At 39.6% G+C, this 135517-nt stretch overlaps 6 gene segments (V, D, J or C); all 6 read left to right on the forward strand.

Annotated features, from left to right (window-relative positions):
- Nucleotides 1-24858: 24858 nt before the first annotated feature.
- Nucleotides 24859-25385, forward strand: LOC114652472 (immunoglobulin kappa variable 3-15-like). The segment is given in 2 exon segments: nucleotides 24859-24907; nucleotides 25075-25385. Coding segments are annotated over 2 exon segments (360 nt in total).
- A 12857-nt stretch (nucleotides 25386-38242) lies between these two features.
- On the forward strand, nucleotides 38243-82126 carry LOC114652473 (immunoglobulin kappa variable 3-11-like). The segment is given in 4 exon segments: nucleotides 38243-38319; nucleotides 38483-38533; nucleotides 72427-72562; nucleotides 82003-82126. Coding segments are annotated over 4 exon segments (360 nt in total).
- An 8507-nt stretch (nucleotides 82127-90633) lies between these two features.
- On the forward strand, nucleotides 90634-91163 carry LOC127527985 (immunoglobulin kappa variable 3-11-like). The segment is given in 2 exon segments: nucleotides 90634-90726; nucleotides 90844-91163. Coding segments are annotated over 2 exon segments (372 nt in total).
- A 23241-nt stretch (nucleotides 91164-114404) lies between these two features.
- Nucleotides 114405-114978, forward strand: LOC114652474 (immunoglobulin kappa variable 1-39-like). The segment is given in 2 exon segments: nucleotides 114405-114564; nucleotides 114662-114978. Coding segments are annotated over 2 exon segments (399 nt in total).
- Nucleotides 114979-122602: 7624 nt separating this feature from the next.
- On the forward strand, nucleotides 122603-123151 carry LOC114652475 (immunoglobulin kappa variable 1-39-like). The segment is given in 2 exon segments: nucleotides 122603-122718; nucleotides 122832-123151. Coding segments are annotated over 2 exon segments (372 nt in total).
- A 4288-nt stretch (nucleotides 123152-127439) lies between these two features.
- LOC114652476 (Ig kappa chain V region 3381-like) lies at nucleotides 127440-128740 on the forward strand. The segment is given in 2 exon segments: nucleotides 127440-127707; nucleotides 127823-128740. Coding segments are annotated over 2 exon segments (372 nt in total).
- The last annotated feature ends 6777 nt before the right edge of the window (nucleotides 128741-135517 follow it).

The raw sequence follows: 135517 nt of genomic DNA on the forward strand, positions 1-135517 counted from the left end.
TTTGGCTTTTAAGTATGCGAAGCACCGCCGGTACAAAGCTGTTGAAGGCGGCAGCTCACACCCCCTCTGTCAGGAGCAGGAAGAGAGAGAGAGAGAGCCACAGAAAAACAAAGTCAAAAAATCAATACGTGCCCTTTGAGCTTTTAAGTATGCGAAGCACTGTGCAGCATGTCCTTCAGGAAGCAGCTGCACACAGTCCCCCTGCTCACACCCCCCTACGTCAGCGCAAGAGAGAGAGAGAGAGAGAGAGAGAGAAAGTAAGTTGGGTAGCTTCTCAGCCATCTGCCAATAGCGTCCCTTGTATGAAATCAACTGGGCAAACCAACTGAGGAAGCATGTACCAGAAATTAAAAGACCCATTGTCCGCAGAAACCCGCGAAGCAGCGAAAAATCCGCGATATATATTTAAATATGCTTACATATAAAATCCGAGATGGAGTGAAGCCGCGAAAGGTGAAGCGCGATATAGCGAGGCATCACTGTATAAACAAGTTCCGGCTGTAACGTGCACCTTAATACCAGGGTGCAGGCACATCACACATTCAATGCAATTATTTGAAACATTAAATAGACCTTATATTTAGTATTAAATTCTTACATATACATAACATTTCCTCCCACCCAGCTTGAAATTGTAACAGTATATATATATTTTTTTATCATATCTACAAAACACTTGGCATGGATACAAAACATGAATATAAAGACAGCTAAAGCATACTATATAAAAGAGCACCATTTATTACGGTGTACTGAAACATTTATATATGGTGAAATGCAGCTTACCAGAGCTAACAGACTCTTAAGTACTTTGGACATTAATATCGACTACAAGTTCAACCTTTCAGGAGGTTTACGAATCCTCTCAGGATAGCGTCTTTCTTGTTTAGGTGGAGCAGACATTTGAGATGAGGTTGAGTCAGCAGATTCTTGAGGCTGAGATTCACCAGCAGCAAGGGATGAATCAGGTGTCAAGAAGGTAAACTCATTTGAGTTCTGAGGAATGATCAGCTCCTCAGCCTTGTCTTGTGATGTGTCTTCCTGAACTTGTGCATCTAGAAGCTGGTTGATATGTCTGCGCCAGACTGTATCATGCCCCACCTGCACTGTGTATGTCAGTGGACCAGTCTTTGACACAATCTTACCAGGTTGCCATTTCTGATTTGAGTGTCGGTAGTCTCTAGCAAGCACTTTTTGTCCAACCTCAAATATTCTAAGCTTGCGTTGTTTTTGGTCTTGGAAGCACTGCTTCTTCTGCACATGTATACGCAAATCAGGTTTCAGCAGATCTAAGCGTGATCTCAAGCTTCTTCCCAGGAAAAGCATTGCTGGAGTCTGACCTGTGGTTGAGTGAGCTGTGTTTCGATAGGCTAGAAGGAAGCTTGGAATTTTCGTATGTAGCGACTCTTTTTCCTTTTCCATGGCTTTCATAGATAGTTTGAAGGACTGAATAAAATGTTCAGCTGGACCATTTGTTGCAGGATGGTAAGGAACAGAGGTGATGTGCTTAATGCCATTATTTTTTACAAATGCCTGGAACTCAGCAGTTGTAAACTGAGTTCCATTGTCACTGACTAGTTGTTCTGGAAGTCCTGTACGTGCAAATAAGGTGTGGAGTATATCTACCATTTAGATGATGTTGCCTTTTTTTACTGCAAAAATTTCAGGCCATTTTGAATGTGCATCAACCACAATGAGAAACATTTGATCATGGAAAGGTCCTGCATAGTCAATGTGAAGTCGTTGCCAGACAGAGCTTGGCCATTCCCAGGTATGAAGGGGAGCGCTTTGGGGCTGTCGCCGAGTCTGTTGGCATCCTGTGCATGACTTGGCCAGATTCTCTATTTGAAGGTCAATTCCAGGCCACCATATGTAGCTTCGGGCTAAGCTTTTCATCTTTACAACACCTAAATGGCCTTCATGAAGTGACTCAAGTATTTTTGTACGAAGTTTGGGTGGTACAATCACTCTTGTGCCCCACATAATGCATCCTTGACAAACTGATAACTGCTCACATCAATTTGAGTACTCAGGGAGATCAGCATCACTTCTATAAGGCCAACCTTTTATTATCAAGTCAAATAATTTGGCCATAGTGGGATTTCGACTTGTCTCTTTCTGAATTTGAGCACTTGTAATGGGTAAGGTCTCCAGTTGTGTTAGATGGAAAATTTCAGCTGGATCGGAAAAGTTTTGAGTTCCCTTAAACTCACAAGGTAGACGGGAAAGTCCATCTGCATTTGCATGTTGTTTTGTGCCTCTGAATTCAATTTGGTAGTCATGGCCGCCTAAAACAAAGACCATCGTTGTAAGCGTGCTGCAGCCATGGTTGGAACACACTTATGAGGATTGAAAATAGCAACTAAGGGCTGATGATCAGTAACTAATGTGAAATGTTTACCATATAGGTGTTGATTAAATTTCTTTACTGCCCACACTAGGCTTAGACCTTCCCTGTCTATCTGTGCATAATTCTTTTCAGCAGGACTTAGAGACCTTGATGCAAAAGCAATTGGTCATTCTGTGCAATCAAGCATCTTGTGAGAAAGAACAGCACCAATGTCATACGGTGATGCATCGCAAGCCAGGCGCAATGGCAACTTGGGATTAAAATGTGTCAGCACTTCATCAGATGTAATCAGTTGTTTGGCAGTATTAAACGCTTGTTCACAATCTTGTGACCATTCCCATTTACTTCCTTTTTGTAGCAAACAGTTTAGTGGATGCAACACTGTTGAAAGATTTGACAAAAATCGATGGTAGTAATTTACAAGGCCCAGGAAAGAACGTAACTGGGTCACATTTTCAGGCTGAGGTGCCTTCAGGACAGCATCAATCTTGTCTGGGGATTTATGGAGGCCATTCTTATCAATAATATGTCCACAGTATTCTAAGGAGTCTCTAAAGAACTGGCATTTACTTTTATTTGCTCTCAGTCCAAATTCTGACAGCCTAGTAAGGACTGCTTCAAGGTTCGTCAGATGTGCACTATTATCTGTACCACTTACAATTATGTCATGTAAGTAACACGGAGTACCATGGATGCCCTATAGCACCTGATCCATTGCTCTCTGCCACATAGCAGGAGCAGACGAAACTCCAAAAACCAGTCTGTTATAACGGAAGAGTCCCTTGTGAGTATTAATAGTGAGGTACTTTTTAGATGACTCCTCTAATTCCATCTGTAAATATGCTTGGGACAAATCTATCTTTGAAAAGTACTCGCCACCAGCAAGTGAGGCAAAGATATCCTCTATGCGTGGTAGAGGATATTGGTCGACATGTAGTAAAGGATTTATTGTGACTTTAAAGTCACCACAGATGCATACAGCACCATTTTTCTTGATCACGGGCACGATGGGCGTTGCCCACTCAGACCAATTGACTTTGGAGAGGACACCCTGTCCTTCTAAACGCTTAAGCTCTGCCTCAACCTTAGGGTGAATAGCATATGGTACAGGGCGAGCCTTATGGAACTTTGGCTGTGCATCCTCTTCCACTGCAATGTGTGCCTTGATATGTTTGAGAGTCCCAATTCCCTCTTGGAGCACCTGTGCATAGTGAACTAATAGTGAATTCAGCTTTTCTTGCTTAGGAAATATGCTCAGGCCTGAGGTGACCTGCATTTCTTTTATGGACTGCCAGTTAAGCTGGATAGTTTTTAGCCATTCACTTCCAAATAAGGGAACACCTCCTCTTGGTAGCACATATAAATCCAGCAGATGTCTCTGGCTTTCATACACAACTGTCACCTTAAGCTTACCAATGGGAGCAATCTTTTCACCTGTGTATGTTTTTAGTATTAATGAAGTGCCTTTCAGTTTCACCTTTGGAAATTTTTCTTTATAATCTTTTTCTGAAATAATTGACAGGGCTGATCCGGTGTCTAACTCCATTTTTAATGTCACTCCTTCCACTTTGGGTGCCACCCATATTATTCTGCGATCAGTGTGTTTAATAGAATGGAGCTCTAGACAAGACAGATGTTCAGTTTCAGAGTCACTGGAGTTGGTTTTATCAATTTCATGCACCTTTTTGCTTTTATTACCCATTTTATGTGACTTCCCTTTATTTTCGTTCATTTTGCACATTTTCTGGATGTGCCCTTTTTTATTACACTGTCTGCACTCTTTATCTTTAAACCAACATTCAGTCGTAACGTGCGATTTTTTTCCACATCTAAAACAGGATGGAATTTTCTCAGCATGCTTTGCTACAACCTTATTGAGACTGCACTGTGAAGTCACTTTTCCCTTCAATTCTAAGGCGTCTTTTTCCGCCGTTTCCATTGAAATCGCTATTTCCTGTGCGCGCTGTAATGTTAAATCTCTTTCTGTGAGGAGCCGTTTCTGTATGCTCTCGTTGTGAAGCCCGCACACGAGTCGATCTCTTAGTGCGTCGGACAAGCCCTCGCCAAAATGACAGTGCTCTGCAAGCCGCCTTAGCGCAGCAATATAGTCCGCAATTGACTCGTGTTTCTGCTGGTCCCGTTTATGAAAGCGGAACCGCTCGGCAATAATCATCGGCTTTGGGCGCAAATGTGCCTGCAATACATCCACAATATCTTCAAATGATTTTTCTGCGGGTTTCAACGGTGCCACTAGACTGCGCAACAGATTATAAGTTTTCGGACCCATTACACTTAAAAGCACTGCCACCTTTCTCTCATTCCCGATATCGTTTGCGAGGCAGTAATAATAATAATTCATTATATTTATATAGCGCTTTTCTCAGTACTCAAAGCGCTATCCACACAGGGAGGAACGTGGAAGCGAACCCACGATCTACTGCTCAAGTCTTTCAATGTAAGTAGCCCATTCCTCCTCGGTGCTGTCAAAAGCAGCCTACACATCCATACATCTTGTTTCAAATTCTTAAGATTTTCTTTACTCACTTATGTGTTTTATCCGTGTCTCTTCTGGCAGGCCCAGGGTGCGCTCTTCAGTATGCCACGCAGCTCATAGAAAACATGGAAATTCAGTCAATGCAAAGCGGAGAAGCTCAGTTTGTTTTGAACAGTCAGCATGCGGCAGGTTTTTTTTTTTTTTTCTCGTCGCCAATTCTGTTGTGTTTTTACACTTAAACCAACAGTATAATAGTAAGTTAATAAAGACAGACACAAATACAGCAATTACCAAACTTCCACCATTTTATGTATAAAACAAGTTCCGTCTGTAACGTGCACCGTAATACCAGGGTGCAGGTGTAGCGGCTTTAGAATGGCTGCTGGTGATTTGGAAGAAGACAGACACAGCAATACCCGAATTCTGCCGTTTATTCTACAAAAGCGTCATCCACTTTTTTCTACAAGACAAGCAGTAAAGGGCACAGTCAGCACATGTAACGTCAGGCGCTCTCTGTCTCCTGTAGCAAGCCAAACAATATACCAATGAGGTTGGATCTCCGCTAAACCAAACACTTTTAAAATCCATTTCTGCCGACCAAAAGTGACAACAGAACCTCAAAACACATCAACAACCACATGGCGTGATGTTTCCATTCAGTTTCAGACAGAAAACACTCATTTAAAACTTGTCAGCTTATACAAGAGACGGAGAGCATTGAGAAACGCCTTACCTGCAAAAGCGTCATCCAGCTTTTGCCAGGAGCCTGATGTACGTCACATGTGCGTCCTTTGGGTGTTACATTAATTAAATCCTTCCCAAGCTCCCCCCCCCCCCCCCCCCCCCCCGCTACAACAGACAAATAGGAACTATATACAACAGATACAATGATTACATTCACATTAAACAAAACCGTGCCGCCACATCAAGTAAATTTGTCATAAAATTCTTCCAAAGGACTATGGAACCTATGAGGTTTATTTTCTCTAGGAAAGTTCTCATCTGGGGACTTCTCTTTCATTTCCTACATTAACAGGAGACCGTTTATTTTGAAGGTTTCATTTATTTTTACTGATTTATTTATTTATTGTAAAGATTTGTATTTTCATGTATTAGTTGTATTATTTCATATTTTTCGCATATTTGTGAATCTGCACATTGATTTTGAGCAAATTTAATAAATTGATGCATCCGGTTTTGAAAGTAAATGGTGAAGTACAGAAAATGGCACATCAGTTCTAATTGTTTATTGTATCCAATTCTTTTCAAGCAGAATATAAAAGAAGAAATAACACCAATTGTTTTTGACTGTACAAAAATTATTTCAAAATTTATTTCAAAATTTGAATAAAATGTTAAGTCCTCTGTAAATAAAGAAGAGTTGTGAGTCACCATTAGCAATGAAATCTAAGGTGGACGTGTTATATTATGACAAGACTAAAGAAGTCAGCCAAGTGCACTTTAACAGTTTACTGTAGCTGACTGATTAAAATGACAAGGCAATGGCCTTAACTAAAGTAGGTTCATTTAAATAGCAACGTTCAAGAAGTGGTTTGATTATACCAATCAAAATAAAGTTAAATAGCAAATCTTTAAAACTCATCAATGTCTTAGAATTATCCAGGTGAGCTGGAGTCTGGAGGAGGGAATATCAGTGTTTGCTTGGCAGAAGAAAGAAAGAAAGAAAGAAAGAAAGAAAGAAAGAAAGAAAGAAAGAAAGAAAGAAAGAAAGAAACTGAACTTCATTCATCAGTAATCAACAAAAAAAAATTACATTTTCATAATAAAAAAAACAGAGAAATTCAGATAAGAAAAATCAAATCATCCTCAGGTTTACAGGTTGCCTCATGAACACACCATCTTTTCACAAAATAATTCACATTGAAGATAATTTTGTAGAATTTATATTCTAAATAAACACCAAAGCCAAGAAATATACTCATTTTGACATTTTCCCTTTTTGACTTGATTTTCACTTTTCTTGATGTATAAATGGCCATCTTGGCCTGTCCAATGAGGAAATTCCCAATCTGACATTCATCCTGATTATTCTTATTTCTGGTAACACCATAAATAAATGCACAAAAGGCAAGTTAAGAACACTAAAAAAATAGTTGAGAACATTTAAATGAAGTTTACGTCTAAGACAGAACATAAAACAGTGAAAGACAGTCTCTCTCTCTCCCTCTCTCTCTCCCTCTCCCTCTCTCTCTCTCTCTCTCTCTCTCTCTCTCTCCCCCTCCACAGAAAGGACATTCATCTGTGACCGAAGATTCAATCAATCAGACATAGAAATTAACAGCAAGTAGGCCGATCAGCCGTTCCGAATCCCAAGTTCTTTTGCTCAGTGGTGGTCTATAAAAGTTCTGCCAAGCTGGCCCCAGTGTCTCTGCCCACCCCAAGTCTACTCCTCCTGGGTGTATCTGGTGTTTTGCTCTTTGGTTCCTGGTGAAGCCCCAGCATCCAAACTCTGTTCAGCTGTTTTCCAGCAGCACTGTCTAAGAAAGTCATTCTTTGTTGTAGATGGCATGCATACATGACTTGTACATACATACATTACCTCAGTATCCTTGAGTTCCAAGACAGCTGTTACCCTGTTAACATCAGGAAAGCCTTCATTGGACTTAGGTTCATCTCTGCTAGCAAGGAAATTTCTAATTAGAGATTTTACTTCAGCTCAATCGTTGGCATGGATCTTTTGCAGCAGTTGACTAGCCTGCCTCAGTGAGTGCAGTCTCAACACCTCCCCCGTCTTCTCAGTTCTGTACCAGCTGAAATTTTCCGTATCTATTTGATGGTGGACCTGAATTATTCTAGACTTAGTAAGGATTGGACTGTTGCAGATTGCGTAAATTTGAGGTCCATGACTGTGTACTGATGTTAAAGGGCAAGAGGCCAGAAGTTGACAGCTGTCTATTGTCTGTTAAGAAAGAAAGAAAGAAAGAAAGAAAGAAAGAAAGAAAGAAAGAAAGAAAGAAAGAAAGAAAGAAAGAAAGAAAGAAAGAAAGAAAGAAAGAGAAAATATGTTGTCTGAAGAAGCCAGTGTAAAGGCAGTTGTTAAAATAAATACTCATTTGAACTTATTGTGGTAATTGACTTTGGGGTTGTAGCCGTGCTTTGACCACTAGTGCCCAGAATGGTCAGTCTCATGGTCAACTGTCACAACATGTACCTGTACATTTTAGATGACTGGCATAGCTCCAAAGGGAAAGTTATAAATGTTGTTTGTGAATTTCCTGAAAAGTGTTTTATTTTTCAGTCACCCCCTGACACTATAATTTAAATCACCCGCTCTATTCATCTAACAGATGCCATCTCTATGTGCACATTGTTCACATAATATTACCAGCAAAATACCCGCGCTTCGCAGTGGCGAAGTACTACTTTAAAATTTTAAATAATAAACTGAGGGAAAATGTACCAATAATTATTTGTTAAGGATCTCTTTGTATACCACGTTGTCAGTTCGCCCCTCCGGTTGTAATATGACCAAGCTGTGCGCTGAGCTTACTCTTGAGCATGCAACGTTTAGTTGGCCATGTGAAAAGCAATCTTGCCTCAAATCAATGCCAACCTTTTGTAGGGTCTGTCCCTGAGACGTATTAATTGTCATTGTGAAGCAGAGCCTTACTGGAAATTGGAGGCGTTTGAAATGAAATGGGAGATCAGAGGGTATAACGGGGATGCGAGGAATAAAAACTCTCTCCCCTGAGCCACCACCAGTAAAAATAGTTGCCTCAATTAGGTTTTTTTGCAGGCATGTGAACTGAAGTCTCGTGCCATTACAAAGTTTCGGTGGCTGTAAGTTTCTCAGTAACATTATTGGTGCCCCAACCTTCAAAATTAGATTATGCTCCGGAGTGCCTGGAGGATTCAGAGTGTGGACCGAGCTGCAGGCTATGGACGTATATATGTATGTAAGTAGGATTCAGTTAGCGTTGGGAACCCGCGTACCAAATTTCTTGAAGATGGGCCCATTAAGTAACAAAGACCGTTGGAAAGTTCAATATGGTGGCCGACAGTGGTGTCATACCACCGAAATAAGTACGTACATCGGTTTCGGTCAGCGCAGGGAAGCCACCTACCAAATTTCATGAAGATGGAGCCATAAATAAGAAAGTTTAACATGGCGGACGTTGTCGACCATTATGATCATTACATGTATAATTTCGAAATGAAACCTGCTTAACTTTTGTAAGTAAGCTGTAAGGAATGAGCCTGCCAAATTTCAGCCTTCTACCTACACGGTAAGTTGGAGAGTTAGTGATGAGTGAGTTAGTGAGTCAGTGAGGGCTTTGCCTTTTATTAGTATAGATGTATATGTGTATGTATATATATATATGTATGTATGTGTGTACATACATATATATATATATATATAATATATATATATATATATATATATATATATATATATATGTGTATGTATATATATATGTGTATATGTATGTATTTATGTATATATATATATATATATATATATATATATATATATATATATATACAGTGGTGTGAAAAACTATTTGCCCCCTTCCTGATTTCTTATTCTTTTGCATGTTTGTCACACAAAATGTTTCTGATCATCAAACACATTTAACCATTAGTCAAATATAACACAAGTAAACACAAAATGCAGTTTGTAAATGGTGGTTTTTATTATTTAGGGAGAAAAAAAAATCCAAACCTACATGGCCCTGTGTGAAAAAGTAATTGCCCCCTGAACCTAATAACTGGTTGGGCCACCCTCAGCAGCAATAACTGCAATCAAGCGTTTGCGATAACTTGCAATGAGTCTTTTACAGCGCTCTGGAGGAATTTTGGCCCACTCATCTTTGCAAAATTGTTGTAATTCAGCTTTATTTGAGGGTTTTCTAGCATGAACCGCCTTTTTAAGGTCATGCCATAGCATCTCAATTGGATTCAGGTCAGGACTTTGACTGGGCCACTCCAAAGTCTTCATTTTGTTTTTCTTCAGCCATTCAGAGGTGGATTTGCTGGTGTGTTTTGGGTCATTGTCCTGTTGCAGCACCCAAGATCGCTTCAGCTTGAGTTGACGAACAGATGGCAGGACATTCTCCTTCAGGATTTTTTGGTAGACAGTAGAATTCATGGTTCCATCTATCACAGCAAGCCTTCCAGGTCCTGAAGCAGCAAAACAACCCCAGACCATCACACTACCACCACCATATTTTACTGTTGGTATGATGTTCTTTTTCTGAAATGCTGTGTTCCTTTTACGCCAGATGTAACGGGACATTTGCCTTCCAAAAAGTTCAGCTTTTGACTCATCAGTCCACAAGGTATTTTCCCAAAAGTCTTGGCAATCATTGAGATGTTTCTTAGCAAAATTGAGACGAGCCCTAATGTTCTTTTTGCTTAACAGTGGTTTGCGTCTTGGAAATCTGCCATGCAGGCCGTTTTTGCCCAGTCTCTTTCTTATGGTGGAGTCATGAACACTGACCTTAATTGAGGCAAGTGAGGCCTGCAGTTCTTTAGACGTTGTCCTGGGGTCTTTTGTGACCTCTCGGATGAGTCGTCTCTGCGCTCTTGGAGTAATTTTGGTCGGCCGGCCACTCCTGGGAAGGTTCACCACTGTTCCATGTTTTTGCGATTTGTGGATAATGGCTCTCACTGTGGTTCGCTGGAGTCCCAAAGCTTTAGAAATGGCTTTATAACCTTTACCAGACTGATAGATCTCAATTACTTCTGTTCTCATTTGTTCCTGAATTTCTTTGGATCTTGGCATGATGTCTAGCTTTTGAGGTGCTTTTGGTCTACTTCTCTGTGTCAGGCAGCTCCTAGTTAAGTGATTTCTTGATTGAAACAGGTGTGGCAGTAATCAGGCCTGGGGGTGGCTACGGAAATTGAACTCAGGTGTGATACACCACAGTTAGGTTATTTTTTAACAAGGGGGCAATTACTTTTTCACACAGGGCCATGTAGGTTTGGATTTTTTTTCTTCCTAAATAATAAACACCATCATTTAAAAACTGAATTTTGTGTTTACTTGTGTTATATTTGACTAATGGTTAAATGTGTTTGATGATCAGAAACATTTTGTGTGACAAACATGCAAAAGAATAAGAAATCAGGAAGGGGGCAAATAGTTTTTCACACCACTGTATATATATATATATATATATATATATATATATATATATATATATATATATATATATATGTATATGTGTATATGTATATATGTATGTATATGTATATATATATATTTATGTATATGTGTATATATATATATAGCTGTACCCGGCCACGCGTTGCTGTGGCTCAGTCTGGCTAAATAGAAAAGAAAGAAAAGAGAAAGCGCACGTTTCTAATATGTTTAATTTCACAATGCTTGTGAATATACAATATTTTTTGTTGTTCCATTGTCTGTGCAGAATGTTAGACTGAATAATATTGTTAAGTTCGTACACGTCTTTGTTTTTGGCCGCAAGAATAGCTCGTTCACTCAGCCAATCGTGATTCTTATAATTGGTTTGAAAATTGGGAAATACTTTTTCAACCAATTCTTCTTTTGACGTCACTAAATTGCAGAAGTTATGAGGCAATGAAATTTGTCCTGAGGTCAGATCATCTGGCACCTTTAAGTTCCCAGTTTCCAGATTTCTCCAACCCCGTTATTGACAGTTTGCATTATTTGATCGTAAATGCCTTTTTGCTGAAACGTTAGCTTAGGAATATTTGATTGCACAAACGACAAAAGATCACCCGTGTTGTAATTTTGTTCACGACGCAATTCTACATCGAACGAAGCAGCAGCAGATCGATTCGGTGATGGCATTCCCAATTGATTGAGAACTTTGTTCGCGATTTCTAAGCACAAATCTTCAATCATTATCACCACTTAGTTGTAGATGTCTGCTGTGAAATCCATGTTTATATTTGAATTTTACTTGCGTATTTGACAGAAAATATCTTCAGCCATGTGCGATTTATATTTCTCCCATAAATGTGTTGGAGATGAAGGAGAGCAGGCGGTCAATATGATTGCAAACAATGTACGAATTTTATTTGGATGTGATGTGTTGCACACGTCATTAATGTATACATCCCAGTGTCGGTCGTTCTCCAATAAATTCAGAGCTTGACATGTACTTCGGAAAGTGGCATGTGTAACACTGTTGACAATTGCTGGAAAGACGTTGGACCGGGCACATTTGCCAACAGCATGTGAACAAAGAAGCATTCATCTTGATTGGGATGCACGGTGTACAGTCTGCCTATCGTAGTTTCTTTGAATATGCCAGGTTGTCCGTCACTCGCGCTCCTCGTTTGCGTTGTTCAAATGATTTTCTACTCGCATTCCATGTGTAACACTTAGGCACTTCTGAATACAGCAGTGTTTTCACAAACGCGTCATTTTGACATAACGTAAAGAAAGCAGTTAACGTTGTAGCCGGTGGATTCAGGGCTATTTGTTGCACATTTGCAGCTGTGAAATAAACGCGTTGTCCATTTTCTACATGTACTGCTAAGTGAACAACATCTGGACTTCGTTCATGTATGGGAAATGAAAGAATTCTCCATACAACTTCATTGCTGCTTATGTATCTTCCAGCCTAATACTCTGCGATTTCATCGATATGTATGACCGCATTCCTATCACTTCTTTCTGGTTGCACGCCAAAAACTGCCATGTCGCTGCCTTTATTCACGTACTTACAAATGTATTTGATCGAAACGTTGAAATAGAATCATAAAATATTTAATATGGCGTGTATTGCTTTTACGTCCAACAGATGGCGCTGTGTTTTCTAAAAAAACATGTTCTTACCTGTCACAGGTGTAACATCTATATAATATGTACATAAAAACACGCGCGTATTCGAATGCAACGTTGTGTCAAAATTTCAAAGCAATCGGTGAAGAACTTTTGGAGATTTAAGGTTTTGAACAAACGAACATTTACATTTTTATTTCTATAGATGTGCTGTATATATATAAATATATATATATATATATATATATATATATATATATATATATATATACTAGCAAAATACCCGCGCTTCGCAGCGGAGAAGTAGTGTGTTAAAGAGGTTATGAAAAAAAAAGGAAACATTTTAAAAATAACGTAACATGATTGTCAATGTAATTGTGTTGTCATTGTTATAACTGTTGCTGTCTTTTTTTTATATATATATATATATATATATATATATATATATATATATATATATATATATATATATATATATGTATATATATATATATTATATATATAATATACACACACACATAAACATTTATATACATATACATATATATACATATCTACATATACACATCTACATATATATACACACATACATAAACACACACATAAGAGTTACTGACTGAAATGGGCTTTCATTGACAATCATGTTACGTTATTTTTAAAATGTTTCCTTTTTTTTTTCATAACCTCTTTAACACAGTACTTCTCCGCTGCGAAGCGCGGGTATTTTGCTAGTATATATATATATATATATATATATATATATATATATATATATATATATATATATATATATATATATATATACATATACACACATACATGCAGTTTTAATAACACAGAAATCAATATAAACATTAACATCATTATCATATGAGAATATGAAGTAATATATAAGAAGCACATTTCATATAAATATAAATTATTAAACAGTAAAATCTTCTTCTGTAATTTGCTACCGTGGCAATTTGTGTGTCTGTCCAGGATTTTAAATGACCTGTACCTCGCAAACCATTTCACCTATACACTTCAAATGTGGTACACATATAGTACGTCACGTCTACTATCTTTTTATGTTTGTTTTATTTTATTGTAGAATCAACTCCTATCTGCGCACAGCAGGGCAGCCGTGGGCGGATGCGTATGGTGTATTCACTCCATGTTATCGTGCATTGCGCTGTCAGTGGTATTTTGATAAAAGAATTTGAACAACATATAAGAAGCGTATAAATTATTAAACAGTAAAACATTAACATTTAAGAAGTAAAGTTACATTAAGTACTACTGCAGTGCCTTCGGGTATACCTCATTTTTTGTTTGCCCATTACATGCTTAAATGTATACATTTTTTGGTGTACCTACCCGAGAACACGCGACATATAACCGAGCGTGGGAGAAGCATGGATTTTAAACACGCGTTGAGTTGATCTGCTGGTCTCCCTCGTGGAATAACTGGTAATGTTTGACTAAAATCTACAGCGAGTAAAACGACATTACCTCCTATTTTTTTTTTTTACGATCTCTGAGATCTTGCTTTTTTCGGTTCAAGGCTTCATAAGCTCTTTTATGTTGTATGGTGTACTTATCCCAAACCATCATCTTTGAATGTTGCAAGACTTTCGCCTTGTATGTAGATCGGGGTAATTACATTCATTGCATTCCTAGTCTGAATCACAATGTGATTGTATGGGTGGTTATCTGGCACTGTAGGGGTGCCACCCGTCCTTTAAAATACGGAATGGTGCCGCGTTTGAGAATGAAATTGCGCGTCCCGTTTTGAATCAATACTGGACGGGATTTATCCCGTATTTTTTGTATCATTTTTTTTTAAAGCAGCGTCTCATGCAAATCATCCCACACGCATTTTATGAAGATGCCTCCTTTCCTACTTTTGATTGGGTAATACTTGATGTCATCGTTAGTTTGATTGGTGTTTTTAATTGTCCAGTGAGGAGGGCGTGTCTTTTAAGTACAGTCTGCAAAGTGTTGGTACTGAGATGTGGCGTCAGCGCCATACTTGAAGCCCCTAACGTTGCGGTCAGCAAGTCGGCTAACATCCGCCATGTGCCGTCTTTCAGTTGCGAGAAGCAGATCATAGAATGGTTGAAACTGTTGCCCCTAACGTTGCGCCACGGCGTGTGGTTCGTTTATACCTCGTGTGTTCTCATTAAACTTTTATCTCGCGAATATGTTATTGCAATCCGTAGCGGGAGCGTTTCTATAAACTTAATTTAAACTTACGTTTTACACCGTGCTTTCTTTCCCTTATGAACATGCTTGTATGCTTAACTCGCTGTGTTCTCAATTGTTTAATTAATTTTTTGCTCTTAGCTGTTCGCGGCTCTTCCTCCATTTCCCCCTACTTCGTTCTTTTATCTCGCGAATATGTTATTGCAATCCTTAACGGGAGCGTTTCAATAAACTGATTGAAAATAGTTTTGCATTTACCTTTTTAGTAAAAGGCGAGCTTTTAAGCCTGAGAAATCACCCCGTAAATGCACACGTTTAATTGCACATGTGTTAATATGTATGGTTACACAGTATTAAAAGACAGTGAACAACGTCAGTTACCTTTGTTCCCGCGTTTGATAAAAGGTGAGCTTTTAAGCCTGAGAAATCACCCCGTAAATGCACACGTTTAATTGCACATGTGTTAATATGTATGCTTACACAGTATTAAAAGACAGTCAAAAATTAACGTCATTTACCTTCGTTCCCGCGTGTGACTCGTGCTGTAAATCTCTTCCTTGTTTTTAGTTCACGTGATTACGTAGGAGGCGTGATGACGCGATACGTGACTCCGCCTCCTCCATTACAGTGTATGGACAAAAAATATGTTCCAGTTATGACCATTACGCTTTGAATTTCGAAATGAAACCTGCCTAACTTTTGTAAGTAAGCTGTAAGGAATGAGCCTGCCAAATTTCAGCCTTCCACCTACATGGGAAGTTGGAGAATTAGTGATGAGTCAGTCAGTCAGTCAGTGAGTGAGTGAGTCAGTCAGTGAGGGCTTTGCCTTTTATTATTATATATATATATATATATATATATATATATATATATATATATATATATATATATATATATATATATATATAGTTTTGGCAGCCAATCGCTTTTTTTCCAACCTAGAAGACCTCTCTTAAGATCCGTTTAATTGCCTCGTTGACTGCATGTCTTCCAAGGTAGTTTCAATACCCATTTCCTGCACCGAGTCATCTCCCCTTTTATGAGTGACTGTGTCGGTGGCCGTACTTCGTACAGGTCTTTGAATACGCACTGAATACTTGTAACTGGTGTCGCCCGTCGGCTACTTTCCACAGGGAATGGAAGCATTTGCCGAGTAACAAAAATTATTTGTAAATGATTTCACATTGAAGAAATAGTAAAAACTTGATCACTTGGGTCAATACCTATAGAAATTCACACAGCAAATGCAATTGAGAATACACCAGAATCTGTATGATTTAATTGTTGCTGTGCGTCTTCATAAACTATGGGAGGTTTGTAAGGAAACAAAGCATGAAGGAAACGAAGCTGCTCTTCGGTGAGGTTGAATTTTTTTATCAGCGTTTAAACTGTCATAGACATGAATTACAGCACCATCATAATAGGTACACACCCAGTGAGTCACTCGTTCAGTAGCTGCAGAAGGTAATATTTGAATATGTTTTGCATTTTGTGGAATGGGCATTATAGGTATGTCAGGAGTCCACATTAGCAAAACCTTTTGAGGTTGGAACATTGTATGCGCAGCTAAAATTTCGTTGAATTTGCTCATGTGATCTGTTGATAAATAATCATTATTTACCAACTCATTCATTGCAAAATTTGACAGTGGTTAGATCACTCCTTCCATATCACTAAACACTAACACTAAGTAGACACTAACACTATAGCAGGTGAGGGGACGCTGGTGCACGCTTGTTGTTGCCGCTCCTCCCTGTTAACAACACTTTTCGCAAAATTCGCCTTAATTCTGCACTTTCTTACGCTTGTTTTATTTCGTTTATTGCACGTATAGTTCGTGGATACAGCTGACTCGAATTGCATGGATTTGGCTTAATATTTACAGATTTTATGGACTCCACTTTACTGGGAACAGCTGAGTCTGTGGATCACGGGACGAGACCTACGAACATTTCTTTGTACCTGGCGATCTAGCACCTCAGGATGATGTGTCTCCGTAATTATATTCGCTATGCTGATCTGCTCCCGTTTCATCTTACAGTACCCTACGACCGGGAACTGATCTGATGTTCATACTAACACGGCTTATGGCTCCGGGGTGATCACGCCTGAAATTACCAAGCGTTACTGTTTATGGCTGTGAATTGGAACATCCAAATCCTGCTTCCTCCTCCTGCTGTGCTTTCTGCTGCTTGCTATCGCCGCTCACCTACGCTACCACACCCACCTGTCCTACCGGCTCCATTGTGCTGTGCTGCTTCTACACTGCTATCAGCTAAGTATCACTCACTATTTTAGCACTTTGAGCACTGAGAAAAGCACTATATAAATGTAATGAATTATTATTATTTATTATTAAACACTAAGGGCAGCACAGTGGTGCAGTAGGTAGCGCTGCTGCCTCGCAGTTGGGAGACCTGGGGACCTGGGTTCGCTTCCCAGGTCCTCACTGTGTGGAGTTTGCATGTTCTCCCTGTGTCTGTTTAGGTTTCCTCCAGGCACTCCGGTTTCCTCCCACAGTCCAAAGACATGCAGGTTAGGTGGATTGGCGATTCTAAATTGGCCCTAGTGTGTGCTTGGTGTGTGGGTGTGTTTGTGTGTGTCCTGAGGTGGGTTGGCACCCTGCCCAGGATTGGTTCCTGCCTTGTGCCCTGTGTTGGCTGGGATTGGCTCCAGCAGACCCCTGTGACCCTGTGTTCGGATTCAGTGGGTTGGATAATGGATGGATGGATGGATTAAACACTAAAGTACAAAAATGAAGTAGAAAGTAACACTAAACCGCAACACCGCCGTGAGCACCAGCACACTGCGTCTACTAAACACTAAGAAACACTAAAGGAAAAAATACTATTCAGTAAGTACCGAGTCTACTAAACAGTAAATCAGTAAAGGAGAAAGGACTAACCGCGTCAGCTGCGGAGCTCAATTCGGAGCGAAATGAAGTGAATGAAATGAGGTGAATGGGAGGGGAGATGATCACGTGACTCCAACACCCGCCTTAACTCTCCATCCCTCCACAAACACACAAACACAGCCACACGGATCCCAACTCTCCTTTATAGATATAAATATTACAGTTCTTCTGGTCTGTGCTTTTGCTCTTCATCGTCTGACACCCTGCTTACTTACCATGTTTACGTTCATCAAAAACAGCCACAGTAAGCAAACATGGCACCATTTAATGAAGTCAGTTTAGTATCAAGTGTGAAGCATTTTGACGCTCAATGTTGTCAGCTGGAGATGTGTGTGCTAATTGAGCTCAAGTTGTGACACCTTGTGTTCATTAGAGAGTGGCTGTGTTTTCTGATCGCTTGTATGGTAAGACCTGCTCTTCAGCAATCGGATTTGTGTCTGAAGATCTGCTGAAATGGTGCAACCAATCAGCACTATGACAATGATAACAGGAAGAGAGTAATTCTGGGAAGAGTCCCACAGTTTTAAGGACTGAAATAAAGCAAATGGTTATCAAGCCGACTGTTCAAGATTTAGTATTTAGGCAATTGAGAAAAACTGCAAAAGTTCATTTTGAAAATCCATGGCTTGTCAAAGGGTGACAGTGTGTTCACTGCTGCTTCACCGCTCCAGTACCTGACTTTGAATCTCATCTTATGTGGAGAAGATTTTACCTTACTTAGGTCAGTGGTGTTATCTTCGGATAATCAAAAATCATTTAGGCCATTGCTAACCACACTTTACAAGATAATCAGCCTGATTTAAAGACACACACAGACCTTCCAACAGTTGCAGAAGGTGCTTCAGTTTCAGTCTGGTCTAAGATTAATCTCAACCTCAAAACTTACACTGAAGCCAGTTGGAGTCACCGCAATTTTGAATTAGGAATATCAATATGGTTTCAAATCATGTAGAGAGGGGGATTGTCCTTTATTATATCAAGTCTGATGGAGTCTGCCACATGCACTGCTCAGACTGAAGAATACAACAGTGCAACAGTCTTAAGGAAGTTTGGTTCTTTTACATAACACAGTCACGAGGCACTTCAGGTAACACCAATCAGCACAGAGATTATTGGAATATTCTTAACACACCTATCTCTGAGTATTGTCTAAAGTATTTGGCAAATAGCTGATTAATTGATTTTGACTTGTCATATGTAAAAGAACAAAATAGAAAGTTAAAATGCCATATAATCTCTTCTCTACATGGATGTACCGAGTAGAAGTGGTTCAGATAGTCTTAGTTAAACAATGTCACACATGTGCACCAAGGTTATTATAGTTTTGCCTTTTTATATTAGTTTTTATTTCTATATTTCTTCTGACCTTACTTGGAAATTCAGTTTAGTTTTAGTTTTCCTTCATTGTGTACTTTTAGTTTTAGTTTAGTTTTTATTTCAAAAGACATTTCTATTTTATTTTTATATATATTAGTTTTAGTTTTAGTTTTAGTAATTATGGCATGAAGCGCCTATGGAGTTAGTTTTGTGTCACAATCAGATAGAACTATACACTTAACAGATTTGGATACGAGTTTAATGTTAGTGGAAGCTTACTGCACTGCCTGGTTTACTATCTGGTTTTGTTTTTTGTCTGATAAAAACAAGCATAATCAAAACTAGATACTGAATATGAATAATTTTACACAATTATATAATTTTTAAAATATTTTCTCATGAAAATCACAGGGGCTTAGGAAGAACAGGGCTCTGCAGCTGCATAAATAAAAAAATTTAAAAAATCATATGTGTTCAGGTAAAGTACCACTTCCGGGTGATGGATTTGGCCCAAAAGTTAATACAGATCTACAATTGTGGTGTAACAACCACACGCCGAATTTCATCCATCTATTTAGTTGCGTTTTTGAGTTATCGTGTTTACACACACAGACACACACGCGTGCACACACACTCACTATTCCAAAAAACTGTATTTTTGGACTCTGGGAGGTCTATAACGTCAAGATTCATCAAAATGTCGAGGTCAAATTTTTTCATGATTACTATACTTTCTCTATACTTCGTATATGAGAAAGTAAAAACAATTTCTCCTGTGCGAAGTGGCAGGTGAATTGCTGTCAACAAAAAGCAGTCACCTGAGAAATAAACTGAAACGTCACTCACTCGTGATTTTTCTGTCCATACGGTAAAGTTTTTGTTGACCAGCACATTCTGATTTCAGCCGTTTGAATTACATTTTGATATAAAACAAGCACAAAGAAAGGCGGCACGCAAATCGCTTTCTACTTCACACGCTTTACACACCCGCACTCAGCTTGCTCTGTCTCCGCAAATGCTGTGTGAACAGCCGCCCTCCGTCACCAGCCACCATTCACTGGATGAAAATGTGCGGGGACGGCTCATGGTGGATGACTTTCTGTTTTAGAGTTAAAACTTACAAGGGTTAAAAACTAACGGTAAGAATATTCATTCAAAAACGAAAACTAAAAATATTTTAGTAAATTATTATTTTATTTCAGTTAGTCTTTCCAGCTACTTTAATAGTTTCGTTTAGTTTTAGTTTTTCATTTTGGTTTTGTTAATTATTTTATTTCAGCTTACGAAAATGTTTTTTTAATAATAGTTTCAGTTTTGATTTTAGTTTTCGTTAACTATAATAACCCTGATGTGCGCTTAGGAGGTAAGGAGACAGCCAACAAGCCCTAAGGTGAGTGAGGTTCCAAGAGACAAGGGGTCGATTGTATGTACTAATTCCTCTCTCTCTCCATCAACAGTACTAAAGGAGAGAAATAATAACTTACATTCAGCACTTCCGGTCACCCATGGCTAATGGATACCATTCCACAACCCCAGTTCCATATTCCAGAGATGACGTTACTTCTGACTCTCCCGAGACGGTGTCGCTATCGGCTCCCTCTTACGACGTCAATTCTATTTCCCGCCATGATGACATCCTTTCCGTGTCTGCCAGGATGACATCACTTTCCAGTCCCTCAATGATGATGTAATTTCCTGTAATCTCATTTCCTGCCACCATTTTGTTATAAAACACCTTGTTTTCAGTGCTCAGTATCAAATTATTTGGTTTTTTGATCCATTTTGTGCTATTTTTTCGCATATTGTCCATGGACATTATACAGGGTTATTCCCCAACTCTTTTTGAGACTTCCTGAGTCATTTATTCTATTACAACAGGCGGGCACAGTTTGAAGCACTTCACAAATTTATACAGAAAGTTTTTCCCCTTACAGAAATCTCAAGTCCGTGCAATTTGATGTTACGTGTTCAAGACTAATGGCCAATGAGAAACCAGTGGAAGGACCTAAATAAAACTCGCCTCAGCCTCATGCTGCAAGTTCTACAAGTTGTGGTAACCCCATCTTCCAAGCCATGGCATCATCAACATTTTTTATTGTTTTTTGTTTGATTTTTCCCTATAAAATAACACACAAACTGTCACTGCAAGTCAACCTTGATTGTCATCGTTTTGGAGTCATGAGAAATTCTGTGAGATCCCACATTTGGAGAGTTGGGACACCAAAACATGAATGTAAATCTGTTAACTTGCAATGTCTTTCGTAGACATTATCTTTTAGCGTGTGCTCTGATAACTGAAAACAGGCAAAGGGACTAAAAACTGGTGTAGTCTGTGTTTACGTGTGGGGTCTCTCTCTGTTTTACCATCAATGTGAATCTCCCTGTGCCAGAGATTCATTCATTTCATATGCAATTGAGCACCACTTGATTGAGAAAAAGGCGTATGAATATATTATCTACTAGACTGGCATCATGTCCACGGTGGGCTCTTGTCTTGAGCCCGTTACTGCTGAGATGAGCTTTGGCTACCCACAACAATTACTGGACTATGCGGTTTTAGAAAATCAATTGCAAAACTAAGATTAGGAAGAAAAGGCAACCATTGAAATAATCCCTGAAAGGCAGTAAGATAACATATACAGTACGTGAGGAATTGATTTTTTCTGATTTATACTTATCTTTAAATCAGCTTATTGAATATCTGCCAGCCTTATTTATATTCTGTTTTTTGTGTAAGGGAATCAACTTACTGTATGAATTTATAAAGTGGCTCAAACTGTGCCTGCTTTTTTAAGCTAAAACATTCTGTCACATTTGTACCGGGAACAAATAGTTATGGAAAAAATTAGATAATTGTAATTTAATACATTTCATTTTTAAGAATTTAAAATTTCTGATTAGGGATAACTGTGTGTGCACGCCAAATACTGTTTGGCTTTGATTGGACTTTAAGATAATTGTAAGACAAAAATGTGTTTTAAGGATGAACTTTTTAACTTTATTTTAATTGGAGTAACTATTGAACTGTGTTATGTAAATAAACCTACTTAATTTAAGGCCATTGTCTTGTCATTTTAGTCAGTTAGCTACTGTAAATGGATAAAGTGTATTCCTTCAGGCCTGTCATAATATAACAACATGTCCATCTTGGAGTCCATTACCAATGGTGACTCACAACTATTCTTTATTCACAGAGTATTTTGTCTAACATGTGGTTCAAGTTTTGAAGTACTGAAAATAATTTCACCTTCTTGAAAACTTTTTGTACAGTCAAAATCAACTAGTTATATTTCTTTTTTTACTGAATATGCTGAATGGCAGACATTTATTGCCCACATGCAAAGAATTAGATGGAATGAATGACTGAAGTGATGCACCATTTTCTTTATTTCACTATTAATAGTCAAAAGTAGATGTGGCCATTTATTCACCTCACTCAAAGTCAATGTGTAGATTCATTAATATGAGAAAATATGAAATTATACAATCAATACATGAATATACATATCTTTACAAAAGAAAGAAAGAAAGAAAAAAAGTTAGTTAGTTAGTTAGTTAGTTAGTTAGTTAGTTAGTTAGTTAGTTAGTTAGTTAGTTAGTTAGTTAGTTAAAGGGAAAATAAATGAAACCTTCAAAAGAAATGCCCCTTTTATTATTTAATTATACAATCAATACATGAATATACATATCTTTACAAAAGAAAGAAAAAAAGTTAGTTAGTTAGTTAGTTAGTTAGTTAGTTAGTTAGTTAGTTAGTTAGTTAGTTAGTTAGTTAGTTAGTTAGTTAGTTAGTTAGTTAGTTAGTTAGTTAGTTAAAGGGAAAATAAATGAAACCTTCAAAAGAAATGCCCCTCTGTTAGTGCAGAAAATAAAAGAGAAGTTCCCAGCTGAGTACATTCCTAGAGAAAATAAACCTTATATGTTCCACAGTCCTTTGGAATAATTTTTCTTTTTTTTTTTAAATTCAATGCAAATAATGGTTCTTCTATTTATTAATTTTTATTGTAATCATTCCATACAAATAGGTCAATTTATAACCAAACAAAACTGAAGACAAATCAAACCCCACCCCTGAGAAGGAGAGCTAAGTCAAAGGAGAATTGCTTAGGGCTTTTTAACAAGGCAACAATAAATAAAGGAAAAGTAGAAATAAATATACATGTAAATAAGAGATGGAGAAGGGAATTAAAGGCGGTAATAGTTATTTCTCTTATTCTAAAATAATATTGATTAGATCCTGCCAGGTTTTGAAACAATTTTGTACAGATCCTCTAACTGAGAATTTGATTTTTTCCAATTTCAAATAATATAAAACATTGGTTTCCCACTGACTTATCAGAGGAGAGTTAGGATTCTTCCAATTTAACAGAATAAGTCTGCATGCCAAAAGTGTAGTGAATGCAATCACCATTTGCTTGTCCTTCTCCACTTCAAGTCCGTCTGGAAGAACACTGAACACAGCTGTTAATGGGTTAGGAGGGATTGTGATACCAAGGCTGTCTGAGAGGCACTTAAAAATTTTTGTCCAAAATGATGTTAGTTTGGTGCAGGCCCAGAACATGTGACCCAGTGAGGCAGGAGCTTGGTTGCAGCGTTCGCAGGTTGGATCCTGCCCTGGAAACATTTTGGACAGTTTTAAGCAAGACAGATGAGCTCGATATATAATTTTTAGTTGAATAAATCTATGCTTTGCGCATATAGAACTCGAGTGAATTCTCTGCTTTGCTACCTTCCACTTCTTTTCTGATATATTGATTAAGAGATCTTCTTCCCAATGTCCTCTTGGATCTTTGAAAGGTAGGGACTCTAATAGGATTTTATATAATGCAGATATGGTGTTTAATTCCTCGAAATTGAGCAGTATTTTTTCCAGCATTGTGGGGGGTGCGAGGTCGGGGAAATCGGGCAATTTCTGTTTATCAAAATTTCTAATTTGAATATAGTGAAAGAAATGTGTAGCTGGGAGGTTGAATTTTGAATGTAATAGTTTTAGTTCAAGTTTTCTTAATGTTATTTTTATTGATGTTTTCCCTTACAGACTAAGAAATCTCGACTGTTACTTGGTCTCTTGGTGGCAGTCTGACCCCTTAATGCTGCCATGCTTCAGGCCTCCCATGCTCAAACTAGATTCACATACACTCTAAGGGTAAATTATTTGATGGATGGTAAGCTGTAACGGCATAAGAAGGTGTAAAAAAATGGCTTGTGTTCAAGCAGGAAACTTCGGGTGAAGAAGCATATTTGAGATAAGAAGTAAGGAGCACTGCAGCTTTTTGTATTGAACAATCTGAGCATTTATTACGACCTAGTTACATGGGGCTGGAGCCAACCCTGGCTGAACTGGTCAAAGGCAAGAATCATCCTGGCACAAAATTCTAAAACATTATGGGACACACACACACACGCACACTCACAAATCCCAAGTCAAAACAGTCACCAATAAACCTAAGATGTTTTCTTGTGAGAGGGTATGCTGACCTTGAAATCAATTAAAACACCACACGCACAATGACTGTGCTAGTCACAAAATAATTATTTCCAAATAAATTATTATACACCTATTAAACACAGCACAAGTACATGTATTTGTTACATTTCTGCTGAAAGACTCATTTAATAATATATACTTTTTAAAAATATTAAACATACATTTTTGTTATTCTGCATCACTGGTCTACAGGACAGGGCACTGAGCCCCCTCAGCTGAACTGTTCCTTTGCCCTGTAGGTTGACTGCTAATGAGGTATTCATCTGCACCGCCTTCCTGATTTACATACTAGAGCTAATTTGCATGTCCCTTCAGTTTCTCTTTAAATGGCACCGTTAAGATCTTTTAGGAACTCTGAAGCACAGAGAAAATGTCTGCACTTGCCCTTCTAATCTTGACAGCAATAGCTTTTGTCACAGGTAAGACCTTCAGAGCTTTAAGAGACAGAAAACACAAATTCAATACCACAAAACCTCACAGGTTTACACAGAGCTCTTACAGAAGAGACAAATGAAACAAAATAAGACAAAAAAAAAAAACAGCGAGTTCTTCAGTAAATATCTCTCTTTGTCTTTTTGTTCTTCAGATTGCAGTGGCCAGACTCTGACGCAGCCCACTTCAGCATCTGCCCAGCCAGGTCAGACCGTCTCCCTCTCATGTAAGGCCAGTAGCTCCATTGGCAGTAACCTGCACTGGTACCATCAGATAGCTGGTCAGGCTCCCAAACTACTGATATATTATGCCACTAACCGTCAGTCTGGGATTCCTGAGAGGTTCAGTGGCCAGTATTCTGGGACCGATTTCACCTTACAAATAAGTGGAGTTCAGGATGAAGACGCCGGCTACTACTATTGTCAGCAGAGTAACAGCTGGACTCTCACTGTGATAAAGAGCTGAACAAAAACCTCCTCACCAAAAATACAAGACTATAGCGGGGTCTGCTGCAGATGCTGAACGTCAAGTCACTGAGGCAAGAGCAACATAGTGAGACATAACATAACAATGGCTTTGCACCTTACAGTTTTTCTCAATTGCTTAAACTCATTTAACTGAATGTACCCTCCTTTCCTCAAATGCTTAAACACAACATCATAACATCTCACTCATCTGTTTAAATCCCAGACTTGAAGCCCAACTCAAAGCTGTTCATTCTGACACTTAAAGCAAACATTTCATGCAGATGACACACACAGTGACCACAAGACACCAGCAAATCAATTCAGGACACTTAAACTGCATACTTAACAAGTTGAGGTTATTAGCACTGAACATGCAATAATCAAAGTGTTCAATTACACCATATGCAACACCAAATTTCACCATTATATTTTCTCAATTGCATTGTGATGATGAAAATGACACTGCAAAAGTGTAAGTGTAAAGTGCAAGAAAACAAAAAGAAAAAGAATCACCGCTTTATACATACAAAATCATAGCAAAGTAAAACAAAACTTCAAAAATGACAAAACACAACTAAGGAAATCAATATTCTGTCACTTTACAGTACACGGCTATTCAGATTTCAAAAACTTCAAACAAACTGTATAAGACAGAAACACATCCCGCACATCAAGCCGGCCTAAAAGTACCAGTGAATGCCGCCGAGCTCTGTTTCTCGTTTATAGTTTAGTAGCATTTCCACCTGGAGGTCCAGCTTTACCAGAATGATATCATTCAAGGACGATGGATTGGAAGAGGTGAACAACATGATCTTGCTCATCGTCTATGGCCTTCTAGGTCTCCTGACCTTACCCCCTGTGATTTTTATCTATGGTGGTATATTAAAGGAAGAGTGTTTGTTCCACCTATGTCTGCTAATCTTCCCAGATTTGCGACATTGTATTGAGGAATTAGAGACCAGTTGACTCATGTGTGGCAAGAAATGGTCTACCGTTTTGATGTTTGTCACACTACACATGGTGCTCATGTTGAGTGCATGCAACCTCAAGGACCATAGGACCAAACTTTGAAGTCTCCTCTATCCAGTGAAGTGTGAAATGTGTTTCTGTCTTATACAGTTTGTTTGAAATAAATTTTTCAAATTTGCTCTTTCATTTTAAATAGCTCTGTATCTGACAGACATCACCCATCCGATTCATGTCTCTGGGCTGAGTTAGGTCACAAAGCCTCATTCAAGTCACACAGCATGCTTTTCTCTTCAAATGCCAAAGAGAATTCTTTTTTGGAGTTGAGAAATGCTGGCAGGAACAAATTGGAAAACCTAGGATGACCACCGAACCAGTTACGTATGGCTGCAGCTGGAGGAAAACTGACAATGACCCAAATCACAACGTATTATGGCTACTCACACTGCTCAACATGCACATGAAGGTGAACTAGGAAATTCCAAAGATTTGCAGTGTATTACATAGTTTATGTCTACATTTTGTCATTTATTACTAAAATATGAAAATGTTTCAGTTTTAATGATGTGTTTACTCAGATTATTGTTGAAACGGAACACACATGAGATGCATGTGTTCTAAATAACGATCTATTATTTCCATTCTAAAACTCCAGCACTTCTCTCCCAGAAAATGAAGGCTGGAATAGGGAGAACTTTGTGCCCATTCTGCAGTGGTGGGGGTTGGAATAGTAGGCTGCTTGCTGCTTGATTGGCACATTTAAAAGACAAAAGACGCTGATGGAGAGGTGCGAAGGGATTTAAGGTGGGCTGGATTTACGAGTGTTTTCGCAGGCTTTGGTAATTCTAGTGTTAAAAGACCAGAGTGGCAGCATGACACTTATGGCTGCACACATTGTCACATTGCCTTCCTGCTGCCCAGGGACTTTCACAATGGTATGCTATCGAATAACCTTAAGCCTCCTTCACCTTCTCTTAGTGAGGTTAAATCCAGCCTCATCAATAAAGATGTACTCATGTGGGGTGTAGCTGGCATCAAGCTCAAACAATCTCCTTAATGAAAGGCTAGAGATACAGTAAAAGTGTTTTATGGTGTGCACTGTAATAGTCTAAACACAAAATCACAAGAGTACTGTAAATTTCACTGTATCATGATCTGGTACAATAGTGGATGATGCTGCATTGCCTTTACCTGAATGTGTTGCAGGCGTTGGGGTCTTCACTCAAAAGTAATTTTGTTTACTTGTGTCATATTCAGTGTCTTACGACATAGGATGTGGTCGATGGTAGAAATGATGATTTGATTTACACCCCGGAAATGTTGCTGATCTTCTATGACTCTGCTCTGTGTTTCCCACAAAAGAATGTTATTGTTGGCCACATTCATGTTCACAGGTTGCCTGTCAGTTCTACAAAAGAAAAAACACAATGCATCTTTAACAGCTGCAATCCATGTAGAACAAACACAATGTAAGTTCTATGCACAGTGTTATTTTTGTGTAGTATCTGTCCAGTACTGGCAATATGAAGATTTTACTGTAATCAAGATATCTGCTGCTGGAAGTACAGAAGTGCTGTACCTGTTTTCAGTTCTGAAGGTATGGACAATGGAAAAAACTGTGTAGTGGCTGAGATTCGGATGCACTTGTTGCCCAGCTTTTCTCATTGCCAATCCATGGACAAGCACATGGTCAGCCACAATTGTATGAATATCATCTGATATTACAGTTCTTCTGGTCTGTGCTCATGCTCTTCCTCTTCTGACTCCCTGCTTACTTACCATGTTTAGGTTCATCAAAACCAGCCACAGTAAGCAAACATGGCACCATTAGGAACTCAGTTTATTGTCAAGTGTGAAGCATTTTGACATTCAATGTTTTCAGCTGGAGATGTGTGTGCTAATTGAGCTCAAGTTGTGACATCTTGTGTTCATTAGAGAGTGGTTGTGTTTTCTGATCGCTTGTATGGTAAGACCTGCGCTTCAGCAATCGGATTTGTGTTTGAAGATTTGCTGAAATGGTGCAACCAATCTGCAGTATGACAATAATAACAGGAAGAGAGTAATTCTGGGAAGAGTGCCACAGATTAAAGGACTGAAATAAAGCAAATGGTTATCAAGCTGACTGTTCAAGATTTAGTATTTAGGTAATTGAGAAAAACTGCAAAAGTCAGTCATTGCCCAACCAGCTATATCCTAACAGAGGGTCACGGGTGTGTGCTGGAGCCAATCCCAGCCAGCACAGGGCGCAAGGCAAGAAAAATCCCGGGTAGGGCGCCAGCCCACCACAGGGCACACTCATACAAAGACATATGGGACAATTTAGAATCGCCAGTCCACCTAACCTGCATGTCTTTGGACTTTGGGAGGAAACTGGAGCACCCGGAGGAAACCCATGCAGACACGGGGAGAACATGGAAACTCCATGCAGGGAGGACCTGGGATGACGAACCCACTGTGAGGCAGCAGCACCACCACTGTGCCACTGTACCGCTCAACTGCAAAAGTTCATTTTGAAAATCCATAGCTTGTAGTGCCTCCAGTACCTGATTTTGAATCTCATCTTATGTGGATATTTTACCTTACCTAGGTACACTCGTTTTTTAGAGAGGGGGATTGTCCTTTATTATATCAAGTCTGATGGAGTCTGCCACATGCACTGCTCAGACTGAAGAATACAACAGTGCAACAGTCTTAAGGAAGTTTGGTTCTTTTACATAACACAGTCACGAGGCACTTCAGGTAACACCAATCAGCCCTGAGATTATTGGAATATTCTTAACACACCTATCTCTGAGTATTATCAAAAGTATTTGGCAAATAGCTGATTAATTGATTTTGACTTCTCATATGTAAAAGAACAAAATAAAAAATGAAAAATGCCAAATGATCTCATCTCTACATGAATGTACAGAGTAGAAGTGGTTCAGATAGTGTTAGTTAAACAATGTCACACACGTGCGCTTTAGGAGGCAAGGAGGCAGCCAACAAGCCCTACGGTGAGTGAGGTTACAAGAGACAAGTGGTCAATGCCTTTCTTTCTCCATCAACAGTACTAAAGAAGAAAAATAATAACTCACATTCAGCACTTCCGGTCACCCATGGCTAATGGCTACCATTCCACAGCCCCGGTTCCATATTCCAGTGATGACGTTACTTCTGACTCTCCCGAGATGATGTCACATTTGGCTCCCCCATACGACATCACATCTGGCTCCGCCTTGATGATGTCACTTCCGTGTCCTGCCATGATGACGTTACTTCCGTGTCCCGCCAGGATGACATCACTTTCCGGTCCCTCAATGATGATATAATTTCCGTCAATGATGATGTAACTTCCTGTAATCTTATTTCCTGCCACCATATTGTTATAAAACACCTTGTTATCACTGTTCAGTATCAAATGATTTGGTTTTTTGATCCATTTTGTGCTATTTTTTTGCATATTGTCCACAGACATTATACGGGGTCATTCCCCAACTCTTTTTGAGACTTTCTGAGTCATTTATTCTATTACAACAGACGGGCACAGTTTGAAGCACTTCACAGATTTATACAGAAAGTTTTTCCCCTTACAGAAATCTCAAGGCCCTGCAATTTGATGTTACGTGTTCAAGACCGATGGCCAATGAGAAACATGTGGAAAGACCTAAAATAAAACTCGCCTCAGCCTCATGCTGCAAGTTCTACAAGTTGTGGTAACCCCATCTTCCAAGCCATGGCATCATCAACATTTTTTATTGTTTTTTGTTTGATTTTTCCCTATGAAATAACACACAAACTGTCACTGCAAGTCAAACTTGATTGTCATCGTTTTGGAGTCATGAGAAATTCTGTGAGATCCCACATTTGGAGAGTTGGGACACCGAAACATGAATGTAAATCTGTTAACTTGCTATGTCTTTCGTAGACATTATCTTTTAGCGTGTGCTCTGATAACTGAAAACAGACAAGTGGACTAAAAACTGGTTAAGTCTGTGTTTATGTGTGGGGTCTCTCTCCGTTTTACCATCAATGTGAATCTCCCTGTGCCAGAGATTCATTCATTTAATATGCAATTGAGCACCAAATAGTGAGTAAAAGGCGTATGAATATATTATCTACTAGACTGGCATCATGTCCACGGTGGGCTCTTGTCTTGAGCCCATTACTGCAGAGATGAGCTTTGGCTACCAACAACAATTACTGGATTATGCGGTTTTAGAAAATCGATTGCAAAACTAAGATTAGGAAGAAAAGGCAACCATTGAAATAAGCTCTGAAAAGCAGTAAGAATAACATTTATAGTATGTGAGGAACTGATTTTTTCTGATTTATAATTATCTTTAAATCAGCTTCTTGAATATCTGCCAGCCTTATTTATATTCTGTTGTTTGTGTAAGAGAATCAACTTACTGTAGGAATTTATAAAGTGGCTCAAACTGTGCCTGCCTTTTTAAACTGAAAGATTCTGTCACATTTGTACCTGGAACAAATAACCAAGGAAACAATGAAATAATTGTAATTAAATACATTTCTATTTCAGGAATTTAAAATTCTCATTAGAGATAAATGTGTGTGCATGCCAAAGACTATTCGCCTTTGTTTGGACTTTTAGATAATTCTAAGATATAGATGTGTTTTAAGGATTTACTATTTAACTTTATTTTGATTGGAGTAACTATTGAACTGTGTTATGTAAATAAACCTAATTAATTTAAGGTCATTGTCTTGTCATTTTAGTCAGTTAGCTACTGTAAATGGATAAAGTGTATTCCTTCAGGCCTGTCATAATATAACAACATGTCCATCTTGGAGTCCATTACTAATGGTGACTCACAACTATTCTTTATTCACAGAGTATTTTGTCTAACATGTGGTTCAAGTTTTGAAATACTGAAAATAATTTCACCTTCCTGAATACTTTTTGTACAGTCAAAATCAACTAGTTATATTTCTTTTTTTACTGAATATGCTGAATAGCAGACATTTACTGCCTACATGCAAAGAATTAGATGCAATGAACGACTGAAGTGATGCACCATTTTCTGTTTTTCACTATTCATCTTCAAAACTAGACGTGGCCATTTATTCAACTCACTCAAAGTCAATGTGTAGATTCATTAATATGAGAATATATGAAATTATACAATCAATATATGGATACACATATCTTTACATAAGAAAGAAAGAAATAAAGAAAGAAAGAAAGAAAGAAAGAAAGAAAGAAAGAAAGAAAGAAAGAGTTTTTTTAGTTTTAAATATACCTTTTATTAAACATTCAACAATCAATACAAAAATCCACAAACCAACAAAAAATAGAACATCCTATGTAACCTAGTAATGAGTAATTTGTTGTAGATTCATAATAAGTAATTCACAAAACAAAAACACACTCCTCATTATCAAGTTTACAAATTGCATTCACTGTACACCACTTTTCTATAAATGTTTGCAAATTGTGGGTCATCCTATAAAACTTGAAATCTAATAAAATTCGTATTTTTAATTGTGCTTTAAAGAACCCCACCAAGTCAGACTCCCCTTCACTCTTAATTTTTTCCTTCCTGGTGATATAAATGGCAAGCTTAGCCTGGCCCAATAAAAAATTCGCTAATCTACTAACATTCTTTTTAGCTCTCACATTAGCACAACCATATATAAAAACCTGATTGGTAAAATAAACACCCAAAACCTTAAAAACACTGCCAAGTACAGATAAAAGAGGTTGAATCCTAAAACAGTAAAGAAAACAGTGAAAAACAGTCTCTCTCTGTTGGCAAAAAGGACACATCTCTGAGATGTTGGAGTTAAGTAAAGACAAAAAAGAGTTAACTGCCACAATCCCATGAACAATTCTCCACTGCAGATCGCCAGTTCTCTTATTCAATGGTGGACTGTACAGACTTTCCCAAATGGGGCCGACACCCTCCACCCCTCCCAGTTTATCCCTCCAGGGTGTATCCGGGTATCTGCATAGTTGGGACTGGTATCGAGCCTGGACACACACATTATAAAGCTCCTTCCCTTCCGCAGAGTCAAAAGGAAGATATTTAGTTCTTCTCCTGTTGTTTTCCTCCATCGTGTTCTCATTGGCATTAATTAACAAATTTGGAAATGCAGACAAAGGCTCTGGATAATCTGTAGCTTTGAAAAAGTCTATCAAGAAATCCTTAGCTGTTGAAGGTATATTCAAAAAGATCTGCTGCAAAAATCTTTCTGCTGTGCGCACAGAGCTCAGTCCTAAAGCTGCAGCCACCGTCTCTGGGCTCAGCCAACTGAGTAGCTGTGGTTGAATCAAATTTTTAATTTGTAGAATACCAGCCCTGATCAGGCGTTGTTTCAGAGATGTTGACTCTACTGCCATGGTAGAGACAATTGGCAACTCTAAACTCCAATATAAATTCAACGATTTTTCCTCTAACCGACAGTTCAACTGTTGCCAGATTCTTAATAAACTCCGGTAAAAGTCTGACACATTACCAATGGGGAAGGAATCACTGTCCATTAAGAAAAGTGCTCGGTCCAATTTCAGGTTGCCAACTTGGCGCAGGAGAGCACATGCTAGTGGCTTCCAAGACACAGCCATATGACCATAGAGCAGTTTTTGCAGAGTTTGTAGTCTGAACGCATTTTTCCTGCTACAGATGTCCACCAGTCCTTGTCCTCCTGCACTCCTGGGCAAGTACAAAACACCTTGATACAGCCAATGCTTCCCATTCCAAAAAAACTAATCAACTCCCGTTGCACTTCAGTAATCAGTTCTGGTGGGGGTTCCAGGCATGCCAACCTGTGCCACAGAGCAGATGCAACAAGGTTGTTTATGATTAGCGTCCTTCCTCTATATGACAGTTGGGGAAGTAGCCATCTCCAGCGTTGTAAACGGTTTCTGACCTTTTCTGCAACGCCTTCCCAATTCTTAATGTCACTGTTTATGCCTCCCAGATGTAATCCCAGGTATTTAATTCCATCTCTTGTCCATTTCAGTCCAGATGGCAATGAAGGAAAAGGACCCATCCAGTTACCCAATAGTACTGCAGAGCTCTTGGTCCAATTTACTTTAGCTGATGACACCTTTTGGAACTCATCCAGCACGGATACCAGCCCATCCACATCTTGTTGTTTTGCAACTAATACTACGAGATCATCTGCATATGCTGAGACCTTCAAAGGCACTGAACACTCAGGGACAGTCAGTCCACCCACCACTTCCCTTAATTTGATCAGCAGGGGTTCTATAGCCAGGGCATACAACATGCCAGACAAGGAGCAACCCTGTCTAATCCCTCTATCTACTTTGAAATGAGCGCTCAGTCCACCATTGATTTTCAGTACACCCTGAATGTCACTATAGAGCACCTGAACCATGGAAACAAAGCAGGGAGGGAAACCAAATCCCATTAGTACTCGCCAAAGGTATTGATGCTCCACCCGATCAAAAGCCTTCTCCTGGTCCAAGGAAATTAGACCACCGCGTAATCCAAATAGTTTACAGATGTCAAATGTATCCCTGATAAAAAAGATGTTATCATATATGGACCTGTTTGGCACACAGTAAGTCTGATCAGGGTGAATGACATGCCCCAACACCTCCTTCATTCTTGTAGCCAACACTTTAGAAAATATTTTATAGTCAGTACAAAGCAAGGCTACTGGCCTCCAGTTCTTAATATTACAGAGATCACCTTTTTTTGGAATGAGGGCAACAACAGCTCTTCTACAGCTCAAGGGGAGGAGACCTTTATCTAAGCACTCTTGAAGAACCGCAAGTAGGTCTGGTCCGATGAACTCCCAAAACAACCTGTAGAATTCGACAGAAAGTCCATCAATACCTGGAGCTTTCCCAGTGTTTAAACTTGCCAATGCCCGTGAGAGTTCTTCAAGGGTAAGCCCTCTCTGTAAAGCTGGTAACTCCTCCTCTGGCACCTGCGGCAGCCCCTTAGTAAAACCCGAACAAGCAGTGTCCTGTTCCACCAGCTCAGATGAGAAAAGTTTAGAATAAAAATCAACAGCAAATGCCCTAATTTGAGAAGAGCTTATCATCTCACTTCCAGAGGGGTCACGCAAACAATGAATCATTCTGCTTTGGCCCTGTTTTCTTTCCAGTCCAAAAAAGTACTTGGTTGGAGCATCACACTCAGTTTCTGCTTGAAAACGGGCTCTAACCAAAGCACCTTGGACTTTATAATCAGTCAGTTGTGCGAGGGCAGCCTTTCTCACTTTCAACATGTCCAGGTGCTCACTGCCCTTAGAGGAGTCAAAGTCCTGCTGGAGTGCTGTTATCTCTTCCTCCAGTTCTTTCATAGAATCATTCAAACTCCTTGTGACATTCAGAGTATACTGCTGACAAAACTGGCGAATCTGCACTTTACCAACATCCCACCACTGACCCAGAGAAGAGAACTGACATATCCTTTCCCGCCACTGTGTCCAAAAGTACCTAAAACAATTTTTAAAATGGGAGTCCTGACATAAAAGCTCATTAAAATGCCAATGAGAGCTTTTTGACTTTAAAGATGACATAAGAACATTGCAGGTAACTAATGCATGATCTGAAAGACTTGTAGGCACAATGACACATGAATTAAAACGGTTAAGATGATGGTTAAAAGTATAAAACCGATCAAGCCTGGCAAGTGAAAGAGTGCCACCTCGCACCTGTGCCCATGTGTACTGCCTGTCTCCCTCATTCAGGGCCCTCCACACATCCTTCAATTCATATCGCTCAATGAGCGCTTTCAGCTCTCTGGCAGATCGCGGGTGGGGTTCTGCATGGTTTCTGTCCAATGCGTCAGTAAGGGTGCAGTTAAAATCCCCACCTAAAAACACACATTCATCCGGGTCACACTCTGCTAAAGTACTCTCAAGACATTTAAAAAATCGCACTCTTTCACTGCCAAGTGTTGGAGCATAAACGTTAATAAAAACCAACCGGCTGTTGTCCACTTCAACCTTTACTTTAAGCAGCCGCCCTTTTATTACTTCGTAGGCAGACACCGATGCCGGACACATTTGTTTAGATATACCAATGGCAACACCAGCGCTACGTGTAGACCCGTGACTAAAAAAACACATCTCCTCCCCAGCATTTCTGCCACTCAATTTCGAGAGCATTTTCGCTGTGCGTCTCCTGCAGGTAAGCCACTGTCAGATGCTTCCCTCTCAGGAAGTCGCACACTTTCGCTATCTTGAGAGGGCTCTTACAACCGGCAACATTAAGACTCCCAATTTTAAAATCGTACATTGGTAAAATAAATAATGGAACCAAAACAAATGTTATAAAACCATTAAGTAATATAAAAAATGTTGATTCTTTAGCCATTATTAACAAGTTGTTAAATTAGCAGAGGTACGTAATTTTCTTAAAATACTTCTAAGCCTCCACCCCTCCTTGTCTGAAAAAACCTCAGTGCCCGATCTTTGCTTCATTAACCGTTTAACGGAGGAAATAAATAATTTAACATCTGGAAAAAAGTTCTGTACATCCACTCTTTTCCCCTTTGTTTCAATCAGAAAGGCTCTAATTCTGTAGAATCCATATCCTTCTGTGGTGTCCTGACTACTTTCTGACACAACAGAGGAATCAGTTAAATAACCGTCCTCCCCACAATCTGAAACCGAGGACGCTTCCGTGTCAACCGCAGCTGCAGTCTCCTCAAAGCTTCTTTTTTTAGAAGCAACTTGCTCATCTGCCCCACAGTGTCTTTTAACAGCCTTTGGTGTTTTGAAAGTACTGTCGGAGCCGACACACTCCATGTCCATATCGCCCCATATGCTTGTGACCACCGATTCTGTAGCAGAGTCCGATACCTCCAAGACACCCGACTCATTAGCAGCGTTTCCAGACTCTAATACAGGGGTGTCCTGATTTCCATTATCCTCATTTAATTTGGGATCAGCATTAAGCGAATCGCTGATCAATTGGACCAACGCAGTCTGATCGCTAGCAGCGTCTTCATTCTGAACAGCAGCGATCCCGCCGCTACTTTCTGCCGCGTTATTAACTGCAGACGCCTTCTCTGTCGAATCTGTCTCATCCCCAAGGCGGTCGGGGTTCTCATCTATGGTCAGTTGTTTGCCTGATTTTGCAGCTTTAACAACATCTTTGCAATCTCTTGCTACATGACCAGCTTTGCCACATGTAAAGCATTTCATCGGTTCCGAGGTGACAAAAATAACATATTCGTAACCGTCCACTCGGAACCTCAACGCTACGTTTAACTCATCCGCTGTATTTTTTAAAATCATTAAAACTTGCCTCCGAAAAGACATCACATGCTTCAACTGGGGTGCTTTACATCCTAAAGGTATACGTTTAATCTGTGAGATTAACTGTCCATAGCGAGATAGCTCTCTTTCAAGGGTCTCATTAGATAGAAAAGGAGGTACATTAGATAGGGTAATCTTTTTTGCCGGAGTTGTAAGAGGCATTACGGGAGTTAAAGTGTCTTTTATAACAACTCCATTTTCTACCAGTCTATGGACAAAATCCGTTGTGGCAACAAACACAACCACCGCACTGCTCATTCTTGAGGCTGAACGAACATTGTCACAGCCTATTACATTCCCTACAGCCAATACACATTCTTCTAGAGAACAGTTCGCTTCTGGCATTAGCTTTACTCCATGTTGTCGGGTGAGTTTTTCGAAATCACCGTTCCGAAAACGGACCCCTCCTGAGGAGGCCATTCTGGCCTTCCTCAGAATAAACCACTCCAACCAAAAGATTAACAGTCAGAGACAGAATAACAATTAAGAACAAAAAAGCAGGAAAAAAAAAAACAGTAAAATCACAAACCTTCAAACACTCCCGCTCTCACTCTCACTTTCTCACAGAGCTCCGCCTACTCACCACTCTCGCGAAAGAAAGAAAGAAAGAAAGAAAGAAAGAAAGAAAGAAAGAAAGAAAGAAAGAAAGAAAGAAAGAAAGCTAGTTAGCTGAAGGGAAAAAAAATAAATGAAACCTTCAAAAGAAATGCCCCTCTGTTAATGCAAAAAATAAAAGAGAAGTCCCCAGCTGAGAACATTCCTAGAGAAAATAAACCTTATATGTTCCAACAGTCCTTTGGAATAATTTTAGTACAAATTTACTTAATGATATTATTATTGATGTTTTCCCTTACAGACTGATAAACCACGACTGTTACTTGGTGGCAGTCTGACCCCTTTGATATCTTGCTGCCATGATTCAGGCCTCCCATGCTCAAACCAGATCCACATACACTCTAAAGGTAAATTATTCAATGGGTTGTAAGCTGTAACTGCATAAGAAGGTGTGATAAAATGGCTTGTGTTCAAGCAGGAAACTTTGGGTGAAGAAGCATATTTGAGATAAGAAGTAAGGAGCACTACAGCTTTTTGTATTGAACAATCTGAGCATTTAATATGGGCTGGTTACATGGAGCTGGAGCCAACCCTGGCTGAATTGGTCAAAGGAAAGAATCATCTTGGCACAAAATTCTAATTCATTATGGGACACACACACACACAAATCCCAAGTCAGAACAATCACCAATAAACCTAAGATGTTTACTTGTCAGAGGGTACCTGAGTATGCTGACCCTGAAATCAAATAAAACAGCACACAGACAATCACTGTGCTTGCCACAAAATAATTATTTCCAAATAAATTATTATACACATATTAAACACAGCACACATACATTTATTTGTTACATTTCTGCTGAAAGGCTCAGGTAATAATATATACTTTTAAAAAATATTAAACATACATTTTTGTTATTCTGCATCACTGGTCTACAGGACAGGGCACTGAGCCCCCTCAGCTGAACTGTTCCTTTGCCCTGTAGGTTGACTGCTAATGAGGTATTCATCTGCACCGCCTTCCTGATTTACATACTAGAGCTAATTTGCATGTCCCTTCAGTTTCTCTTTAAATGGCATCCTTAAGATCTTTTAGGAACACTGAAGCACAGAGAAAATGTCTGCACTTGCCCTTCTAATCTTGACAGCAATAGCTTTTGTCACAGGTAAGACCTTCAGAACTTTAAGAGACAGAAAACACAAAAAATTCAATGCCACAAAACCTCACAGGCTTACACAGAGCTCTTACAGAAGAGAAAAATGAAATGAAGTAAGAAAGGAACAGTGTGTTCTTCATTAAATGTCTCTCTTTGTCTTTTTATCCTCCAGATTGCAGTGGCCAGACTCTGACGCAGCCCACTTCAGCATCTGCCCAGCCAGGTCAGACCGTCTCCCTCTCATGTAAGGCCAGTAGCTCCATTAGCAATAATCTGCACTGGTACCATCAGATAGCTGGTCAGGCTCCCAAACTGCTGATAAGATATGCCAATACCCGTCAGTCTGGGATTCCTGACAGGTTCAGTGGCCAGTACTCTGGGACAGATTTCACCTTACAAATAAGTGGAGTTCAGCCTGAAGACGCCGGCTATTACTATTGTCAGCGGAGTCACAGCTGGCCTCTCACTGTGATAAAGAGCTGAACAAAAACGTCCTCGACAAAAATACAAGACTGTAGCGGGGTCTGCTGCAGGTGCTGAACGTCAAGTCACTGAGGCAACAAAGTGAGACATAACATAACAATGGCTTTGCACCTTAGAGTTTTTCTCAATTGCTTAAACACATTTAACTGAATGTGCCCTAATTTCCTCAAAAGGTTAACCACAATATCATGACATGGGGACTAAGAGGTCCATAGTGTGTGTACAGCAAATACATAAAATATGATATCTGGATACTTAGAAAGTCTCATAGTGAAGGCTCATTGAAGTAAACACTGATGTTATAAAATGTTAAATTTCCAAGTTTTAGCTATTTTCTCATTATTTTACTTTTATGGTGTTTATTCATGTTTCCTAAAGGGTCTTTTTACAAATGAAGTAATCATAATTCTTACAAATAACACTCCTGCATTAATGAAGTAAGATTAGTTTTAAAGCCAATGTTAAAAACATTAATAAATAATGGAAACAATGGAAACTTTGTTTTGCAGATTCTGAGATACCACTAATGTAGTCAATGCCTCTGTTAGAATAAGAAGGTTGCAGAAAAGTAAAAATGCCATCTCCTTATTTACATTGTGAGCTTGTAGCCTATATGAGGTAGTTGAGTCGACCACAAACCCTGAGTGACCCCAAGGAGGTTAAAGCAGAATGGGTGTGGAATTAGTCATAAAAGTGAGTAACATGGAAAAAGTAATAAAAATATGTAATAATAACATAACAATAATATCAGACCTTACAGTACCTATGACAATAAGGGGTCCCTGACTAACCTGTAGGGTGACTGATTTACTTGCCCTCATCATCCTCCACATAAGTACACCCCTTCCTATGTTGCTTTCGTCTGTCATGACCCACACTGACTACTCTTTCTCTTGATACCTGAGATAGAACCACTCCAGAACATTAGAACTAGAACAAGCTATTCAGCCCAACAAACTCATCCATCTTATTCAACTTGATTGTCCAAAATAACATCAAAATGAGATTTTTTAAATTTTTCTGATGTCCTACTCTCCACCATATTACTTGATAATTTATTCCAAGTATCTCTGGTTCTTCGAGTAAAGACAACATTTGCAACATTCATTCAAAATCTGCCCTTAACAATTTTTCCTGTGTTCTTGATACAGAGTTTATTTTAAAGTAACAACTAGGATCTACTGTATTAATTCCTTTCATAATTATGTCACCGCCTCATCTGCATTTGCTTAAACTGTAAAGGTTCACTTCTTTTAGTTTCACCTCATTGTTCATATCTCTTAATCCTGGAATCAACCTCGTCACTATTCTCTGGACTTTCTCTGTCTTTCCTGTAATAAGGAGACTAAAACTGAACACAGTACTTCAGATGAAGACTCACTAGTACTTTATAAAGCTTAAACATAACCTCCTTTGGCTTGTGCTCTACACATCGTGATATATAATCTAACGTCTTATTAGCTTTCTTGATCACATCCATTCACTGTCTGAATGTAGATAGTGATGAGTTCGTTATGACTCCTAGGTCCTTTCAAGTTTCAGACCTCCCATTGTGTATTCATATTTAGAATTTTTACTTCTTACATGTAATATTTTACGGTCACTTACATTAAAGAACCAACCATACATGTAATTATGTGCATGTATTATGTGCATGTATTACAGTACTAGAGGTGAAAGAGAGAGACAAGACAACAATAAAGAGTCACCAGCATACATAAAGGATACGTATACATACTGTATAGCCTGGTGACCCTGTATAATTGAAGATTTGTTCAAAAACAAAAACATGCAATAAGTTGCAGAAACATCTTTTCAGACGTGAGTTCAACACAGAACTAACAAAGATGGCAGACCATCTGGGTTTGAGTCCTTCCGGTAGGAAGTGATGGCAGAGATGTTATAGTCATCAGTCATCCGCATTGAATAGAGAGGAAGAGAAAAGGCTTTAGAACATAGCGCCAACATCTGGAGTGGCAGTAGAATTACAGGACCTAGAGCTCTTTAGCTGTCCCCTATGCACATGCACTTGACACAGGGGATGATCCTCAGGTCTAAGCCTATGTTCACAAGGAAAAATGGCATTTTTAACCAAATTGGTCTCCATCTATGCTTGTGTTTTCACATCATTTACAAAAATATCTCTTTCCACGCTAAAACTTCTGAAAAGGCATGTCACATAGACTTTCATCTATATTGGGTATGCATGCATTGGTGAAGAAATCCTGGAAGAGTTGGTAACACCAACAGTTAATGGATTTATCGTAAAACTGTGCCAACCGACAAACTATTTACCTTTTGCACATTTATGCAGCATTTAAACTGTAGAAAACGCAATTTAGATGCATGCAGCAACACAATATGCATCATGTAAAGCACCTGTTCTATGTCCACTGTGTTTGAATATGGTTTTATTCCATAAACAGAGAGTAAATGAAATATTGTAATGAGCAGAATCCAATCAGGAAGGGGCTACATAGTAAACACGAACAAATCAGCTTGTGATTAGAGTCTGTCTTTTCACCAGTCCACATTACAAAGCTGAGGCTGTGTTTTCAGAAGTGTACAGCTTTAGAGAGTGTCATTAAAAGTCTTTTTTTTCAGAGGTTGTGTGGACAAAATTTGAAGATGGAGTCACACTGCAAAAAATGAAATCTTAACAAGCCAGAAAATCTTGAAAAGAAATAATAGATCTTGTTTTTTTTTATTTTAAGAATAACTGACTTGAGTAGATTTGTATGTGTAAGATATATAATCTCATTTTTAGAAAATTTAACAAGTTAACAAGTTAAACTTTCTCACTATATTGGCAGATAATTTTGCTTGATTCTAATACCTTTTTCTTGTTTTTCTTGTTAAAACTGTAGGAGTATATTAAATAGTATTCACTTCAGGGCTTATGAAAAGACCTTAAAATGTTCATATCAGCACCATCACTTGCAGAATGCTGCCTGGAAAATATTGAATTAGCCACTTAATAATGTATTAGTATAAATACTGTATTGCCACTTCACTGAACAAAGCACAATTATCAGGAATTATATCTGCCCAGGAAAATCTGTCACAAGTGCTATATTTAAAAAAACAAAAATAAGATGTGAATAGTCAAAACCCGACATGAATTATGCTAGTTTAGTTTATTGGATTCACCTTCCAGGTTGTCCAGTTAACCAAGGCAGGTGATTTGCATGATTGAGTCCCTTTAACCCCCTGCCAGTAATTATAACACCCTGGCTAAGGCACAAAGATGGGACCTGAAGCAAAAATGGCTCAGTTCCTCTGCACCCTTGTTTTCTTCATTCGGGATATAAAGAAATAAAAACTGTTTAAATGAAATTGATGACAAAATTATTAAAAGGCGATTTCATTTTGGCATATATTCAAGAAGTGGAAAGTGTCCAAACTGAAAACACACAAAATGTTTACTTTAATGAACTTGAATCAAATACTGATTTATTATGGCACATTTAGGGACATGCAGTCCTTGCAATTTCTCTTTTTCAGATATTTCAGGAGATATTATTTTGACACAAAAAACCCAGACAGAGTCATTTTTGCAAGAAGACACAATCAACATGCACTCTAAAGCCTGTGTCCACTGGCAAGTGGTGTCAACAAAAAATGGGGTTTTGTTAATTAAACTCTATCTTAAAACAGTCTACAAGTTATTAATAAAAAACAGTCAAAATCCATCTTGTCTTCCACACTCAGGCAGCAGTTACTCCCTTACATTAAGTTTTTGTCTCACCAAAGCCCTTTCTTCTCAATTATTAATGAAGTATCTATCTATCTATCTATCTATCTATCTATCTATCTATCTATCTATCTATCTATCTATCTATCTATCTATCTATCTATCTATCTATCTATCTATCTATCTATCTATCTATCTATCTATCTATCTATCTATCTATCTATCTATCTATCTATCTATCTATCTGTGTCTCTCCAGAAAATCCTTGGTACCGCTGGTTTGACTTTGTGTCGAATGAGCGGTTGCTCATGGAGTCCCGAATGAGGCACATTACCTGCATTGTGAGGAAGCGTCAGTTATGACACTACGACCATTTGGCGCTTTTCCCCGAGGGTGATTCGGCTCGTAAGATCCTCATTGTTGGGGACCTGAGTGGCTTGACCAGGCCAAGGTGTCACCCACGCAACACCTGGCTGTGGCAGATAGAGGGTCATTTCCGGAGGGTGGGACTGGACCACGTGTCTGCCTGGGGGGTTGCAAACCAGGATCCAGAGTTGTTTCGTCGTGTAGTGGGTGCTGCAATGCACTGTGCCAGTGCATGCTCCCCAACTTGACATGACTTGTTGAAGTCACCTAGGACATAGCAGAGTGCCTTCAGTTTTCTGTAAGCCATCATATCACATTACTCTCTAATGGCTCCAGTGTACATTACATTCCTGATACTTGACTGTGTTTTCATTTGAGCATTCATTCTACGAGGCCTCATGAACCTGATGAGTTCCTACATGTGAACAGGGCTAACAATGCCCTCTGGTAATTATACATATTTTAAACTAGTTACTCCTAACAGATTACCATCCTGTCATTACCTTCTTTCCTTCTCTTGGCACAGCTTTGGATGGGTAACCATTTTGCCTGTGTGGCATTAATCAATATCAAACCAACATAATCCAATAACCATCAAACTGGGGGATTGTTTTAAGGGAAGTGTTTCAGGGCAAGGTTACAAAATTGATCATCACAAGTCCAGAGCTTTAAGACAAACAGAATGATGCAAGACTAGTTCGTCTTTCCTTAGTGACAAGAACCTATCATGAAACCTAATATAAATTAGACATACTGTACAAGTATATTCACAGAACACCAGAGTCTTCAGTGAGGGAGTCAGCTGTTTGGGCAGCTCGTTCCAGCAGCTAGAAGCTACACATGAAAAGAGTCTGGATTGTGATTTGATTCAATGCAGCGGTGAAATCAACAGACTCCATTCATTAGCAGTGGTCAAGAAGGAAGATAGGACCTCACGAGCGCCTCCACATACATTGACGACCTCCTTAGTCCAACATCAAGGATTTCAATTTCATGTGTGCTGGTAAAGGTACAGGAAAAAGTAATCTATGATGAAGGGGCCTTAGCTGCCTCAAAAGCTTGCATTTGTAATCTATTTAGTTAGCCAATAAAAGTTGTCATTTCACCCTACTTTCTCCTGTATCAATCTATGGCTAACACGGTACAACACTCTACTGCTAGTATAGGTAGTCAGTGTTGCAGCCACTAAAGAGGAGTGTTATGTGCCTGTCTTAGCTGGTTGTATAAAAGAAGTGCCACAGCATTTTGAATCATCTGCAGTGGCTTGGTAGCACATGTAGGTACTCCTGCCAGTAGAGCGTTTCAGTAGTCAAGGTATGACAAGACCAATGCCTGGACCAGAAATTGGGCTGCATACTCTGTTGGATATGGTCTGATTTTGTGAATCTGCATGAACAAAAAATGGTGGCATTGAGGTCAATAAAATATAATGGGTTATCAATCACCAGCCCAAGGTTTCATGCTTCCCTTTCCTATCATGGAAGGACTGGGAAAGGGGCAATATCTTCCCTGGATGCAAGAGGGCAGCCCCCCTGATTTCCATCAAGGGCCATGGATACGGAGCTTGAAAACTCAACCCTGCGGGGGTCCGTGGACCAACCAAGGGGCTGCCTGGATGGTTCCTGAGCCCTGGAGGACAGCACTTCCACCACACCAGGTAGTGCTGCCAGAAGACCATCACTGAGCACCTGGAACACATTCGGGGCCTGATGAAACGGGTCACCTCACTCTCTTTGAGGAACCGGAGTCGGGAGGAGGAAGAAGGAGCTTGTGAGAGAGGAGTGGAGGCGGCCGAAGAGAGAAAGGACTGAGAAATAGTGTGTGGAACAAAACTGTAAATATTATAGTAAATAAAGCGTGTTTTTTGGACATTGCTGTCATGTCTGCCTGTGGCCAGGCTAGCTTTTACAGGAGAGATTACCAATTTTAAGAATACCATTTTCTATGATAGATAGATAGATAGATAGATAGATAGATAGATAGATAGATAGATAGATAGATAGATAGATAGATAGATAGATAGATAGATAGATAGATAGATAGATAGATAGATAGATAGATAGATAGATAGATAGATAGATAGATAGATAGATAGATAGATAGATAGATAGATAGATAGATAGTGTGGTGAAGCAAGTTAGTTAGGGGTCCATGGTGGTGCAATGTTTTTAAATAAAAACAGTGCTGCTGCATTCACTGGAGAGAACAAGGGGTCTGTGAGTAAAACTGACAGAGAAGGAGATTGAAAGAGAGAACAGAGGTAAAAATCAAGTGGAAGATAAAGAGAAAATGTCAGAACTGAAGCAGAGCTGATGTAGAAGAAAGGAGACAAGGCTGTCAGGGAAGAAGCCCCATGTGGAGCAACAGCACTCCAGTTGTCGGGTCACTCCTTCTGAGCAACAGATAGGAGCAGGAGCTGCCCTATGAATCACATTGGAGTTATTAACAATATAAACCTTATATAGCTGTTTATTTCCTTTTTAGTTTCTTTTTCAACTCTTTATTAGCCAAGAGTTTTTTTTAATTGCCTACTAATCCCAAATTTAAATATGTACCTGTTCTGCATTACATGTAAAACATTTTTAAACCTGTTCCACTGCTCCTCGACTGTCTCCACACTTAAAATCTTATCCCAGTCTATCCTCCTTAGACGTTGTCGCATCTGCTCAAAATTTGTCCTACCAAAGTTAAACTTAACAATTTTAGTCTTTGCACCCACACTCTTCCAAATCATTCAGAACTGCATTATATTCTGGTCACTTGACCCTAGTGGCTCAATCACATTTACACCCTCAATTCTATCCTGGTTATTACAACAAACTAAATCTAGACAGGCTTCACCCTGCTGTGGTGCTTTAACATACCATGTTAAAAAACAGTCACTGATTTGGGAGGTTTATTTACGTCAGCAGCGACATTAATGGATTGGGAGAACATCTCAACTACAATTTGCCAGAATGTACTTGGGAGACTCCGAAGTCAACTGGAAGAATGTTCTATGGTCCAATGAGACCAAATTTGAGCTTTGTGGACATCCAACTAGATGTTATGTTTGGTATAAGCCAAACACTACACATTATAAAAAACACACCATAGTGGTGACATGATGCTGAGAAGACGCTTCTCTGCAGCAGGTCCTGGAAGGCATTTGAGAGTAGAGGGGAAAATGAATGCACAAAAATGCAGAGAAATCATGCAAGGATCAGAATCAGAATCACTTTTATTCACCAGTACTTAATATACAGGAATTTCGCTTGGTAGATTTAGAGGTGCAAGACATCACATGCAAATAATATAAATAGCATAAGTTAAAAAGGAAAGCTTCAAACAAAGCTGCAGAATATTACAATTATAAAGGAGATATGCAAGTGAAAGTGTGAGTGTATGGTGTGTATGCAAGTGCAAACACATCCATATACATAACACACCTTCATGAGTATATGACAGAATGCATGAATATACAAAGAAGACAGGCTAACATTTTTGATTCAACATAGCATAATAATAAAATATGAATACTGAGAAAAGTGCTATATAAATGTAATGTATTATTAATTATTATTATTATCTATATCTATAAAGGAGAGTTGGGATCCGTGTGGCTGTGTTTGTGTGTTTGTGGAGGGACGGAGAGTTAAGGCTGGTATTGGAGTCACGTGACCATCTCCCCTCCCATTCACCTCATTTCATTCACTTCATTTCGCTCCGAGCTGAGTTAGTCCTTTCTCCTTTACTGAATAACTGTTTAGTAGATGCGGTACTTACTGAATAGTATTTTTTCCTTTAGTGTTTCTTAGTAGTGATGGGCGGAGTGAAGCCTCACGAAGCATCAACACGTTTGAAGCAATTGTGTCGGAAATCGTATCGAAGCTTCGAAGCATTTGACACTCGCCTCTCTCGTGACACCTCCTGGCCATTTTCATTAACGTTGCACAAACTTATGATCCACTTCAATGACGTCTGTCACAACTCTTATTACTTTTATTTTTTCGCAGCTACAGACTGACAACGAAGAGAAGGGTTCGTCAGCAGCTTCTAGTGTCTAATGTCTAAAAAATATAAATATAACTAACGCCGACAGGCAGAATGCACTATACGATAGCAAGAGTTAAACAAAATAAGACGCCTCACCTCATGGATTCCCGGCTCTTTCAATTAGTATTTACTTTTGCACTGTATCATTATAATCGCTCCTGTTATTAGTATTATAATTAACCCTGATCTTTTCTTGAGATCACATTTAATAGCCTTAAATGTTTTCTTTGGTCTGACTAAATTAAAACGGAGTAGACAGAAAATAAAGGTTTATCCCTGTACTTTGCCATGATATAGGTAAGCACATTTGAGAAAGAAAAGGTGAAATCCTTAAATCACAGATGTTATTATTCGATCAAGTATTAAAATATTTAATTTATTAATACTTTACAATATTTTTTGGAGCTCAAAAGTAACGAGTTCGCTACAAAGAAATGTCAGTGGCTCAATTAACTAAGGTGGTTGCTTTTAAAATTCTGAGCGTAGTGCTATCCCGAGTTCGATCCGAACTAAAGATTCATCATAATTAATAATAATTAAAAAAATAATCTCGAGTGAAATCTTTATAACCAATTTGAACTAAATAATTTTGAGAGATAGTCTACTGTGGAAGGATTGCATAAGAGATCTGTTCGGGAATCATCCCCACTTAGAATGGCCATCAAAATGCGATGACTAATTGCGTAAGGCAGCTCACGTATTTACATTTATTCATCTTCTATTCATTGCCATTTGACGTCCATGAACCCCTCTATTGTATAAGGTGATAACAAACCCACTGTGGTAGATCAGGTTGAATTTGCTCTGCTGCAACAAACATTCAAAGGTGTCAATCAGGAGCACATCAGAGAGGCTGAGAGACACGGCGCAGATCAGTCACCGGCACACCGACACACAGACACACACGAGATACACCAAGGTGAGCAGTGCATGCATCAAGTGAGCATTTCACTATCAAGGTCAGCATTAAAGATCCTCTTGAGTGCTGAGGCAAAAACAAAAAGCAGTGGGATAAACACATCTGGACCTGCTGCCGAAAAAGCATTTGCTTTTAACAACAGCATCCCTCCGTCGTGAACACATCTTCAAGGTCCGGACAGGCAATCAGTAAAAAGTTGTCTTAGTCACAGCACAGTGCAATAATAAAACATTTCCTAAAACATATAATTGTCCAGTCTGTATCATTCCTAAGCAATCTTCCAGTTATAGAGGCGCAATCCCAGTTACTAACACATGTACCGTGTAGCTCCCCCCCCCCCCCCCCCCCCCCAACACTCAAAGTAAGAACACATTCCACCTTATTAATTTAATATTTAAAATTTTAAACCGCTAAACCCGCCATCAACAACTACAATAACAGTTGAAATCGTCACTCATTTTTTTTTTGTTATAGACATAAAACAAGATGCCCATTTCCATTTGATATATTTTTACTAGTGTTCTCGCCTTGCTCACTCTCGGTCCACGGTGGAATTTCCTGTTAAATGGAAAAAAAAAAAGAAAAACAGAATCTTTTGGGTCATAATTCACAATGGGTGGACGTGGGACCCGAACCCACGAAAGCCTTATTATGGAACGGCAACGCTACTGCTGCACCACTACTGTTTTCAGCAGGGTGGATATATATAATGCATGTTTTTTATGTATGTATGTATGTATGTATGTAATGAAGACAAAAACAATTATATATGTATACTATATGACATACGTTCAGTGTTGCATGAAAACGTTGCATGAGGTGAAGAATGGATATTTATGAGAGTATTATAGTGAGAGATGTGTCGTCAACCTGTATTACTAAAGCTCTTCTTTGCAGCATTATGCATTCTACAAGTTGGCATTTGTATGATGTATAATTTATAATTTTATTTTTTGCCACAAAGTATTATCGGGAACAATCATTTAACATGTATGGATTATCCACAAACATTCATTTCAATGGGAATTCTGTCGAGTTTTTGAACACTGTTGATGCCATATGTACTTCAAACTGGAGCTCGATGAATAATGATTCGAAGCATTAAGCAGACATGCACACTGGAATCATCAAGCTTGGTTAGAAGCACTGAGCAGACATGCATACTGAGATTGCATCATGACAGAGCTCCGAAGCCTCAGACATGCGTAGTACTGAGATTGTGTCATGACGGGCTTCGAACGGGGCTCCGAAGCCTCAGACATGCGTAGTACTGAGATCACGACGGGGATCCGAAGCCTCAGACATGCGCACTGGGTTACCTGAGGCTTCGAAAGCAGATTCGAAGCCTCAGACATGCGCACTGGGTTACCTGAGGCTTCGAAAGCAGATTCGAAGCCTCAGACATGCGCACTGGGTTACCTGAGGCTTTGAAAGCAGATTCGAAGCCTCAGACATGCGCACTGGGTTACCTGAGGCTTCGAAAGCAGATTCGAAGCCTCAGACATGCGCACTGGGTTACCTGAGGCTTCGAAAGCAGATTCGAAGCCTCAGACATGCGCACTGGGTTAACTGAGGCTTCGAAGCCTCGAGCAAATTCGAATCCTCAGACATGCGTAGTACTGAGATTGTGTCATGACGGTCTTCGAATGTTGATTTGAAGCCTCAGACATGCGTAGTACTGAGATTGGATCATGATAGGGCTTCGAAGCCTCGAGCAGACATGGTCACTGGTTACTGAATCTTTGTGAAGCCTCAGCACACTCAAAGGCATTGACCTCTATATTTTGAGAGTCTATCTGACACTTAACTCTCTAGTTATATTTTGTAATTCGTATTGACATTACACACTTCAGTTAATATAGTTAAACTACAATTCAGGTAGTTGCTGAGAAGTAATTATTGTTCTTGTGGATTGCTGTGATTTCCTTTGTCTGATACATAGTGTCAAAGATATATTGTCATATATCAACTTTATATATATAAAAAGATTAGGTAAATCGTGCAACCTTTTTATGGAACGCATAATTTTGTTCAAAACCATACGTCATATCCTGTAGTATACATCTATAAATATAGTTTTTTTTGTCTTCATTAGGAGAATACTGTACAACAATGATACTCTCATGTCAATTAAACCAATTTAACGTGCATATGTCAAACAACATATTTCCACATCCGCCACAATAAGAACAGTAGTAGTAGTTCAGTTGTGCGAAGCTCTGTGATTATCCTGATGAGGTGGCTCAATGGTATCGCAACTGTCTCTCGGTAAAAACACCAGCGGTTCGCGTCGTTGATCCTCCACTTATGAAAGGGTTTTTTTTTTTCAATTCTTCCATTTAACAATATTTTCAGCTTGGACGGATAGCGAGCGAATCGAGCTGTCGAGGGAAGGTTGGGCCGCCGTAGTCGGGCAGGGGGCACACGTCCCTAATTATATTGTGTATGTAAAGAGTTTCACTGTAAAACGTAATAAGCTTCATATTTGTGTGTTTGGAGACCCTGGTGTCGTACTGAATTTGTATTGTAGAAAAACAAACTACTGTGCAGCATGCCTAAATGTGTCTTTTCGTTTCTGATCGCTATACGGCACTACCAATTTCAGACAATTCGGTATAAACAGTTTCAGCCAATCAGCGCCTTCTAAACATGCAGAATGACAGTGTGAACCTTTATTGTAGCGGCGCAGCATCTTCGTTTCAGTCAGTCATTGTCCTGTTAGACTATTTACTGTTAAGTGCTGCTTGAGGTAGCGTTTATAGTACAACAGGTAGCCTACGTAGTTCTTAAATTGGTATTGAAATGCACACACAAGTCTCCTAAATTATTTATTGAAATGCCTACATTTACAGTGTCCGTTTTAGGAAGTCGTAGTTTTTACTTGTTCCTGTTATTAGGAATTATAATTTCTCAGTGTCACATATTATTCGTTACTACTCGCGAGTCCCACATCATTGAGATTCTGATTTATATTCGGTATAAGCAAACTTTTTAAAAGGAGCGTTAATTGAACTGACTATAGCAGACTTGTCATCTTCTTAAAATGACTTTATTGATTTGATATTGACAATTAATCATAAGGTCAAAAACCAAGGAGGATATGAGTTTGCATGGACTGTGCTGTTTCTTTTTTTTTGTGACATCGCATCAGTAGAGAGTGTGTCAAATTAACAATGCATTCTGTCCTAAATGACAGCGCACACGCTTTTTGATATTTCCTAAAGGCCAATGTGGCTCAGTTTGCTCATTAATATATTTTGAAGGTGTATTTTAGTGAGAATGATTATAAACATATTACCCATGTTCATTTCCCATGTAGATATGTAACGTTTGGTGAGAATAAATAAAAAGTAACAACACAAATAATAGTTATGTTGCATTGTTTATGATTAACAAAATTCATAGTTTATCAAAAATGTTCTACTTATACAGTCGATTTATTCCACTTCTGAAGGTGTACATTGTCGGTATTCTCCATTGCATTTGCCCCAGAGTGTAAGGTGTGCCAGTGCAACTGAAGGGTGGCCGACGAGCTCACGTAATGGGTGACAAGGCACATTCTCACCCTGATGCCAAGGCTCTTGTCATGAATATTCCCATCTTGTGCTTTTTTTTGTTCCTGCCAGTTTACTATTATTATTGGACACGTATGTAGAGGAAATGTGTGTCTTCTTTTATGTCTATGAAAGGAAGGATGGTAAAGCCTTGAATGAAACTGAGTGTTGATGCTTTGGGTTACAAGACAGGCGAGGACCAGGGAACGTTAAACGTGACAGTGACTGCGGGGGATTGTGGAACTGGAAGATAGTTTAAGAATACAGAAACGACAAAAGCTTACTCTATCTGCAATTCTATTTACATCAATGATTTACTCTGTTGTTGCATTCAGAATAAGATGCATTCAGAAGGAAAGGATGTTGCTGACAAAGTCAGGTGCTTTTTTGAAAGTTTGGCTCCAGATGTGCTTATCCAGCTGCTCCTTCTTGTCAGTACTTGAGTGATCTTTATGTTCACCTCTGGATGAATTCGCAAAGTTTCTTTACAATTTTTTTGTCTCATTTAGGCAGAAATCCCGAAGCTTTCCTAAAATTGCAGAAGACACTGTTGATGGCGCTGATTCTGTTTTAAAGACAGTTGTGATTAGTTATGCAGCACACGCTTTTACTCACATTGCTTTTTGGAAATCAATAATACAAATCAGCTACAGATCTGGGAATCACTGAATAGTAAAAACGTTTAATGAGAGTGTCTTGCGCATATACTGGTGTAATGACCACGTCGGCTTTAGTATGATATGATCGACATGGGGTAGAGTAGATTCTGGATTGTTATAATACGTGCTACCTTACGCAAAAATATGCTCATTAATTTGTTACAAATTCTAGGTGGACACGATTCCACACCAAGGAAAAAGGAGCCTCATGTAAATCGTTCATAATGTCTCCAAAACATATTTGTTAACTTTCAGACAAGTACTACTTAACTGTTTTATACAAAATCCTTATTTCAACATATGCGAGCCCCAATTACGATTTGAACTCCGGTTAACGCACCTTATCGCTGTAGGAGGAACAACTAACCGCTTTTAAGCTTTGAGCCAAAGCACTTTAGCAGAGTAGACAGTGACCAAATCGACTGCTGACGGAGCAGATATCAATGACGTCATTACGCTAGCGTGCCTCAAAATCACATGACGGGCGCATTTGAAGCAAGCTTCGAAAGCTCGACACAGTGTCGAAACCTGAGTATCGAGAAGCCCATCACTATTTCTTAGTGTTTAGTAGACGCGGTGTGCCGGTGCTCCCGGCGGTGTTGCGGTTTAGTTTTACTTTCATAATAATTCATTACATTTATATAGCGCTTTTCTCAGTACTCAAAGCGCTAAAATAGTGAGTGATACTTAGCTGATAGCAGTGTAGAAGCAGCACAGCACAACAGAGCCGGTAGGACAGGCGGGTGTGGTAGCGTAGGTGAGCGGCGATAGCAAGCAGCAGAAAGGACAGCAGGAGGGGGAAGCAGGATTTGGATGTTCCAATACACAGCCATAAACAGTAACGCTTGGTAATTTCAGGCGTGATCGTTCCGGAGCCATAAGCCATAAACCAGGTTAGTATGAACATCAGATCAGTTCCCTGTCGTAGGGTACTGTAAGATGAAACGGGAGCAGATCAGCATAGCGAATATAATCACGGAGACAGATCATCCCGAGGTGCTAGATCGCCAGGTACAAAGAAATGTTCGTAGGTCTCCTCCCGTGATCCACAGACTCAGCTGTTCCCAGTAAAGTGGAGTCCATAAAATCTGTAAATGTTAAGCCAAATCCATGCAATTCGAGTCAGCTGTACCCACGAACTACACGTACAATAAACGAAATAAAACAAGTGTAAGAAAGTGCAGAATTAAGGCGAATTTTGCTGAAAGTGTTGTTAACAGGGAGGAGCGGCAACAACAAGCGTGTGCCAGATTCCCCTCACCTGCTATAATAAAGCAGTTAAAGTAAAAGTCTACTAAACTTCTTTATTATATCTCATTTAGTGTTCTTCCCGGCGGTGATGCCGTTTTTTAGTGTTAGTGTTTAGTGTTATGGAAGGAGTGATCTTACTACTGTCAGATTTTGCAATGAATGAGTTGGTAAATAATGATTATTTATCAACAGATCACATGAGCAAATTCAACGAAATTTTAGCTGCGCATTCAATTTTCCAACCTCAAAAGGTTTTGCTAATGTGGACTCCTGACATACCTATAATGCCCATTCCACAAAATGCAACACATATTCAAATATTACCTTCTGCAGCTACTGAACGAGTGACTCACTGGGTGTGTACCTATTATGATGGTGCTGTAATTCATGTCTATGACAGTTTAAACGCTGATAAAAAATTCAACCTCACCGAAGAGCAGCTTCGTTTCCTTCGTGCTTTGTTTCCTTACAAACCTCCCATAGTTTATGAAGACGCACAGCGACAATTAAATCATACAGATTCTGGTGTATTCTCAGTTGCATTTGCTGTGTGTATTTCTATAGGTATTGACCCAAGTGATCAAGTTTTTACTATTTCTTCAATGCGAAATCACATTTTGTTACTCGGCAAATGCTTCCATTCCCTGTCGAAAATAGCCGACGGGCGACACCAGTTACAAGTATTCAGTGCGTTCAAAGACCTGTACGAAGTAAAAGGGGAGATGACTCGGTGCAGGAAATGGGGATTGAAAAACTACCTTGGAAGACATGCAGTCAACGAGGCGATTAAACGGATCTCAAGAGAGGTCTTCTAGGTTGGAAAAAAAGCGCTTGGCTGCCAAAACCATATATATATATATATATATATATATATATATATATATATATATATATATATATATATATATATATACAGCACATCTATATAAATAAAAATGTAAATGTTCGTTTGTTCAAAACCTTAAATCTCCGAAAGTTCTTTACCGATTGCTTTGAAATTTTAACACAACGTTGCATTCGAATACGCGCGTGTTTTTATATAGATATTATATAGATGTCACACCTGTAACAGGTAAAAACATGCTTTTTTTGAAAACACAGCGCCATCTGTTGGACGTAAAAGCAACACACGCCATACTAAATATTTTACGATTCTATTTCAAAGTTTCCATCAAATACCTTTGTAAGTACGTGAATAAAGGCAGCGACATGGCAGTTTTTGCCGTGCAACCAGAAAGAAGTGATAGGAATGCGGTCATACATATCGATGAAATCGCACAGTAGCCTATTAGGCTGGAAGATGCATAAGCAGCAATGAAGCTGTATGGCGAATTCTTTCATTTCCCATACATGAACGAAGTCCAGATGTTGTTCACTTAGCAGTACATCTAAAAAATGGACAACGCGTTTATTTCACAGCTGCAAATGTGCAACAAATAGCCCTGAATCCACCGGCTACAACGTTAACTGCTTTCTTTATGTTATGCCAAAATGACGCGTTTGCGAAAACACTGCTGTATTCGGAAGTGCCTACGTATTACTCATGGAATGCGAGTAGAAAATCATTTGAACAACGCAAACGAGGAGAGCGAGTCAACAGACAACCTGGCATATTCAAAGAAACTACGATAGGCAGACTGTACACCGTGCATCCTAATCAAGATGAATGCTTCTTTGTTCACATGCTGTTGGTAAATGCGCCCGGTCCAACGTCTTTCCAGCAATTGAGAATTGTCAACGGCGGTACACATGCCACTTTCCGAAGTACATCTCAGGCTCTGAATTTATTGGAGACCGACCGACACTGGGATGTGTACATTAATGACGCGTGCAACACGTCACATCCAAGTCAAATTCGTACATTGTTTGCAATCATATTGACCGCCTGCTCTCCTTCATCTCCAACACAGTTATGGGAGAAATATAAATCGCACTTGGCTGACTTCTTTAGTCTTGTCCTAATATAACATGTCCACCTTGGATTTCATTACTAATGGTGACTCACAACTCTTCTTTATTTACAGAGGACTTAACATTTGATTCAAATTTTGAAACAATTTCACCCTTCCAGCGTTTTTTTTTTTGTACAGTCAAAAACAATTGGTGTTATTTCTTCTTTTATATTCTGCTTGGAAAGAATTGGATACAATAAACAATTAGAACTGATGTGCCATTTTCTGTACTTCACCATTTATTTTCAAAACCGGATGCATCGATTTATTAAATTTGCTCAAAATCAATGTGCAGATTCACAAATATGCGAAAAATACGAAATAATACAACTAATACATGATAATACAAATCTTTACAATAAATAGATAAATCAGTAAAAATAAATGAAACCTTCAAAATTAACGGTCTCCTGTTAATGTAGGAAATGAAAGAGAAGTCCCCAGATGAGAACTTTCCTAGAGAAAATAAACCTCATAGGTTCTATAGTCCTTTGGAAGAATTTTACGACAAATTTACTTGATGTGGCGGCACGGTGGTGCAGTGGGTAGCGCTGCTGCCTCGCATTTAGGAGACCCGGGTGTTATGTATATGTAAGAATTTAATACTAAATATAAGGTCTATTTAATGTTTCAAATAATTGCATTGAATGTGTGATGTGCCTGTGTGGCTGAGTTAGTTTGTTTTGTTGTGAACATTCTCAAAACTATTTTTTTTTATACTGAAATTCTTCTGTTTTATATATGGTGAATTTTGTTCAATGTGAATGTAATCATTGTATCTGTTGTATATAGTTCCTATTTGTCTGTTGTGTGTGTGTGTGTCTTTAATTAATGTAACACCCATAGGACGCACATGTGACGTACAGCAGACTCCTGGCAAAAGCTGGATGACGCTTTTGCAGGTAAGGCGCTTCTCAATACTCTCCGTCTCTTGTATAAGCTGACAAGTTTTAAATGAGTGTTTTCTGTCTGAAACTGAATGGAAACATCACGCCATGTGGTTGTTGATGTGTTTTGAGGTTCTGTTGTCACTTTTGGTCGGCAGAAAACTGTTTGGCTTAGCGGAGATCCATCCTCATTGGTATATTGTTTGGCTTGCTACAGGAGACAGAGAGCGCCTGACGTTACATGTGCTGACTGTGCCCATTACTGCTTGTCATGTAGAAAAAGGCTGGATGACGCTTTTGTAGAATAAACGGCAGAATTGCTGTGTCTGTCTTCTTCCAAATCACCAGCAGCCATTCTAAAGCCGCTACACCTGCACCCTGGTATTAAGGTGCACGTTACAGCCGGAACTTGTTTTATACATAAAATGGTGGAAGTTTGGTAATTGCTGTATTTGTGTCTGTCTTTATTAACTTACTATTATACTGTTGGTTTAAGTGTAAAAACACAACAGAATTGGCGACGAGAAAAAAAAAAAAAAAACCTGCCGCATGCTGACTGTTCAAAACAAACTGAGCTTCTCCGCTTTGCATTGACTGAATTTCCATGTTTTCTATGAGCTGCGTGGCATACTGAAGAGCGCACCCTGGGCCTGCCAGAAGAGACACGGATAAAACACAGAAGTGAGTAAAGAAAATCTTAAGAATTTGAAACAAGATGTATGGATGTGTAGGACAAATGGCTGTTTTTGACAGCACCGAGGAGGAATGGGCTACTTACATTGAAAGACTTGAGCAGTAGATCGTGGGTTCGCTTCCACGTTCCTCCCTGTGTGGATAGCGCTTTGAGTACTGAGAAAAGCGCTATATAAATGTAATGAATTATTATTATTACTGCCTTGCAAACGATATCGGGGATGAGAGAAAGGTGGCTGTGCTTTTAAGTGTAATGGGTCCGAAAACTTATAATCTGTTGCGCAGTCTAGTGGTACCGTTGAAACCCGCAGAAAAATAATTTAAAGATATTGTGGAAATATTGCAAGCACATTTGAACCCAAAGCCGATGATTATTGCCGAGCGGTTCCGCTTTCATAAACGGGACCAGCAGAAACACGAGTCAATTGCGGACTATATTGCTGCGCTAAGGCGGCATCCAGAGCACTGTAATTTTGGCGAGGGCTTGTCCGACGCGCTAAGAGATCGACTCATGTGCGGGCTTCACAACGAGAGCATACAGAAACGGCTCCTCACAGAAAGAGATTTAACATTACAGCGCGCACAGGAAATAGCGATTTCAATGGAAACGGCGGAAAAAGACGCCTTAGAATTTAAGAGAAAAGTGACTTCACAGTGCAGCCTCAATAAGGTTGTAGCAAAGCACGCTGAGAAAATGCCATCCTGTTTTAGATGTGGAAAAAAATCGCACGTTCCGACTGAATGTTGGTTTAAAGATAAAGAGTGCAGACAGTGTAATAAAAAAGGGCACATCCTGAAAATGTGCAGAATGAGCGAAAATAAAGGGAAGTCACATAAAATGGGTAATAAAAGCAAAAAGGTGCATGAAATTGATAAAACCAACTCCAGTGAATCTGAAACTGAACAGCTGTCTTGTCTACAGCTCCATTCTATTAAACACACTGACCGCAGAATAATATGAGTGGCACCCAAAGTGGAAGGAGTGACATTAAAAATGGAGTTAGACACCGGATCAGCCCTGTCAATTATTTCAGAAAAAGATTATAAAGAAAAATTTCCAAAGGTGAAACTGAAAGGCACTTCATTAATACTAAAAACATACACAGGTGAAAAGATTGCTCCCATTGGTAAGCTTAAGGTGACAGTTGTGTATGAAAGCCAGAGACATCTGCTGGATTTATATGTGCTACCAAGAGGAGGTGTTCCCTTATTTGGACGTGAATGGCTAAAAAGTATCCAGCTTAACTGGCAGTCCATAAAAGAAATGCAGGGCACCTCAGGCCTGAGCATATTTCCCAAGCAAGAAAAGCTGAATTCACTATTAGTTCACTATGCACAGGTGCTCCAAGAGGGAATTGGGACTCTCAAACATATCAAGGCACACATTGCAGTGGAAGAGGATGCACAGCCAAAGTTCCATAAGGCTCGCCCTGTACCATATGCTATTCGCCCTAAGGTTGAGGCAGAGCTCAAGCGTTTAGAAGGACAGGGTGTCCTCTCCAAAGTCAATTGGTCTGAGTGGGCAACGCCCATCGTGTGCGTGATCAAGAAAAATGGTGCTGTACGCATCTGTGGTGACTTTAAAGTCACAATAAATCCTGTACTACCTGTCGACCAATATCCTCTACCACGCATAGAGGATATCTTTGCCTCACTTGCTGGTGGCGAGTACTTTTCAAAGATGGATTTGTCCCAAGCATATTTACAGATGGAATTAGAGGAGTCATCTAAAAAGTACCTCACTATTAATACTCACAAGGGACTCTTCCGTTATAACAGACTGGTTTTTGGAGTTTTGTCTGCTCCTGCTATGTGGCAGAGAGCAATGGATCAGGTGCTATAGGGCATCCATGGTACTCAGTGTTACTTAGATGACATAATTGTAACTGGTACAGATAATAGTGCACATCTGACGAACCTTGAAGCAGTCCTTACTAGGCTATCAGAATTTGGACTGAGAGCAAATAAAAGTAAATGCCAGTTCTTTAGAGACTCCTTAGAATACTGTGGACATGTTATTGATAAGAATGGCCTCCATAAATCCCCAGACAAGATTGATGCTGTCCTGAAGGCACCTCAGCCTGAAAATGTGACCCAGTTACGTTCTTTCCTGGGCCTTGTAAATTACTACCGTCGATTTTTGCCAAATCTTTCAACAGTGTTGCGTCCACTAAACTGTTTGCGGCAAAAAGGAAGTAAATGGGAATGGTCACAAGATTGTGAACAAGCGTTTAATACTGCCAAACAACTGATTACATCTGATGAAGTGCTGACACATTTTAATCCAAAGTTGTCATTGCGCCTGGCTTGCGATGCATCACCGTATGGCATTGGTGCTGTTCTTTCTCACAAGATGCTTGATGGCACAGAACGACCAATTGCTTTTGCATCAAGGTCTCTAAGTCCTGCTGAAAAGAATTATGCACAGATAGACAGGGAAGGTCTAAGCCTAGTGTGGGCGGTAAAGAAATTTAATCAACACCTATATGGTAAACATTTCACATTAGTTACTGATCATCAGCCCTTAGTTGCTATTTTCCATCCTCATAAGTGTATTCCAACCATGGCTGCAGCACGCTTACAATGATGGTCTTTGTTTTAGGCGGCCATGACTACCAAATTGAATTCAGAGGCACAAAACAACATGCAAATGCAGATGGACTTTCCCGTCTACCTTGTGAGTTTAAGGGAACTCAAAACCTTTCCGATCCAGCTGAAATTTTCCATCTTAACACAACTGGAGCCCTTACCCATTACAAGTGCTCAAATTCAGAAAGAGACTAGTCGAAATCGGGCGGCACGGTGGCGCAGTGGTAGCGCTGCTGCCTCGCAGTAAGGAGACCTGGGTTCGCTTCCCTTGTCCTCACTGCGTGGAGTTTGCATGTTCTCCCCGTGTCTGCATGGGTTTCCTCTGGGTGCTCCGGTTTCCTCCCATAGGTCGATTGGCGATTCTAAATTGGCCCTAGTGTGTGCTTGGTGTTGGTGGGTGTGTGTGTGTGTCCTGTGGTGGGTTGGCGCCCTGCCCAGGATTGGTTCCCTGCCTTGCGCCCTGTGTTGGCTAGGATTGGCTCCAGCAGACCCCCATGACCCTGTGTTCGGATTCAGCGGGTTGGAAAATGGATGGATGGACAAGTCGAAATCCCACTATGGCCAAATTATTTGACTTGATAATAAAAGGTTGGCCTTCTAGAAGTGATGCTGATCTCCCTGAGTACTCAAATCGACGTGAGCAGTTATCAGTTTGTCAAGGATGCATTATGTGGGGCACAAGAGTGATTGTACCACCCAAACTTTGTACAAAAATACTTGAGGCACATCATGAAGGTCATTTAGGTGTTGTAAAGATGAAAAGCTTAGCCCGAAGCTACATATGGTGGCCTGGAATTGACCTTCAAATAGAGAATCTGGCCAAGTCATGCACAGGATGCCAACAGACTCGGCGACAGCCCCAAAGCGCTCCCCTTCATACCTGGGAATGGCCAAGCTCTGTCTGGCAACGACTTCACATTGACTATGCAGGACCTTTCCATGATCGAATGTTTCTCATTGTGGTTGATGCACATTCAAAATGGCGTGAAATTTTTGCAGTAAAAAAAGGCAACATCATTTAAAACGGTAGATGTACTCCACACCTTATTTGCACGTACAGGACTTCCAGAACAACTAGTCAGTGACAATGGAACTCAGTTTACATCTGCTGAGTTCCAGGCATTTGTAAAAAAGAATGGCATTAAGCACATCACCTCTGTTCCTTACCATCCTTCAACAAATGGTCTAGCTGAACGTTTTATTCAGTCCTTCAAACTATCTATGAAAGCCATGGAAAAGGAAAAAGAGTCACTACATACGAAAATTGCAATCGAAACACAGCTCACTCAACCACAGGTCAGACTCCAGCAATGCTTTTCCTGGGAAGAAGCTTGAGATCACGCTTAGATCTGCTGAAACCTGATTTGCGTATACATGTGCAGAAGAAGCAGTGCTTCCAAGACCAAAAACAACGCAAGCTTAGAATATCTGAGGTTGGACAAGTGCCTGCTAGAGACTACCGACACTCAAATCAGAAATGGCAACCTGGTAAGATTGTGTCAAAGACTGGTCCACTGACATACACAGTGCAGGTGGGGCATGATACAGTCTGGCGCAGACATATCGACCAGCTTCTAGATGCACAAGTTCAGGAAGACACATCACAAGACAAGGCTGAGGAGCTGATCATTCCTCAGAACTCAAATGAGTTTACCTTCTTGACACCTGATTCATCCCTTGCTGCTGGTGAATCTCAGCCTCAAGAATCTGCTGACTCAACCTCATTTCAAATGTTTGCTCCACCTGCACAAGAAAGACGCTATCCTGAGAGGATTCGTAAACCTCCTGAAAGGTTGAACTTGTAGTCGATATTAATGTACAAAGTACTTAAGAGTCTGTTAGCTCTGGTAAGCTGCATTTCACCATATATAAATGTTTCAGTACACCGTAATAAATGGTGCACTTTTATATAGTATGCTTTAGCTGTCTTTATATTCATGTTTTGTATCCATGCCAAGTGTTTTGTAGATATGATATAAAAAAAAAAAAACCTGTTACGTATCCAAGCTGGTTGGGAGGAAATGTTATGTATATGTAAGAATTTAATACGAATATAAGGTCTATTTAATGTTTCAAATAATTGCATTGAATGTGTGATGTGCCTGCACCCTGGTATTAAGGTGCACATTACAGCCGGAACTTGTTTTATATACATAAAATGGTGGATGTTTGGTACTTGCTGTATTTGTGTCTGTCTTTATTAACTTACTATTATACTGTTGGTTTAAGTGTAAAAACACAACACCGGGTTCGCATGTCCTCGCTGTGTCTGCGTGGGTTTCCTCCCACAGTCCAAAGACATGCAGGTTAGGTGGATTGGTGATTCTAAATTGGCCCGGGTGTGTTTGTGTGTGTCCTGTGGTGGGTTGGCACCTTGCCCAGGGTTTGGTTCCTGCCTTGTGCCCTATGTTGGCTGGGATTGGCTCCAGCAGACCCCTGTGACCCTGTGTTTGGATTCAGCGGGTTGGAAAATGGATGGATGGATTTACTGTACTTGATGTTATTATTGTTGATTTTTCCACAACTGTTTTTTTTGTCTGCTTGGTGGCAGTCTGACCCCTTTGGTATCATGCTGCCATGCTTCAGGCCTCCCATGCTCAAACCAGATCCACATACACTCTAAAGGCAAACTATTCAATGGGTGCAGAAGAAGGTCAGGACATGGCTTGTGTTCAAGCAGGAAGCCTTAGGTGAAGAAGAATATTTTGAGATAAGAATTGAGGAGCACTGCGGCTTTCTGCATTGAACAATCTGAGCATGGTGGCACAGTGGTAGCGCTGCTGCTTCACAGTTAGGAGACCCGGGTTCTCTTCCCGGGTCCTCCCTGTGTGGAGTTTGCATGTTCTCCCCATGTCTGTGTGGGTTTCCTCCCACAGTCCAAAGACATGCAGGTTAGGTAAATTGGTGATCCTAAATTGTCCCTAGTGTGTGTGTGCGTGTGTGTGCGCCCTGCAGTGGGCTGGTGCCCTGCCTGGGGATTTGTTCCTACCTTGCGCCCTGTTCTGGCTGGGATTGGCTCCAGCAGACTCTTATGACCATTTGTTAGGATATAGTGGGTTGGAAAATTACAATCTGACCATTTAATAAAATGGTGCCAATCTGCCTGAGTTAGTTCAAGGCAGGAATTATCCTGTCACAGAATGCTAATACATTAAGGGGGGCGCACACACACACACCAAGACAAATTAGAGTCTCTAAAACACCTAATGTGTTTTCTTGTGAGAGGTTACCTGAGTATGCTCACCCAGAAAGCAAACAAAACACCACACAAACAATGATTGTGTTTGTCACAAAATATATATATTTTTTTTAAATTACTGTACAACTATTTTACGCAACAGAAGTACATTTAATTGTTACTTTTCTGCTGAAAGGTGCATGGAATAATATATACATATATAAATTTTATGTATATTTTTTTCTTTTTCTGCATCACTGGTGTACAAGAATAGGGCACTGAAGCCCCCACCCAGCTGAACTGTTCCTTTGTTCTGGAGGTCCACTGCTAAATACGCATTCATCTGCATTGTCATTCTGATTTACATACTAAAGCTAATTTACATGTACTTTCTGTTTTGTCTTTAAATGGCATCCTTGAGATCTTTCAGGAACACTGAAGCACAGAGAAAATGTCTGCACTTGCCTTTATAATCTTGACAGGAGTACTTTTTGTCAAAGGTAAGACATTCAGCACCTTAACAGAGAGAGAACATAAATTCAATGACCAAAACAAAAATGCTCTGACAAAAAGAGACAAATGAAATGAAATAAGAAAATACCTAAATCTCTCAGTAAATATCTCTCTTTGTCTTTTTGTTCTTCAGATTGCAGTGGCCAGACTCTGACGCAGCCCACTTCAGCATCTGCCCAGCCAGGTCAGACCGTCTCCCTCTCTTGTAAGGCCAGTAGCTCCATTAGCAATGACCTGCCCTGGTACCATCAGATAACTGGCCAGACTCCCAAACTGCTGATATATTATGCCACAAAACGGTGCATCTGGGATTCTTGAGAGGTTCAGTGGCCAGTTTTCTGGGACAGATTTCATCTTACAAATAAGTGGAGTTCAGGATGAAGACGCTGGCTATTACTATTGTCAGTAGAGTAACAGCTGGCCTCTCACTGTGATAAAGAGCTGAACAAAAACCTCCTCGACAAAAATACAAGACTGTAGCGGGGTCTGCTGCAGGTGCTGAACGTCAAGTCACTGAGGCAACAAAGTGAGACATAACATAACAATGGCTTTGCACCTTACAGTTTTTCTCAGTTGCTTAAACACATTTAACTGAATGTGCCCTCCTTTCCTCAAATTCTTAAACACAACATCATAACATCTCACTCATCTGTTTAAATTCCAGACTTGAAGCCCAACTCAAAGCCGTTCATTCTGACACTTAAAGCAAACATTTCACTCAGATGACACATACAGTGACCACAAGACACCAGCAAATCAATTCAGGACACTTAAACTGCATACTTAACAAGTTGAGGTTGACGGCACTGAACATGCAATAATCAAAGTGTTCAATTACACCATATACAACACCAAATTTCACATTTATATTTTCTAAAATACAATGTGATGATGAAAATGATACTGCAAAAGAGTAAAGTGATGTGCAAGAAAAGAAAAAGAAACACAGCTTTATACATACAAAATCATAGCAAAGTAAAATAAAAGTTCAAAAATGACAAAAAACAATTAAGGAAATCAATAATCTGTCACTTTACAGTACACGGCTATTCAAGATGAAAAAGCAGATTTCAAAAATTTCAAACAAACTGTATAAGACAGAAACACATTCCGCACATCAGTTTAAAAGCCTGCCTAAAGGTACCAGTGAATGCCAGCGAGCTCTGTTTCTCATTTATAGTACGTGAGACTTGCCCGGACACCACCAGTCGGAAACCACATCTTTATAAATTGCACACGTTTATTAAACATTAATAAACACAGTTCCAACACTACACACAATGCACTCAGCAATAATTACCACTATAACTCTCTTTCTCAGTCCTAGGCCGCCTCTATTCTCCTCCTGGGAGCTTTGTCCTGCTCCCACTCCCGACTTTGGCTCCCAGATTGTACGAAGGTGGCGCCTTTTATTCCCGCCCGGATGTGCTCCAGGTGTCTGATGACGTCCATCCGGCAGCACTTCGTGGTGTGGCGGAAGTGCTGCCCTTTGCACCGGAAGCACTCCAGGTGTCCCTGGCAGGTTCCTCCGCCATCTTGCTGAGTGTGGCGGAAGTAACTATTTTCGAGTCCTATGAGGCTTGAGGCACCCCCTGGCGGTGGCGACGGGTCCCAACAGGCCAGAATCTTTTTGTTCTTCTCCCGTGGTCCTCTCCTTCTCCAGGACGGTTGCCCCCTAGTGGCCCGGAAGCTATTCCTGCCACCTTCTGGTCCTTTTAGGCATCCCGGCCAAGTAATGACCCCGGCAATCTGCCACAAGTATAATAGCATTTCCACTTGGAGGTCTGGCATTACCTGAACGACACCATTCCAGGACAATGGATTAGAAGAGGTGGACAACAAGATCTTGCTCATCATCTATGGCCTCCCAGGTCTCCAGACCTTACCCCCTACGATTTTTAGTGTATCTATCGGGGTACATTAAGGAAGAGTGTTTGTTCCACCTATGCCTGCTAATCTTCAAGATTTGTGACATCGAATTGAGGAAGCTGTGAGTTCAGAAACTAGGGACCAGTTGACTCTTGTGTGGCAAGAAATGGTCTACCGTTTTGATATTTGTCGCAGTACACATTGTGCTCATGTTGAGTGCTTGCAACCTCAAGGACCATAGGACCAAATTTGAACTTTCCTCTATCCAGTGATGTGCAGAATGTGTTTTTGTTTTATACAATTTGTTTGAAATACATTTTTGAAATCTGCTCTTTCATTTTGAATAGCCCTGTATTTGGCAGACATCATCCATCTGATTCATGTCTATGGGCCGAGTTAGGTCACAAAGCCTCATCCAAGTCACACAACATGCTTTTCTCTCCAAATGCCAAGGAGAATTCTTCTTTGGAGTTGAGAAATGCTGGCAGGAACAAATTGGAAAACCTAGGATGACCACTGAACCAGTTACATATGGCTGCAGCTGGAGGAAAACTGACAATGACCCAAATCACAACGTATTATGACAACTCTGACTGTCCAGACTCATTTTGTTCACACTGCTCAACATGCACATGAAGGTGAACTAGGAAATTCAAAAGATTTGCAGTGTATTAAATAGTTTACATCTACATTTTGTCATCCATCCATCCATTATCCAACCCGCTTCATCCTAACTACAGGGTCACGGGGGTCTGCTGGAGCCAATCCCAGCCAACACAGGGCGGAAAGGCAGGAAACAAACCCCGGGCAGGGCACCAGCACACCACAGACATTTTGTCATTTATTACTAAAATATGAAAAATGTTTCTGTTTTAATGATGTGTTTACACAGATTATTGTAGAAAAGGAGCACACATGAGATGTATGTGTTCCAAATAATGATCTATTTCCATTCTAAAACTCCAGCACTTCACTCCCAGAAAATAAAGCTAAAACAGGGAGAGCTTTGTTCCCGTTCTGCGGTGGTGGGGGGTTGGAATAGTAGGCTGCATGCTGCTTGATTGGCACATTTACAAGACAAAAGACACTGACGGAGAGGTGCAAAGGGATTTAAGGTGGGCCAGATTTACGATTTTTTTCGTAGGCTTTGGTAATTCTAGTGTTAAGAAACCAGAGTGGCAGTATGGCAGCGGAGAACCCCATATTCACTTATGGCACATTGTCACATTGCCTTCCTGGTGCCCAGGGACTTTCACAATGGTACGCTATCAAATAACCTTAAGCGTCCGTCACCTTCTCTTAGTGAGGTTAAATCCAGCCTCATCAATAAAGATGTACTCATTTGGGATGTAGCTGGCATCTATGGTAATATGCCTCATTGGCATTACTAGTAATTAAATAAACTTAGTGTCCGCTGCAGTGTTAAAAGAGAGGTATTTGTTTGGGAAAAAAAGGTATAAAGAAATTAAACTTGCCTTTTTCTTTTTTTTTCTATATAGCGCAGAGAGACATCTTTGCTGACCATATTAGCGTGTTTTGAGGAGTGTCGCAGTAGGTCTGTGTAGATTGGAGAGACAGCCCTGCCATTGACCGGCCGGGATGGCATTTTTGGTCTTCCACTCCTGTGCATGCCTCCCGCAACATCATAACTCTATAAGAGCAAAAGAAAGTGTGACGCGCCTTAGTATTATTTTGCCACAGTTGAGAAGAGGGATCCCGTGTTTGCAGTTGTCTGAGCTGTAGCTCAGGGAAGGAGGAAAAAAAATGTAAAAGTGCTTACTTTCACTTAAGGCAGAAGCGCAGTCCACGTCTCAACACGTGCGCACTGGCTGCTCGAATTTTTATAGTAATCATGCGGGACAGAAGAAGCCACCTTTCACAGACACGTTCACGTCATCTCGTGCCAATGGAGGGATGACGTGGAGCAGTTTAATTGGTCGGCACAAGGGCGCCGAATACAAAAAGGAATTACGGCCTCTAGAGGCTGGCTCTTCTAACTAGATTTTGCTAGAGAAATGTAGTTGGTGGAACAGCGATATGAATTTACCAAGCACTACTGCTTGTGCCGTGATTATTGTAAATTTTTTTTTCTTGTATATATAAATATCTCTGGATTAACTTTAGTGGAGGTATTAATTGGGTTCTGGTTAGTGGTGCACTGTTTATTTTTGTATATACATTTTTTTTCTGTATTTTGAATATTTTTGGGTGAATCCTGTACTATACACTGTTTGAAGGAGCAGCTTCCTGACTTGGATCACTGTGGAGGAAGACAGCTTCACATTTTACTTTTGTGTGTATATATATATATATATATATATATATATATATATATATATATATATATATATATATATATGGGTTTCACTAGTTTGTGTGTATTTTACTTTTTCATTTTGGGACTTTCAGGCAGCACTGTAAGTACTGTATATGGGCTCCATTTAATTACTGTTTTTGTGTGTCCTTTGCAGTATTGGACTGTGTATCGATATATAAATTCAGTAGGACATTATTTTTGTTTTTCTTTAAGTGCACCTGTAAATAAAACCTCACTTTATTTTTCAAAAAACCCAACCCTTTTTTGTGTCCGTGTATTCCTGTCTTACACCATCATCCTGATCATGTTCGGTCCCACATACTAGACACCTAGAGTGTAGGCTGGTGACCCAATTCCCACTACACGGGGTGTCACAGCATCAAGCTCAAACAGTCTCCTTAATGAAAGGTTAGAGGTACAGTAAATGGTACTTTATGGTGTGCACTGTAATAGTCTAAACACAAAATCACAAGAGTTCTGTGCATTTTGCTGTATCATGATCTGGGGCGACATACCGGATGATGCTGCATTATCTTTACCTGTATGTGTTCCAGGCGTTGGGGTCTTGACTCAAAAGTGACTTTGTTTACCTGTGTCATATTCAGTGTCTTACGACATAGGATGCGGTCAATGGTAGAAATGATGATTTGATTTACACCCCAGAAATGTTGCTAATTTTCTATGACTCTGCTCTGTGTTTCCCACAAGAGGATGTTATTGTTGGCCACATCCATGTTCACAGGTTGCCTGTCAGTTCTACAAAAGAAAAAACACAATGCGTCTTTAAGAGCTGCAATCCCTGTACCATGTAGAACAAAGACAGTGTAAGTTCTATGCACAGTGTTATTTTTGTGTAGTATCTGTCCAGTACTGGCAATATGAATATTTTACTCTAATCAAGATATCTGCAGCCAGAAGTGCTGTACCTGTTCTCAGTTCTGAAGGTATGGACAATGGAAGAAACCGTGTAGTGACTGAGATTCGGATGCACTTGTTGCCCAGCTTTTCTCATTGCCAATCCATGGACAAGCACATGGTCAACCACAGTTGCACGAATATCATTTGATATCACAGTTTTTCTGGTCTGTGCTCATGCTCTTCATCGTCTGACACCCTGCTTACTTACCATGTTTACGTTCATCAAAACCAGCCACAGTAAGCAAACATGGCACCATTTAATGAAGTCAGTTTAGTGTCAAGTGTGAAGCATTTTGACTCTCAATGTTTTCAGCTGGAGATGTGTGTGCTAATTGAGCTCAAGTTCTGACACCTTGTGTTCATTAGAGAGTGGTTGTGTTTTCTGATCGCTTGTATGCTAAGACCTGCTCTTCAGCAATCGGATTTATGTTTGAAGATCTGCTGAAATGGTGCAACCAATCAGCAGTATGACAATAATAACAGGAAGAGAGTAATTCTGGGAAGAGTGGCACAGCTTTAAGGACTGAAATAAAGCAAATGGTTATCAAGCCGACTGTTCAAGATTTAGTATTTAGGCAATTGAGAAAAACTGCAAAAGTCAGTCATTGTCCAGCCTGCTATATCCTAACAGAGAGTCACGGGGGTCTGCTGGAGCCAATCCCAGCCAGCACAGGGCGCAAGGCAAGAACAAATCCCAGGCAGGGCGCCAGCCCACCGCAGGGCACACACACACCAAGCACACACTAGGGACAATTTAGAATTGCCGATGCACCTAACCTGCGTGTCTTTGGACTGTGGGAGGAAACTGGAGCACCCGGCAGAAACTCACGCAAACATGAGGAGAACATGCAAACTCCACGCAGGGAGAGACCCGGGAAGCAAACCCAGGTCTTCTTACTGCGAGGCAGCTGTGCTACCACTGTGCCACTCTGCCGCCAAGGGGTCGATTGTATGTACTAATACCTCTCTCTCTTTATCAACAGTAGTAAAGAAGAACAATAATAACTTACCTTTAGCACTTCTGGTCTCCCATGGCTAATGACTACCATTCCACAACTCCGGTTCCATATTCCAGTGATGACGTTACTTTAAACTCTTCAGAGATGATGTGACGTTCGGCACCCCCTTCCGGCCCGCCAAGATGACATCACTTTGCGGTCCCTCAATGATGATGTAATTTCCATCAACCCGCTTTTGATGTAATTTCCTGTAATCTCATTTCCTGCCACCATTTTGTTATAAAACACCTTGTTTTCACTGCTCAGTATCAAATGCTTTGGCTTTTTGATCCATTTTGTGCTATTTTATTGCATATTTTCCACGGACATTATATGGTGTCATTCCCCAACTCTTTTTGAGACTTCCTGAGTCATTTATTCTATTACAACAGGTAGACACAGTTTGAAGCACTTCACAGATTTATATAGAAAGTTTTTCCCCTTACAGAAATCTCAAGGTCGTGCAATTTGATGTTACATGTTCAAGACCGATGGCCAATGAGAACCCAGTGAAAGGCTAATAAATAAAACCTCAGCCTTGTGCTGCAGGTTCTACAAGTTGTGGTAACCCCATCTTCCAAGCAATGGCATCATCAACATTTTTATCATTTTCTGTTTAATTTTTCCCTATGAAATAACACACAAACTGTCACTGCAAGTCAAACTTGATTGTCATCATTTTGGAGACATGAGAAATTCTGTGAGATCCCACATTTGGAGAGTTGGGACACCGAAACATGAATGTAAATCTGTTAACTTGCAATGTCTTTTGTAGACATTATCTTTTAGTGTGTGCTCTGATAATTGAAAACAGACAAGTGGACTAAAAACTGGTTAAGTCTGTGTTTATGTGTGGGGTCTCTCTCTGTTTTACCATCAATGTGAATCTCCCTGTGCCAGAGATTCATTCATTTAATATGCAATTGAGCACCAAATGAGTGAGAAAAAGGCGTATGAATATTTTATCTACTAGACTGGCATCATGTCCAGGGTGGGCTCTTGTCTTGAGCCCGTTACTGCTGAGATGAGCTTTAGCTACCCACAAATATTACTGGACTATGCGGTTTTAGAAAATCGATTGCAAAACTAAGATTAGGAAGAAAAGGCAACCATTGAAATAACCCCTGAAAGGCAGTAAGAATAACATATACAGTACGTGAGGAACTGATTTTTTCAGATTTATAATTATCTTTAATTCAGCTTATTTAATATCAGCCAGCCTTATTTATATTCTGTTGTTTGTGTAAGAGAATCAACTTACTGTATGAATTTATAAAGTGGCTCAAACTGTGTCTGCCTTTTTAAACTAAAAAATTCTGTCACATTTGTACCTGGGACAAATAACCAAGGAAACAATGAAATAATTGTAATTATAAAATTCTCATTAGGGATAAATGTGTGTGCGCACGCTAAAGACTGTTTGCCTTTGTTTGGACTTTTAGATAATTCTAAGACATAGATATGTTTAAGGAGGTACTATTTAACTTTATTTTGATTGGGGTAACTATTGAACTGTGGTATGAAAATAAACCTACTTAATTTAAGAGCATTGTCTTATCATTTTAGTCAGTTAGCTACTGTAAACGGATAAAGTGTACTTGGCTGATTCCACAGGCTTGTCATAGTATATCAACATGTCCATCTTGGAGTCCATTACCAATGGTGACTCACAACTATTCTTTATTCACAGAGTATTTTGCCTAACATATGGTTCAAGTTTTAAAATACTGAAAATAATTTCACCTACCTGAACACTTTTGTACAGTCAAAAACAACTAGTTACATTTCTTTTTTTTTACTGAATATGATGAATAGCAGACATTTACTGCCTGCATGCAAAGAATTAGATGAAATGAACGACTGAAGTGATGCACCATTCTCTTTATTTCACTATTAATCTTCAAAACTAGATTCACCTTACTCAAAGTCAATGTGTAGATTTATTAATATGAGAAAATATGAAATTATACAATCAATACATGGATACACATATCTACATAAGAAAAAAAGAAAGTTAGTTAGTTAGTTAGTTGAAGGGAAAATAAATTAAACCTTCAAAAGAAATGCCCCTCTGTTAGTGCAGAAAATAAAAGAGAAGTCCCCAGCTGAGCACCAAAGAGCACTAGAGAAAATAAACCTTATATGTTCCACTGTCCTTTGGAATAGTTTTAGTACAAGTTTTCTTAATGTTATTTTTATTGATGTTTTCCTTTACAGACTGATAAACCACGACTGTTACTTGGATAATTGGTGGCAGTCTGACCCCTTTGATATCTTGCTACCATGTTTCAGGCATCCCATGCTCAAACCAGATCCACATACACTCTAAAGGCAAACTATTCAATGGGTGATAAACTGTGAGTGCAGAAGTGTGAGGAGATGACTTGTGTTCAAGCAGGAAACTTCAGGTGAAGAAGCATATTTGAGATAAGAAGTGAGGAGCACTACAGCTTTTTGTATTGAACAATCTGAGCATTTTTTACGACCTGGTTACATGGGGCTGCAGCCAAGCCTGGCTGGACTGGCAAGAATCATCCTGGGACAAAATTGTAATATGGGAAACACACACACACACACACACACACACTCACAAATCCCAAATCAAAATAGTCACCAATAAACCTAAGATTTTTTCTTGTGAGAGGGTATGCTGACCCTGAAATTAATTAAAACACCACACACACAATGACTGTGCTAATCACAAAATAATTATTTTCTAATAAATTATACACCTATTATACACAGCATAGGTACATTTATTTGTTACATTTTTGTTATTCTGCGTCACTGGTCTACAGGACAGGGCACTGAGCCCCTCAGCTGAACTGTTCCTTTGCCCTGTAGGTTGACTGCTAATGAGGTATTCATCTGCACCGCCTTCCTGATTTACATACTAGAGCTAATTTGCATGTCCCTTCAGTTTCTCTTTAAATGGCACCCTTAAGATCTTTTAGGAACACTGAAGCACAGAGAAAATGTCTGCACTTGCCCTTCTAATCTTGACAGCAATAGCTTTTGTCACAGGTAAGACCTGCAGAGCTTTAAGAGACAGAAAACACAAATTCAATGCCACAAAACCTCACAGGTTTACACAGAGCTCTTACAGAAGAGACAAATGAAACAAAATAAGAAAAAAAAAAAAACAGCGAGTTCTTCAGTAAATATCTCTCTTTGTCTTTTTGTTCTTCAGATAGCAGCGGCCAGACTCTGACGCAGCCCACTTCAGCATCTGCCCAGCCAGGTCAGACCGTCTCCCTCTCATGTAAGGCCAGTAGCTCCATTGACAGTAATCTGCACTGGTACCATCAGATAGCTGGCCAGGCTCCCAAACTGCTGATATATTATGCCACTAACCGTCAGTCTGGGATTCCTGAGAGGTTCAGTGGCCAGTATTCTGGGACCGATTTCATCTTACAAATAAGTGGAGTTCAGCCTGAAGACGCCGGCTATTACTATTGTCAGCAGAGTAACAGCTGGACTCTCACTGTGATAAAGAGCTGAACAAAAACCTCCTCGACAAAAATACAAGACTGTAGCGGGGTCTGCTGCAGGTGCTGAACGTCAAGTCACTGAGGCAAGAGCAACATAATGAGACATAACATAACAATGGCTTTGCACCTTACAGTTTTTCTCAATTGCTTAAACTCATTTAACTGAATGTACCCTCCTTTCCTCAAATGCTTAAACACAACATCATAACATCTCACTCATCTGTTTAAATCCCAGACTTGAAGCCCAACTCAAAGCCGTTCATTCTGACACTTAAAGCAAACATTTCACTCAGATGACACATACAGTGACCACAAGACACCAGCAAATCAATTCAGGACACTTAAACTGCATACTTAACAAGTTAAGGTTATTAGCACTGAACATGCAATAATCAAAGTGTTCAATTACACCATATGCAACACCAAATTTCACAATTATATTTTCTCAATTGCAATGTGATGATGAAAATGACACTGCAAAAGTGTAAGTGTAAAGTGCAAGAAAACAAAAAGAAAAAGAATCACCGCTTTATACATACAAAATCATAGCAAAGTAAAACAAAACTTAAAAAATGACAAAACACAACTAAGGAAATCAATATTCTGTCACTTTACAGTACACGGCTATTCAGATTTCAAAAACTTCAAACAAACTGTATAAGACAGAAACACATCCCGCACATCAGTTTAAAAGCCGGCCTAAAAATACCAGTGATGCCACTAAGCTCTGTTTCTCGTTAACCCTTTAACCGCCAACTCCCTAAATATTCCCCATGCCAGGAGAAATCTGAACAATTTTCGTTTTTTTACTTTACATTTATTCAATCAGTATTTACCTGCTGAAATGTTTCAAATAAATGGTCAATCAAAGGATGTAGCTTGAACAAGCGGTCACGGTTTGGATCTCTCTTATCTGGCTCAGATAACGGGCAGCAGTCCAGTTGAGATGCTGGGGATACACCCACTCATTGCCATCATCCGATGCGTCGTCATTCACAGTATCATGCAGTGCATGTTGCTGATCATCACTGTCGCTAAAATCTTCTTCAGAACTGCTACAATCATGATCAGAATTATTGTCCAAAATCGCCAGCAAAACCTCACTTGAAGTCAGTTTACGTTTCGCCATATTCACAGCTTTCGCTTTCGAATCACATCACGTGAGCAGCCAATACAACCGCAGAGTTGTCGAAATACAATGTAGTAATAATACCCACGCCAAACTGTCAGTTATACTACGCACCAGGCATTCACATAACCGTAGGCAAATGTGCCGGATAATTCCGGCAGTAAGGCGTCAGCAATAATGCTACGATGCCGGATATATCCGGCAGAGGGCGGTTAAGAGGTTAATAGTTTAGTAGCATTTCCACCTGGAGGTCCAGCGTTACCAGAATGATATCATTCAAGGACGATGGATTGGAAGAGGTGGACAACACGATCTTGCTCATCATCTATGGCCTTCTAGGTCTCCTTTCCTTACCCCCTGTGATTTTTATCTATGGTGGTACATTAAAGAAAGAGTGTTTGTTCCACCTATGTCTGCTAATCTTCCCAGATTTGCGATATTGTATTGAGGAATTAGAGACCAGTTGACTCATGTGTGGCAAGAAATGGTCTACCGTTTTGATGTTTGTCACACTACACATGGTGCTCATGTTGAGTGCATGCAACCTCAAGGACCATAGGACCAAACTTTGAAGTTTCCTCTATCCAGTGAAGTGTGAAATGTGTTTCTGTCTTATACAGTTTGTTTGAAATACATTTTTCAAATCTGCTCTTTCATTTTAAATAGCCCTGTATCTGACAGACATCACCCATCCGATTCATGTCTCTGGGCTGAGTTAGGTCACAAAGCCTCATTCAAGTCACACAGCATGCTTTTCTCTCCAAATGCCAAAGAGAATTCTTTTTTGGAGTTGAGAAATGCTGGCAGGAACAAATTGTAAAACCTAGGATGATCACCTAACCAGTTACGTTGGCTGCAGCTGGAGGAAAACTGACAATGACCCAAATCACAACATATTATGGCAACTCTGACTGTCCAGCCTCATATTGTTCACACTGCTCAACATGCACATGAAGGTGAACTAGGAAATTCCAAAGATTTGCAGTGTATTACATAGTTTATGTCTACATTTTGTCATTTATTACTAAAATATGAAAAACGTTTCAGTTTTAATGATGTGTTTACTCAGATTATTGTTGAAACGGAACACAAATGAGATGCATGTGTTCTAAATAACGATCTATTATTTCCATTCTAAAACTCCAGCACTTCACTCCCAGAAAATGAAGGCTGGAATAGGGAGAACTTTGTGCCCATTCTGCAGTGGTGGGGGGTTAGAATAGTAGGCTGCTTGCTGCTTGATTGGCACATTTAAAAGACAAAAGATGCTGATGGAGAGGTGCGAAGGGATTTAAGGTGGGCCGGATTTACGAGTGTTTTCGCAGGCTTTGGTAATTCTAGTGTTAAGAGACCAGAGTGGCAGCATGACAGTGGAGAACTCCATATTCACTTATGGTTGCACACATTGTCACATTGCCTTCCTGCTGCCCTGGGACTTTCACAATGATAGGCTATCGAATAACCTTAAGCCTCCTTCATCTTCTCTTAGTGATGTTAAATCCAGCCTCATCAATAAAGATGTACTCATGTGGGGTGTAGCTGGCATCAAGCTCAAACAATCTCCTTAATGAAAGGCTAGAGATACAGTAACAGTGCTTTATGGTGTGCACTGTAATAGTCTAAACCCAAAATCAAAAGAGTACTGTACATTTCACTGTATCATGATCTGGTAGAATAGTGGATGATGCTGCATTGCCTTTACCTGAATGTGTTGCAGGCGTTGGGGTCTTGACTCAAAAGTGACTTTGATTATCTGTGTCATATTCAGTGTCTTACGACATAGGATGCGGTTGATGGTAGAAATGATGATTTGATTTACACCCCGGAAATGTTGCTGATCTTCTATGACTCTGCTCTGTGTTTCCCACAAAAGAATGTTATTGTTGGCCACATTCATGTTCACAGGTTGCCTGTCAGTTCTACAAAAGAAAAAACACAATGCATCTTTAAGAGCTGCAATCCCTGTACAGTGTAGAACAAACACAGTGTCAGAACTATGCACAGTGTTATTTTTGTGTAGTATCTGTCCAGTACTGGAAATATGAAGATTTTACTGTAATCAAGATATCTGCTGCTGGAAGTACAGAAGTGCTGTACACTGTTCTCACTTCTGATGGTATGGGCAATGGAAGAAACTGTGTAGTGGCTGAGATTCTGATGCACTTGTTGCCAAGCTTTTCTCATTGCCAATCCATGGACAAGCACATGGTCAACCACAGCTACATGAATATCATCTGATATTACAGTTCTTCTGGTCTGTGCTCATGCTCTTCCTCTTCTGACTCCCTGCTTACTTACCATGTTTAAGTTCATCAAAACCAGCCACAGTAAGCAAACATGGCACCATTTAGAGAAGTCAGTTTAGTGTCAAGTGTGAAGCATTTTGACGCTCAATGTTTTCAGCTGAAGGTGTGTGTGCTAATTGAGCTCAAGTTGTGACACCTTGTGTTCATTAGAGAGTGGTTTTATTTTCTGATCGCTTGTATGGTAAGACCTGCGCTTCAGCAATCGGATTTGTGTTTGAAGATCTGCTGAAATGGTGCAACCAATCAGCAATATGACAATGATAACAGGAAGAGAGTAATTCTGGGAAGAGTGCCACAGATTTAAGGACTGAAATAAAGCAAATGGTTATCAAGCCGACTGTTCAAGATTTAGTATTTAAGCAATTGAGAAAAACTGCAAAAGTCAGTCATTGTCCAACCCACTATATCCTAACAGAGGGTCACGGGGGTCTGCTGGAGCCAATCCCAGCCAGCACAGGGCACAAGGCAAGAACAAATCCTGGGCAGGGCGCCAGCCCACCACAGGGCACACACATACAAACACATACGGGACAATTTAGAATCGCCAATCCACCTAACCTGCATGTCTTTGGACTTTGGGAGGAAACTGGAGCATCCAAAGAAAACCCATGCAGCCATGAGGAGAACATGTAAACTCCATGCAGGGAGGACCCGGGAAGATGAACCCACTGCGAGGCAACAGCACTACAACTGTGCCACTCTACCGCACAACTGCAAAAGTTCCTTTTGAAAATCCATGGCTTGTAGTGCCTTCAGTACCTGACTTTGAATCTCATCTTATGTGGATATTTTACCTTACCTAGGTCACTCGTGTTTTTAGAGAGGGGGATTGTCCTTTATTATATCAAGTCTGATGGAGTCTGCCACATGCACTGCTCAGACTGAAGAATACAACAGTGCAGCAGTCTTAAGGAAGTTTGGTTCTTTTACGTAATACTGTCACGAGGCACTTCAAGTAACACCAATCAGCACAGAAATTATTGGAATATTCTGAACACACCTATCTCTGAGTATTATCAAAAGTATTTGGCAAATAGCTGTTTCATTGATTTTGACTTCTCATATGTAAAAGAACAAAATAAAAAATGAAAAATGCCAAATGATCTCATCTCTACATGAATGTACAGAGTAGAAGTGGTTCAGATAGTGTTAGTTAAACAATGTCACACACGTGCGCTTTAGGAGGCAAGGAGGCAGCCAACAAGCCCTACGGTGAGTGAGGTTACAAGAGACAAGTGGTCAATGCCTTTCTTTCTCCATCAACAGTACTAAAGAAGAAAAATAATAACTCACATTCAGCACTTCCGGTCACCCATGGCTAATGGCTACCATTCCACAACCCTGGTTACATATTCCATTGATGACGTTACTTCTGACTCTCCCGAGATGATGTCACGTTTGGCTCCCCCTTACGACATCACATCTGGCTCCGCCATGATGATGTCACTTCTGTGTCCCGCCATGATGACATTACTTCCGTGTCCACCAGGATGACATCACTTTCTGGTCCGTCAATGATGATGTAATTTCCGTCGACCCGCTTTTGATGTAATTTCCTGTAATCTCATTTCCTGCCACCATTTTGTCATAAAACACCTTGTTTTCACTGTTCAGTATCAAATGCTTTGGTTTTTGATCCATTTTGTGCTATTTTTTTACATATTGTCCATATACGGGGTCATTCCCCAACTCTTTTTGAGACTTTCTGAGTCATTTATTCTATTACAACAGGCGGGCACAGTTTGAAGCACTTCACAGATTTATACAGAAAGTTTTTCCCCTTACAGAAATCTCAAGACCCTGCAATTTTAATGTTACGTGTTCAAGACCGATGGCCAATGAGAAACATGTGGAAAGACCTAAAATAAAACTCGCCTCAGCCTCATGCTGCGAGTTCTACAAGTTGTGGTAACCCCGTCTTCCAAGCCATGGCATCATCAACATTTTTTATTGTTTTTTGTTTGATTTTTCCCTATGAAATAACACACAAACTGTCACTGCAAGTCAAACTTGATTGTCATCGTTTTGGAGTCATGAGAAATTCTGTGAGATCCCACATTTGGAGAGTTGGGACACCGAAACATGAATGCAAATCTGTTAACTTGCAATGTCTTTTGTAGACATTATCTTTTAGCGTGTGCTCTAATAACTGAAAACAGACAAGTGGACTAAAAATTGGTGTAGTCTGTGTTTACGTGTGGGGTCTCTCTCTGTTTACCATCAATGTGAATCTCCCTGTGCCAGAGATTCATTCATTTAATATGCAATTGAGCACCACCTGAGTGAGTAAAAGGCGTATGAATATATTATCTACTAGACTGGCATCATGTCCACGGTGGGCTCTTGTCTTGAGCCCATTACTGCAGAGATGAGCTTTGCCTATCCACAAAAATTACTGGACTATGCGGTTTTAGAAAATCGATTGCAAAACTAAGATTAGGAAGAAAAGGCAACCATTGAAATATGCTCTGAAAGGCAGTAAGAATAACATTTATAGTATGTGAGGAATTGATTTTTTCTGATTTATAATTATCTTTAAATCAGCTTATTGAATATCTGCCAGCCTTATTTATATTCTGTTGTTTGTGTAAGAGAATCAACTTACTGTGTGAATTTATAAAGTGGCTCAAACTGTGCCTGCCTTTTTAAACTGAAAGATTCTGTCACATTTGTACCTGGAACAAATAACCAAGGAAACAATGAAATAATTGTAATTAAATACATTTCTATTTTAGGAATTTAAAATTCTCATTAGGGATAAATGTGTGTGCATGCCAAAGACTATTCGCCTTTGTTTGGACTTTTAGCTAATTCTAAGATATAGATGTGTTTTAAGGATGTACTATTTAACTTTATTTTGATTGGAGTAACTATTGAACTGTGTTATGTAAATAAACCTACTTAATTTATGGTCATTGTCTTGTCATTTTAGTCAGTTAGCTACGGTACATGGATAAAATGTATTCCTTCAGGCCTTTTTGTACAGTCAAAATCAACTAGTTATATTTCTTTTTTTACTGAATATGCTGAATAGCAGACATTTACTGCCTGCATGCAAAGAATTAGATGCAATGAAGTGATGCACCATTTTCTTTTTTTCACTATTCATCTTCAAAACTAGACGTGGCCATTTATTCAACTCACTCAAAGTCAATGTGTAGATTCATTAATATGAGAATATATGAAATTATACAATCAATACATGGATACACATATCTTTACATGAGAAAGAAAGAAAGAAAGAAAGAAAGAAAGAAAGAAAGAAAGAAAGAAAGAAAGAAAGAAAGAAAGAAAGAAAGAAAGAAAGAAAGAAAGAAAGAAAGAAAGAAAGAAAGAAAGTTAGTTAGCTGAAGGGAAAAAAAATAAATGAAACCTTCAAAAGAAATGCCCCTCTGTTAATGCACAAAATAAAAGAGAAGTCCCCAGCTGAGAACATTCCTAGAGAAAATAAACCTTATATGTTCCAACAGTCCTTTGGAATAATTTTAGTACAAATTTACTTAATGATATTATTATTGATGTTTTCCCTTACAGACTGATAAACCACAATTGTTACTTGGTCTCTTAGTGGCAGTCTGACCCCTTAATGCTGCCATGCTTCAGGCCTCCCATGCTCAAACCAGATCCACATACACTCTAAAGGTAAATTATTCGATGGGTGGTAAGCTGTAACTGCATAAGAAGGTGTGAAAAAATGGCTTGTGTTCATACAGGAAACTTTGGGTGAAGAAGCATATTTGAGATAAGAAGTAAGGAGCACTTCAGCTTTTTGTATTGAACAATCTGAGCATTTAATATGGGCTTGTTACATGGAGCTGGAGCCAACCCTGGCTGAATTGGTCAAAGGAAAGAATCATCTTGGCACAAAATTGTAATTCATTATAGGACACACACACACACACACACACACACACGTACAAATCCCAAGTCAGAACAATCACCAATAAACCTAAGATGTTTACTTGTGAGAGGGTACCTGAGTATGCTGGCCCTGAAATCAATTAAAACAGCACACAGACAATGACTGTGCTTGCCACAAAATAATTATTTCCAAATAAATTATTATACACCTATTATACACAGCACACATACATTTATTTGTTACATTTCTGCTGAAAGGCTCAAGTAATAATATATACTTTTAAAAAATATTAAACATACATTTTTGTTATTCTGCATCACTGGTCTACAGGACAGGGCACTGAGCCCCTCAGCTGAACTGTTCCTTTGCCCTGTAGGTTGACTGCTAATGAGGTATTCATCTGCACCGCCTTCCTGATTTACATACTAGAGCTAATTTGCATGTCCCTTCAGTTTCTCTTTAAATGGCACCCTTAAGATCTTTTAGGAACACTGAAGCACAGAGAAAATGTCTGCACTTGCCCTTTTAATCTTGACAGCAATAGCTTTTGTCACAGGTAAGACCTTCAGAGCTTTAAGAGACAGAAAACACAAATTCAATACAGTAATCCCTCCTCCATCGCGGGGGTTGCGTTCCAGAGCCACCTGCGAAATAGGAAAATCCGCGAAGTAGAAACCATATGTTTATATGGTTATTTTTAGAATGTCATGCTTGGGTCACAGATTTGCACAGAAACACAGGAGGTTGTAGAGAGACAGGAACGTTATTCAAACACTGCAAACAAACATTTGTCTCTTTTTCAAAAGTTTAAACTGTGCTCCATGACAAGACAGAGATGACAGTTCTGTCTCACAATTAAAAGAATGCAAACATATCTTCCTTTTCAAAGGAGCGCAAAGCAAGCAGTCAAAAAAAAAATCAATAGGGCTTTTTGGCTTTTAAGTATGCGAAGCACCGCCGGTACAAAGCTGTTGAAGGCGGCAGCTCACACCCCCTCTGTCAGGAGCAGGAAGAGAGAGAGAGAGAGCCACAGAAAAACAAAGTCAAAAATCAATACGTGCCCTTTGAGCTTTTAAGTATGCGAAGCACCGTGCAGCATGTCCTTCAGGAAGCAGCTGCACACAGTCCCCCTGCTCACACCCCCCTACGTCAGCACAAGAGAGAGAGAGAGAGAGAGAAAGTAAGTTGGGTAGCTCCTCAGCCATCTGCCAATAGCGTCCCTTGTATGAAATCAACTGGGCAAACCAACTGAGGAAGCATTTACCAGAAATTAAAAGACCTATTGTCCGCAGAAACCCGCGAAGCAGCGAAAAATCCGCGATATATATTTAAATATGCTTACATATAAAATCCGCGTTTGAGTGAAGCCGCGAAAGGCGAAGCGCGATATAGCGAGGGATCACTGTACCACAAAACCTCACAGGTTTACACAGAGCTCTTACAGAAGAGCAAAATGAAATGAAGTAAGAAAAGAACAGTGTGTTCTTCATTAAATGTCTCTCTTTGTCTTTTTATCCTCCAGATTGCAGTGGCCAGACTCTGACGCAGCCCACTTCAGCATCTGCCCAGCCAGGTCAGACCGTCTCCCTCTCATGTAAGGCCAGTAGCTCCATTAGCAGTTACCTGAACTGGTACCATCAGATAGCTGGCCAGGCTCCCAAACTACTGATATATTATGCCACTAACCGTCAGTCTGGGATTCCTGAGAGGTTCAATACCACAAAACCTGATAGGTTTACACAGAGTTCTAACAGAAGAGACAAATGAAACAAAATAAGAAAAAAAAAACAAAAAACAGTGAGTTCTTCATTAAATATCTCTCTTTGTCTTTTTGTTCTTCAGATATCAGCGGCCAGACTCTGACGCAGCCCACTTCAGCATCTGCCCAGCCAGGTCAGACCGTCTCCCTCTCATGTAAGGCCAGTAGCTCCATTAGCAGTAGCCTGCACTGGTACCATCAGATAGCTGGTCAGGCTCCCAAACTGCTGATAAGATATGCCACTAACCGTCAGTCTGGGATTCCTGACAGGTTCAGTGGCCAGTACTCTGGGACAGATTTCACCTTACAAATAAGTGGAGTTCAGCCTGAAGACGCCGGCTATTACTATTGTCAGCGGAGTCACAGCTGGCCTCTCACGGTGATAAAGAGCTGAACAAAAACCTCCTCGACAAAAATACAAGACTGTAGCGGGGTCTGCTGCAGGTGCTGAACGTCAAGTCACTGAGGCAACAAAGTGAGACATAACATAACAATGGCTTTGCACATTACAGTTTTTCTCAGTTGCTTAAACACATTTAACTGAATGTGCCCTAATTTCCTCAAAAGTTTAACCACAATATCATGACATGGGGCCTAAGAGGTCCATAGTGTGTGTACAGCAAATACATAAAATATGATATCTGGATACTTAGAAAGTCTCATAGTGAAGGCTCATTGAAGTAAACACTGATGTTATAAAATGTTAATTATCCACATTTTAGCCATTTTGTCATTATTTTACTTGTATGGTGTTTATTCATGCTTCCTAAAGGTTCTTTTGAGAAATTAAAGAAATCATAATTCTTACAAATAACACTGATACATCTAAGAAGTATGACTGGTTTTAAAGCCAATGTTAAAAAATGAATATATAATGGAAACAATGGAAACTGAGTTTTGCAGATTTTGAGATAAAACAAATGTAGTCAATGCCTCTGTTAGAATACGAAGGTTGCAGAAAACTAAAAATGCCATCTCCTTATTTACATTGTGAGCTTGTAGCCTATATGAGGTAGTTGAGTCGACCACAAACCCTGAGTGACCCCAAGGAGGTTAAAGCAGAATGGGTGTGGAATTAGTCATAAAAGTGAGAAACATGGAAAAAGTAATAAAAATATGTAATAATAACATAACGATAATATCTGAGCTTATAGTACCTACGACAATAAGGGGTCCCTGACTAACCTGTAGGGTGACTGATTTACTTGCCCTCATCATCCTCCACATAAGTACACCCCTTCCTATGTTGCTTTCGTCTGTCATGACCCACACTGACTACTCTTTCTCTTGATACCTGAGATAGAACCACTCCAGAACATTAGAACTAGAACAAGCTATTCAGCCCAACAAGCCCTTCCATCTTATTCAGCTTGATTGTCCAAAATAACATCAAAATGAGATTTTTAAAATTTTTCTGATGTCCTACTCTCCACCATATTACTTGATAATTTATTCCAAGCATCTCTGGTTCTTCGAGTAAAGACAACATTTGGAACATTCATTCAAAATCTGCCCTTAACAATTTTTCCTGTGTTCTTGATGCAGAGTTTATTTTAAAGTAACAACTAGGATCCACTGTATTAATTCCTTTCATAATTATGTCACCACCTCATCTGCATTTGCTTAAACTGTAAAGGTTCACTTCTTTTAGTTTCACCTCATTGTTCATATCTCTTAATCCTGGAATCAACCTCGTCACTCTTCTCTGGACTTTCTCTTTCTTTCCTGTAATAAGGAGACTAAAACTGCACACAGTACTCCAGGTGAAGCCTCACTAGTGTTTTATAAAGCTTAAACATAACCTCCTTTGGCTTGTGCTCTACACATTGTGATATATAATCTAACGTCTTATTAGCTTTCTTGATCACATCCATACAATGTATGGATGTAGATAGCAATGAGTGTGATAGTGATGACTCCTAGGTCCTTTCAAGTTTCAGACCTCCCATTGTGTATTCATATTTAGAATTTTTATTTCTTACATGTAATACTTTATAGTTACTTACATTAAAGAACCAACCATACATGTGTTATGTGCATGTATTACAGTACTAAAAGTGAAAGAGAGGGTCAAGACAACAATAAAGAGTCACCAGCATACATAAAGGATACGTATACATACTGTATAGCCTGGTGACCCTGTGTAATTGAAGGTTTGTTCACAAACAAAAACATGCAATAAGTTGCAGAAACATCTTTTCAGACGTGAGTTCAACACAGAACTAACAAAGATGGCAGACCATCTGGGTTTGAGTCCTTCCGGTAGGAAGTGATGGCAGAGGTGTTATAGTCATCAGTCATCCACACTGAAGACAGAGGAAGAGAAAATGCTTTAGGACATAGCGCCAACGCCTGGAGTGGCAGTAGAATTACAGGACATTGAGCTCTTTAGTTGTCCCCTATGCACATGCACTTGACACAAGGGATGGTCCTCAGGTCTAAGCCTATGTTCACAAGGAAAAATGGCATTTTTAACCAAATTTGTCTCCATCTATGCTTGTGTTTTCACATCATTTACAAAAGCATCTCTTTCCAAACTAAAACTTCTGAAAAGGCATATCACATAGACATTTATCTATATTGGACATGCATGCATTGGTGAAGAAATCCTGGAAGAGTTGGTAACACCAACAGCTAATGGATTTATCGCAAAACTGTGCCAACCGACAAACTATTTACCTTTTGCACATTTATGCAGCATTCAAACTGTAGAAAACACAATTTAGATGCATGCAGATAAGCAACAAAATATGCATCATATAAAGCAGCTCTTCTATGTCCACTGTGTTTGAATATGGTTTTATTCCATAAACAGTGACCAATCAGAGAGCGAATGAAATATTGTAATGAGCAGAATCCAATCAGGAAGGGGCTACATAGTAAACACGAACAAATCAGCTTGCGATTAGAGTCTGTCTTTTCACCAGTCCACATTACAAAGCTGAGGCTGTGTTTTCAGAAGTGTACAGCTTTAGAGAGTGTCATTAAAAGTCTTTATTTTCAGAGGTTGTGTGGACAAAATTTGAAGATGGAGTCAAATGTCTGAGTTTTGAAATGACAATGTAGTATTGTGGACAGGGTCCTAATGTTGTTGCATTAAACAATGGAGAGATCAAGACTAAGTTTACCTAATCTGCTGCCAGTTCTGTTGTGGTTTGGTTTAAATCATCTGTGTGGTCAATTGGATGTTTGTCCTGCTTATTAATTCTTTTAAAAGGCCAGAGTAAAGGATAAAAATAACAATTTTTTACCTTTTGTGAGACATACTTGAAAGCATTATATTAAACTAGTCATTTAGCCCGTTACAATAACGGGCACTAGAACAGTAGTGCATAAACATTAGTAGGAACAGTCTATATTAAATGGCAAGGGACTTTGACCTCATTCTTTTTGTTGGTCGTATTTTTCTTTCTTTCAGCCTTTCTTTTGTTGATGTTTACTTGCTGAGCTGACCGTTCTTCATGGGCTGCCACCATGTATTGTGTGTCTTTAATTTTCTGTTACAGGAATACTGTCCAGTACGGCTCTATTCAATAAGGACGCGCACAAAAAGTCGAGCTTCAAAAGGGCGACCTCAATTGAGCGCGGCGAATAAAGGCGTTTGTAGATAATTTAGTTCAAATGGTTCTGGAATATGTGAAAAGCAACAAAGGTGCAGATCTTTATTTACGTGCGCCTTTATTCGCTGCGCCCAATTGAGGTCGCCCTTTTAAGGCTCGCCTTTTTGTGCGCGCCCTTATTGAAGGATACCGTCTTGTACGTTCACTGGTTTGTACGTCCGTAATATACCTTTAATTTTCTCTGGTGGTAATACAGGCGTGCGTTGGTAATATGTCTTTAATCTCCTCTGACAATAATACTGGCTTGTATGTGGCTGTAATATGCGTCACTGTATTTTGTACCTTTAATTTCTTCTCGCAGTAATACTGGTTTGTATTTCCGTAAAACGCCTCTAACTTTCGCTGACAGTAATATCGCGCATCGCACCGTGCCCCGCGCATGCGCACTTCATCAAAAGACACCCACACACGGACACCTGGATGCACATAGGGATTTTATATATATAGATATTATATAGTTATCCCACATTTTTGACCACACTGCGTTAAATCAGATCAAAATGCCTGTAGTTTTACAGCAAACTGTAGGAGTATATTAAATAGTATTCATTTCAGGGCTTCATATCAGCACCATCACTTGCTGAATGCTGCCTGGAAAATATTGAATTAGCCACTTAATAATGTGTTAGTAGATAGATAGATAGATAGATAGATAGATAGATAGATAGATAGATAGATAGATAGATAGATAGATAGATAGATAGATACTTTATTAATCCCAATGGGAAATTCACAATAAATACTGTATTGCCACTTCACTGAACAAAGCACAGTTATCAGGAATTATATCTGCCCAGGAAAATCTGCCACAAGTGCTATATTTAAAGAAACAAAAAAAAGATGTTAATAGTAAAAACCCGACATGAATTATGCTAGTTTAGTTTATTGGATTCACCTTCCTGGTTGTCCAGATTACCAAGGCAGGTGATTTGCATGATTGAGTCCCTTTAACCCCCTGCCAGTAGTTATAACACCCTGGCTAAGACACAAAGATGGGACCTGAAGCAAAAATGGCTCAGTTCCTCTGCACCCTTGTTTTCTTCATTCAGGATATAGAGACATAAAAACTGTTTAAATGAAATCCATCCATCCATTTTCCAACCCGCTGAATCCAAACACAGGGTCATGGGGGTCTGCTGGAGGCAATCCCAGCCAACACAGGGCACAAGGCAGGAACCAATCCCGGGCAGGGTCCCAACCCACCGCAGGACACACACAAACACACCCACACATCAAGCACACATGATGACAAAATTATTAAAAGGCGATTTCATTTTGGCATATATTCAAGAAGTGGAAAGTGTCCAAATAAAAATACACAAAATGTTTACTTTAATGAACTTGAAACAAATACTGATTTATTATGGCACATTTAGGGACATGCAGACTTGCAATATCTCTTTTTCAGATATTTTAAGAGATATTATTTTGACACAAAAAACCCAGACAGAGTCATTTTTGCAAGAAGACACAATCAACATGCACTCTAAAGTGAGCAACACTGTCCACTGGCAAGTGGTGTCAACAAAAAATGGGGTTTTGGTAATTAAACTCTATCTTACAACAGTCTACAAGTTATTAATAAAAAAACAGTCAAAATCCATCTTGTCTTCAACACTCAGGCAGCAGTTACTCCCTTAAATTAAGTTTTTGACTCACCAATGCCCTTTCTTCTCAACTAGAATGAGGCCTACTTTGGTGTCCTAGTTGAAGTCATATCTATGCAAAAGGACAAAGGTCCAAGGGCCTCATGTATAACGCCGTGCATAGAACTCACACTATAACATCGCGTAAGCACAAAAGTGTGAATGTGCGTACACACAGAAAAATCCAGATGCAGGAATCTGTGCGTATGCAAACTTTCACGTTCTCCCACTACATAAATCCCGATCAGCGTGAAAAATAACACACGTGCACACACCTTCTGTCCCGCCCCAACTCCTCCCAGAATTACACCACTTTGAATATGCAAATCGATATAAATAGCCTTCTGTGAAAAGACAATGGGAAAAGCACGGGGGAAAATATAACAATTTCAGCGAATACCAAGTGGAGACAAAGGAAAAACATACTATTTGTTGGTTTAAACAGTGGTATAATCAACAAAAGAAAGTTGATCGAATGACAGAGTGTCAGAGAAACTCGAAAGCTCAAGTTCACAAAGTCGCAAAGTGCCCGAAATAAAAAAGAAGTTGTCACATATCAAAGTCGGCATGAAAAGGCGACTCGTAGCAGACCGTCTAAGAGTCATATGAAAGCTTATTAGGGTACTGACAAAAAAAATAGGCACACAGTGGGAAAAAAAGCATGAAATGTCAACTTTAATCTCGAAATTTCCACTTTAGTCACGTAGTTTATTTTGTCATTAAAGTAGAACATCATAAACTTCATCTTAAAATCGTTTATTTTACTTGTTTCTCAAGTAGCACAGTAAATGCTTTGTTCTGTGTTTGATCTTCTATGTGCTCTATGTGTGTGAATAACTACATGCTTCTGTTCTTTCTCTTTCTCTTTCTCTTTCTCCGACAGGACACAGAATCCATTGCATTCGTGATATTACAGCTCTCTGAATAATTAAAATACTGAGATGTATACGTGATATCTTTTTCATGATGATAGGAATGAAAGCATGTTATTAAACATGGGAATACGGTGGCACAGTGATTGTTCATATCTCACGCAAGAGGCTTGCTGTGCCATGTGCGATTTATTACAGAAGTACTGTCTCTTTCAAACGTAATAACCTCCAATTCCTGTCCTTACTTTTCTTTCTCCAAATACCCAATCGCCACACAATCAGCTCTGTAATAGACGTTAAGCCATGTGTAAGCTTAGAATGCCGATTCTTCAGAACTTTTAAGGAACATTGAAATATCTTCGTAGTACATGTTTAATTATTCTATCCATCTATCCTTCCAGTGTCGCGTCAGCACCAGCAATAATACAGCGTAAGGCAGGAGCTATCCGTGAACTAAATAGCGCTGCGGCACCGTGTCCTCACATGTTTAATTATTGATAATACAGATTATTTATATGAAGTTAAGGTTTTATCTGTATACTATAAGCAACATATTTTGCTGCATTTCATCTTAAAATGATATTGTCATCATACGTGCTTTATAAAGTGGCGCAGGTTGTGCAATATTATAACTGTAGTGCCAGTTTACAGTGGGGTACTGGTAATTGTACTTATAAGTACAAACAGTTCTACAAGGAGCACTTGATGGACTGATTGAGTGCGTTTATAGTTCTTGGGATGAAACTGTTTCTGAAACGCGAGGTCCGTACAGGAAATGCTTTGACGCATTTTGCCGTGGCTGAGGTACTGTGTGCTTGAAACTGTATACCGATAATTCTCTTTCCGATCAGCTGCTGCTGTGATTCCTCACTCAGATACAGTGATAGATAGATAGATAGATAGATAGATAGATAGATAGATAGATAGATAGATAGATAGATAGATAGATAGATAGATAGATAGATAGATAGATAGATAGATAGATAGATAGATAGATAGATAGATAGATAGATAGATAGATAGATAGATAGATAGTGTGGTGAAGCAAGTTAGGGGTCCATGGTGGTGCAATGTTTTTAAATAAAAACAGTGCTGCAGCATTCACTGGAGAGAACAAGGGGTCTGTGAGTAAAACTGACAGAGAAGGAGATTGAAAGAGAGAACAGAGGTAAAAATCAAGTGGAAGATAAACAGAAAATGTCAGAACTGAAGCAGAGCTGATGTAGAAGAAAGGAGACAAGGCTGTCAGGGAAGAAGCCCCATGTGGAGCAACAGCACTCCAGTTGTCGGGTCACTCCTTCTGAGCAACAGATAGGAGCAGGAGCGGCCCTATGAATCACATTGGAATTATTAACAATATAAACCTTATATAGCTGTTTATTTCCTTTGTAGTTTCTTTTTCAAACTCTTTATTAGCCAAGAGTTTTTTTTAATTGCCTACTAATCCCAAATTTAAATATGTACCTGTTCTGCATTACATGTAAAACATTTTTAAACCTGTTCCACTGCTCCTCGACTGTCTCCATCCACACTTAAAATCTTATCCCAGTCTATCCTCCTTAGACGTTGTCGCATCTGCTCAAAATTTGCCCTACCAAAGTTAAACTTAATAATTTTAGTCTTTGCACCCACACTCTTCCAAATCATTCAGAACTGCATTATATTCTGGTCACTTGACCCTAGCGGCTCAATCACATTTACACCCTCAATTTTATCCTGGTTATTACAACATACTAAATCTAGACAGGCTTCACCCTGCTTTGGTGCTTTAACATACCGTGTTAAAAAACAGTCACTGGTTTGGGAGGTTTATTTACGTCAGCAGCGATATTAATGGATTGGGAGAACATCTCAGCTAGAATTTGCCAGAACGTACTTGGGAGACTCCGAAGTCAACTGGAAGAATGTTCTATGGTCCAATGAGACCAAATTTGAGCTTTGTGGACATCCAACTAGATGTTATGTTTGGTATAAGCCAAACACTACACATTATAAAAAACACACCATGGTGGTGGCATGATGCTGAGGAGACGCTTCTCTGCAACAGGCCCTGGAAGGCATTTAAGAGTAGAGGGGAAAATGAATGCACAAAAATGCAGAGAAATCATGAAAGGATCAGAATCAGAATCATTTTTATTCACCAGTACTTAATATACAGGAATTTCGCTTAGTAGATTTTGAGGTGCAAGACATCACATGCAAATAATATAAATAGCATAAGTTAAAAAGGAAAGCTTCAAACAAAGCTGCAGAATATTACAATTATAAAGGAGATATGCAAGTGAAAGTGTGAGTGTATGGTGTGTATGCAAGTGCAAACACATCCATATACATAACACACCTTCATGAGTATATGACAGAATGCATGAATATACAAAGAAGACAGGCTAACATTTTTGATTTAACATGGCATAATAATAAAATATGAATACTTCCAAACGGGGTGAATACTTTATTAAGTATTATATTTTCTAGCTGGACTTGTCAGAGTCATTGTTATGATAAAAGACGTTTTCAGGTTGATTCTAAGTTGACCTAATTTATGTACAAGTACGTATGTGTTTTTGAGAATGCCCCATAACTCGACATCAGTGACAGGACAGTCTGCAGCTTCAATGTTCGCTTCGTTTATTTGATTACCATCCACGCCTCTGTTTTGCATTCATTTCTTCTGGGGCCTGACATCTTTAGAATTTGCATGCAGGCGTGTCTTTTCATGTCTGCACCACTGCTTAAGATTTAAAGAGAGGAGACGGTGTGAAGATGTCAGTTTACCCTCACTTTGTCTCAAGTGCTTTCTAATAATGGTTTCTTGGTTTCTCTTTGTGACCACTCTTCTGTTCCTGTTTCTGGAAGGTGAAAACTGGTAGTATTTAGATAAATAAAAACTTGCCTTTAGATGTTTCTTTGAGTAGACTGTAGAGTAGTTGTGTTTCTGCCAAATTGAATGTTTGCTTTGTTTCTCATGTCTAGAGTCCACTGGGGAGGTCAGATTGATTCAGTCTCCTTCAAGACTTTCGGCTCAATCAGGAGACACTGTCAGGATGCACTGTGAAGCCAGTAAATCCCTAACTTATGAGAATATTGACTATCTGGCCTGGTATCAGCACAGACCCGGTGAAGCTCCTAAACCCCTGCTTTACTTTTCAAGCAATCCTGCATCTGGAATCTCAGGTCGATTCAGTGGCAGTGGATCAGGGGCTGGTTACACACTGACAATCAGTGACGTGCAGCCTGAAGACATGGGACATTACTACTGTCAGCAGAGCATTGAAGACCCTCACCCACAGTGATATAGAGCCGTGCAAAAACTTTATCATTTTACTCGTACAACAGCAGAGCAAAGCCCTACAGATTCTGAGGTGGAAGTGAAAGAACAATCTATACAAAGAGCAGAGACCCCTGCAGCTGCAGTCACAGCATGTATCATTTGTGGCTTTAAAGCAGGGTGGTCTAGCAGTTAAAGAGTTAGGCTATAAAATAGAAGGTTGATGGTTCAAAGGCTGCAACTGGTGGTCCTGTGGTGAAAATTAATTTGAAATGATTTTAACCTTGGTGTGTGGGTGTGTGTGTGTGTATGTGCCCTGTGGTGGGCTGGTGCCCTGCCCGGGATTTGTTCCTGCCTTGAGCCCTGTGCTGGCTGGGATTGGCTCCAGCAGACCCCCGTGACCCTGTGTTAGGATATAGCGGGTTGGACAATGACTGACTGACTGACTGATTTTAACCTACAGTGACTCTGTACTTGAAATGGTAATCAGTATAGAAAGGCTGTAATAAAACAAGATGTTGACTTGGATGAAGGTCTATGGAAACAAAGATGGGCATAAAGAAGAAGAACACAAAGACACAGATGGAAATTGGTTTGGAGTAAATTTTGCACAAACATTAGAAAGTTTTTCTTCACACGGAGAGCTATAGACGCATTGAATGCGTTACCATGTAGTGTAGTAGAGAGTAGATCCAAAGCTTGACGTGATGCAATTTTGGAGGAATTATGGATAGAATTGGCGAGCTTTGTTGGGGTGAATGAATGTTCTTAAACAAGGAAATAAAGGAGTTTGCTACTCTTGTACCATTTCTCATGTTTTGGACGTTAAATTGTTAAAGGGCACTCAGAAGTGCCCTGTATGTCAGACTCTACTTTTTACAGTATATTCACCTTACTTCTGTACGTCTAACACATTTAGTATGCCAATAGTGATGCAGTGAATTGTGGGAGTGAAAAGTATTCATGATAGAAAGATGTGACAGTTAAGTGTGTTTTTGGAATTGTCCACAGTGTGGTTGAGAGTCATGGATGCAGATTAACCTACAAGTTAGGGATACCTGTAGGTAGCTAAAGCTACAAGGTATTTTGCTTTTGTGATATTTAAACTCTGTTACCCATCACCTATATGAGAGTGTGTTCGTGTTATATCTCAGCCAGGGGGGTTAAAGTCTTGTTCTTTGTCCCTTTTTGTTTTTTGTTGAGTCATTTGTTTACATTAATGTTACTTTTGTTCATTATGTTTGCCTGTTCTATGTGCCGTGTGGTTTGTGGCAAGAAACTGCCCTCAACCCTATACATCAGGAGGATCTCCCATAGTTCCTGGCAGTTCATTTTAAATGTGCTTGGGAACTGTGTTGAATTCTTGACTTTAATCTTGAAATCGATATTTTTTTTTTCTTCTCTGTGGCCCTAAAACGCTTCCGTACTCTGAACATTTGGAATAAAACGATTTACAGTGCATCTGGAAAGTATTCACAGCGCATCACTTTTTCCACATTTTGTTATGTTACAGCCTTACTCCAAAATGGATTAAATTCTTTTTATTTCTCAGAATTCTACACACAACACCCCATAATGACAACATGAAAAAAGTTTACTTGAGGTTTTTGCAAATTTATTAAAAATAAAAAAATTGAGAAAGCACAAGTACATAAGTATACACAGCCTTTGCCATGAAGCTCAAAATTGAGCTCAGGTGCATCCTGTTTCCCCTGATCATCCTTGAGATGTTTCTGCAGCATAGTTGGAGTCCACCTGTGGTAAATTCAGTTGATTGGACATGATTTGGAAAGGCACACACCTGTCTATATAAGGTCCCACAGTTGACAGTTCATGTCAGAGCACAAACCAAGCATGAAGTCAAAGGAATTGTCTGTAGACCTCCAAGACAGGATTATCTCGAGGCAGAAATCTGGGGATGGTTACAGAAAAATTTCTGCTGCTTTGAATGTCCCAATGAGCACAGTGACCTCCATCATCCATAAGTGGAAGAAGTTCGAAACCACCAGGACTCTTCCTAGAGCTGGCCGGCCATCTAAACTGAGCGATCGGGGGAGAAGGGCCTTAGTCAGGGAGGTGACCAAGAACCCGATGGTCACTCTGTCAGAGCTCCAGAGGTCCTCTGTGGAGAGAGGAGAACCTTCCAGAAGATCAACCATCTCTGCAGCAATCCACCAATCAGGCCTGTATGGTAGAGTGGCCAGACAGAAGCCACTCCTTAGCAAAAGGCACATGGCAGCCCGCCTGCAGTTTGCCAAAAGACACCTGAAGGACTCTCAGACCATGAGAAAGAAAATTCTCTGGTCTGATGAGACAAAGATTGAACTCTTTAGTGTGAATGCCAGGCGTCACGTTTGGAGGAAACCTGGCACCATCCCTACAGTGAAGCATGGTGGTGGCAGCATCATGCTGTGGGGATGTTTTTCAGCGGCAGGAACTGGGAGACTAGTCAGGATAAAGGGAACGATGACTGCAGCAATGTACAGACATCCTGGATGAAAACCTGCTCCAGAGCACTCTTGACCTCAGACTGGGGCGACGGTTCATCTATCAGCAGGACAGCGACCCTAAGCACACAGCCAAGATATCAGAGGAGTGGCTTCAGGACAACTCTGTGAATGTCCTTGAGTGGCCCAGCCAGAGCCCAGACTTGAATCCGATTGAACATCTCTGGAGAGATCTTAAAATGGCTGTGCACCGACGCTTCCCATCCAACCTGATGGAGCTTGAGAGGTGCTGCAAAGAGGAATGGGCGAAACTGGCCAAGGATAGGTGTGCCAAGCTTGTGGCATCATATTCAAAAAGACGTGAGGCTGTAATTGCTGCAAAAGGTGCATCAACAAAGTATTGAGCAAAGGCTGTGAATACTTATGTACATGGGATTTCTCAGTTTTTTTATTTTTAATAAATTTGCAAAAACCTCAAGTAAACTTTTTTCACGTTGTTATTATGGGGTGTTGTGTGTAGAATTCTGAAGAAAAGAATGAATTTAATCCATTTTGGAATAAGGCTGTAACATAACAAAATGTGGAAAAAGTGATGTGCTGTGAATACTTTCTGGATGCACTGTATACTTGATAACATTTTCATGATGAAATACATTAAAGCATGTATATTACATTTTACAGATTCGTTGTTAACTTAATTTAAATAATTTAATAATTAAATATGTGGGGGGCACGGTGCTGCCTCGCAGTAATGGGGTCACGTCCCAGGTGTGCCCTTCCTGGAGTTTGCATGTTTACCTGGTGAGTGCTTCAGTTTCCTTCCAAAGGCATGCAGGTTAGGTCATTTGGTGATGCCAGATTGATGTGTATGTGTGTGCTCGTATTCACCTTGCAATGACCTGGCACCCCATTCTTGGATTGACTTTCTCCACATAACCCAGTGGTTCTCAATCTGTGGGGTGGGCCCCCCTAGGGAGGCACGAAGTAACAAAAAGTGGGGTGTAAAGATGTGAAAAAAAGAAAACAAGAATCAAAAATATGAAAAATACATCTATTGAAACCAAAACAAATTAACTTAAACTACATTCTGATACTAGAAAAATAAATATAGAGTTAGATAAATCTCGATAAAAATTAAGTAGGTATAATAAAGTATGTATCTATGATATCCATCCATCCATCCATTTTCCAACCCGCTGAATCTGAACACAGGGTCACGGGGGTCTGCTGGAGCCCATCCCAGCCAACACAGGGCACAAGGCAGGAACCAATCCTGGGCAGGGTGCCAACCCACCGCAGGACACACACAAACACACACCAAGCACACACTAGGGCCAATTTAGAATACCCAATCCACCTAACCTGCATGTCTTTGGACTGTTGGAGGAAACCGGAGCGCCCGGAGGAAACCCATGCCGACACGGGGAGAACATGCAAACTCCATGCAGGGAGGACCCGGGAAGCAAACCCAGGTCCCCAGGTCTCCCAACTGCGAGGCAGCAGCGCTACCCACTGTGCCACCGTGCCACCCTATCTATGATATATCATTAATTATAAAAGAACAAATTGGTATTAGTGGGCTCCTTTCAAAAAAAAATAAAACGTTAGGGGGGCGCAATTAAAACTGTTATGAAAACTCGGGTCACAAATACTTAAAGGTTGAGAAACGCTGACATAACCAATCACCACACAATAAATGTCTTTGTGTATGTAAAACTAGCTATAAACTTAGAACTTATAAACACTGTGTTTAGAGATTTTAAGGAACATTGAAAAATCTTCATTATACATGTTTAATTATTTCATTCATCAATCCAGGCTCATGCCTGTCCCGGCAAGTACTGGGCGTGAGGCAGGAACAATCTCAGGACGGGGTGCCAGCTCATCACAAGGTGAATACAAGTGTATAAACATACACTAGTGTTAGTTTAGCACAGCGGTTCTCAAACTGTGGGGTGTGCACCCCAACAAAAAAGGGGGTGCAAATGTCACCATATGTGGTGTAATTTCGCTATTCATAGGGAAATTTTAAACTTGTAGTGGTGTATCGGCAGCAAAAATATAGGAATACATTTTATTAGAGTTTCAAAAAAAACGTTAGGGGGCGCGATTAAAACTGTTATGAAAACTCGGGTCGCAAATACTTAAAGGTTGAGAAACGTTGGTTTAGCATCACCAGACTCCTTAACCTGCATATCTCTGTAAGGAAACTGAAGCATGCTGAGGAAACCCACTAGAAAAAGTCTCTAGTCAGGGAAAACTCGGGACGTGACTCCCTTACTGCGAGACAACAGCACTACCACTGCGCCATCGTGCCCCCACATGCTTAATTATTAATATCATACATTATTTAAATTAATTTAACAATTTATCTGTAAAATGTAATATACATTTATTAATTAATTTCAGCATGAAAATGATATCAAGTATAAATCTTAGGTTAATAAATGTTCAGGGAGTTGTAATATCATGAAATTAATGTTCTGTATTCTGTGTGGAGATCGCTGCCTGTGGCTCCTCTCGGTGCAAGAGGAAGCCCGTTTAAGAAGCATGTAGTGATTAACGACTCGGTCAGGGAACTCTCAGAAAACAAAGCGTTTAACGCATTACAATGGAGTTTGAAGAACTCTAGTAAATTAAATATACATTTTAAGATCACAGTTATGACATTCTACTTTAAAGACAAAATAAACTTTGAGATTAAAGTGGAAATCTGAAGATTAAAATTGAAATTCCGTGTCTATTCTTGACATAAACTACAAAATTAAAGTGGAAATTTTAAGATTAAAGTCGACATTTCAACTTTAATCTCGAAATAGACCTTTTTTTTCAATATGCTTCTGTACTTTTGTTTAAATTGTAAATTTTTTGGATATTCAATCTGTTTGCTTGGTCTTTTAATGACTCATTGGTTTCTCATTTTAGGACTTTGTTTACATTGGAATGTCTTATTGTTTTAGGCAACTCAGTTTTGCAATCTTTGTGCGCTGTTGAGCTTCATTGGTACTGAGAACTTTTTTTGTGAAGTATTCATAAAGATTCTACAGTGCCCTTTTTTGTCTAGCTGGGGTTTTTGATGGGATTTCCCCCTCTAGTGGGCATTTTTGGAAGTGCTTTAGGGACTTGCATACTTTGGAACTCCTAGTTCATTATATTTTTATTTATAAAAAGAGTTTGCTCAACCAGCTGACTGGCAGAAGGCATGTGCTTTTTGAAAATGTATATGCAGACGCTGTTTACTGTGTATATAAGGTTGATATAAAAAATATGTTTAAAAAATTTTTTGTCAGTTCTTGTGTGCTTTCTAAGAAGATGAAAATTTTTACGGTATGATTGATTTTGTGCCTTTCTGCCTTGCTTTTCAGTTTAGTTTATATGAGATAGATTTCTTCTGAATATAAGAGTTCATCCTGTATTACCCACTATCCAGATGAAATCAAATTCCCCTCCCAAAAAATGGAGTGACTTGTATCTGAAAACGTTGTTGGGGAAAATAAAATTGGCAGCAGCAGCTTGTACATGCAGTATTAACACTTGACATCAACCACAACAGACTATCTCCAACATTCATTAGCCACCTGATAGACACAAGCTGACCAAACAACAGACACATCAAGAACACAAATGCATGAACAGCTACACCAGTTGAGTACTCCAGAGCCACTCAAAAGTTACCATTATCACAAGGAGCCACCCAGCAATCTCAACAGGAAGTAGGGGGCTTTGTTGTAGCAAAATGTACTTTGAAGGCAATGTCATCAAACTAGACAAGTGACCCATGAGTAGAGATGCTGGCAGTCGTTCAAGTGGTATTGCTGACCACACATCCGAACCAAAACACACTTTCATATTAAATGAAAACCCAAATAGTGACTTAACAGACATCCACATTCCTCAGCTAACACAAATTTTGATAGTCTCTTGATAATAAGTTATGCAATTGTTTTAAAGTAAACGAATTCAATTGTTCATAGCAATGCAAATTGTTTTAAATGCAGAACGACCTCTCTTTATTCGCCAAACAGAACTGTTATTATGTTAAAGGTAATGCATTTTCATAATTATCTACAGTATATTGATTTTATACAAGGACAAAATAGGATGTGTGAGTATTATTATTGTGAGAAATGAAAGAAAACCAGGAAATGGTTAACAAAGACGATGATGTAGCCGGAAAGCAAAAGGGTCAAAACTAAGAGAACGAATTGGGCAAACAGAATCAAAAGGCCAAGGCGTTATTTCAAAGTCGAGGGTAAAATGAAATCAAAACCAGAAGCACAAACCTAACACTAAGGTCTGCTTAGAACTTAAGTTAACTATGCTAGAAGAGATCCTGGAACATTGCATGTTCACTAGAACATTAAAACACTCTAGACGAGAACAGGCCATTCAGCCCAACAAAGCTCGCCAGTCCTATCCACTTATTTCTTCCAAAAACACATCAAGTCGAGTTTTGAAAGTCCCTAAAGTCTTACTGTCAACCACACTTCTTGGTAGCTTATTCCAAGTGTCTATCGTTCTTTGTGTAAAGAAAAACTTCCTAATGTTTTTGGGAAATTTACCCTTAACAAGTTTCCAACTATGTCCCCATGTTCTCGATGAACTCATTTTAAAATAACAGTCTTGATCCACTGGACTAATTCCCTTCATAATTTTAAACACTTCAATCAGGTCACCTCTTAATCTTCTTTTGCTTAAACTGTAAAGGCTCAGCTCTTTTAATCTTCCCTCATAATTCATCCCCTGTAGCCCTGGAATCAGCCTAGTCGCTCATCTCTGGACCTTTTCTAGTGCTGCTATATCCTTTTTGTAGGCTGGAGACCAAAACTGCACACAGGACTGCAGATGAGGCCTCCCTAGTCTGTTATAAAGCTTGAGTAGAACCTCCTTGGTCTTTTTACTTCACACATCAGGGCGCTATATAACCTGACATTCTGTTTGCCTTCATTATTCATTGAGATATAGTACATGATGTGGTCATAGCAAATTTATAGAGTGACTTCTGTGATGTCATGAAGCATGCAAACAAAGAAAAACAAGATGTGGATGAAAATAAACTCTATAAAAAATGGGATCCTCGTGTTAAAAACAAAACACAAAATAGAAAAAAAATAAATAAATAAAGGCAAAAACCTGTAAGTATTAAAAAGTAATTTAGTTTTGTTTTTTCAGCCTTCTCTGCAAGTAGTGTTTGAACAAAGTCTAAATGATAACTCCACACTTTATGGGTATTGCTAAACATGATTTTTGACCACATCTGAAGTGATCTTTGCGTGTCTATGTGTTACAATGTGACTACATTATGGACACGATAACTCAAAATAAATCCCTCAGTCTTAAATCAGCTTGGCTAGGATACTAGAAGTTTAAAATCCTAGGAGTCTGATAATTTGAAGCAATGATTTTCTTAACATTGATGATATTTCTTTTCTTTTTTGCATACATACGTGCCTCAAGTCAGTGAGGGAGAAAATAACTTTGATTCTCACGTCTTGTCTGCTTTCGTTCCCTTCATTTATATTTTATTTGTTTTGTTTTGCCTTTTGCAAGCACCTGTCAGTCTTCTCAAAAAACTATGTCTCTGTTTTGTGCTGAGCCAGGACACTAACAACCCTGTTATTGCATTAACTGAACTGGGAAAAGGAAAGGATTGTTATCTTCTCATTAGTAAGTAAAAGTTATTGAAATGAGTGTTGACATTGCAAATGTGAAAAGCCAGGAAGGTTAGAGAGAATGATACAAATAATATATATAAAAATGTAAGGCATTGATTCAATCTGACATATTATTAATTAGCTTGATTCATTCCGATTCTTGTTTAACTTCTTGACATTATTAATTTTTCTGTGGCTTGTTATAAATATTTTTTTGCACACAGTCCAGTTTGTCCTCCAATTGCAGGACCCCAAGCCTGTTCTGGGTGAATGAGGTATAAGAGAGGAACCAACCCTGTATAGTTGCCCAGTCACCATGGCACACCTTCACAAAGCTCAGGCATAATGGGCCAATTTAGAGATGCCAAACAGCCCAACATGTTTTGGGGTTTTAAGGAGAAACTGGAGTACACGGAGACAGAAGATGATGTAAACAATGCACAGGTAGTGACAATGCTGTGGAGAATAAAAAAATATTGTGCAAGTGTAATGTGGTTAAATAATACATGCTAAACAACACATGGAAATATTGTAAGTTTTTTTTAATTCATTCTGATTATTCACAGTATTTTTCAGCTAGACTAGTTTACAGGCAGAGTACAGTGCCATCTCAGCTGGGTCACTCTGCACAATGAAGTGCCCCTCTGTCCTGTACGGTGTATTTACTACTAATTGCATTCTTATGGAATGGCACTTGGCTTATTTACATAATACTGATAATTTGCAGTGGCCGGGGAGAGGGAAGTCTGGGTATCTCTGCTCAAGTTGCTGCCCCCGCGACCCGACTTCGGATAAGCGGAAGAGGATGGATAGATGGATGGATGGATGGATGATAATTTGCATACTTGCTCTGCTTTTCTTCAAATGCCATTCTTTACACCCTTGACACCGGAACTCAGGCACAATGGCTCCATTGTCTCTGTTAACAGCGTGCATAGAATTCACACTAAAACGGCATATGGACAAAACTGGAAATGTGTGCACGCACAAAAAAATCCAGATGCATAAAACTGTATGTTGTGAAATAATTAGCATCAACACAGGAAAAAGGTTTGGGGCAGCCACCCGTGTATTGCCTCTGGCTGCAAATGGATATTTGAAAAGAGCACTATGTGTACTCATCGAGTTCCAGAGTAACTGAGTTGGTGTTCAAAACATGGCAGCTTTAAAAGCCATGACTGGAAGTGACGTGCTTCTGGCCACTGGAACTGGAAGTGATGTTTTTAAGGCTGAATCAGGCAGGTTTTCCCGTGTTTGGTCTGTAGAGACAACAGAAGAGGGTTTATGCGCTCTGCCACCCCCTGGCCTGGCGTGGAATTACCTTCACTTGATCCATACAGCTTCCTCCTACTCGCATGTGTGTGACAGCGTACACCAATTTCTATTCACTTCCCCTTTATAAATCCCAATGAACATGAAATTCAATGCACGTGCACGAGCCTAGAGTCCCATCCCTACTCCTGCCAGAGGTTTGCATATTTGAAAATGCAAATCAATATAAATAGGCCCTTCTGCTTGATGTTTTGTTAAAAGACAATGGTAAAAGCATGTATAAAAAAGAAGAATTTCACTGAAAGTGAAGTGGAGGCAAGGAAAGCATACTTTTTGGTTGCTTAGGCAGTGGCATGAGCAACAACAGGAATTTGATGGAATGACACGCAAAAGTTCAACTTCAGAAAGTCGCACAGTGCCTGAAATAAAAAAGAGGTGGTCAGATGTTAAAGTTGATGTGAAAAGATGAGTCGTAGCCCACTGTCTGAGTGTCATACAGAAGCGTATCAGAGTATAGCGAAAAGAAATTTAAAAAATAGCGACACAGAAAGAAAAAAAAGGTTGAAATATTGATGGCAGTGATCATCACACAGAATACATTACATTCATGATATTACAGCTCTCTGAATATTTTAGAATACTAAGATGTATACTTGATGTCATTTTCATGATGAAATGCATTAAAGTATGTATTAAACATGGGAGCATGGTGGTGCAGCAGTAGCAATAAACTGGTGCCCCATCCAGGGATTGTCTTTGCCTTCCCCATCCAGGGACACCATCTCATCGATACCACTGCGCCACCGTGTTTAATTATTAACAGTATGCATTATTTAAATGAAATTAACAATTTATCTGTAAAATGTAATATACATACTTTTATACACTTCATCATAAAAATAATATCAAGTATACATCCTAGCATTCTAACAGTTCACAGTTCCAAGAGCAAGAGGATAGCTCTTGGAAATCCAAATTGACTTAGAAGCCAGTCATCATCATCATCTGTAAATAAACACACTCTTTTATTGAATTGAATTGAATTGAATTCCTGCGGTGGGTTGGCACCCTGCCCTGGATTGGTTCCTGCCTTGTGCCCTGTGTTGGCTGGGATTGGCTCCAGCAGACCCCCGTGACCCTGTGTTCGGATTCAGCGGGTTGGAAAATGGATGGATGGATGGATGAATTGAATTCCTTTATTGTCATTGTATGGTACAATGAGATTCAATATGCAGATCCTTCATAAACTTGTTTTCCTTTAAAATTATAAAATAACAATATTAATAATATAATAAAAACAATGAAAAATATACAATTTGAAAGCATAAGTGCAATATATTGTACATGTACATATAGTGCAGATAGTGCAAATGGTTCATAAAATGGCTCAGGTTGTGCAACATTACAGTTGCAGTGCAAGTTTACAGTACAGTAATTGTAATTAGAAGTTCAAACAGTTCTCCCGGGAGCACTTGATGGACTGATTGAGTGTTTGTATAGCTCTTGGAATGAAACTCTGAGCCTCAAGGTCTGCGCAGGAAAAGCACTGAAGTGTTGGTTGTATGGTGGAATTTCAAATAGACTGTGTGCATGGCTGAGCATGGCTTTGCTGAGGTAGCGTGTACCATAAATGTCCTCCAGGGCTTTCCGATCAGCTGCTGTAGAGCTGTGATTCCATACTCAGATACTGTGGGTTAAAATACCCTGAGCGGTGCACTGAGAGTAAAAATGCTAAAGCAGCTATGGTATTTGGAATAGTTTGACCATTGTGTGAACCATTATATTATTACAGAATGATTACATTCAAATTCCTTAAATTTGTAAACGATATGCAATTAATTTTGATATATTTGATATTAAATCTAAATGTAAAAAAGGCAGACCACACAGAAACAGTAGCACTGCTTTGACGCTGCATGGAAATGGGCATATGCAACATTTTTGTGCATACGCACAGTTTATACATGAGGCCCCTGGACAGCAGCGCTTTTTGTGCAGGGTAAGAACATCAGAGTTCTGTTAATATATATTAAATACAAGTAAGAAACTGTATTTATAGAGGGAAATTTAAAATGAGATAAGTCAGCGTTTCTCAACCTTTAAGTATTTGCGACCCGAGTTTTCATAACAGTTTTAATTGTGCCCCCCTAACGTTTTTTTGAAAGGAGCCCACTAATACCAATTTGTTCTTATTTGATTAATGATATATCATAGATGCATATTTTATTATACCTACTTAACTTTTATCGACATTTATCTAACTCTATTTATTTTTCTAGTATCAGAATGTAGTTTAAGTTAATTTGTTTTGGTTTCAATAGATGTATTTTTCATATTTCCGATTCTTGTTTTCTTTTTTTCACATCTTCGTGCCCTCCTTTTTGTTACTTCGGGGCTCGGCCCACAGGCTGAGAACCACTGAGATAAGTAGTATTTAAAGAATCTGTTGGTGGCAGTCTCTCTTTTTCTCTTTCCTCTGCAGATTGCAGCGGGCATAAGCAAACTCAGCCCACATCAATGTCTGCACAGCCAGAACAGTGTAAATTCTTTCTGCTGTTCTTACTTTTAGTTCCAAGCTTGTACGGGGTGTCAATGAAGCATTTTACATGCATGCGGAACTTCATTTTAATTTAAGTGTTTTATATATGCCGTGATAAATATATGCTAGAGTAAACTGTATCATGCTAAATGTAAAGCAACAAATAAGAGACACTCTTTTAGTGTGTTCTTACCTAGAATGATACTGTCATGTTTCAACCAAGTATTTCAATTCCTTTTTCATGTCTTACTTGGATTTTGACCTCTCTCTTTGAATTGGTGTATTTGGGACATATTTGCCACTGGACTGTTTGTTTGTTAAGACAACTCATTCTATGCCTTTTGTGTTCCTTGGGGCTTCTTATGCTAGAGACCACTTTTTCTATATTTTTTTTATTTTATAAAAAATCTTCATTGGCTCTCATAAAAAACAACAGCAGTCCCATCACTGATCGCCGAGGGACACCACTTTAACGTAATTTAATTCCAAATAAGTTCACTACACCATACTTCTTTATTCCCAGTGTTGAAACCAGTATTGCTCCACTTTTTTGCCTTGAATTCCGACTCAATTTAATTTGAAGACTCATCTCTCATGTACTAACTTATGAAAAGCTTTCTGAAAATTCTGGTAGATAATAACATATGCTTTTATTTATTCCACCCCTAATGAAACATTTTTCAGAACCACTTCCAAAATCCTGCATTTTCACAGATCCATCCATCCATCCATCAGCAAAGCAGATTTGTTTTGTTATTGTTTTTTGGTTATTATTATCAATTATCCCAATTGCTTAGCCTGCCCTTGGTTCACATTTTCCAAGAATTATTAGGTATTTTATTTTATTCCTGGTATATTTATTTACTATTTCATAATAATGTACTGTGTCTTTAAATATTCCACTATTTCTTGTGTTTTATAGTTGGTACCCCAGGAGATATGGCCTCCATGACATCACTGCTCTTGGCCCCTCCCTCTGCCTTTATACTGAGGTCAGTGAGAAGGTCCTTGCAGTGGTTCATGGAGTTTGATGAAGTTTTCAAATTGTGAGTATTGCCTTCTTTTGATCTTCTTGTTCTGTGGACTTGATTTTGATTCTTCACTTTAGTATTGTACTTGTTTGCTCTTGCTACCTTATTAGGAAAACCCTTAGTGCTTATTTTGCTTATTTTTTAAATTACTGATAGATTATTATTTTTTACAAAAATAGATTGTTGGACATGTCTCATCTAATAAGAGATTATAAAGTTCCTCAGAGTGGCATTTTTTGAAGGATATTATAAAGTATTTTGATCTGTTACAGCCAAGGCCCCTTTTTTAGGCATGTGCAGGCTAAAGTCTGCTTTTTTGGTTGGGACCTGGCTGCCTGAGGTGGGGCCATGTATGTGCAGGTTACGGTCCTAGCTTGGTTTATAGGACACTTATTGCCTTACATACTTCTCACAACAATATCCTTATCTCTGACTTGGTTATTTAGGGGTTTCAGGTGATTTCTTGTTTCAATCAGTAGTTTCTTAAGAGCCCCAGTTAAGACAGTGGCTCCCATAGCTACTTTGCTGTGGCACTAGCTTCTGTAAGTAGCTGTTTTGTTATTTTGCCCTCTGTGTTTCTGCTATGTTTAGGATTGTGGTGTTTTACTGTTTGATATTGTTCTGGTGTGAACCTACTGGCTCTGTTATTAGATTTTTTTTTTATTAACTTCAGTAATTTGTTTTCTTTATTTAGAATTGTGTATTTTTAATTTTTTGCTTAAATTATTGAACAAACTTAAAATGTGTATTGAAACTTTTGGCAGTTTTGAGAAACAGTTTTCATTTGGAAGATTCATAACATCAGCCTGCTTCCTCCAATTGTATGACTGCGGTGAAACCAAATTGTATACAATTACACGTAAAACATAATGGAGCACATACTCTCTTGTCAGCTTCATGATTATAAAAGAAATGTCTATCTGGGATTAAATAGGAACATAACATATAATAGTGTCTCTACGAGCAGGTGTAGCATTCGCTACAATAATTAACTCCAATAATTTATTTGAGATCTACCAATCTGGCTTTAGGCGTTATCATAGTGTTGAAATGGCACTCCTGAAAGTACTCAACGACATCTCTCTTATTACTGACTCAGGTGGCGCTGCAGTCCTTGTCCTCCTTGACCTGTCCGCTGCCTTTGACACTATTGACCATGAGATGTTGCTGTTGCGGCTTGAACATCTTGTTGGGCTTAAAGGGGCTTCTTTTAACTGGTTCAGGCCATATCTAACTGGTAGACACTTTTCAGTGACTTATAATTCCTCTTCTTCGTCTACTGCTCCTCTTAAATATGGTGTTCCTCAGGGATCCATTTTGGGTCCTATTTTATTCTCCATATACCTTCACCCTATTGGAGCGATTTTTAGAAAATTTAACATTTCTTTTCACTGCTATGCTGGTGATACTCAGGTTTATATTTCCTGTCTGCAACTCTACAACAAATCAACTCCACAACTGTCTGTCTGAACTAAGATCCTGGATGGCTAATACTTTTCTTGATCTAAATCAAAATAAAATGGAGGTTCTTATAGTGGGTCCATCAGCTAAAGCCCAAATTGGTCTTGGACTTCTCGGCTCTTTCTCTGTCTTTTCCAAACCTCAAGTCCACAGTCTAGGTGTTACCTTTGATAGTAACCTCTCTTTTGAGAAACAAGTAAATTCTGTAGTCAAGAGTTGCTTTTTCCAACTTCGTCTATTAGGTAAGATCAAGCCTTTTTTATCTTCTAGGGATCTTGAGATAGCTACTCATGTGTTTATTTTTTTTCTCGCCTCGATTACTGCAACTCGCTGTATTCTAGGATTAACAAATCTCTGATACACAGGTTACAGTTGGTCCAAAATGCTGCCGTTCGCTTTCTGGTTGGGGCAAGAAAGTATGACTCTCTTTCTCCTATTTTAGCTTCTTTACACTGGCTGCCTGTCAGTTTTCGAATTAATTTTAAAATCTTGCTGCTAGTTTTTAAATGTTTACATGGGCCTGCTCCTGCCTATTTATCTGAACTGTGTGTTTTACATCAGCCATCCAGAGTGCTTAGATCTTCTGGTCAGCTGTCTCTGGTTGTTCCTCGTACCAAGTGTAAAACTAAGGGGGACAGGGCTTTTGCAGCTGCTGCTCCTCGCCTGTGGAACTCTTTACCTCATCACATAAAGGAGTCGTCTACAATTGAACTGTTTAACTCTTTCAGGGCTGATGTCGACTTTTGTCGAAATTCAGAGGTAAAGGCTGGTAATCAGCTGTAAACTGTGACAAAACTCACCCTTATGTTTATATTTGACTCTCTTTGCTAGAAGTAAATTTATGTAGCTTAGCTGATTTAACCTTGATTCCCTGCATAAGTAGCGAAGAGCAAAGATCCTCTAAAATGGCATCGACATCTAGCGAGAGACTAAATAAATACTCCATGGGCGTTTTACATATTATCACTGAATCGGACTCTGACTTGTCGGACTTGGAATTTGATACAAGTGATCAGAAGATGGACATCAAAAACAAAAGTGAGGTACCAGCATCATCTGATCAGTCCCCAGTTGTTTGTGGTGTTGAAGACGTTTGTGTAGCTGATATACCTACAGCAGTGTTCACCTGGGAGAACCACCACTTATGATGACAAGAGGTACAACCCATATTGTGTCACACTGCTGCTGCCACTGCTACCCAGTGTTTGTGCGAAGACAGCCAGGCAGCCGGCCCACTGTGTATTCCTGCGGGCCATCGAGGTGCCCCTGCACAGCCACTGCTGCCAGAGTTGCTGAACATGCACCAACAGCAGCCACAGCATGTAGCAAAAGACGTTTTATGTTAAAACCATTGCTTTGTTTGATTTTCGGAAAACTGAATTTTTTGGAAAAAATATTCAGCCCTCAAAGAGTTAAAACAAGACTAAAGACTCGTTTCTATTCACTTGCATTCCGTGACCTTCAGTGATACTGATGGTTTCCTCTTTGTGATTATATAACATTACTTCTTTTTTTTTATGTATATAACGTTACTTCTATTTATTATGTATTTTATTTTATGTTCATATATTTTATCTCTATTTATGTTTTATGCTACTTGTTTTGTTTTTCCTTTATTCTATTATTGTAAAGCACTTTGGCCACAGCATTACTATGTTGTTTTAAATGTGCTATATAAATAAATTGACATTTTTGCATGTACTCCCCGTGTCTGTGTGGGTTTCCTCCGGGCGCTCTGGTTTCCTCCCACAGTCCAAAGACATGTAGGTTAGGTGGATTGGCGATTCTAAATTGGCCCTAGTGTGTGCTTGGTGTGTGGGTGTGTTTGTGTGTGTCCTGCGGTGGGTTGGCACCCTGCCCGGGATTGGTTCCTGCCTTGTGCCCTGTGTTGGCTGGGATTGGCTCCAGCAGACCCCCGTGACCCTGTGTTCGGATTCAGCAGGTTGGAAAATGGATGGATGGATGGATTGACATTGATACAGGAAAAAGTCCTGAAGTTTACTGGTATGCTGTCACAAGGAAGAAAATGAAGCGTGATGTGTCATCTATAAAGTAGAGCTTCTCCTACCCAGCATGCAGTTTAGTCCTGAGTGCTTTCCTGAGAAGGGATGGGATGAGACAGTACAGAGATCAAATTACAAAACTACTTAAATAATTATATACAGTGAGGAGGATTAATGCCACTAGGTGGTGCTCATGTTATGACTGTTAAGACAGATCAGTGCCACGGCCACTGATATTTTTTAATATACGAGGGAAGTTCAAAAAGTTTCCGCACTTTTTTAAACTCTATTTATTAAGAATTTCAAAAACATATTACATCATTTGTCTAGATAGTCACCTTCGCTTGCGATGCAATTTTCCCAACGTTATACCAGCTTTTTAATACACAATTACTCGAAACAGCAGAAACTTTTTGAATGTTCCTCATATATAAATTATTTGGATAGGGATATTAATAACAAGCCGTTTAAGTTGAAGTGAATAAGTATCATAGACAGTTGGACTTTAGGGATTTTTAAAGCTAAATTTGGTGCTATTTTAAAGGAATTAAGTAGATAGGACTGGCAGATAATCCAGAATCCATTATGTTATTACAGAGGGACTTGGACAGCATATGGGCTTTGGCAGATTTGTGGCAGATGAAATTTAATGTAAGCAGATGTAAAGTATGTAGAAAGTAAAAATGTTAGGTTTGAAAACACAATGGGAGATCTGAAAATTAAAACTACACCTTAAAGATTAAGGAGTCGTAGTCAACTCGAAACTATCAATGCAAGGAGGTTCTACTCAAGCTTTATAACACAATGGTGAGGCCTCCTCTTGAGTACTGTGTGCAGTTTTGGTCTCCAGGCTACAAAAAGGACATAGCAGCACTAGAAAAGGTCCAGAGAAGAGTGACTAGGCTGATTCCAGGGCTACAGGGGATGCTACAGTCCAGTGGATTGAGACTGTTATTTTAAAGTGAGTTCATCAAGAACACAGGGACACAGTTGGAAAGTTATTAAGGGTTACTTCTGCACAAACATTTGGACATTTTTCTTTACACAGAGAACCACAGACACTTGGAATAAGTCCATAAGTGTCATAGACAGTGGGACTTTCAAAACTAAACCTGATGTAATTTTAAAAGAATTAAGTAGATAGGAGCTTTGTTGGGCTGAATAGCCTGTTCTCGTCTAGATGGTTCTAATAATTTATAGAACTAAAATGGTGCTGAAGGTATGATACACAATTTAGTTAGCAACGGAAAGTTTCTATAACTCTTTAGTGTGAGGATGCTCCATTGCAGTGCATAAATCAGATCCCCATTTCAGCCTGATCACATCCTTTTTTGACCCATCTTATGAATTACCAAGTTATGGCTAGCCTGGAGTCTACATTTATCATTTTACAGTGGATTTAAGTAAAACACTAATCAGCACAATCAAAATAACATTAAAATTAGGAATGTTAAAAAAAGAAATGAAAAAAGAATTCCTATTGAAGCAAAGACCTGCTGCATTTCTTTGAGCACTACTCAATTAAAAAACAGTAAAATGTAAGAAACTTCAGAAATCAATTGGGACTAAAAAAGACAGAAGTAAATGCAAGCTCTGAGTTTACATATTTTAAAATACAGTAGGTGAGTCAAATGAACATTAAGCCCCGATGAAGTTTTGATGGAAATGACACCGTCTAAATTTTCAGTAAAATATTGTAGAAACCAATTAATAAGTCTAATAAAGGAAGACACGGGCGGCACGGTGGCGTAGTGGGTAGCGCTGCTGCCTCGCAGTTGGGAGACCTGGGGACCTGGGTTCGCTTCCCGGGTCCTCCCAGAGTGGAGTTTGCATGTTCTCCCCGTGTCTGCGTGGGTTTCCTCCGGGCGCTCCGGTTTCCTCCCACAGTCCAAAGACATGCAGGTTAGGTGGATTAGCGATCCTATATTGGCCCTAGTGTGTGCTTGGTGTTTGTGTGTGTCCTGCAGAGGGTTGGCACCCTGCCTGGGATTGGTTCCTGCCTTGTGCCCTGTGTTGGCTGGGATTGGCTCCAGCAGACCCCCGTGACCCTGTGTTCGGATTCAGCGGGTTGGAAAATGGATGGCTGGATAAAGGAAGACACTTGCATCAGGATGAAGGGGAAAAAAGAAATGTAGTATGTCTGCTGTTTATTCAACTATAGGAAGCAGAGCACAAAAACAATTCTTGTGAAACTGGAACTACTTAACTACCCCCACTGTTAGGTGCCAAGTGGGACACCCTATTTGACTGGCTTTGTGGCCGTGGTGCCATAAACACTTCACTATCGTGATGCTTTACAAACTGAAACTGTCCCAGTGTCACAACACCGGATCACACTGCACCCACCCTACTACTGTACAGCTGCACTGTATACTGAAATCGTTCCATTGTTTTGGCCCTGGAAGACACCACACACATCACATCCTGCACTAAAGGTATTGGACATCTCTTCAGTCAGGCAAATGAACCACCACAGGTTTAATCTCCCTTTTTTATGCCTCTTGTGGGGAGAAACACCCCCTGCAACTTCCAGCTGCCCTCATGAGTGTGCCCCTTGATGGCTATGTATCTGTGATGATCTGTTTCTGTTGGCAGGTCAGCTCCCTCATTTGACGTATTCAATAGTGCTCTGACGTAGCAGGTACACCAGTTCTCACTGGATTGTTTTGTAGTCCAATTGGTTACTAGCCCTGTAAAACGTCATCTTTCTGTCGAGTCATTACAGTATGTTCTGCCAATCAGTTCTCATGAGAGAAGTGTCACTCTTATCCACATAACTTGAGAATAAAATGGATCACAGTAAAAAACGATCAATAAACCTGACTTGTATTCCATGAAAAGTGATGGCGCATCCAGCTCCTCATCATCCTCAGCTCTTTCATTGACCACAACTTCCTGCTCCCTCTTGCCTCTTTGAATTCTGGCATCATAAGGTTAAACTCCACAAGACAAAATGGACATGTGCTTTAATCATGTCGGATACTTGAACTCCGTTTGAAAGGACTTGAACCATTCATCCTTATTTTGCTCTTAGAGGACTTGAACCTCTTTTGCTTATTGTGAAAGGACTTGAACTCCTCATCTTTGTTCAGAAGACTTCAGGATGAGACTCAAACTCCTCTTCTTTTTCGAGACTTGAACTGAATTCTGATCAGGCACCCTCACCCATCTTTTCATAAAGTTGGCTTGATTTTTGCACTTCTTTGAAAAATTTACCATAAGGAGGAGGCTTTGGCAGTCTCTCATCCTCTGAATTAATGTGATTCATATTAATATGAGACTGATTCTCTTGAACACTTTTCCCTTTCTCCTCACCTTGACATGACACCGTCAACTTTTTAAATTTGTTTTTCATCTTGTGATATGATTCATGTATTTGCTCCTTCATTAACCGTCTCTTTTTCTTCTCTTCTCTTAGATAAACATACACTCTTCACTTGCAAATCATAACTATCTTTCTCTGTACCTCTCTTATCCAGGCTATCTGGATCAAATGCACCTTCTTTAGGCCACCTGCAATTTTCAGGCTGGTTTTCACCATCTTTTGTCCAATCATACCATTTAAAAGTAATTACCCCAGCCACAGGGGATGCACAAACCAGTGTGTTTCTTTGTACCGGTCTCAAGCCTGGATAAATGGGGAGAGTTATGTCAGGAAGGGCATCTGGTGTAAAATTTTGCCAAATCAATATACGGACAACAATACAAATTTCCATACCAGATCAGTCCAGCCCCGGGTTAACAACGACCGCCGCCAGTACTGTTAGCCAACAGGGTGCTGGCAGAAATTGGGCTACTGCTGGCCGAAGAAAAAGAAGGAGAAGAAGGGGGGGTTGGGAGATGTGTCCGGAGGCAGGAGGAGAGAAGGAAGGTAAAGAGAGTGGAACTGAGGGTAGGAACTTTGAATATTGGCAGTATGGCTGGTAAGGGAAGAGAGTTAGCAGATATGATGGAGAGAAGGAAGGTTGATATATTGTGCGTGCAAGAGACTAAATGGAAGGGGAGTAAGGCCAGGTGGATTGGAGGTGGATTCAAATTGTTCTATCATAGTGTGGATGGGAGGAGAAATGGGGTAGGAGTTATTCTGAAGGAACAGTATGTCAAGAGTGTTTTGAAGGTGAAAAGAGTGTCAGACAGAGTAATGATTATGAAGCTGGAAATTGGAGGTGTGATGATGTTGTTAGTGCATATGCACCGCAAGTTCGGTGTGTAATGGAGGAGAAAGAAAATTTTTGGAGTGAGCTGGAAGAAGTGATGAACAGTGTACCCAAGGGACAGAAAGTGGTGATTGGAGCGGATTTCAATGGGCATGTTGGTGAAGGGAACAGAGGAGATGAGGAGGTGATGGGTAGGTATAGTGTCAAGGAGAGGAATGAAGAAGGGCAGAGGATAGTGGATTTTGCCAAAAGGATGGACATGGCTGTGGTGAATACATATTTTAAGAAGAGGGAGGAACATAGGATGACGTACAAGAGTGGAGGAAGATGCACACAGGTACATTACATCCTATGCAGAAGAGTTGATCTGTAGGATACTGAAGACTGCAAAGTGGTGGCAGGGGAAAGTGTAGTTGAGCAGCATAGGGTGGTGGTCTGTAGGATGACATTGGAGATCAAGAAGAGGAAGAGAGTGAGGGCAGAGCCAAGGATCAAATGGTGGAGGTTGAAAAAGGAAGACTGCAAGGTTGAGTTTAGGGAGGAGGTGAGACAGGCACTGGGTGGCAGTGAAGAGTTACAAGACAGCTGGGAAACTACAGCAGATGTAGTAAGGGTGACAGCAAGAAGGGTGCTTGGCATGACATCTGGAAAAAGGAAGGAGGAAAAAGAAACCTGGTGGTGGAATGGAGAAGTACAGGAGAGTATACAGAGGAAGAGGATGGCAAAGAAGAAGTGAGATAGTCAGAGAGATGCAGAAAGTAGACAAGAGTACAAGGAGATAAGGCGCAAGGTGAAGAGAGAGGTGGCGAAGGCTAAAGAAAAGGTGTATGATGAGTTCTACAAGAGGTTGGACACTAAGGAGGGAGAAAAAGGACCTGTAACGATTGGCTAGACAGAGGGACCGAGCTGGGAAAGATGTGCAGCAGGTGAGGGTGATAAAGGATAAAAATGGAAACGTACTCACAAGCGCAGAGAGTGTGTTGAGCAGATGGGAAGAGTACTTTGAGAGGATGATGAATGAAGAGAACAAGAGAGAGAAGAGTTTGGATGATGTGGAGATAGTGAATCAGGAAGTGCAATGGATTAGCAAGGAGGAAGTAAGGACAGCTATGAAGAGGATGAAAAATGGAAAGGCAGTTGGTCCGGATGACATACCTGTGGAAGCATGGAGGTGTTTAGGAGAGATGGCAATGGAGTTTTTAACCAGATTGTTTACTGGAATCTTGGAAAGTGAGAGGATGCCTGAGGAGTGGAGAAGAAGTGTACTTGTGACAGGTGTCTGGTCACACTCACAGGAAATCTAACTTAGACACCATTAAAATATCTGACTACGCCACCCAGTTTTATTAAGAGACTGGGGACTCTTGAAATTTACTGATAATAACACACAGGTTTCTTTAAATTGGGCGGTGAGTAAACAAACAATGAAAGACACAACAGTAATTTCAGAAAAAATGCAACAGTAAGTTCTATTACACAAGACAATATAAAGTACATTAAAAAGATAAACGAACCTAACAAAATCTAAACATATCAGGAACGAATTTCCTTTCTTAAAAGGAAAGCACACAGTCCACACTCTAAAAGTCAGTTAAAAGCAAGAATTGGAGGATACAACCTTTAGTGGTGTAGAGTCCAGTTTGCGCACAGTGCTAACCCAACACTTGATTGTTCAACTGTCCACGGAGGCACTCTGTTCACCGGACACTCGTTTCCCAACAGAAGTTGTGTCAAATTGTTGAATCCCTGTCAGCGTCTCTTCGTTGTTCCTTTTTCTTCCACTCTGGGCTCCTTGTGTTGCTGTGACCTAGGCACGCCTCATTTCTCGTCTGTCAGCTTTGCTTGGTCCTTTCATGCGGCTTCCCTCTCTCGCTAAACCCACATCCGGCGTCTCCTTGTGGAGCTCTCTCTTCCTCCCTGGAAGTGTTGCCATCCTTGTGCCTCACGTCGTGTCAGCCAGGTACCCTTGTCTGCCTACGAGCCCCTGTGCTCTGTCCGAGTGTCTTGGGAGCGTTCTCAGTGGACTGTCCCTCCTCCTTGCCTTCTCCTGCCCAGAAGTTTAAATCTCCTTCAGTCCCTGCCATTATCAGTTATGGACAATCGGATTAAACAATGGCATATCCAAATTTCCTGGGTTTAACAATTAATGAAAACACAAGTTAACAAAAATGTATTGTTACCGACCATTAATGAGTACAGATCTGCTGATTAGAAACCAATATTTCCAAGTCAGGTAAATACAGACATCCTCCAAGGAAGGAGCAGTTCTGTTATCACAACTTGGTATTGTTTGTAATCTCAACCAGCCATAAACTTCAAAGTGGTGACTCCTTTGCAATACAGGGATGGGACAACAACATAACTTTTTTACAGATACCCCTAATTCTTGTCTGTGTATTTAAAAGGCGAACATCGGAGCCCTTTTCTTAATAAATGCAATAAATGCTTGATTCATTGATTAAATTGTTGACTCTACTACAGTCCTGCTTTTCTCTTTTTAATACCAGGTAGTACTGAAACTTCCATTCTCCAATGGAACAAGTCCACATAGTCCAATTGTATGGTTACTTTTGAATTTACAAGCTCATTTCATTTAAATTGATAAGGTTCTCCAATATTTGAACAACTAACATCTGCTCTGTTTGAACACTAATATCATTTACCCAAACTCACTTCACTTTTTTAGATCCTCCTCCACATTTGCATGTAGGCCTCTCTTCACATGACTGCTCCACTGCTGAAAGTTTAAAGAGCAGTAGGTGACTAGGAGAGCTCATCTGATGCTTTCTTTCCCTTCAGACGCTCAGGCAATGGCTTACTCACATCTTCTCGTGGCAACTTTAATTCTACTGCTGCTTAAAGGTGAGACGATTCTTTATTTTATTTTTTTTGTTTGTTTTTAACGGTTTAAGTATCCCAAGTTCTCCTTTGCTTTTCATCTTTTGTGTTTTCTTTTTAGAATCCTATGCTGAGATCATAATGACTCAGCCATCCTCTAGTGTCTCTGCTCAGCCAGGAGAAACAGTCAAAATCCACTGTAAAGCCAGCAGCTCTATTACTAGTAGCTACGACTATCTCAACTGGTACCAGCAGAAACTTGGAGAAGCTCCTAAGCTCCTAATATACTGGGCAACCTACCGGCAGTCTGGGATTTCCAGTCGATTCAGTGGCAGTGGCTCTGGACTTGATTATACACTGACCATTAGTGACATACAACCAGAAGATGCAGGACATTACTACTGCAATCAGGGTTGGAAAAGCCCTTTCACACAGTGAATTAGAGTCATACAAAATCCTCTTCGCTTGACTGGCCCAGCTGCAGCATAAAAGCCTTCAGGTTATAAAACAGCACTGTGTCATTTATCAGATGGATGTCACTCTTCTACTGTTAGGACCTGAGGCTCCTATCATCCTGTCACATTCTGTTCTTCCTAGATCTACATCAGGATTGTCATTCCAGGAGCCACACTGACCTTCAACTAATCAGATATCAGAGAATACGTTTAAAGCTAATTGTTTGAATGTCCTAAAATAACAATGTACAAGGAAATCTTATTAACCTGAGTGTGTATTTGTCTCCCTCATTTAACATGCTCACAAGCCAAACTGAAAATACATTAGGAAGTTAAAAAATAAAATCTTTAATCGTATTCATTAAAAAAAAAACTGCCTTAGCTACCTCTGAAAAGTGATGTTTAAGCAAAGGCCCTGTTGCAAAATATCTGACAAAGTTATCTGGAGCAATATATTTAACCAATGCATTAATAATAATAATAATAATTCTAAGAGCCATTTTCCTTGTTCTATAAGATTCATGAATATTTCTTAGATGACAATGCATAAATAACGGGAAGTTCCTATAATCCCCGTAAATAGATTCGCAGTGGTATATTCTTACCATTTCTAACAGCTTGAAGTAAACATTATTATTCAGTCAGCTAGTGATAGCCTTGCCTTGTATAAGGTGTAGAGGCATACGGTTTTTAAACGTGACCACACGTAACAGTGCTCGATGGCCTACGGGCTATTTGAATGTGAGAAATAACAAGTAAAGAAAACTTGTTTACTTAAGTACCACACCGTACGCTAAGGTGTACAGAAGAAGAAATTAAGAACCTTTAAGTATAGAAATAACTAAAGTCTTTCAAGAAAAGCTAAGTTTAAAGAAGATGCTTTTTTCCATTTTTTTGCCTTTTATTCTACGTGTGTAACTATTTTTTCTTTTATTCTTGTGTGGACTATTTGCTTTTACCTTTCACTAAATACCTTTAAAACGAACTCTTGGACTCTGAGAATTCTTTTGACACGCGTCTTACCCGTGCCTGATGACACCTTATATATTTCAGCAGCTACAATAATAATAATAAATTACATAATTAAATTTTTCTGCAGTCGGCTGGCGCCCTGCTTGGGTTTGTTCCTGCCTTGTGCCCTGTGTTGGCTGAGATTGGCTCCAGCAGAACCCCGTGACCCTGTAGTTAGGATATAGCGTGATGGATAATGGATGGATGGATGGATGGATAATTACATTTTTATAGCACTTTTCTCATTACTCAAAGGTCTTACACAGAGGGCAACCACTTCAACCACCTCCAATCTGTAGCACTTACCTGGATGATTCAATGACAGCGATTATTGCTCCAGTACGCTCACCACACATTAGCACATTACCTATTAGGCGCTGAATGGGTGAGAGAGAGAGCCAGATAGAGACAGAGGATAATTAGGGAGCCAGAATGGATGGGTGCCATGACTGGCAATTTAGCCAGGACATCAAGATAAGCCCTACTCTTTTTGAAAGATGTCCAGGGATCTTTAATGACCACAGAGCATTGAGACCTCAGTTTTACATGTCATGCAAATGACGGCACCATATTTACAGCACAGTGTCCCTGTCACTGCAGTGAGGCATTAGGATCCATACACAGACCACAGGGTAAGCACTCCCTGCTGGTCCCACCAACACCTCTTCCAGCAGCAACCCAAGCTTTTCCTAGATGGTCACCATCCAAGTACTGGCCAGGCCCAAACATGCTTTAATTTGAAGAAAAGAATATACAGTAGATCAAATTGAAGGAACCTGAAAATGAGTAAATAAATCAAGAATCAATGCATACCACATAATAAACAAACAGGAAAAACATTTTAATCATAACAATTTATGATGCTAAATGTATCAGCATAACAATAAAGAAAGCTATAGAAATTATCATGTATTTACTGTAAGTGAATTGAAAAAAGAACAATATTATCCTGTCTCTATTGGACTATTGGACTATTGGCAAGCAGACTTAATTTGCTAAATTGGAAGAATCCTAACTCTCCTCTTTTAAGTCAGTGGGTAACTGATATTTTATACTATTTGAAATTGGAAAAATATCTAACTTTCATTTAGAGGATCTGTGCAGAACTTTTTCAAAACCTGGCAGGATCTAATCAATAACATTTTAGAATAAGCTCTTAAAGCACTGAGGAAGTAGATTCTCTCCCCATTTCTTTTTCTTCTCCATTTATCTGTATTCACCTATTAAACTCATCAATTTATTTATTTTTACTGTTTTTAAGTTTTAGTAAGTTGGCCATGCTCTTTCTCAGGGGTGGGGGTTGATTTGTTTTCAATCCTATTTTTTGTAAAAATTGATCTATTTGTATGGAATGATTACAATAAAATCAATAAAATTAATATCCATCCATCCATCCATCCATCCATCCATTTTCCAACCCGTTGAATCCGAACACAGGGTCACGGGGGTCCACTGGAGCCAATCTCAGCCAACACAGGGCACAAGGCAGGAACCAATCCCGGGCAGGGTGCCAACCCACCGCAGTAAAATTAATATATATATATATATATATATATATATATATATATATATATATATATATATATATATATATATATATATATATATATACAGGTGCTGGTCATAAAATTAGAATATCATGACAAAGTTGATTTATTTCAGTAATTCCATTCAAAAAGTGAAACTTGTATATTAGATTCATTCATTACACACAGACTGATATTTAATCAAATGTTTATTTCTTTTAATGTTGATGATTATAACTGACAACTAATGAAAGTCCCAAATTCAGTATCTCAGAAAATTAGAATATTGTGAAAAGGTTCAATATTGAAGACACCTGGTGCCACACTCTAATCAGCTAATTAACTCAAAACACCTGCAAAAGCCTTTAAATGGTCTCGCAGTCGAGTTCTGTAGGCTACACAATCATGGGGAAGACTGCTGACTTGACAGTTGTCCAAAAGGCGACCATTGACACCTTGCACAAGGAGGGCAAGACACAAAAGGTCATTGCTAAAAAGGCTGGCTGTTCACAGAGCTCTGTGTCCAAGCACATTAATAGAGAGGTGAAGGGAAGGACAAGATGTGGTAGAAAAAAGTGTACAAGCAATAGGGATAACCGCACCCTGGAGAGGATTGTGAAACAAAACCCATTCAAAAATGTGGGGGAGATTCACAAAGAGTGGACTGCAGCTGGAGTCAGTGCTTCAAGAACCACCACGCACAGACGTATACAAGACATGGGTCTCAGCTGTCGCATTCCTTGTGTAAAGCCACTCTTGAACAAGAGACAGCGTCAGAAGCGTCTCGCCTTTGGACTGCTGCTGAGTGGTCCAAAGTTATGTTCTCTGATGAAAGTAAATTTTGCATTTCCTTTGGAAATCAAGGTCCCAGAGTCTGGAGAAAGAGAGGAGAGGCATAGAATCCAGGTTGCGTGAGGTCCAGTGTAAAGTTTCCACAGTCAATAATGGTTTGGGGTGCCATGTCATCTGCTGGTGTTGGTCCATTGTGTTTTCTGAGGTCCAAGGTCAACGCAGCCGTCTACCAGGAAGTTTTAGAGCACTTCATGCTTCTTGCTGCTGACGAACTTTATGGAGTTGCAGATTTCATTTTCCAACAGGACCTGGCACCTGCACACAGTGCCAAAGCTACCAGTACCTGGTTTAAGGACCATGGTATCCCTGTTCTTGATTGGCCAGCAAACTCTCCTGACCTTAACCCCATAGAAAATCTATGGAGTATTGTGAAGAGGAAGATGCAATACGCCAGACCCAACAATTCAGAAGAGCTGAAGGCCACTATCAGAGCAACATGGGCTCTCATAACACCTGAGCAGTGCCACAGACTGATCGACTCCATGCCACGCCGCATGGCTGCAGTAATCCAGGCCAAAGGAGCCCCAACTAAATATTGAGTGCTGTACATGCTCATACTTTTCATGTTCATACCTTTCAGTTGGCCAACATTTCTAAAAATCCTTTTTTTGCATTGGTCTTAATTGATATTCTAATTTTCCGAGATACTGAATTTGGGACTTTCATTAGTTGTCAGTTATAATCATCAACATTAAAAGAAATAAATATTTGAAATACATCAGTCTGTATGTAATGAATGAATCTAATATACAAGTTTCACTTTTTAAATGGAATTACTGAAATAAATCAACTTTGTCATGATATTCTAATTTTATGACCAGCACCTGAATATATATATATATATATATATATATATATATATATATATATATATATATATATATATATATATATTATCCTGGTTCAACAGGAGAATAAAAGCTTCCATGTAACAGTGCTTTCCACAGGCTACAGCTACCAAAGTGGGTCAAGAGGGGACACTGTTGCTAACTATGTCCTCTTCTATTCCCTCCACAGTACCATGAAGACGCTCAGTGATGGCAACTGACTCCGCTCTTTCCGTCCCCCACCTAAAAATAATGAGGCCACCGAAGGAAGCTTCACTCTGTGAAAAGAGCACACTGCAGGACAGAGCTCCTGTTTGGTGAGTCTTTGCAACCTTACTGTGAAGTCTAACGACTCCTTTAATTTTGTCTTGCCTTTTTAATTCAATTTTTGTGCCACAGAGTGTCTGTTTTGTTATAAACTCTGGGGGTGTGTGCAGACTTTGATTGGTAGTGTATGCTAGAGTGTGCCAGTCGTCAGTCGAATCTGTGGATCGCTCTCCAGGCTCATCTAATGTATGTACTACCACCCCAGGTCGAGAGGGGGCGCTGCAGAGGAAATTGAAGAGGAGAAGGTTAGCACCAGAGAATTTACAAAATAGAAATTGAAACCTTTTTTTATCAAGATACCATTTCATTGATTTAAAAATATAGCCAAGACATTACTAGTGTTGCTAAAGGTTATTATGACTTGAAATTAATTATTTTAAATTATTATTTGCATCTGACTGCAAAGCCCAATTTTAAACACCCATTCCTCCATTGTCTTAATGGTAAAGTCTGTCAGATCACCCTTAATATGTCATTAATTGGTGACTACAGAAATATGTGTGATTGAATTAGCACAACCTGTTATTCTGGTCACTTGGGTTGCAATGTATGTGCAATTCCTAAAGTATAGTTCTGGGTTCAAAAATGGCTAAAATGAAACAGCTTTCTCAAGAAACGTTGTTTTGTTTTTTTGTTTCAAATTGTATTAACAGTAATATGCATGCAAAATTTCATGAACTTTGACTTGGACATTGTTGAATGATGCATTCCCAACACTGATATTTGAAATGCCACAGAGCCTTTGTTTTAAAAAGGACCAACAGCTACCCATATGGAAGGATTTGTTGAAATCATTTTTTTTTTTGTATAATTGTCAAACAAATAAACAGACAAGATGTAGTCTGAGGTGAAGTCCTTAGTGTGTAAAATGGATAAATAACATCAAGCAAAGCCAAAATATTTAAAGAACAAAGTAAATTATGATTATATTTATATAGGCCGGTAAATTTGAATCTAGACCCCTACAACCCTGAAGAACATTCATTGTTTTGAGACTGTTATGTTAAGCTAAGTTATGTCATGTTATGATTGCCAAATAGGAAAGCAACTCCACCAGATAATGAGGGTTCTTCCCTCAACAAACTTTAACTTTCACCAAACAGCCAAAGTCCAGCAGTAACATGAACTGGAAATTCAAAATGTCCCAGTTTGACTGAATATGCGTGTGTGTTTATATGAGCGTGAACTAGAGCAAATGTGGAAAGACACCTGAATGATCTCCCCTACCAAGGATTAGAATCCCACTGTGACGATGCAGGTTCTGCTCCATGCTCCCATCCAGCTTCTGGGAGCTCTCTAACCTGACACCGTCGGTAATGCCACCGATGAGCTGGACAATGAGACACAACAAAGCAAGGGGATGGTGCAAAAAGTGCTTTAATTAAAAAGAGAAAAATCAAAAACAAAGTGTCCAAATAAATAAGTGCAGTGTCTCTCAAATCTTCAAATAAATAATCCAATAAAAATAGGTGAATCTGTGGAGGTTAAAATCACAATCGAAAAAAAATCCTTTTAAAACAACGAGGTTAAAAACAATGGCTGGAGGCTGTCCTTCTTTAAAACTAAAGCCAGGTGTGTTCTTCTACTGGTGGCTCCCCTGTTTCTCCCCTAATGAGCCCCGCAACAGAGGAGTCGCCCTATCAACAAAATGCAGTTCCCTTCAATTCTGGTCGGGTAGCCCTCCGATCCCCGGCTACGTCGGGCTCTAGCTGGACTGAGACTTGGGTTATTTCCCCAGTGGCCAGGACGCTCACGTTGGGGCTCAACACGCCCAAAGCCTCCACAACTCTGCTTCCTTCAATGGTCAGTCGACCCCTCTGCTGGTCACTCCTTCGAGGCTCTTCAACCAGCTGCATTAAACTTGCACGAGCCTGCTCTCCCTATCACTCTCCCACACCGGCTTTCTCTTTCCTGACACCTATTTCTCCATTAACTTCCGTTCCCATTCTTTTCTCACCCTTCTCCTTCCATCCGCCTCACACTTCTATTAAATATTACGGGGACGTGGATCAGGTGTAGCAATTACCAGCTCCCGGCAACAAATACGGATGCAGACGACTCCTCACCTGTGCACTTAAGCGAGGACTGTCCGCATCACGAATTCACCTGGGAACCGCTACGGCCACACTACCACACCCCCTCTCTAAGCTGTGAGTACAGCGACTATTTATTTAAAAAGTGTCCTTTGATCAGAGCTGTGGACCCGCTACACCACACCCACCCCAAGTTGGCTCCTGTTACTTGTAGCACAGGCTTCAACTCCTCATAACCCTGACTGTGCGATGGTAGTAGACACTCAAGCAAAGAGGTTGGGGCAACTTGGTGAAAGGCACTTGGCATGACAATGTTTGCATGAAAAATATAATTACACAGTTGGCAGCAAAAGCAAAAATATTGAAGTGAATGAATAGAAAACAGGTATTACTCACAACAAAAACCCGAAGTTTTCATTCATTTTCTTAGAAAAGCTCATTCTCTCATTTGAAGCATAGCCATTTGGGTACCATGCCCACAGAGGTGGTAGTTTTCTCACTTCACCCTCTGAATGTGTGCTTTGGTGGCTTCTATGAGGAACTGGAATGTCTCTCTCTGTGTCCTTGTGACTTTTTGACAGGTAATGTGGCAGTAGAGCTGGGTTAATGGACTTCAAGCTCCAAGGTTGCTGGATCAATTGTCATCTTTAACTCATTGTGAGATGCCAAGTAAACTGACTTGTATGCCAAATAGAAAAAGAAGTGTGCAAAAAAACTGTGCACTTTTAATGCATGTTGTGATCATGTTTACTATTGAAAGGTGTTACTTAAATTAAAGACAGTTTTCTTCTTCAGCACAAAAATGTGCTGTCTGGTTGACTGATGCTTCGTTGTTCCACCACTGCGCTGTGAGTGTGTGTTGCTGATTTTTGGTTTACCATTTGATAGACTGAAATCCTCTTAAAGGTGGCATCTCTACCAGTGCAACTAGATTTATCTGAACGCTAACCACAAGTCCAAGTTCATCTCTAGTCACAACTTCTGGTTTCCTCCCATTTAATATTTGCATGCTGTTCTTTCTTCACATACTTAAAAAGCGCAGATGGCGTGAAGATGTTTGTTGAGCCACTCTTTTGTCTTTGATACTCACTGGCAATGGCTTATTGGTTTCTGTTTGTGACCACACTGTTGACCCTGCGATTGCAAGGTAAAAACTGTCAATAAATAAATAATTCAGTGTTACTCTTTGCTGCCTGTAAATAGTAGGTGTGTTCCTGAAGAACAACTGGATCAATTGTATTTTTTGTCTTTCTTTTCTAGAATCCAGTGGTCAAATAACAACTAGACAGTTTCCTTCAAGTCTGTCCCCTCAGGCTGGAGAAACTGTCACAATCCACTGCAAGGTCTTCAGCTCCACTAGCATTTTCAGTAGTAGTTACCTGTCCTGGTACCAGCAGAGATCAGGAGAAGATCCTAAATTTCTAATTTATGCTGCAAGCTCTCAGGCTTCTGGAATTTCAAGTCGTTTCAGTAGCAGCGGCTATGGACTCGATTACACACTGACAATCAGTGACGTACAGCCTGAAGACGCAGGACATTACTACTGTAAGCAAGACAGGAGTACTCCTTTCACACAGTGATAGAGAGTCGTACAAAAACTGAATCACCTCACTAATACAGGCAAAGAGCATAAGCATACAGGTGCTGCTGGAGAAGTGAGAGAGCGGAGAATCAAAAGAGGCAGCGAGGTCCTCACCAGCTGCCTCCACTTAGTATGTCATCTGCATGCAAGGTAGAAGTGTCAAAGAAGATAATCAAGTAAAAGATGGGAACTTACTTGTCACATCTGATGCTTTGAGCATTAAACTGTGAAGTATACTCTCACTATAACATAATATTATTTCCTTAATTTCTTGCAAGCACTTACACTCAGAAAATGAATAATAAAAAGAGTTGAAAGAGTGCAAAAAACAAACAACCAATAATAATAATTCATTACATTTATATAGCGCTTTTCTCCATACTCAAAGCACTATCCACACAGGGAGGAACCGAACCCACAATCTTCCACAGTCTCCTTGCTGCAAAGCAGCAGCACTACCACTGCGCCACCTGTGAGGACATACCAAAATAGCTAACTTCACTTTTACTAGCATAAGTATGTAACAGACATAAGAACACAAGAAATTCAACAAATGTGAGGAGACCATTCAGTACTTCAAGCCTGTTGGTTTAGCTAATAGCTAAGCAGTCCTAATATCACATCCAGATTTTTCTTAATGGTTGTCAAGATTTCTGCTTCATCTCCATTTCTCAGTACTTTGTTCCAGTGTCCCACAACTCTTTGCATGAAGAAGTGCTTCCTGGCTTCAGTTTTAAAGGCACTGATGTCCTGGAGTACGTTATTCACCCTTAAGCTGTAAGAATGTTCCTAGATCTACTTGATCAATGCCTGTGAGGATTTTGAAGACCTGGGTTAGGTCCCCATGCAGTCTCCTCTGCTCGAGACTAAACAGGTATAATTCTCTGAGTCTGTCAGAGTATGACATGCCCTTAAGTCCCATGATGCACTTGGTTGTTCTCCTCTGCACAGCTTCAAGTGCTGCTATGTCTTTCTTGTAGCGTGGTGACCAGAATAGCACACATATGTGCTCTTACTAGTGCATTATGTAGTTTGAGAATAACATCTGTTGACTTAAATTAAGCAGTTTTATTGATACAGCCTAACATTTTATTTGCCTTTTTAATTGCTTCTGTGCATTGCTTACTCGATGAAAATGTTGCTTAAACATAAACCTCTAAATCCTTTTCAGAGGTTGTTTCCTGTATGACAGTGTGTCCCATCTTGTATTTATAATTGACTAGCAGGAGTACCCAGCGTTGCCCAGGAATCTATAACCGGTGAATATCCTAAATGAAAGAAACAGAACATAGAAATAGAACAAAGAGTTTTCTGATTGACATTTTATTGTAATAGGTAATATGAGTGGTCATTCTGGAGCCTTTGGATACACTATATTTTCTGTTTTGCCTTGTGGTGCGAAAATGAACAAATTCTGAGGATTGCCCACTGTAGAACATGCCACGTAGAGTTGTCCGTGTGAAAAGCATGATTTTCCAAATTGATGCGTTTAACTTGCAGTGATTGGCCTTGAGCATTATTAATTGACATAGCAAAAGCCAAACGAACATGAAATTGTAGCCGTTTGAAATCAAAGGGTAAATCATTCTGAATCAGCGGAATTCTTGGTATAAAAATATCTTCACATCTTGCTCAATGTTTTAGACGCCCTTGAAATAGACCTTTTTCTGGCATCGGAAGTGGACTTTCTAATTCTACGTCTTTTTTTCGGTGGCATGGGTATATTAGCGAAAAAGAGGACAATTATAATGTGTTACATGGTATTACGTACAGAATAAGCACCACAGTGAGATGAATGTACATTATTTACAATACGTCGGAAAGTGCAACAAATAACACCAGTCAGTCAGAAACACCAAGACCGAAATCGTAATGTGAGTCGGAAAGCGAGCAAATAGCACCACAAATACGGAAAGCCAGTCATACGCACTGGGTCGTTCACGTTTTACATCTATACGGCAGTTCCCCTTCACCTGATGAAAGCAGTCGGCCTTCTCATACTTGGCACTTCTGCCATCTGTTGGCAATTTAAAGAAACATTGGTAAAGAGCGATGCACAGGGACCAAACGTGCTGCTAGATGGTGCCGCCGTAAATGTCTGTTGCAACGTGCGACCATCTTGTCGATGATTCATGATATTCATGGTGGCTCTAAAATCTGTACTAACCCCTACTCTCTCTTCTGTTTCCTTTTCCGGTGTCCTTTTTGTGGTGGCGCAACTACTCAAAGCACCGTGATATTCCAACACTGATGGATTAAAAGCATGACCATCATCATCAAGTCCTTCCATGAGAACCCTAAATACAAAGAGGACTATTTCATTTATGTTAGGTAGAATGCCCAGAGGGGACTGGGCGGTCTCATGGTCTGGTACCCCTGCAGATTTTATTTTTTTCTTCTTTTTTTCAGAGTTTTTTTTTGTTTTTTCTGTCCCCTCTGGCCATCGGACCTTACTCTTTTTCTATGTTAACTAATGTTGTCTTATTTTAATTTCTTATTTTGTCTTTTATTTTTATTTTATTTTCTTCATTATGTAAAGCACTTTGAGCTACTTTTTTGTATGAAAATGTGCTATATAAATAAATGTTGTTGTTGTTGATAAGTGCGGGGACATATGCCGAACGTTGAGTCGGTGAAAAGGTGCCCTGCGCTTCACCACGAACATTTTTCTCAACCAAGCATACCCCATGACCTCCTCCTGGTCACAAAGGAGGCCCATCCCCAGTTTGAAATTACTGGACTTCTGTACTGTACATCAAAGATGAGAACTGCCAAGTTCTTGCTGAAGCTCTGTCTTTGGCTTTAGTTTTGTTTATTGCCATTTATTTGTTTTCTATTCATTTAAATTGCTTTGTTCTTTTCTTTAATGTAATTGATTCAATTTCTTTATTTTAGTATTTAATATTGTTCATTATTTTTGTTAAGAGTTTATTGTAATAATAATAATATATATTTTATCTATCTATCTATCTATCTATCTATCTATCTATCTATCTATCTATCTATCTATCTATCTATCTATCTATCTATCTATCTATCTATCTATCTATCTATCTATCTATCTATCTATCTAAGGGTAAAATTTGACATTATTTAATTGCAGTTTACAACTGAGGTTTTTTTCTTTTGTTTAGGTCATTTGCTTAAGAGTTTTCTTTAACTATCATTAATTTGCCTTTTGGTATTCATTTGTTTATGATGTTTAGTTCTTCTTTCCTCAAATACAAAATTTGATTTATTGCATTTTTATGTGTTACAGTCTTTTCCTTTTGTCTTAAGAACAAATCATAACAGGCACTTTGTTTTCTGTTAATAAGTAATTGAGATATTGTCTTTAAGTCTTATTTAAGGTTTGAGACTGCTGCGTGAAATGTCATGTGACATAATTGCCCTAGCTCCAAATACTGAAGCAGCAGAACCCAATATGACAGATAAATGGGGATTTTAAATGTTAAAACTAATTATGTATTCTCTTTTTTTCTTTCTGAAAATCTGTGCGACAGACAAAAGAACAGATTTACTAAAACTCAGTGCATTACCTACCCGTATAATAACATCAATGCTACAAACACCATTACTTCAGAGACATTTAAACAATGGTATACTCCAATTATTTTAGAGAAAGATAAAAAGGTACATTTGGCTCATGCCTCTTTCTGGTAATCTCTATACCACCCATTCACCGTTACCTTTTGTTCAAGTTTGGTTTTACCTCTAAAAAAAGTATGATCTATCTATCTATCTATCTATCTATCTATCTATCTATCTATCTATCTATCTATCTATCTATCTATCTATCTATCTATCTATCTATCTATCTATCTATCTATCTATCTATCTATCTATCTATCTATCTATCACATCATTGTCTGACATAAACCATGTGGGTGCCATGCAAGTAAAGACTTTATTTCTACATTTTCCACTTAAATTGTTTGCTATTTTAACTCCTATGATCAATCTGAATGTTTGTCCCTTTTCTCTTGTGTGTTTTTACCAAGTACTATGGTAAAAAAACTAAAACATTGGACTAATACTAGAAAGTTCCTTGATCAATTGCCAGCTCTGACTTACTATGAGAACCTATATGACTTGGCTAAGTTGTCTGTGTGTCAAATGGAAAAATATATGGAGACTGCAGAAATAATTCAATAACTGCAAAGCATCTGAGGAAGGTATTTGCCACTGAAGGTTGTTAAATAAAATAAAGTTTGTATTTATTGCACAATATTGCATCAGGTCAGTTGATAATTCCTAGTTCCTCCATTACTATTGTAATTTTGGCTTTGATAAAAGTGAAACTGTTCAGCAGAACATATGTTAAAATGCTACCCACACATTCAAGTGCATCTCTCTTAGTGTCTTCTGGTTTCTTCCCCTTTAGGATTTGCATACAGGCTCCTCCCCTCCATTCCTGACTGCTCTGCTGCTCAGGATTTAAAGAGCAGAGATGATGTGAAGCTGTCATTTCAGCCCCTCCTTCACTTTGATACTGACTGACAATGGCTCCCTGGTTCCTGCTTGTGACAAAGCTTTTGTTCCTGCTATCACAAGGTATAAACTGACAATAAATCTATTATCTGTTTTCAGTATTTCTGTATTTATTCTGTACAGTAGGCATGTTCCTAAAGAAGTGGAAAGTTGAATGTTTTTTGTCTCTCCTTTCTAGAATCCAGCAGTCAAATTATAATGACGCAGTCCCCTGCAACTGTATCTCCTCAATCCGGACAAACAGTTAAGATGCACTGTAAAGCCAGCAGCTCCATTAGCTCTGGGGGTACTAACTACCTGGCCTGGTACCAGCAGAGATCAGGAGAAGCTCCCAAACTTCTGATTTACTACGCAACCTCTCGAGTGTCTGGTATCTCAAGTCGGTTCAGTGGCAGTGGCTCTGGCCTCGATTATACTCTGACCATCAGTGACATGCAGCCAGAAGATGCTGGACATTACTACTGTCAGCAGGGCTATAGCTCTCACACAGTGATTTAGAGTCATACAAAAACCTAATCACCTCATTGGCAAAGCAGCAAACCCTGCAGGTGCTGAGAGGGAAGTCACTGAGTTGAGCAATTTCAAGTATCCACAGACACAGTGTAAAACAGTAAAACATATTCAAACCAGTACACAAATACAAGACCCAGAGCTGTACACACAGTATTACCAGTGTTCACTTTAGAAACCTTGCTAACCTTTACTACCTTTACATTGTCCCTGTAGAAATATCACCCATATGCTAGGGTTTCTGTTTTAACTGGCAAGACTAAATGGAATATGTAAAAAGAGTAGACACCCTAGTTGAATTTCTCCATTTCCAGATTACACAAAGGAGGTCAAAACTTTAAAATGGTGTGTTTATGAAATATAACTTACACAAAGGGAGAACTGAAGATAAGAGGAATATTCTTGAGCCTACATATACAAGACTTAGGCCCTGTCTATCCAGTGAAATGACTCACCCACTTGCTCACCTACCACTTACTGTACTACCAAGCAGTCCCTTTCCCACATTTCACATACTTCGGCTTGTTCCTCTCCCAGTGAGCCTCCTTCTCAGATTCTCACAATTCCAAATCAATGTGCCCTCTGACATCACACAACTTTAAACATTTCTGTCATTTCCAGCCACACCAAAGAACCACTTTCATGTTCAGGATAGGCTATTTTATTAGGGTGACACCAGGGTTAGAATTCTCCTCCAGGATTCTTGAGTCTGCAATAAGCCTTAAAGGACCAGTTGCCCAATGTAGCAACTCAGTTGCCCTCACTTCACTGTTAAGTACCACATGCCACCCTAATGTTTAGACTGCTGAAGTTTGGTGTAAAGATAGCCTTCATGCGACATGTGCAACTTAGTCATGAGTTTCCCCAGTTAGTTACCCTGTGCTGTCACCTATTAGCGAGAACATCAAAACACAACATTTGACAAATACGAAGATTCCAAACAGCAGGGCTTGTGTCACCATTAAGGCAAATTAGGCATTCACCTAGGGTACAGATCATAAAGGGGGGTGGGGGGACCCAGCCGCACAGGTTAGCTACCAAACAGTCAGTTGGCACACTAAAATACTTGGCCCTAGGGAGCAAAATAACCAAGCACCTGCACTACCAGTCAGTCCATCAGGGTCATATGTTTAGCTAAGCTGTCCCACTATCTCATCCAGATTACTTCTTTAAGGTTGTCAAGGTTTCTGGTTCAACTGCATGTCTCACTAGTTTGTTCCAGACTCCCTCATGGTGTAAAAGATGAAAATATTGTGCAAACATAAATCCCTAAATCCTTTTTAGTGGTGTCTTCCTTTTTAGGACGATGTCTCCCATCTTGGTTTTATAATTGACGTTCATTCTGCCCATGTGTATCACTTTGCCCTTTTCTAAGCTAAACTGCAGAGAAGGTCTGATGGTATTTCAAAAGTGCCACCCATCCCATTTTTGGACCAGTCTGAAAGAACTCCCAAGTATGGAACTAATGATCTCAGCTCACCCAGAACTGACTTCCAGAAAAGAATGAAATAGCAAATCCATATCTGAGGCTCAAAGGAGTTAAGTGAGAATTTAATTAAGACCTAAAAAGTAAAGAAAGAGTTTGGATTTAGTTTGGAGGTGATTGGTCTTTCATTGTTCACTTTTGTAAAGTGCAACTGTTTAAAAATGGTATGCAATGGTATTTTGTTCTATTAAATAAGTCTGGTTTTTAAATTCCTATCTTCTTCTTTGGGTAACATTATGCTAAAATAAAAATGACAAGAAAATGAGCCCTGTAGTTTCTAATAGTTGTGTTGCTACAAAGCTATACCACCTGTGCTTCAGAACAAATCATCCACATTTGGATTTGGCCAATACTTGGATGGGAGACCATCTAGGAGGTGTTGGTGAGGTAGCAGGAGACGCTTACCCTGTGGTCGGTGTGTAGATCCCAAAGCCCCAGTGCAGTGATGTGGACAATATGCTATAAAAATGGTACCGTCCATTGGATGAGATGTAAAACCAAGGTCCAGACTCTGTGTGATCATTAAAGATCTCTGGGCATCCTTCGTAAAGAGTAGGGTGTATCCCAATGTCATGGCTAAATTGCCCCCCATGGCCTGGTCATTCTCGACCCCTAATCATCCCCCTGTCTCTAAATGGCTATATCTCTCACCCCTTAACCACCTAATGTGTCGTGAGTGTAATGGCTGCCATTGCATCATCAGGTGGGTGCTGCACATAGGATATGGTTGAACTGGCACCCAACTCTCAATGTAAAGCAGTTTGAGTAGAGAGAATAGAGCTATATAAATGTAAAAGAATCTATATTAATAAACCACAGTTTTAATTTATGCACGGACACACCAAAACGCATGCGCACAGCGCTCAAACACAGCGGCTTCCCACAGTCAGTAGGTGGAGCCCACTTCAGACACACCAGAAGCAAACACGTCACGGCTCCACAATGAAGGAGCTCAACTAACGGAAACACAAAATGAGCCCGTATGGATAGACACAATGAACGAACACAACAACAATGAACGAAGGCTCCCACACAAAGAATCCGCTGTAGTACAAATGCGCCGCGGCGCCCCAGAGTCAAACGCAGCGGCTTCCCAGAGTCGGTAGGTGGCGCCCACTTCACGACCTGTGAACTAAACATGAGGTAAAGCGTGCACGCCAGGTTCTACAGCCGCCCGGACGCGACGGCCCACACCTAAACTTCCTGTGCTCCACTATGCCGGCAGTCGGTGTCAGCAAAGGCAACAGAATCTCGTCTCCACAAAATGAAACCGCCTTAGTACAGATATGCTTATTTAATTAAATAAAATTTCCTCAGACGCTCCCACCCTCCATGATATGTCATCCATCCAAATATCGGACGGAACAGAAACTGATTGCCATTCTTGGATTTACGATTCTCTAGAGAATCGCGGGCTTACTTGTTAAAAAGAAAAAAATGAAAATCTAGCAATGTTCACCATGTAGAGACAATGAACAGGGCTAGCTGCAGCCTGTGAACAGTTAAAGAAAGAAAGACTCTAAAACATAACATCACCAGAGTCCCTACCAAAGGCTCACTCTGTAACTCTGGGCAAGTAACTTAACTTAAAAATGTAGTTCAATGGTTTTAATTGTGAATAAAAGTAAGTGACTGTCTTACAGATTTGTACTTGTAGAGCACCGTGAATAATTTCACTATGGAAAGGCACTTTATAAAATCAGTCTTCCATGTTTGCTTGTTCTAGTCACTTCAATCTACAAGCAGCTGTTCAGAATGTTCATGAGGTGTCCATTTTAGGTCAATGGTTTCTCACTGCCTCACTTTACAAAAATTAGAAAGCTTGACTTCGAAATCTTTCCACTGCTTTTTAGATTGTTGGTGGTTTACCCAAATCAAGTAAATGATCTAATACCTAATGACAGCATGGCAGCACAGCAGGTGGTGTTCGGAAGCATTGGACTGCAATCTGAATTGGCCTCAAAGACCAGCAATTAGATTGATTATTGTCTCTAGATTATCCAGATGACCACACTCAACCAAGGACTTGCATCTCATATAGGATGGATTCCTCTAAATTGCTTAACCTCGGTGTAAAATTTTGAGGTGTTTGTCCTAGATAATGTTTGAGGAATCACAACTAAAACTGTCATAATTATCATTTTGTCTCTGCACAAGTGAGTTTCAACTTTTTTTGAGTTTGGATTGTATTTTTGTGATAGTTTTTTTTTCCCATTTGCTCTGTTGTTTTTCATGGTCAAAGATATGTTGTTATCCCTGCCGGTCATGTGGGCGCGGTCTGTGACATCATCACATTGCCATTATGAATGGTGCTGCAGTGCCGCAGACATCACTTTTATGTTTATGGTTTCAAAAAAAAATCAAGTAGTTATTTATTTCTGTGGGTTTTGTTGGGGAAACTTTTGTTAGTGATGGTTGTGTCTTTTTATTTTTGCTTATATTACGTTGATGGTTTATATTTTAGGTTTTATTATTAGTGCACTTGTCTATTTATGGTGTGGATTTTGACGTGTTTTCTCTGTTGCCTTCAAAACCTTGATATTCTGTGGTCCATTTGCTGTTTGTCATTTTAAGGATAAGCCTTTTTGTAACCAAAGCTGGAAAACAAATCAGTAATTGACATTTTTACATTTACATGTATTACTTGTACACTCAGTGAACATATTATTAGGATGACTATACTGCTCCTAGATAGGACCTCCTTTTGCTCTCAAAACAAATCTTCATGTAGGAGTTTTGAGATTCTGGTCCATGTTGATGTGATTGCATCATGCAATTTCTGCAGATTTGTCAGCTGCACATTCAGGCTGTGAACCTCTCGTTCTGGCACATCCCAATTGTGTTCTATTGGATTCAGAAGTGGGGACTAGGAAGACCACTGAAGAGCAAAGAACCCATTGTCATGTTCATGAAACTAGTTTGAAACGACTTTTGTTTTTTGACATGGTACTTTATCATGCTGGAATTAGCCATTAGAAAATGAGTGAATTGTGGCCATGAAGGGATGTACTTGGTCAGTGACAATAATCAAACAGGCTGTGGCATTCAAGAGATGATTGATTGGTGTTAACAGGCCAAAGTGTGCCAAGAAAACATTCCCCACACCATTACACTACCACCACCAGCCTGGACTGTTGACACAAGGTAGGTTGGGTGCATGGATTTATGATGTTGGTGACAAATTCTGAATCAACCATCTGTGTGCCTCAGCTTAAATTAAGATTAATCAGACCAGGCTACATTTTTCCAGTCTTCAACTGTTCACTTTTGGTGAAATTACATCTACTGCAGCCTCAGATGTTTTATTCTTTTTGAGAGGACCCAGCACACTACCCTGTGGAGTGCCTGTTTTTAGGATCAGTGTTTAGGATGTAATGCTGCCAACTCACACATGCTGAGGTCTGCCAATTACAAAATCCAAAATACAGTTGCAGAGGAAGGCACTGAGTCTCAAGACTAGTTACTCGCACAGTATTTTGTGATTAGTTTCGATGGTACGATAGTGGTAAATGCTAAACTGTATTCAATAAATCGACCTCTTCCAATAGCAGTCGTATCATCTACTTGTGTCCCAATGGTATGAATTTTAAGAGACATTTACTGGGAAAACAAGCAAAGGGAATTATGGATTGAGGTTGGCACATGACCAATTTTCTTTCTTTTAAGCAGATTCATTCCATCCCATAAGTGCACCTCTTGAAAGGACAGACTCGCCACCACCAGAGTCAGGACAAATGTGAAATGACAATAGAAGATGTATGTCTGCAGTTTGGTAGTGAGGTTTTGAGGTTTTATTCTTGTAGATTTATAGGCAAATTAGACTCCAGCCATTGGTGACCCTGAATTGGATTGACAAGGTTTGAGTAAGTTATTTTTTGTTATGTTATGTTATGTTATGTTATGTTATGTTATGTTATGTTATGTTATGTTATGTTATGTTATGTTATGTTATGCCTGGGATAGAGAAACTCTTCTCCACTGTAAATAATAAGAGTACCTGTTGTGTTTTATTTGCAGATTTTCATATCAAGTTGGTGCCTATCTTGTGCCCATTGCTTGTAATTTCACTTTAATTCCTCATAACCTTCACTAGGTGTTTGACAAAAACGGTTTCATAAGCTTTATGACGTTAATCTTAAGAATGTCTTTCTCCCATGGGGCGACTGGGCTCTTTTCCCAAATAAGATCAAACACAGTTCCGCCAGGTGCGACAGGGAGCTTCCACCTGCAGCTGAAGTCACTTCAGTACACATGTATTGTGTCAGCATGCCCGTGCCGATCAAACAGCGAAAGCTCTGCAGTTTACTTATGACTTTACGCTCTAGGAAGATAAGTAAATAAATCAAGGTAAATAACATTCGTGTGCAGTTTTCACATTCACTTTGCATTCAAATAAGTTTCCTCCAGAGATGCTGGATTTCTGCTTCATTCATAAAACAAATTAAGAGAGGAATTAGGCATTCTAAATTGACCTGTTTTGACTAAATGTGTGTGAGAGCATATATCAACTCACTGCTCCTGCTGACCTCCCTGTGACCGTGCACCCATAGGCCTAAGTATGTACTTCTGCAGCCAGGAGCTGAATGTCGAGTAGGAGGGGCAATGGTGAGTGGGAGGGGACATACACCCATTGCATGACTAAATACATTATGGCTAAGATTAGAGTTGGGGGAGGTTTAGATGTTAACAGGCCATAAACCCCTCCTACTCAACAATGTAGTCCCTCCCACTCAACATTGCCCCTCCTACTTGACATTTGGCTCCTGGCTGCGGCGCTACCCTTCTCCATAAGCCCAAATCATAGTAGCCTTACTGCTTACAAATAATTTATTTATTAAAAATGACACAATCGCCACTGACCTCACCCTACCACATAAACTCAAGATCATTGCCAGGGATGGCATATGTCTAGAACAAGACAAATCAAGGAAAATACAGGGATTACCACCTCTACAGACTCATTATGCTTAATTCATATTTACATGTATTCAATTAAGTGTGGTACATTAATTAACACTGCCGCATCATATATTCTGAGAGTTGGGTTTAAAATCCTTGTCTATCTCCCCCAACAGGGTTTTACTGAATTTTCCTCCCATGCGACACAGAAACCTAGCATGGGCCTACATTCTGGCCAGGATAGTTCAATGTCCAGTCTGGAGACTAATTTAACAAAGGACAGGGAGAGGCCTCTAATAGTGGCAGTCTTCCTGGGATACGGTGTCTGCATGCTAGCATACTCTGGACGTCTAGTGGTCACCACATGTTAGGTTAATTGGAAACTTAGACCTTTACTTGGCTGTGTGAGTGTTTATCCTGTGATGCCCTGGCTCTCCCTGCTACTAAACACTTTCAGAAATATATTCATGAATGTGCTGATTTATTTCCAAGTTACTCACTATGGATTTTTCTTAGCCTTACATATTTAAGATGTCCTGTACATACACATTGAAACAAATTCCCTTAAAACTCAAAAATAGTGATAAGAAAAAATGAGCAAACATGTTAAAAAGAGACCCAAACATATGTAATTACAAAAACCCTATTAAAATCACTATGCATTCAAAAAATTCATATATATATATATATATATATATATATATATATATATATTTGTTTCAAGATAGATGACTTTGATAGACAATTGCCAATATTTTTCATTGCAAGTTTTTGAAATTTCAAAAATGTGTACAGTATATTCTTTTTAAAAATATCTCAAGGAAAATTGGATTATAGTGACAAATTTAACTGAAGAATAATGTATTTCAACAAAATTGGTCAATGTGTTTCATGTGGACAGAGAGACATGACAACAACAGTAGGTTCTTTTCTCATTATACCCAAACACACCTAAAAACATGGGACATTGACTAATCA

Source organism: Erpetoichthys calabaricus, chromosome 5 (assembly GCF_900747795.2).
Source record: "Erpetoichthys calabaricus chromosome 5, fErpCal1.3, whole genome shotgun sequence".
NCBI classification, from domain to species: domain Eukaryota; kingdom Metazoa; phylum Chordata; class Cladistia; order Polypteriformes; family Polypteridae; genus Erpetoichthys; species Erpetoichthys calabaricus.